Source organism: Rhea pennata, chromosome 2, assembly GCF_028389875.1.
Source record: "Rhea pennata isolate bPtePen1 chromosome 2, bPtePen1.pri, whole genome shotgun sequence".
NCBI lineage: Eukaryota > Metazoa > Chordata > Aves > Rheiformes > Rheidae > Rhea > Rhea pennata.
The window spans coordinates 143,466,992-143,588,887 of NC_084664.1; the positions used below are offsets into that span (position 1 = coordinate 143,466,992).

Here is a 121,896-nt window from a genome sequence, read left to right on the forward strand (position 1 = left end):
ATAGAAACTATTGACTTGCCTCATATTCACATCAAAAAGATTGGCTGGCCAATGAACACTGAAAAAAGCTTTCCTATCATACCCTTTTCTACCGAGAGCTGGCTGGTTAGCAGATTAAATGAGCAATAGAGATTGACTAACATTACTATTAGAAACAGGAAGGTGACTACTAACACTACCATTTCCTCTTCTTATACTATAGAGATGGTGGGAAGGAGAAAGACTTGTTTTTGTCAAAAAAAACACGTCCTTATAGTGCCTGCTGTGATTATAGATTAGTAGCTGATCTTAAGCCACATACATACTCACATCCCTTCACATGATGTCTGCTACAGTGAAGCCAAATTCAGGAGAAAACTGTTATTATAAGCTTTTAGTAAGCAAAGGCAACAGAAGTGTGACAAAATGAAGTTATTTGTAATTTTTCACAGTACCCATAGCTAGCACTCACTGGATTTGAACACACTGATTCTGTTTATTTGAAAACAGGACAGAATATTTAATTTCAGCTTCTCCAATCTAAGATCCATCTGATGCAGTGGATATATTTCTGGATTGATATTTTGCTTTTCATATAAACATGAAATGTATGTAAATGAAAAGTATGAAAACTTCAGATGTTGAATCAAACGATCCACATGTATAAAGTAAATACCACCAACTCTCTGTTTTCAATTTAGCATTTAGAATGAAATATTGTTCTGCCGATAAAATAGGTACTGCTGTTTGTGAACCAGGCCCATCTGATGTGCGTCCTCAGTGAACGTGGTGACATACATCATCACTGACAGCAGATGAGATACATTAGGGAACGTTTTTGCCCAGGATGCACTATCTGAGGCCTTCCTTGGTGAAGCACACCATTTCTTCAGCGCCGTGCTGAGGGGAAGAGCCGTATCGTCCCTGTGAGCAAGAGCTTCAGTGAATCACCAGAAAGTGGGATCAGCTCCTTCCTCTGCTACAGGTGTCCTACACTTCCCTTGACAAATTACTAAGCTTCTCTGTCTCTAGGTTCTTCAGCTGTAAAATAACAACCTTTCCTTACCTCCCAGAAATGTTTTGAAAATCAATATGTTAAAAATTGAGATATCCTGATACTTTCAAGGTAGGTCATTTAAGCATGTAAGATAGATGCTACGTTAACAAATCATTTTCAGCCCAGTGAGTTACTGGCATTGCATTGTGGTAAAAATAAAACAGCCAACCTCCTTGTAAAAAAAAGAGAGGCAGCGCTATTAAGAAATCTATCATTTCTCTGCTGTACCAAGAAAATAAAACTGTCAATTCAGAGTATGTTCAGTCAGGATTTGAAACTGAAATGCTGGATAACAGCATCCTCTCTGACTACAAAGCTACTGGTTTCTCATACGGCTCTTTAGTAAATGTTTTTCTTTGTGTGCATATTCCACGCACTTTATGACCTGTCTTTGCTTCTCTTGCTCTTTGTTTTATGACTGGTTTTCTCCTTACTCTCTACTATAATTCTTCTCAGCTTATTCTTCACAAAAATGTTTTCTAGCACTCTGTCTATCCCTTTTGCAAAATTTCTCAGGTGAGGAAAGGGAGTGCAGGGATGTCTATGTTTGAGTCCAGATGTCAAACCCATGAAATTCTACTCTGAAGAGTAGGGTTTTAAATTAATTTTGGTAGACACTGAAGAATATTACCTTTTTCTATGTAGTAGCAAATTTCAGGTAATGAGATTTCTGCAACAGATGTCAGAACCAGAAAAGATAAGTACAGATTTCTAGTGGTCTTTGGTTAATACACTTAATTTATGGAAAAAGCTGTTTATAGTTTTACTTTAGACAAAAAAAGTGTTTGGAGACATGAAATGTGGCATTGACTGGAGAATTCTAGGAGTACTGATTTGAGAAATGGGATTTTAAAAGGTTATTCTATATTTACCAAGAAACAAAGACATGCAGACTTAACTGGGATATACAGATTTAGGAGATTTTATGACTCTTCTGCAATCAATGTACTCTAAAAGCAGATGAACATTTCATACCCCTAGGAACTGAACTACTGGTCTCATTATCATTGCAAAGCTAATCACCATTCGCCTCTTTCTGTACAGAATTTTTTTCTAGGAAAAATTTTAACATTTTCTGTAATCTAAATGATTTAGGATACTGAGCAAAAGCTTTGCTTGATTTCATTTTGCCTGAAAATTTTCCGTTAACATTACAGTCCCTGTAATGCAATGTTTTGTAGGAATAAGCGATTTAAGAGTTGTAGGTCCACATGAGAAGAAAAAAAAAGCCACACGCATCCCTACCACTGTATGCAATAGAGTAATGCAGATCCCGGCTACTTATTTTTAAAGATTGTGGAAGTATCTGCGTTTCATGGATTGCTTTCACTCCTAGATGTTATTAAGAATACCCAGCTAAATGCAGGCAGTACAGGAGACCAAAGCAGGGTATGCAGGACACCATGACTCTGCCCCATCTGCTGTTAGATGATGAACAAAGATGTCCTATGTGCTACACTGAGGCAAAGAAGCTTGGGAGCCAGTCCACACACAGTAACATTTTCAAATATCCCACGTTAGAGGGTACTGGGCAACCTAAGATAGAGCAAAGGAATTTCTTACATTCTGGTGTTCAGCAGGGGATTTCTCCAGGTTATGGGGAAGGTGAATGGCAAGGGCTTTACCAAAAATTCTGCACAGGAACCTTCTGAGGGTGGTCTGCTGTGAAAGCACTGCTCAGGCTCACCAAAACTATGTCAGGGCTCAACAGCTTGGGAGATTGAGCCCAGTAAAAGTCAATGAACTTGAGCTTTTCGGTCAGTTACATACTACTTCCTGCTCTGCAGAGAAAAGATTGCTCAGTATGGTCCTCTGATGTGAGTTCTGCTTACTGGCATACATTGCAACATTACATCAAATTAAAAAGGTCTATTTTTATTATTAAAAGCTATCTGAAAATAACTTGTGTCAGCTCAGATGCAAGAGATTCCTGGACCACATAAATGAACCAAGATGTCCTATTTTGTCTCTGTTTTTTAAATATATTTCATAGAGAAAAGATTGCACTCACATTTTGTGGCTGTCATGGGGACAGTTTTCCTATATGTGTAACACCTAATTCAGTACCATGCAGCTAATGTGTTCCTGATATCAAGGGGATGGAATTTATGCACCTAACTGTTCATAACATTAATTGCTCTGTTGTAAGTTGCAAGGTAAATCCTCTGTGCATAGGAAAGAAAATAGCTTTCTCACTACCTTCAGAGCAGTCAAACACAAGATTAAATTTATGCAGGGAAAAACTCTCTTTCTCGGTTGTATAGGACTAAAATATAACTTCAAGGCTCAGTTCGAAGAGAGGGCAAAGCAGAACAATCTGTCCCAGAGGGAGCACTGTGAAGCATTCTGCTTCTTGGAAATGCTTGGAAGCATTTCAATGTTTGAAACCTTCGCAATGCAAGAAGAATACACCTGCATGAAAAGGGCAAACAGCCCACGCCTTACTATTTGCCATCTTTGTATCACAGCCTGCTGCGTGGGTCAGAGGGAAAGCCTGTCTCCCCTCAGGTGACACTGAGGGGGAGGTCTTTCCAGGTCTTGGGAAAGATCCCTGTTTAGGGCATTAGGGGACAGAGCAGCAGTGGTGAGTACTCTCTTTGACCGCAGTTTCCGGTTGGCCTTTGGGTGGGCTCAACAGAAATGGAGAAAAAACATGTTCTTCCATTTCATCCTCTCCTATTGCATCCCCTCACACTGTGTCCTCTCTATTTGCATTTTCTCCTACTGCATCCTCTTCCATTGAGTCCTTTCTCATTGCATCCCTATGTAAGGTAGACTTCTGCTCACAGAGATTTTCACGTATTGACAACCTTCTTAAAAGGGAACGATAAAACAGCCTCTCATACAGGAAAATCAAGGTAGTGGAGGTAACAGAAATTAGAGAATCAAGCACATTTCACTTTGTCCCTGTTGGGATCCTTAGTCACCCTCATCACTTCCACATCACATCCACAAACAGAGCAAAAGGCACAGAAAATGAAAAAGAGGGATAGATTTTTCTTTCCTAACTTCATTTTAATTTTGTAACATGCTACTGTAACTCAAGTCCGAACTAAAGCTAAGAGCCATGTCTTTGATTTTGATTTTAGCATGCAAAGAATAGTATATAGTCTTAGGTCTTTTTTTGCAGGAAGCCGGAGAAGGAGAACATTTTGAGAGAATTCAATACTTACTGCTCTGTGCAAGGAGTTACCGCAAGTCAATTAAAAGAATCTGTTAAAAATAGCTTTCCCTTGATAAAGGAAAGGTTTCTCTCATTAGGACACATCATTACGTTCCATAACCTTACAAGGAAATAGCATTATCAACTAAACTGCCCTGGTTTACTTTCTTTTGTCTAATTCTGTAACACCCACGTGTCTTGCATAGGAACCAGCTATGCTAGGTGCTGTTGAGTGCTTTACCAGCAATTGTCCTGGGATCTGATGTAGATGGAAGTAAAGAAATTATATCCTAACTCAGGGGAAAATGAGCATGCCATTATCTGTTTAGAGAAAAGGCTTACACTGTCTTAGGGCAAAAATTGAAATAGTAAAATTGTGTACATACTACCTATACTATGTGAAGTAACGAAAACAGGAGAAGGTAACATGCATGAGCCGCTGTGACTATGTGGCAGCTTGGGCGTACCTTGAGCTATGCCCCTCAAAAGTACTCCTTGAGCAATGCACCTAGAGAGGTGGCCTGAAGACTTTGAAGAATAGAAGCTCTGCATCAAGAATGACTCCAAAATGTATGGAAGAATTAGGAATATAGGTACATATGCCTCCAATAGTCCCTGCATCATCAGACCCACTTACCAGCTCCTGCATACAACCAAGTTATACCATTCATCAGTTCATCAGCTTATAAAAAAAAAGTCTTTAAACTAATCAGACTGCTGGACCCTGCTACTCCAGCTGCTCTCAGTTCTCTGTCTAAAATCCAGTTCCAGTTGCGAAGAACTCTTGGAAAATCTCATACATGCAACCCCAGGAAATGCAGTTGGGTTCTTCCTGCAGCACCCCTTAGCTTCCTCTATAGGATCTCTTGCGCTATGCTATAATCAGAAATGATGCTCCTGTTCAGAGATTTCTAGTCCAGGCTAAGTAATCAGGCTGCTTGCAAGTGTCATGTATATTTTTTTGTAGTAAAATCTACTAGTGGGTCAATTTGTTTTCCAGTGAAGCCATCACAAAGAGTAAAGCATTAATATTTATTGGAGCTGTTAAAAGTAAAAATGTATGGGAAATTTGAATATTTTAATACTTGTTTTTTTATTGAATGAGGAAAAAGTAATGCCACACTTTTTTACAGGATGGGAATTTCTGAATAAGAGTAATATAGAAATTCTAAAGTATTTAATTTTGGCTTTACTGAATATTGAGCTGCCTCCCTTTTAAGCCACAACAATACTCCATGAGATTTGTGGTTAAAAGTAACTCACAGTTCCATGGTTCTCTGTGAGTTGGTCTTCTTCACTGTACTACATATCCCATAATACAGCACAAACATAAGCAATTCAAAGCCATATTAATGCTCGACTGATGTGAGGGAGAATATTTTACTGCAATCTTCTTAATAAAATATGTATATTTTTCTGTGTTCAGATATTTCCTTTCAAAATTGAAACTGAAGATTTCTTTCAGTGTTTCATTTTAGCAGAAAAAGTAAGAGCTCTCTTCGTAGCAGCTTTTTCTATGGCTGAAGCTTTTCAGCAGAGAGGGAACTTTGAAAGATGTAAATTGCTAGGAGACATGCAACACTCAAACTTTCTTATGGAATTTAGAGTTGGCTGGGAGCTTGAAATTTTTTCCTTAAGCTCTCAGGGCTAATAATCCTTTGCATGCAAGCAAGTACCACTGAAATGAGCTGAGTGAGAAGCCCATTGCTCCGAGAAGCTGCCTGTCCCATCACGTTGCGAGGACCCGTACATGCCACTCCATCCGTGATGCTTCGCTGTGTAGTGCCTTGCTCTACCCAGCTCCATCACAAAATTAATATCAACATTTTTCTAGTGACAGCAGTCTCTGAACCAAGTCCTTCCTCCCTGTTAGCTGATGGGTGGCACACTTAGAACGAGTACTGCCTGCAGAGAGAGAGCAGTAAAAGAGAAGCAGAGATTTGTCATTCACACACTGCTTCAGCTCAAGAATAAGCCTCTTTTGATAACAACTCCTGCACCACACACACTGGAGTTAGCTCTAGGAAAGGCTGTGGGGAAGTACAAGGTCTTCATGACCTTGTTCTTCCTTCATTAACCAGAGCTGACTGGCCTAGGAGCAGGCTATGATCTCTTCAAGCGTAGCAGGCCCTTGCCATATTCCCCAGGAACCCACAAGAACTCTCTCTGCCTCAAAGCATAGTAGTCAGAGTTTCCGAATATGTTCTCACTTGTGGCTAGTAGAGAGTTTTTGAGACATGTTGTATAAAGATGACTTTTTGACCAATATGGTTGCTATGTCTTCTTGTGCATGCATGCACACTTTGCTGTAGGGTAGATAAGAGAGCCTTGTACTTCAGCCCATCAAATAATTGAGAACAAGCACACGCCCTTCCTATTGTTACAGAATATTGCACATTCTTCACGTGAAGAAAACAAATAGGCTTCATCTTCTGAAAAATATAACAATTTTACATTTCCCAGTTCCTCCTTGCTCATTTCTTGTCAGAGCTCATGGAACTGCATGTATTTATTTCCAGTCCTGCAAAAGAGCCTGACAAAAATTACAGCTATCTAGAATTATGGTTCCAGGGCCAGTGTTTTCACTATTTTATCAGAGCACGGGAGCTGCCTTTACCACACCCCACCTGGAGATTTTTCTTACATGAATCCCCAGGCTGACATAATTGTTCCTGATAACAAAGTGTTCTGATCCCTGAAGGACTAATCCAAGAACATAGCTCAGAAGTGTGCCATGTGCTGTCTACTTCTTGCTGTACTGACAAATTATGTCTCTCCTAGATTCCAGCACTGTATATGGGAATAGCTTTGTATCAGATTTTAGTTTTCAAAGGTTATCAATAATTAAGTGCATTCAGAAGATGATAGAGCAGCAGAAGACATCTCGGCAATTCTGTTGCGTGTCATCTTGCTCCACCTGTCTTAGTATTTGGTCTAAGGTTTTGTTGGTCGCATTTGGTCTAATTGCTCTCCTTGAAGCTTGGTCTAGCTGTTACAGTGGGATGACACAATTGGTGAAGAGTGTAAATGATCTCAGCTGTAATTTAGAGGACCTACCTGGACAACCATGACCAAGGAATTCCTAGTAGTGAGGGGCTCAGGGATTAATTTATGAGATAATGAAAAAGAACTGGGAGGAGAACTGTTCATTTACATGCACACAGAAGCAGGAATGAGAGCATACATGATTTGATTGCATTAGCCACTGTCTCTTAAAATATCCCCCCTTTTTTGCATGTTGACATCTCATTTTTGATTTACTTGTTACACATCATTCTAGTAACAATACCTTATCCTCGTTATCAACTATGGGCATAAATCACTAACACAGTAGATTATTAGTTAGTGACAATGTAGTATTTTTTTTCTAAAAGTGGCTTGCTTGTTTCCCTGTAAAGAGTAAAAAGTTAAACATTTTAGCTTTAGTATACAAATATTGCATACTGAGAATGTCATATTGTGTGTCTTTCCTTGATATGCCATGTATTAGTACTGAATGAAAACTCTACTCTCGGGTCTGGTCTGAGCCTCTTTGTGTAAAGCCTAGAATGGTCATTTGCATTTTAAATGCTTCAAAGAACCGTTTAGGGTTTGCAATTACATGAAATCTGGTCTCACAAAGGTAGAGTTTATGTATGACAGAAAAGCCATAATAAATAAATTCTTTGCATTCTTGCAAATGCAAATACAAATTGCTGTTTCAGGAAATCAGCAAGCAGAACCTTATTCTTTTGAGGTTATTTGAACTATAAGTGGGTGCAAGGAAATTAGGTCCCCTGAAGCTAGAAGTCATTTGAACAGAGGACTTTTGTAGCAATAGAGCCAGTCTGTTTCCCACAGTGTACTGAGAACAGCAGATTCACTAAAATGTTTTAAAAATTTAAAGAGCATAGTATTAGAATATATAAAACACCACTGAATCCCAATTGCACAGCTAAGTTCATCCCCTACAGCAGAAAAAGACCAAGACAGAGCTAATTTCTTCATACCTTTGATGTGAGAGAAGGCCTAATGAGTTTGGTAATGTTACCTTCCAAGAAGAGACATGCAGAAATTAGCTCAATTTTGGTTAACAAACCATTAAGCAAAAATACTTTGGATGTTAGGCCTTGTAGAGGCAAGGCTTTACAATTTTTTATCCTTCTGCTCTCTGGGACATGCTTAGCTGAACAAAATAGAATTCATTTCTCTAAATTAATGAGTCTTTACATTCATTTCAGTATCTTACTCTTTGGAGTGCATTAGATCGAGTCAACTCTGTTCAATTAAAAAGGCTTTTCATCTACAATGAAAAATTTCCCCGTAAGTTTTCATTTTGGTCAGTTTTTTGGAGTCTGACAATGACAATTAGACATAAAGATTCAGAGGAGTCCATGCTATTTTCATATAACATGTCATTATTTGCTTCTTGTTAAAGTTTCAATGATGCTTTGGGTTTTCACCAATGCTTTTAAAGTGAATTCTACCTTTCAGAAACTGCCATTTTGAAACTGATCTGCAGGGAATTTGGGAATGCCTTTAAGAATTTCTTATAAAAATCAGCAATGTTTTCGTAATTTGACCCTTATTTTTCTATTTCTATTTCTATGGAAATATATATATATAAATAAAATATTATATTAATATATTTTTATATATATATATAATCTATATTCTGTATCTAGGCTTTATTAGCATTATTTGTATACCACTGGAATGCACCCAGGGAAGCATCTTTTCCTGCTGGCCTCCTCCCAGGCTTAGACAGGCTCCCGCGTGGGGCAGCAATGCTCCCTGCGAAGCCGTCGTCCCGCCGCCCCTGCCTGCTGCCACACATGTCACGTCACAGCACGCAACCACACTAAAACCTTGCCCACTTGCAGTAGTGAGGAGGGCTTTTTTAAGAGGAGGCGCTAAGGTATCTCAGCGCCAGCATGGTGGCTGATGTGTCCTTCCGTGTGTCCTTCTTCTGCGTCCGCTCCGGGAGGTAGAACACGCACCGTAAGCTGCTAGTACAGTCACTAGCAAGGTTGGCTTGCTTTGCCTTGAGAAAAATCTCTGGATACAGAGTCAGAAAGACAAGTTTGTTTAGTGTGCTCCATTGCTAATGCCTATTTAATCAGCAGGATACACTATTTATTTAATTATATATTAGATATTCTTCACTGGGGGGAATTATTTCATCTAGGATGTAGCTATACCTGCACACAGGCCCATAGGTACTGTGTAAATGCACATGAAGTATTTAACACTGAGCAGTGATAGAGGAAGTCATACAGCTGCCCCAGCAGGACCTCCTCCCAGAAACCGACCCCAGGCCACCACTGCAGCCCCTGCAGCAGCAGCAGCACCCGGGGCCGGCAGCGCTGCCTTCGCCACGTCTCGAGCTGGAGCGGAGTTGCCTACCGCACTGGCCAGCGTTTCGTTTAGCACATACCCCTGAGCAGTACCCCTGTACCATCCCCTCGGAAATGTACTGCTCCAGGTGTACCATCTGCTGTCATCATTCTCCGCGCTCTTCACCATAAATAAATAAATAAATAAATACCCTTTTTCAGCTCATGGAATAACAAGGGATGTCTTTTCTTTTAATGACTTTTTCCAACTTTAATAATTTTTCCAACTCAGTGGAAGAAAATATGCTGTGTTCCAGTCTCTCTGGCTCATTAACTCCAGAAATCTGATAACAGTTTTAATGCTGAAGAATAATGTGACGATTTAAAGGGGAACAAAATAAAATATGCACAGGAATATATTAACCAGTTACATCACCCAAGTAATTGCTTGCAACAAATTTGAATTTTCGTAGAGAAACATATAGAAAACCAACATACAAATAGGTTATTTAGATCTAAATATTGAGAATGAATGGAAAATTCTCTATCTATCAGATGTTAGGTGTTTTCTGATTTTGCTGTTTCCCGTATTATCTTCATACCCAGAAGAATGCATAGTAGCTGCAGGGGATATCAGAGGGCTCAGCAGAGCACAAGCACACATCTATTGCTCGGAGCATCAAATGCAAAGACAAGCAACATTGACTTTTCTTAAGTAGGAGTAGTCACGCTTTTATTTCCACTCCAACTTCTAAAACCACTGTTAGCCAAGAAATCTCACATTCTAACATATGTTGTGAGCTCCCTATTGGGTTTAAATCTATTTTAGAGGAACAAAATCTGAACAGCTGAAAGGTGATAGTAACACATTAACCTTTAAATGTGATGGAAATTGTTTTGGAATAGCTTCAACCACAACCCTGATTAAGGAGAGCTATGGAAGATTATGGGAAAGACAGCAAGGACAAAAACACTCTAAGGCTTCACATAAGAAACTTCACAGTTTAAACTGCAGCCAGAACAACTAAATGTCACAACAGCTAGAAAAGAGGTAATGGTTACTAGTTAACACTACCTAATAGTTATGCATTTGCATTGTACATGAGCAGCTGTTCCCCAGTGACATTCAAGTAAAACCCCAGCCAAAGGGCAATTATAGGCCAGCAACAGAATCTCAAAATTGGAAAGTTACTAGTTATATGGAAAAAGTGGAGGTTCAGAGAAGTTGCCTAGCTATGTAGAGCCTGAAGATGGACATCCTGGGTCCTCAAAAACACTCTGTATGTCCAGGAACCATTAGACAAAGTTTTATCCAAAATACAGTTTCTGCTAAGGGCTGGGAAAAAATATATCTCCATTATTCAGGCTGGGTAAAACTGAATTCTGCTGTGAACTCCACACAAAGAGTACAGCAGTCCAAATACAGCAGTCAAAAATTTTCTGCTACGCCCTTTCAGGCATGTTGAGCAAGAGGAAGAAACGAAGCATGAGAAATCATGTCTGGAAGGTGAGTAATTCCCTAGAGAGTCTCAGCAAGGACAAAACAAACTAGTTCATCTGCTCAGTGCTCTCCATCCCTGGCAAGGTCTAAACATGAGCTAATAATTCCTGACAGACAATAGTGCAAGGAGCTCCTGGGATGTGTGCACCAAGCCATTCCTCATTCTTAAGAAGCTCAAAAAGGCTCACTCATTTGTGTGCTTTCCTCAGGCCCAGAGAGCACTGAGGACTTCAGATGACATTTTGACACATTTTTTCACGGAAAGGAGGCATCTGAAAGGTTTTTTTCCCCAAGTGGAAGCATATGAAATATTCCATGGTACTGAGGGCAGTTTGGCAGTGGAAGGAGGAATTATCTTGTAAATTAAGAAAGTCATTGGTCTGAGAAGGAGTGAGTTGTTGGCAGAGTAGTCTTCATAATCCTTTGTAAGAGAACTGTAGAGCTAGTCCTTTGGGGACATCAGGAAATCACAAGCTAGATTCACAAGGGCAGAAGGAACCAGGAGAAAGATAGCAGCTGCTGAGTTTGCCAGCTGGAGTTTAGAAAGCTAGGATATGCATCTGCATTTCTGAATGCTTATCCTCATCACATGCTTTGTCCTTAAAGATTTCCAGTTGCTTCAAAACATAACAAGGGACTGGAGGAGTAACCCAGGACCACAAGTCTGCAATGGGCAACTGTTTTCCAACCCTTCCTTAAATGTAGTGAGCAGTACTAACTTTAGAAACTATATGCACTTCTCCCTGCTGATATAATTGAATCTTTAACCATTATATGCATATCTGTTCAGTGCCGTCCATCCCTAAATATAAGCTGATAATAACCATTATGTGCGTATCTGAAGCACCCATCACTCCAGTGTAATCCCTTGTGTCTAGTGTAATCCCTTGTATTAATCCTCATGCGGGAAAAAATGACTCATTTTACAAGTATCCTAGTCCGCCAAGATCATCCCCAGAGCTCTGGGGGAGTCCCAGTCATAAAAATGAGAATTCCGAATTCTTCCCATGATGAAATATCCCTTGTAGCAGGACACTGAAGTGGTAACAAAGTATACAGTAACTGTGGAAAGGCAACAAGATGCTATGAAATGTGATCCTTCTTCCTCTAGGTGCAAGAACAGGAGCACCACCACTTCCAGATGTATCAGATTCTTCATTAGATAAGAACGAAGAGCCTAGAAAAGTGAGGTCTGAGACATGGTCAGTTTTGAGTCAGAACAGGCCAGCTCGTACCTTTCATCTACTGCACCGTCCTCTTAGCATCAGTCTAAAGCATCAAGGTGGGAATGCTCCTGGGACACAAACCAACATAATGAAAGGCCATATCAGGTGAAGACAGTATTTACTTGACCCACTTCATGCAATCTCTTGTGATATGAAGAATATAACAGCAAAACCACCATTTTCACACTGTGATGCAAGCACTTCCAGAGAGCTTTTCAAGAGAACAACTGGATTGGAGTTGTAATAAATATATGGAGAAAGACTTCCTTACTTGTAAGTGATCAGTGAAATGTGCCAGTAATGTGCCCTTGCAGTGGAGAAGACCAACGGCATCCTGGGCTACATAAGGAAGAGCACAGTTCTTCCAAAGGATGATGAAGAGGAAGGGTGATCCCTCTCCTCTACTAAGCACTAGTGAGACATATCTGGAGTGCTGGTCCAGTTCTGGGCTACCCAGCACAAGAGATATATGGACTTAATGGATTGTGTCCAGTAAAAGGGCCACAAAAATGGTTAAGAGACTGGAATATCTCTCATATGAGGAAAGACTGAGGAAGCTAGAACTGTTCAGCCTGGAGAAAAGAAGGCTCAGGGGAGATCTCATCAATATGTACAAATATCTGACAGGAGAGAGTGAAGAAAATGGAGTCAGACTCTTCTCAGTGGTATCCAGTGAATGAATGAATGAGACACGATAGGCACAACCTGAATTACAAGAAATTCCATTTAAACATTGTTTTCAGTGAGGATAGTAAAACACTGGAGCAGGTTGCCCAGAGAGATTGTGGAGTCCTCACCTGTGGAGATATTCAAAACCTGACTAGACATAGTCCTGAGCAATCTGCTCCAGCTGACCCTGCTTTTAGCAGGGCAGTTGTACTAGGTGGTCTCTCAAGGCCCCTTTTCACCTAAACTAGTCTATGTGATTCTGTGTGAAACAAGAGTGCTGAAACTTTGTCACAAAGGAGGTGCTAAATATTAAGCAGCAAAGGGGTATTTCAAATATGGACAATACTTCTGGCATTCAGACTTGTGCATCCTTGCTAAGGACTAAGTGAAGTTTGCTGGTGCTCTAGTAGCTTAGTAGTGCCCCTGTCTGCTCCTTTTAGAACTATATCGCTCACTTTTGGGAAATTTGAAGTTTCAACACTGATTAAAACAACTGAGGGAACAAACAGAAGCATAAGCCTCTGTCTTGTCCATGCTGTCACTCCCTGACTCAAGTTTGGCCTGTGGGAATCAGCGCTCCATGATAACACCTGTGCATTACTCTGGGGACAGGATGTGCTGGGGACCATTCCCCACGAACAATATGGCCCTTTCAGCATGGTGGGAGATGGTGCCAATATGCATGTTACCTCCTAGGAAGGCACTTCTGAGGCTCACTGGTGACCCAAGACCAAGATGTGAGGTGGTGTTCTTGGGTCCTGGTGGGCAGATGTTCCTCAAAAACTGGAAAATTAGATTCCTCCTCCTCCTCTTTTGCATTCCTCAGTGTTTTATATAAAGACTGCAAAAATCCTGACTGAGAAATTTGTTCTTCTTTCTTTTGCAGAGCGAGTGGGGGTGTCTTCCACTCATGAAAAGTGGTCCATGGGTAACTCCTTCTTCCACTTTAGCAAGGAAGCCAGTGGCATGTCAGGCTCACATAGTCTCTGAATTCCTTAGCACAGTCCGAGAGAGCTCCAGAACCAGAAAATGAGAGTCTTCATCATAAACATGCAGTCTACCTTTTCCCTGCCTAGCTGTTGATTCAGAAGCCATATGAGTTCTTGGACCTACGTCTTCCAGCAGGAAGACATCGATGAGGACAGGGTGCAGCTCCTTTGACATCCACATGAACTCAATTAGTAGAAGAAGGGAAGTCAGACCTCCAGCCTGGCCCCTCTCCAGCATCCTGGAGTCCTGGATAGTCAAATCTGGCTCCTATTCACTCCATATGGGAGGCACTGTGGAAGCAGTCCTGTATCTCAGCATGCTCAGGGCCACTGATCCATAAGAGCTTGGAAATTAAACTAAGGTTCTGCCCGGGGTTCCCTACTGTTCAAAGCAGGTGTAAAATATTGCTGTTTCGATTTACAGCCAGACGGATGGGTTGCCTTGTGACTACATTCCTGTGCAAGTGGAGACCAGATCAGACATGAGGGCAAAACAAGCTCGTTCTACCACTGAGGAACTGGTACTTCCGGTACTGGACACAGACTAGCTCTTTCTAGATTGATTGTCACAAATACAGTGACAATTCTAAGAAAAATCTTACACAAGGAGCCAGATTGTTTATTTCTTTGCAGTTCCAGAGCCCAGGTTCTCAAATAACTTTCAATGACTTAAATTACTTTCTTTAGACAAAGAAGAACAGCAACAGAAGTATGCATTTATGTATTTAATGCACAGAAACAGTAATTAGGAATTTGAAATGCTCATTAGCAAGATTTAACATTGCTAGAGACAGAAGGTTTTCGACTTTCCACAAAGATCTAAAGGATGACAAACTCATCCAGTTCTGCTTAAGAATGTGAATTTTCTTAAGCAGCTGGATAAGTAGATTGGAGAGGAAGGGAAAACATACAGATAGGTTGCTGAGATAAATTCACATGTACAAATGGAGTTTTGTTGATACTATTGGATTGCCTTTCTGCTAAAAGAAGCATGCAGGGAAGGACAAGGGGACAAAAATCTGCTTAACCACTCTACCAAAAAAAAAAAAAAAAAAAAAAAAAAAAAAAAAGGAAGAAGAAAACAAGTTCCCTGCACTCCAAAAGTGGGGCATATAAGCAATGAGAAGAGGAACTTCTGAAGGTCTTGTGGCAGACCTTGCTCCAGGCTTCTTTTCTCCTCAGCTTACCATGGCAAAGGAAACAATCATTCAGCAGCTTCCAAATAACCTGACAAAGTAGGCAGGCTTAGTGATCAGCAATGGAGGAAAGAGTAAGTTATTTATGGGATAGTTCTCTATCAAGCTCTGTTTTGCTAGCACAAGATATCCCGAAATTAGAGGAAGCCAAGCATTAAATTAGAACAAGGATGAATCTGGTGCAATATACTTTGCTTAGACTATATGCCAGCAAGCAATCAGTAAATTCTCTAAAAGATGCCCTATTACCAAAAATCATTATAAGATGTAATACATTTTTTAAAAGCACTTCAGTTGTTTCGAAAATTTGTCAAGCAACAAGTACAAGGCAAAAAGCAGTTCTTATTTACTTGGCACACAGTTAACTGTGGAACTCTTTGCCACAGGATATTTGGGAGACTGAAGATGTCAGTGCATTCGGTATATAATAATTCAGATGCAACTTTCTACTCCAGAGGTCTCTAAGCTGCTATTTGCTGGAAATGGAGAAGATATGGAATGGAGGATATGGAAGACATGGAAATGAATGTGAGCCAAAGAGCAATAGCAAGGAAGATATACAAGGAGAAGTATCAATCTACCTTGCCTGTTTCTCACACATATATTTGAAGTTTTCCATTACGTGGATGATGCCGGAGAGAAAACTCTCTGCAAAACTTTTTGTTTCAAGCCAGTGATCTAGTTCTTCACTTTGTGTATTCTCATGAGTGACACATTTTAAGATTAAAGACCTGTGTGGATATGAAATGCTGGCCTGAATGCAAGTTATCATGAGTGCTTGGTATGACAGAATCGGGATGTGTTCAGGCAGCAGTGGCGCAGCTCACATCTAGCCAGTGGCAGGAGCAGCGAGGATGCACATAGTTTGTAGAAATCCCTACTCTGTGACACTATTAGCCATTTTTGAAGATCATGTCTACTACTTGAAGACTGCTGCCTGCTGAATAGATTCCTCACTGGAACAGCCTTTTGAGATTTACAAGGCTGGATGATGTTCAGGGTGGGTGGGTGGAGGGGAAACTTATCTTCTTGTTATTAGAGATGAAAAATTTCCTAACAGAATTTTATTAACGAAATAAGCTCCCAGAAAAGCTTATCGAAGTCACTGCAGTTGACCACTCAGACTTGGCTTGACCCCCAGAATCCAGAGATTCACTGACCAATTAAGACCAATATATTTAATTTATTCTTCCCTCCCCTAGGCCCTCCCTGCCACCCCCACACTCCCCCCCCCCCCCAAAAAAAAAAAAAAAAAAAAAGAAGAAGAAGAAGAAAAAGGTGAAATTACATGCAGGCCAGTCATCAGATTTAATGCTTGTGTTTGTGCTTTCTTCACTGAAACTAAGAGTTTTGCTTGCAAGAAGTTAGCTAATAGAGATCCAGTTCTGCACAATGCACAGTTTGTGGACATACAGATTAAGCTGACAGCAGAGTATGCACAAGGGTTTTTTTTTGTGAATCTATTTGCCTGACAGCTGACTTTTCAAGAGGAAAAAACACAAGCTCATTCCAGTTTACAACTGATAGAGAAAACAAGAAATCCCTTCTTGTATGTGAGTGGAAGCCAGAAATAATGAATGAAATGCTGAAGATAAATTAACTGCTGAATGTCAGAGAACTGACACCATACGGCGTTCTTTATCCCCAGTAACTAACTAGCATTTTTCTCAGCCTGACAAAGGAGGCATGTCATTTCCTATACTTTGGAACAGGGGAGAGGCCACAGTCAGTTGTTTGAAAATCAAAATTGATAGATTTTTGAAGGCAGCTTACTATTTATTTACTCAAGAAGCTTGCTAAAATCACATCTGCAATACAAGATCTGGGGAATCTTCCCTCAAAAATCCTCTCAAGATTTAAGAAAATAACTTAGGGAACAAATGAACCATTCCTCTAATGAATAATTGTTCGAATTACAGTGGAATAAGAGTTAGCAGGCAAATAAATAAAGTCATTCCCACCGATTCAGAACTTCTATTTTGCTAATTATGAATGTTTCAAGTTCTGTACTAATTTTAGGAGCTCTGCATGAAATCTTGGCTCTATTGAAGTTAATGGGAGTTTCTGTCATTTTGAGGGGGTTCTAAATTTAGCTAAATGAATTTTCTCCTCAGTAGAGTTATTACATCCAGTCTTCCGTGCCTTCTCATAGTTTTGCTGACACTAGCCAAAGTACATTTCCTTGCATTAAATATTAATATCTAATGTTTTGTTATTATATGTTTGTTTGAGCCAATATTTAATTATGATTTCCCCCAATCTGGTTTATTTCCATAAGTCTGAGAGATGCCTTCAAAGTTTAGTAACTATAGGCATGTTCCTATAAAATTGACTAAAAATTCAGGAATTCAAACCTTTCCAAAGCAGCAAATTCTGCAAATATGGCACAGTTTCGATTATCCAATAGTGAGATAATCTGTCTCCAGGGAATCACTGCTACTCTGAATTTTCTTTTGAAGTCTCCTAACCCAGCCTCACGCAAGTTAGATCCCACTCTTCTTGTGAAAATTGAAGAAGTTCAGTAATGGACATATTTATGCATTTCCTTCTGAATTAGACTTGATGAAAACTATTAATGTAGCTCAGACTGAATAAAATCCTCTCTTGATTCTTTTCACTGGGGTTTTCACTGGGGAAGTTGGGGGTGAATTAGCTAACAGAAATCAAAGATTTGGTGATGTCCCCAAATAACCTGCAACAAAAATAGATTAGTGAGAGACAGCTGTAATGACCCAACTGTAATATTTTATCATGCAGAGGAGAAGAACCAGACATCAGGGAACAGCGTCAAGACAATTTTGTTCGTCTTTGTAAAATATTATTTGGTAATAAGAAAAAGCAGTGCAAATTGTTAACATTTTGACTCCAGGAGCATTGATGGACCATGTGTCTAGACCAACCTGAGAGAAAGGGGAAAGTGCAACAGGAATTTTCATTTCAGAAACCTGCAGAGAATCATAAGGTCTTTGTGTATCATACAAGGAAGAACCACAGAGAAACACTCATATTGCTCTAGATGAGATCTTAGAGGCAATTTACCTCCTTTACTGTCTCATTGTGCCTAAGTTAATTAGTCCCTGAAGCACACCTATATCGCTGCTGGGATTCAAGCTGGTGTCTTTGCACAGCTCCACACTGCTGTGTGGCTTCATCAGCTTGTTCAGAGTTGTCGTGGGTATCCCTGCACAGAGCCACCTTGTGTGGTGCGGGTCTGTGTAGTCTGGCTCCGTGTAACGCTGCTTCGGGGGGTGGATAGCAGGATATCCGACGTCTGCGACACTTTGAGTGGTTCCAGATGTAACGTGAAATTCAGTCAGGATCCTCACTCTGCCTGGAAAAAAACAGCTTCAGCCACTGCCTGGCAACGGTCTCATGCAATTGCCAATTGCAATTGCCAATGATGTTTTGCACTCTGTAGTTGACTTTATCTGTATCAGAATTAGAAGCTAAGAGGAGTTAAAGCATTTGTTGAGGTGTGCTGAAGCACACTGCCTGTCCAACAAAAAGCACATTAAAAAACACCATGATTTGTCATCTTGTTCTCTCCAGACTTAATACTTTAATGACAAATGACCAAGAAGTAAAATTAATGATTTTCATCCCATTTCTTGTTTTCCTACTTGTTTCTTTTTGCAGATAAACTCTGAACACAATATTCTTAATTTTACTCTATTTTAACGTTATTTTGGATCAAGGATTTCCGTTCTGTCTTCTTCTGTCACTATGATAGCTGCATGCTTTACCAATAATATTATATTTAACATCAGTACTGCAGGTAGACTAGGAAAAATTATATTCTGTTCTTTGCAAAGGGTGAACTTAGATAAGGAGAATGGACTCAATTTTCCAAGATACTTAGGGACCTAGTTCCAAGTGATATTTCTAAATTTGTACGTTAATGGTTGCCCCCAAAAAGCATGGAAAACTGAACATGAAGGTTTGCGAAGTTGACTTTCTGTGCAGCCAGAACAAACCAATAAATCAAGCATACAGACAGGTTTTATACACCCAAAGTTGCAGAAATCTCAAATAGGTTGTCTTCAAGGCAGCTCCATAGATGTGTAGTAGGTAAAACACTGCTCCAGATACTGCAGACATAGCCATTGGTTAATGAAAGATGAACCCACTGGGAGGACAGAAACATCTTGGTTCAGGAAATATTCAAGCCTCAAATTCTGAAAGCTAGAGAGATCATATCATACATATTGACTCCTTCTGTATATTTTTCCCACTGTTGGCCATTGTCAGAGAAGGATGCCAGGCTTGAAAGATCTTCAGAGTGACTCAGATTATGGTTTTGTCTGCAGAATTCCTGTCCAAATGCAAGGTTGAGAACCTGAGAGGCTGCTGGAGATCACACCTGGCTTTTGGCAGTTTAATGCTAGTTGGGATTTAGAGACAAGTCTAGTCTAGAGTAATATAGTCTGTATATCTTTCAGAGATGGAGAGCAAAGGCAAAACAGATGTCTAAATTAGCTGTATATGAGTTGTTCAGGATGTACAAAATATGTGGGTGGAGTTAAAGCACTTAGAAGTCATCAAAAACGAAGAGATTCTGAGTGATCCAAGCTGCCTAGTGCCTATGGCTGCTAGCCCAACTGCCCTACACAGTCCATGCAGAGATGCATTTGCCACTACACGATGGTCTAAAACTTGTCTCTCCTCTTTGCTTTATAACAGTCAGAGCCTGTCAGCTTGAGAGTGAGTATACTTGTTCATCATCTTCTCCAACCTAGATCCCTCCTAAATGAGTAATCTGAATATATCTCTGTCAGTTTTCTAGTAACTTTACGCAAAGACACTTTATCTCGCTTAGCAGTCAAATTTGGTCCATCTCCTTCCCTACCTATCCATCATATAAGGAAACCAGAAAAGTGAACTTTCAGACTCTACCTTAACTATTTTATACATCTTCTTCTATCTTCTTCCCATAAACATCATATCAGATAAAACATATGGACTATAGTGAAGGTTAAAGGCATTTAAGTACTTAAAGTACCTTTCCAAGAGAGGCTGATAAGAACCCAGAGAGACCTTGATCTTTATATACATTGAGGTTCTTGCAAATTCAATTGATTAATCTATCAATAGATGCAATATGCAGTAGGGGTTTTCCTGCTACAAGTTTTAGTTAGAACTGCCAGATCCCAGCAAATGCAATTCTGGCTTAATTCCATTCATACTGCTGTAACATTGAAAAATTGTTGAGATGCTCAATTAATCTCTGGGTTCAGTTACAGCTTCATTTCACAGTGAAGTTCTGCAGTGGTAGCACCGGAGTGAACACCAATTCACCTGGTGAACAATTTATTCAGTCAAAAATACTATATTTGAAGGTAATTAAAATTCCTAATGAATTCTGCTCCAAAAAGTTGCAGCTACACACACACACACACACACACACACAAGCTAAATAGGAGTTAACAAGTCTGACAATGAACCCCCCCAACACACACCCAATCAATCATTCAGAAGCAAACTTAAAGTCCAGATGACAAAAATTCAGATATTTTTATTTTATTCAAATGGGCCAGAAAATGTAAACAAAAATATTTTGTTTCCAGCCAGCCCCTAAATATTTCTTTTAAGTCACTTTACTGTCTAGCACTGAACCAAAAAGTTATTTCCATGTCTTTAGTGAAGTTAGGTTCTTTGTTGTAAGCAAAAAAAATCTGAAATCATTACTATTTATAAAAATGAAATCAATTTTCCAAGCATAGCCCAAAGAAGCTACAAAAATTCCTACTGTGTTCAGTGGGAAAAAGTTTTCACCAGAGCAGATACAGACTTACCGAACTTAGCTGCTGGAGCACTATGAAAAGCCTAGGTCTTAGTTTCCATATATCTAGAAAAAAAAACTCTTGAATCTGCTCTGCTTTGTGTTTGGACTTTCCATCATGTGTTTCTCCTGCTATGAACTTAGGTGGGGACCACTGTGAACACCACTGAAAGACTGAGTTGTAAGAGGTCTCCTAGAAGTGTGCAGAGAAACATGTATAACCTTGTGGGCAGAGATATAACCCAAATCCTGCTCTTTCTTACTGAAGCTTTAACTGGATCTAGGAGGTGAGACTTCATTGCAGTATTGGGGTATGGTTCCTTCTAGCATATCTGTAACAAACACACAGAATCCAAAACTAAACACTGCATGAAACACTCAAGACATGAAGTACATTTATTAAAGACAGCTCAAATGGTGAGTGAAAACTTCAGCTGGGGCTTGGGCAAACAACACCATTTTGCTGCACTTTGAAGTCCTTTTACAGGACTTAAGCCAGAGATACACAGAATTTCTGCAAAATGCAATGACTTTTTCAAGGGTTATGAATTCTCAATATTCTTCCTGGTCAGGTCCAAATTGTGCAGGTTGAAACAAAGCCAAAAACAGAGGGCAAAATTGCAGAATGGAAAAATCAGCATTGCCACTATGCTTATTCGGTGTTTGGAGAAAGAATTTGAAAAGATAATCGTATTCCTCTTAACCATGTGAATGACTCACTTTTTGTCAAAGAACAGCAGTTTTATGCCATTTTCAACAGCTGATGTCAGCTTTATCTTGATAAGTCAGGAAGCACGAAAATAGATAGTTTCAAGCTCTCCAGTGAGTGACACGTGGCAAAGAATGGCACCTGCTCCTCCCTACTCTGTCATATTATGCAATTATATGTGAATGTGGGCCAAAACAATGTTTGTCTATGAAGTGAAAGAGAGAGATTTTTGACTGCTTTAGGAAAAAAACTTTCATAGCTGACTTCTGTTGACGTCACTATTAATGAGATTGCAAAGACATTGAGGAAGGGACTTGAACACTGTGGAGGCACTTAGCACGGGATTAATAGTGAATTGTAGTGGTGACTTTCTAAGGCAGGTGACATTGTCATTTCTGTTTCTCTCTGTAATGATTCAAGGTTGCCCAACATTAGGTATTGCATTGCTTAAATATGGTTGTCTGGCCTGGTAAGGTTATTCAGAGCACAAAGTTCAAGCCTAGATTCATTCTGCCTTACTTTGGGGACTTAGCTGAGATGGCTAAATGGTCAAAGTTGTTAACTTAGGCTGCGCCTACTCTTCAGGACAGGGGTGATCTTAGGTAAATGCTCTGTCCTTCAAGATGCTCTGATCCCCTCCAAGGTCACAGGCGATGGTTTCCTAAGAAAAGAGACCCCTGATGTCAAGTGTGGCAGCAACCAGAGCACGTGGAGACCCAAAGCTGCAAGGTCACAGCTGAGCAATTACCTCAGCCCTGTGGCAAAGTCAGCCTTAGACTCCCACTGCAGTCACTGGAAAGGGGCAGACCCCTTTTAAGGACAATGTAGCCTCTCTGAAATCCAGCTCTGTGGCTCCCTGCACTGCCAATGCAACAAGGTAGGTGCTTTGTTTCAGCTTGCTTAGTCTTTGCATATCCTGACTGCTTGTGTCCTAGTGTAGGCTCTCTGAATAATGCTTAACATTTAAATTATATAGCTGCAGAGGGCAGCCTGCATCCAGCTCCCATTTCTCTTCATTGCATAGAGAAACCCGGTCTAACAGCCTTGAAAGGTAGGTGGTCTGAATTATTCATGTCCCTGAAATCCAGATGCTGTACGGCCTCCTAAGTCTATCTTCAGTACATCCAAGCAAAGTCCCTAATTTACTTCTTCTGGAAAGCCCTGAACTAACAGTGGATCTCATGGTGCATCACCATTGCTAAGCTACTTTAGCATCTAGTTCATTCTGGCTTTGGTCTCTTTATCGAAACTACCAACAAAAGAATCAATTATAACACCAGAAATTTCTATGCTGAAACACTTTCCATTACAAAATAAAAGGGTAGCATTTAACCCTGCTCTCTGGACAACTTCTAGAAGATTAAAAAAAAAAATCTGATTGTGACCAGTTTGGGTCAGATTTGATTCACTTACTTGAAAATGAAAGTCTCCAAGTCCAAGTCACAAGGCTCAGACTACATGAAAAGCAGATTTTACACCAGCAGGATTGTGTGGAGCCTTACAAAATTGGCCGTTGTAAAGGAAGAAGAAAGTCTTGAGGGTCAAGGTAAAAACAGAGTTCACAGATGTGCATTTAAACACAATAAGGACATAGAGTATAATTAAAATAAATCTGTATTGTCTTCAATAGTTTTTTATATTTTCCATATCTCATACTCACATTTATTGATTAAAATTGAAAAGATATTGAAGAGATATTCTTCCTTTATGAGGAGAGAAACACAAGTGTGTTTCCCACATAAAGGAATGAACAGCATGGGGGTTGGGATCCAGGTCTCTGGAAAATAGTGGTATCACAGTAGTACAAGTGAGAGGGAGGGAAACACAGAAAGAAAAAAAATGAATAGAGATATAAGAACAGAGGAAATAATGAATCTCTCCTTCATCCTCCGGTAAAATATTGGATTTACCATACCGGAGGATTTCTTTTCTCACCCATAAGAGAGGTTTCACACCGTGCATATCATTATAATATCAGAGTCAACAAGGGCAAGAGCTGATTCTATTAACAAACTTTCCTCCCACCAGCTCATAGGCTAGACTTAGAGCAAACAGGCTTTGCTTTCCAGGTCCAAGAGCACAGTCCTCTCCTTCTGCAAGCCTTAGCTTCTCCTGTATCATATATCATATGGGTTAAGCTGCACAACAGTTTTGTGAGATAGACTTAATTATCCCATGGAGACTTGAATAACTGTACATACAATCTCAGGATTTCAGGCTGGAAGTCTTAAACTGATCTAAGCTTTCAAGACAAAAAACATCCTTTGCTTTAACCCTTACCCAAAAGCACTTATTATACTTTACACCATTTACTTTATTGGCAAATAAGCAGTTTTAGAAGGTAAGAACCATAAATTTATCATCCAAAGAGCATACTTGAAGAAGATAAAACAAGTCAGCAAAGAAGAGAAACTCAAGATAATTATCTTCTTGCATTCCTGTTTTGGAGAAGAAACATTGTATGTGGCGTTTAGGGGCCAGAATCAAAGCTTGTCCTATAATAATGAAAAGAAAATAAACAAAGAACTGGCACTAATCTACAGGAAACAATATAGCCATGATCACTGGCCAGAATGACTTCTTGTATTACACTACACTGCATATGTAATGCTTCTTATATACCCTTCCCACATTGCCCTATTCTGGTGTTGGCTTTAACCTAAACTCTGGATATTATGCCATGCCTGCTGTTGGTTGTTTTGTCATCAGGAATAGAGACCAGGGTGTGGAGACAAAATGCAAGCACATCAGTTTCCTGAACATAACCTTGAAAAAATTCTCAATAGTGCAGCATGAAACTTTGTGCTAGAAGGTGAGATGGAAGTCAGCTATAGCTGTGAAGATTACAGGCAAGGGACTTACCTTTCCTATCAGCTGTTGGACTTGTCTTGTAGTTAGAAAGTAGCTTGTAGTTAGAAAGGGGCATAAATAACTGATTGCCAGCTTGCCTACCTGTTTGTGCAGATTTATTTTCTAGATGTAACTATTATTTCACACTGGGTGAATGCATGCAGATTGTGGAAGGTTGTAATATTTCACTGACAAAACTATGAACAAGTTGTTGCATTCCTCAGTGTATTGCCTCACCCTACATCCCATCCTAATCGCATGTGCTTCAGCTTTACAACAAATCTAGGAACAAAAAAGGGGAGTTTATTCTTGTCTTGCTCCTTTTTCCCGGAGATACTACATTTAAACCAGTCATCACTGTCAGCTTGAGAGCCCTGCTGAAAAGAGGAGGGTGAGTGGGTAATGAATACAGATCTACTTACACTGATCAGATGCATAAATTCATACTCTCTGCTGCTAGCTACAAGTCTCATTTGTTGAATGAACTCTTATTCTATTATCCCAAAGTGGGCTCTAAAAGCAGTAGCTCTATTGCTTAATAATAGGCAATAAGTAATTAATTTAGAAAGTCATGTATTTTCAGTGTATTCTTTATCGTTTACGTTCTATTGATTGTACATGAGATCCTAAACGAAACTCCCATTGTGAATTTAGCTTCCAGTCACCTCAAATGCATCCTTTTCTTTCTTTAATACTGCCTGCCCATGTTATAATTTGGGTTAGCTGCATCAGGGCCTGTATCCTGAACTGCTGGATCTGTTGCAATACCATGCAAACTTTCTAAACCTTTGGAGAAAGATTTAGTATTCAGTAGACTCTAGTGTAAAAAGCCTGGATGAGATGTCAGTTCATTTCTTTAAATAAATAATTTCTTTAAATGAATCATAATATAATAGCTTGATGAACCTTCCTTTAGACAATGCTCCCAGAGAGTCGTTGCTTGAATTTGCATTGCGTTGAAATTGATGTTCACCCTTCTCTTCCGGAAGAGCTTCATGCTCCAGAGATTTCTCCTCTGTCTCGCTTCACTATACCGTACCCCTCTTCCAGGAAACGCATGGCTGCTTCTTTAGCAGGGTTTGTTCAGGAAATGAGCACAGGGAAAGTGGTCTTTCTGTGAGAGAAGAAGAAGGGTCAAAGCGAGGGCCAGGCTATATTCCCTAACCCTTCACCCTCAGTGTGAAGAAGCTCAGCCCAGGATCAAGGTCTTGTCATGTTAGGACAGCGCAGAAAATTCCTGAAGAGGAGGGCAGCCCCAGCCACACAGGCCTCAGTCCCTCGGTCTTGCAGTGACTCAGCCTAGGGCTAATCAGACAGACCTGGCGGAAAATGAGGTAATGTAAAATGAACAAGTGGTGGTGTAGTGCTGCCAGATGTCACTGCACCTTCACCCCCTTTTGGGCATGCCTCTGCTCGCCCCATCTTGTGTCAGCCTTTGCCTTTTTTCCCCCCACTCTTCCATTATGCTCAGAATTATAGCCCCCTATGCCCCATCTGCACATACTCTCTGCTAGCTGAGTTTAACACCCATAGTTAACCTCTACAAAACTCTTCCTAGGCATAAACTCAGTGCTCCAATCAAGCTAAACTACTGTTTCTTCAGTGATGGGAACACAGCTTCTTAAACCAGGACCAGATGCATATGATATTTAAAGCTTCACCATCCACCTTCTCAAAGTGACTGAGGGAGAACAGTCTCCAGACAGCTACATTTATACGCATGTTAAACATTTTTTCCAGCACTGAACAGCCTTTTGGCCATATCATTACATGTAGCTCCAAGACCAATTGTCTACTGGCAGTAGTGCTTGCTTTCACAGATCCCCAAACTGCCTGGGAATTGTTTGGAAGAGCACCAGTTACGCTGGGCCAAAACCGCACTGGGGACAGTTTTAACTGCTTAACATAGCAAACAATCAAATTCTAGTCCACAGACACTCCCTGACACTGCTTGGCAGTATAGGCACCCTAGGGAGCTCTATTAGCAGCTGGCTGATGAAGGAACTGAAGCCCATTCCCTACAGATCCATGGAGAAGATAAGTGGCCAGAGTCTCATACCCATTTGTTGGGAAGCCTTGAAGGGGGAATTCTTCCTTCTGGCGTGAAATTTTTCTTCCCGCTCTCCTCCAAGAGGCTATCTGTGTGGAGAGGCAATCTGAAGTTTAATAAACTGGATTTGAACACTGATCCACCATGTCTGTTCATCTGAACAGTGATAACAACTATCTCTTGCCTTGCATGCCTGCTACTGAGCAATTTTTTTCCATGTTCCCGTAAGGTGATCATGCATATATGAATGAAGAAAGAAGGGAGGCACTTGCAAGAAAGCCAGCTGCATGCTCACACAGTGAAAGTGTTTCCCTCCTAGACTTCCCATAGACAAATGCCATGTCAGAATTACACAATGAATATGAAAAATGTGTATTAACTAATATTATGAGCTCACTGCCTTGCCAGGTTACTTAGAAAAACCATACACTGCTCCCTTCCCCTACACAGTTGTGGGGGTCTCATGGCTGCTATTGACCTGTAAAAATCTGTTTCTGTTAACATGTCATGCAGATGACAGTTAGTCACACCATTCCACAGTCAGGCAGCAGTAAATTCTTCAGAGCTGAAACTTCAGGACACTTGATTGTCCAAGGCACTGTTCATATTCTTAAGTGAATTTAATACTCATAAAAAGTGTTGGGGGAGATCAGCATCTTGTGCTTATTCTCTGAAGGTCAGCATCAGGGTAAGCTTCCCATCTAGGCAGACCTGGCAGTTCCCATCAGCCCTGACACAGAAAGAACCACTTCTGAGCTAAGAGGTTTGGTTATGGCTCTGGGTCATACTGAGGCTGTTATCTTCAGGGCCAGCTAGTTCATGGAGTTTGTAATGTGGATCTCCATCCATGTGCAGTTGAACATTTCTCAAAAGTCAGAAAACAAGCATCATCTTACATCAGTTTCACATATTTCTTACAGGAACTGGCTTTGAACCACTTATCCAGGGACAAAAGGTTTAGTCTGTACATATCTGTAGTTTTCAATGGGGAGAAAAGTATGGCTGATTCTGCTTCAGTCTGACCTCCACCCTCTCTTTTTAAATTGTTTATGGTATGGAGCAGAAAAATATTGTCAGTCCGTGTCGGACAGTTGCACTCATGCAAAAACAACTGGAATTTTCCAATGTTGAATTTTCCGGAGGAGTATACTTGCTCCACATCCTTTGCTGTAACCAAATTGCTAATGAACTTGCTGCTTATCCAGTCCCCGCTGTTACAGAGCTCAGCACTGAAAGCCGAGGAGGTGTTTATGGCTCTGAACGCTTATAAAGGAGAACTGTAAAATTATTCCTGCTGACTGCGCAGCAGGGAATTGAGAATGTAACTAGTTATAATAGCACTGCCCAGACACTTTATACTTCCAAGTTAAAGAGCAAACTGCCTAATTGCAGCAATACTCATGTTCAAGATAAAGTATAATATCCCTTACAGGGGGTTTTCCAGTGCCTCGTGTATTCAGTCAGAAGCAATTTACATGTGCTAATAATTTGCTGTATTGCTTTTTTTTTTTTTTTTTTTTTTTTTTTTTTTTAAAGCTGAATGGTGTGGTTGTAGCAACTTCAGTTCTACATGATGATCATTTTCTTCTTTACTGTCCCACTTGTGCTTTTTTTTTGGGGGGGGGGTAGCTCTTATGCTTGTTGAATTACCTGTAACTTTTAACTTTTCTAAATAGGATGCACAATGGATTGAGCTTGAGACAAGCACTGATGAATGCGACTTCCCTGACTGAAGGTTTTGAAGTCAGTTGAAATAATCATAGTGCTCATTTTGCTTTTAAAAGGCAGAAGTCTAATTCTCTCCATTGAGCAAAGCTGCTGACTTAGACTAGGTATGTTTTCCTGAAGAAAGACAAATGCAGTGGTAGGGTGCAAGGGAAAATCATTCACAGTGCATAACACTTCTAGAGATTGGAGACCATTAATTAAAAATCATGCAGAATTAATTAACACTTCAGTGCAGTTGCTGCAATGTGTAAAATCAAGACAATATTTTTCAAATCTTTCTGGAGCAAAAAAAGATCAATTACATTCTGGAGTAATGGCATTTTGCCCATAAACAATTCCTTGTAATTAATAAATTGTCCTACTGCTATGAGGAAGAGAAAAAAAAAAGTTGTTCTCTCTGTCCTGTGTCCTTTAAGTAGTCCTTCAAGCTGATCCTTGTAGAAGAGGTGATTCTGTACAGAATTTTGTCCCGCTTTGGTCCATTAATAAGCCAGATGGTTAATAGGAGCATGAAAGTACTTTTATTCTGAAGGATGTGATCTGGGCTGCTTAGGGTTTTCACCAAGACTGTCTTTTTTTTTTTTTTTTTTTTTTTTTTTCCTTTTGACTTCTCCAGTGGTTTTGTGGTTGGCACTGAGATCTTCCACTTTGATGTTGCATTAATGCTGCCAAGGTCATGCTGACAATGAATTCAGTGGCTGGAGAAGATATATATCAGCATGACTATTTCCACTGAAGCAAAACTGTTTGTAGAATAACTAATGAATTATACTGTATTGTATATGTATGCATTGTATATATATATATATATGTATATATATATACATATATATATATATAAAATGATTACAAAAGTCACTCCTGCCACATGCACATGATATCTGGAATAGAGCTCAGAGTTTTCATCTTCAAAAATCACTCAGTTGAAGGAGGAACTATTGGCTCAGAGCGTAGAGATGACCCATGAAACCTCCTGAAAAGGCCCACTCACACAGAGTTAGCCATCAAATAAGGAACTTTGAGGGAAGGATTTTTGAAAGTCTGGAGAAAGGAAGACTTTCCTTTGGTTGAGGAGGATAGGATTGGAGATCTTCTGGGCAAGCTTGAAATCCACAAATCCATGGGCCTTGATGGAATACACCCACGGGTACTGAGGGAGCTGGCCGATGTGATTGCTAGGCTGTTCTCCATCATCTTTGAAAGGTCCTGGAGAACTGGAGAGGTGCCTGAGGACTGGAAGAAAGCCAATGTCACTCCAGTCTTCAAAAAGTGCAAGAAGGAGGACCCAGGTAACCATAAGCCAGCCAGCCTCACCTCCATCCCTGGAAAGGTGATGGAACAGCTCATGCTGGATACTACTTCCAAACATATAAAGGACAAAAAAGTGATCAGGAGTAGCCAGCATGGATTCACCAAGGGGAAATCCTGCTTAACCAGTCTGATAGCCTTCTGTGATGGAATGACTGGCTGCATAGATGAGGGGAGAGCAGTGGACGTTGTGTACCTTTCTTCAGCAAGGCTTTTGACACTGTCTCCCAGAACATCCTCTTAGATAAGCTCAGGAAGTGTGGGTTAGACAAGTGGACAGTGAGGTGGATTGAGAACTGGCTGAAAGGCAGAGCTCAGAGTGTTGTCATCAGTGGCATGGAGTCTAGTTGGAGGCCTGTGGCTACTGGCATCCCCCAGGGCTCAGTACTGGGTCCCATCCTGTTCAACTTTTTCATCAGTGACCTGGATGAGGGGACAAAGTGCCTCCTCAGCAAGTTTGCGGATGATACCAAGGTGGGAGGAGTGGCTGACACAGCTGAGGGCTGTGCTGCCATTCAGAGAGACCTGGTCAGGCTGGAGAGTAGGCTGGAGAGAAACCTCTTGAGATTCAACAAGAGCAAGTGTAGGGTCCTGCACCTAGGGAGGAATAATCCCGTACACTGGCACAGGGCTGACCTTCTGGAAAAGTAGCTCTGCAGAGAAGGACCTGGGAGTCTTGCTGGACAGCAAGCTCACTATGAGCCATCAATTTTCCCTTGTGGCCAAGAAGTTCAATGGTAGCCTGGGGTGCATTGGGAAGAGTGTTGCCAGCAGGTGGAGGGAGGTGATCCTGCCCCTCTACTCAGCCCTGGGGAGGCCTCACCTCGAGTACTGTGTCCAGTTCTGGGCTCCCCACTACAAGAGAGACATGGAGCTCCTGGAGAGAGTCCAGCGTAGGGCTACAAAGATGATCAGAGGGCTGGAGCACCTGCCCTATGAGGAACGGCTGCGAGAGCTGGGCCTCTTCAGCCTGGGGAAGAGAAGACTGAGGGAGGATCGTGTCAATGTGTGTAAGTACCTGAAGGGAGGGTGTCAAGGGGATGAGGACAAACTCTTTTCAGTGGTGCCATGTGACAGGACAAGAGGCAAAGGGCAGATATTGAAGCACAGGAAGTTCCGCTTAAACGTGAGGGAGAATTTCTTCACCGTGAGAGTGACAGAGCACTGGCACAGGTTGCCCAGAGAGGTTGTGGAGTCTCCTTCTCTGGAGATCTTCAAGGCCCGCCTGGATGCAACCCTGTCTACCATGCTCTAGGTGACCTTGGTTGAGCAAGGGGGTTGGACTAGATGATCTGCAGAGGTCCTTTCCAATCTTACCAATTCTGTGATTCTATGGACTCTTCAGAGCCATTTTAAGAATCCTAAAGACTCTGGGGTAACACCTTCAGATTCCCTGAGCAGTCTAGCCAAAACCTCTGAGCCCTAAGTTTCAGCTATACAACAGTTCCTCAAGGACTTCCCTCAGCATGGCTGGGTCATGTATTAAAGTTTCTCATTCATCAACAGTACACCTCAAAATTTTCACTGCAAGAGAGTCATATATTTTCATGGCTTCTTGTTTTGAAAAAGATTCCTTTTCTCAATTATAAGAGGATGTTGAGTTGTGGTAAATTAACTTCTGTTTCTTGCCCTCTTTGCCTTGATAAGGCCTGATATATTTAAATATAGTCTGCTGCCACTGCTCATTGAGTCAGGAATTATTGCTACATTTCCCCCATTCATTTGAAGTTATATATAGAGGATCAACCAAAACTGTTACTTGATCACTTGCAATTAAAAATAAAATCTGTGAGCTGATGATTGACACAATAGCTGATACAAAGGGTATCTGCACTAAAGCCTTCCTTATCTTATCTCACTCTTTGTGATGGTCCCCCTAATGAAGCAAAGAATAACATAAAGTAACTCAGGAATGAAAGAGATCTCTGGTCACTGAGTCCTTTCTCCATTCATTTCAGGCACCATGCCACAAATACCATTTTATAACCTCATTGAAAGATGCACCTGCATTATGATATGTCAGTCAGATGTCAAGCACTGTCTCACCACCATAGCTCCCTCTATCTGGTAAATACTAAGGTTACGGTTCCTAGGGATACAAAAACAGTTTCCCAACAGATTTTGTTTGTAGCTATGATTAGCCAGATGTGTCGAGAGTCTTCTGAGGTTTCTGATAATTAAAGTTTACTTCTGCACTGAAAACAACTTTGATGTGTTCACAGACACAGAGTTACAGAGGAGTCTTTCACACAGCTTCTACCTTGCAACCATGAGCAAATCTTTAGTCAGTTTGGCTCATGAGTGGCTATTTGGAGAGTCTAATAATTTGTTTTATGTCTTCAGAGTCTCTGCAAGTTACTGACAGTTTTGTATCCACTGATACAAGAACAACGTCATGTCCTGAGCACTGCCTGATTCACCACCAAAAGCAGTTCTAGAGAGTTAACTGCAAATAATGATATCTCAGAGATTTTGATGGAGATGAATTTGTTTTGATGAAATTACTTATTTACTCTGTTTTGTGTTGCTTTTTTCATTGTCTGAGGGAGACATTCCAACAGACAGGCCCTGGCCACCCAGAATTTTTCAAAACTGAATCAGCACTACACACTGACAGTGGGGTTAAGCTCCGGTGTATTACTGAACACTTCAATATTTGAAACATTTAGAACGGCTACTTTTTAATTAGGCCTTATATTACTATGTTCAGTAAAAGACGGAGGAAGAAAACCTTCAAAAAGGCAAAATGCAAGGTGCATGGCCATGTGCCGCCATAGGAATTAGGCTTTTCATCCCTTCTGGCAGAGGAATGCGTAGCCACACAAAGCTGCTCCTGCAGAGACTCACAGTTCCTCCGGCGGCGTTCGGGAAGTTGCCGTAAGAAGGCAAGGGCACTGCAGGCTCACCCTCCCCTTCCCCCGCCCCCCAGTTACTTTCCAAGAGCCAGGCTTTGCTCGAGGGACTGAAGGACTTTGGTGAAGGCTTTGATAGGAGGGTTGGTATGGCAAACACCCCAGTGAAGCAACACTCAGGCTGGGAACGCATGATAGGAAATGCCACAGGAAATCCTTTGGAAGAGAGGACAGGGGGACAAAAGCATTGCTCAGTGGGCTTTGATAGAGTCCTACCTCCTCAGCATCTTAACAAAGCTCAATTGCTAAGGAGCAGCAGCTTGCAACCAGAACAGAAAAGCTCCCCAAGGACCTGAGACAAGCAAAGAGACCTTCAGAGAGCTGTTATTTGCAGAGCTAAGCTGAGGATAGGGTGGGAGGGATGTCTAAAGTGGTGTGATGTGAGATGCTCAGCAGTGAATAGGAAGGATGCTAAATGGCTTATTTACAACATCATTTCCTCTTGACTTGCAGATGCTATCAATATTTGTGCATGTATGATATGCTTCTCTAGTTCCCTTCAATTATGGCCATTTTCTATGCCTTAATAAACTGATTTCCTACAATTACAGGGCACTAGCAGTGGGGACAGTCTGCCTGTGCAGAGCACTGTTCTGTGAGTGGGGGCTGGGACTTGCTTAGTCATTTGTGAAAAGTCCTAGATATACTGAACCTGACCCTTTTTGCTGCTATTAATTACCTGGCAGAAAGGTTACAATTGTCCTGGCGTATCTACCCTAATCAAGTTTGTTTCTGGACTCCCTAGTGAGTTCTGATAATGGAGTATTCAAAAAAGCATCAAAGTCACTAATTGATTCTGCTGTGGAGCTGCTCCAATCCTTTTCCTCTGCTCTTGGACCAGTGGCAGTAAAACTAAGATTTGTCACAGGGATAATAAGAACTTTAGCAAGCAATCTTATTAAGTCCTTTAAGGAAAGATAGAGTGGCAGAACATGACTTAATGGCCCAATTAATCTCAGTGCAATAGCATCATTTGGCAATATAGAAGGAAAATGCTCAATGTTCCTCATGTAAGGATGTTGTTCAATCCTCTGGCACGAATTTTAGAGAAGACCAGAACTGTGATGTAGGCAACTATTTTACTATCTCTGCAGTTTAGACACCAATTTATGAAGCATTTATTGGCAAGATAACAGTGGTAGAAAAGGCGTAATTTTGAAACTAGCCCTTAGACTAGGATAAATTTGATTTTTGGCTATAAATAGCAGCAACACTCACATAACCTAAATGCTCGTTTTATTTTAGTTTAATTTAAGCAACAGAAGTTACACTTACTTTTAATGGGCAGCAGCTATTCATTAAATTTATAATGACATTTAGATACCCTGGTGATAGACATCTCAAAAATATCATATACATAGAGATAGAATTCATTATGCATTACTGAGATAGCTTGGAATTGAAATTAACTTGAAAAGAGACATTTGTATCAGCTCCATCTGCAGATTGAAAACCCAGGCTGTTTTCTAAGGAGTATAACTACACGGCAAAGTGGTATTAGCCAGAGTCCATCTTAGGGAAAGTCTGAAAATTTTTCCTTGCAAAGATGTACACAATCTTAGGACTTTTCCACTGAATGATCATGGTACTACTCCAACTGAAAACTACACTGATTGCCCTTTCAGTTAACGTGTACATTATTTTCATAAAGGAAGTAATGAGAGGATTTGAGTTTATGCATGGAACAGTACATGCACTTTAGAGGAGCTGTTCATTTCTAATGGGCCCCGGCTGTGTCCTTCTGATGATGCCAAAGGGAATATTTTCATCAGTTTCATCAGACAAAAGATTTGACCCATACATTAGGGACTAATACAGAAAATAATTACAAAACTCTCGAAATGGAATGAGAACTTTTAAAAATATTCTTTTATTATTATGAATTCTTTATTCAACCTCTTGATCCATTAATTGTGCATTAGTAACATCTACACCAGTCTCTTAGCTTAGACCTTTTCCTTATATCTAGTGTATTTCTCCTCTCTAAAATCAGTACTGCTGGGACCTATCTGTACTGTCTGCATTATCTATAAGCATAAGGTACACCATTTACAGTCCAGAGAACCCATTGTGGTATCAGGGTTCAAAATGTTATTCCTGCTTGCATGTCCCTGGCATTAATAAAGTAGCCCAGGCCAAACAAGATTGTTGTGTGAGAATCACAGCATTTCAGGTAACATCTTTACATCCTTTTTGACTTTAGTGGGGTGCCAGCTGTTATCCTTTGCATTTCATTTAGCAAACCTGTTGATGATGCACAAAAAAAAAAAAAAAAAAACAGAATACAGCTGAGTTAGTAGGAGAGTATGCTTCAAGCAACACACAGGGATGTACAACACCTAGCTTGTTCAATGAAGATAAAAACAACTCGATGTTCATTTCAGTAGCTATCACTCTGATAACGCAGTCTTTATCTGCATTATCAAATAGCATGGGTCAGTAGAAATAGATTTATAGGACTGGAGTCTGAGAAGCTGACACCTGCACAGTACTTATCCCATGTTTTTGCTTTATCATTCACTTCTGATTAGCTCTAGCCCCAATCCACAGGCTGAATACCTGCTTGTTGCTGCAGTACATTGGTTTTGCTCCTAGGGAATATTTTCTGGTTTAGTTTCATCTGAAAGGAACCCAATTCATGTGTTCAAAAACTGTTTCATGATGGGAACCAATGCACAATAAGTGGGAATAAGGAGATTTGTTTGAAAAGCACATTCCTGCTCCAAAATAAAGCACTAATGTAGATAAAACGAAGTAGATCTATTATGTATAGAAGAGCCAGCTTCACACTGGAGCTGCTCAGAGGAGGACTGTATTTGAATAGCTCTGATGAATTAGAAGCAATACACCCTCACATGGTTCCCTCTGTGCATCTCATTTTCCTCTGTTGAATAAGTTTCAGTGTGGCAGGAAACTCATTAGCAAATTCTTTGCTGAAAGCAATGCTTATGTAAGTTGAAGACAAGCACGTTGTCGTAAGAATGTTTTGATTAATTTGCTGTTCATTAACTGTACACCTTGGTGATTGTATAGTAAATTTTCTTTTGAAGAGAGCCACAACAATTATGCACAGCTGTATTTTTTGAGAATCTAGTGTTCTGAGAACATTTAATTACCTCTAACAAATGTTCAGTATTTGTTTACATCAGGTCCCCATTTAAACTTTGCAGTGCACACTTACAGTGGGACTGGCAATCTGAAGTCCCGGAGAGCTTCTTCCAGGAAAGTTGTCATTGTGGAGGCATAAAAAGGCCTCCTACTTTTAGAAAAGGCCAGGGATGTATGCTGTGTCACATATGAACCAGACCTAGGACATATATTTCAATTCTTCCACAGAGAGTTTATGAGAATTACTTTTTCCAGCAGACCAACAGGGAGACTTACTGCAATGAACCTTAGTCCAGATCACACTTGCCTAGTACCCAGTGTCATTGCAAATCCAAAACTTTGACCCTATTTCTTGAAATGACATATATCATCTGGTTACCTTTGTCAGAATCTCTACCTGCTTCAGCTAAACGAGAGGCATCTTTACTTTTTCCAGGCTAATGGATGGACTTTAATGAGAGGAAAGAAACAGTAACTGAGTAGCTTTGAATTTTTCACCAGAAAGAAAGAAAAAGAAAGAGTTTAAATGAGGAATGTCTTTCTGTACTGCATCTGTGCTCTCCTCCATTTTAAAGGGTATCATAGTGATGAAAATATCACCAATCACCACAGCTACATATACTAGCTACAGATCCTGTATCATTCATAGCAAAAACCATGCATTGTTATAAGAGGACCACTTTCATTCACTTGCTGTTTCTAAGGGGGAAATGAAAGAGTCCCTGTGCATTGTATGAATTTCTAGGTTTCTAAAAAGCTTTATGATACTTAGGACAAGAGCACTTTTATGAATATAAAATGGGCATGTTCTTTTTTATAATTTGCCACCTGCTTCATTTTTCAATAGGCTTGCACAGAATACAATTTTCCTGTCACCTGATTTCAGCTAAGCCCAGTTTGCTCAAAAATCGGTTCACAAATTTCACTCAACTGCTGAGCAAAGATTGACCAGAGTGACTTATCAGTTAATAACTGGTTAAAAGAAAATGGCTCTTCCATCCAGAATCAAATCTATCATAGAATCAAATAAGTGGAAGTGAAGTGGTCTGCCATCACTGCTTCTAAATGTGTTGCTGCTTTAGCAGACAGGGCAGTGAGTACTGTCCAAAAAAAAAAAAAAAAGACATCTGAAACACAGTACACTATTAACAGCTCTTTCTCATTAAGGAGAACAAAGAGCCATATTTCATGGTAATAACACAACATCTGCCATAAATGCGCACAGAGCAGTTATAAACACAATAAGTACTTTGTGTGTGCATGCAGGTAATGGCAAACTTGAATGAGGAGCTACTTTTTCTGAACAGTTTGCTGGTTTTCATCCCAAGGCACAAGGGCGTGTACAAATCAAGCAGCCCGATAGCCTTACCCTGTGGAAATGTGTCCCCAGAGTCTAATGTTCCCTCTTCCTTCTTCAGCACTACCAAAATGACTCCTGTAAAAAACACAGTTTGTTACAGAGATAACAGGATCTCGAGGAGTCCTGTCCTTAAATCTTCACCAATTATAGAGGAAGAAATTCAAAGGCATGATGCAAGGAGAAAGACAGTAGGAAACTCTTGGAGCTCTGCAAAATATTGTTGTTGCCTTGCTGTTAAATTCCAGATTATATATCTGTATCAGGTCTTTCTCTACAGGCAGATAGGACTTGAATACCTTCAGTTTTGAAAAATTGTTATTAATGTTAACATTAAGTTATGAAGTTGGATAGACAAAGAAGCTTAGACAGTTGCCTGCCAGCCCTCTGTTCCACGGCACTGGGGAGGGACCCAGGCTGGCTTACACGAGGCTGGAGATAGTGCAACATTTCTGAAAGAGATACATGAAAAGCAGCACTCTAGGAGAAAGCCACAGAAGTCGTCAAAATAGGAAAGCCCTGGGAAAGGTGGCTTAAAATTCTCCATGCTCCAGATTTTCAGCTCAAAATCTTTTCTTGTACAGGTAAGCACTGAAGCCCACAGGGGGATGAAAACTGGCTTTCAGGCATCAGAATGGTACCAGATAATTTTCCAAAGCTCTGTGCTGCACTACACACTGATTAATGCTGTGCTGGTGCCACAATAACTCATTCCTAAATCTTGCTCCAAGTTTTTTTCTTTCATGAACTGAGCAGGAAATAGCCATTTCATTCAAAACACAGATGGGGCAGCTGTTTCCCCTTTCAGCATCTGCAGCTATGTGAGATGTAGAGATCTGCATTTAATTCTTGGTTTTGCCGTAATGGAGTTAAATTCAGAGCATGAGCGAGCCTTGTCTACTCACCTCTAGGCTGTTTTGTGGGCTGCAAAAAAAGTTTCTTCTCTCTACTGTAAAAGCCATTCAGTTTTGCTTGGAAAAGCGGGACAGACTTTCTGCGAGTAGTGGTTGGAGATGCTTATCTGAGAGAGGAGACACCAGAGTGCCAGCGAGTAAGTGGTTTATACCAAGTAATTTTCAATAAAAGATTGTCATAATTAATCCGAGGAGAGTTGTACATCTTCAAAACTGCTTTGGAATGCAGTCAGATTAGAAAAATGAATCGCCAAAATGGTTTCACATTTAGTAACTACAGCGAGTGAAGCCACTTTGTTCATGCAGCACTCCACATCAGCGAATGTGGTTTCTTTGGCTTCCTTGGTCTCGGCAGGAGCAGCAGAAATAGCTTGGGTTTCCCTACATGGCAATGAACTGCATGGCACTGACACCTCCGTTGCTTCTGCATAAGTGCAGCTTGCTCTGAAGGGGTTGGTTTCCCACCTGAGCAATCTCACTGACACTAATAAAATCCTCCCTGCCGACTTCCCAGGCCCCTACCATCAAAAGCAGCTGTGCTGTTATATTCTGCAGGAGTGGGACCTGAATCTACCAAGCAAATATGATAGGAATAGGTGGAGTCTTCTTACATTTGACTCTTCACTGACAGACAAGTAACTCCATTACCTTAAATAGGTTAAATAATTTCCAGAAGATGATACAGTTTTCCAGTGATCTCAAGAATGATTAGGAATTTCACAATTTTGAAAACAGCTCAATGCACTTTCAAATCAGGTTTTTCAAGCCTTGTGTATTACAGCCAGAGCTAGCTTAGTATGTCATGGAAAAACAAGATGGACTTTAACAAAAAAGCCTGGACAGCCCTTCCAGTTTTCCCATTACTTTTCTTTATTCCACATAAAAGAGTCTGACCTTTTTTTCTTTTATATTGATCTTTTGTTCTTACCTTATTACACAGCTGAAAGGTCTGACACTGCTTAGTTTCTAAGGTATTTATTTTCACCAAACTACTGTAAGAAAGAAAATTCATGAGTGGGAAATTCAAGTACTGGAGCTCTGTAGAGCTCCAAGGGTCATTCAGGGAGTCGGTTCAGAGAGAACTGAGCCCAGACCTGCAAAGTCTAACAGCAGGATCTCGGCTATTCAATCATCCTTCCTTTCAATAGCACCACTGTGTCTGTCTGGAGATCACTCTCACACGATAAATCCTTTTAATCATCAAAATAATTTTATTCGGTGTATTTTAATTCATAAAAAGAAAAATGGAATATTTTTACTGAATTATGTTCATCTTGTATCAGCTATCTAGGAATACCTGAACTGCACCTCCTTATTCAATAAAACAGCTACGTATTCATACGAATGAATGCAAATAAGAACCATTGATTCCTTTGACCCCTTTAATTCATTAGCCAGGCAGATTAGTTTTTAGATAAAGTCTAAGGGAAAAAATATACCCAAGGTGAATTTTGAAACAACTGTGTCAAACTGAAACTGATCCTGGAGTGATCCTTATCTGCAAACTGCGGGATATTTGTTCCATTGAACGTCAGAAGGATAAAATCAGTCTAAAGTCTCATGTTAGCGATTGGCAGCCACTTAAGAGTATTACACCTGAGAACAGACTTTATTTTATTGACCATAAAAGTAAACAATGTGTCTTAGCCTTCTACTACTTAGGCAGGAAAATACTTTTAGATGGTAGATTTCAAAGTTTTCCAGTCTATAAGTATGCAATTTTTAACTGCCTCAAGACGGACTGATACTTTACTTAATACCACTCCTCACCACAGACCTCATAAAACCTAGCCTTTGCATCAGTAAATAGTCTGACCATGTAAATGCATGCAATGTAAGATGCAACATTTGTAAAGTTTTGTTTTCAGAAATGACTCCAGCACTTCTGTTTTTCCTGAAAATTCATGTAGGTGCTCCAATCTATCTACCTTTGCTTCCAGAATTAGGAGCTGACCAAAAGTCAAGCACAGTAGGTTCTTAAAGCCAAATAGAATTTTTCAAAAAGTGCTCTATCTGGTTGGGACCACCCAGGGCCTTATAGCATCCTGCCTAAAGGCTAGATGTATAGTAGGATGGCAGAGCACTGTAAAGCATTTCACTTCAGAATTTATATGACTCCTTTTACAATGCAAAGGAGACTTAAGAATAGGGAAATGATAGAATTTAGTAAGCCAAGTAAAGAGCTTTTCAAGCGAGTCTGTAAAAATTGCCAAGGAGAGCTGTAATACAAGATGAGCCACGGTACCCGATTCCAAGGCAAAGGGAAGCTCCTCTTTCCACAAAACTTTTAGGACCCTCAAAATTCACCCTGTTTTAGAGGCCTAAAACAGGCCTCTCACACCAAGACTGGTGCCATAGTGCTTAATTTACAGCACAGCTATTGCTGAAAAACTCTTTTGTTTGCAGAACCTGATCAGAGTAAAATGTAAAAGAGATGTCCCCTCCCTACCCAAAAGCCTATGTGAAGTATTCACTGGGATATGAGTGCCTAGATTACGCCCCTCTGCTCTGCCCATGAAGATGTACAGTGAATGTACAGTGCCTGCTAGGTGGAAGAGAGCTCTCACTTCCAGGTTATCACATATTCTCAGGGCACAGGGGTAAAAGAAGGGGTACTTGCAATTTTTCCTGATGGAGCTGCTCATTTTATACAGAATGATTAAAAATTAATTGGCCAGAAGGTGAGCATAACTCTCCAGCTACTAATTAAGATGCTCATTTGGGCAAGGGGACACTTGTATTTCAGTTCTGCCTCCCATTAATACTTGAACAGTAGCAGAGCTGAGACAGGAAAGCAGGTTGATTTTCCCCTTTTCTCCCCTCTCACTCAAGTTTTCCAGCCACTGGAGTTACGGTCCTTCTCTTCAGCACAAGGAACATGCAGCTACACAACACAGTGTCAAACAGCTGCAACAAAAGGACATAGAAAGCCTGAGGTTGTGTCACCCCAATGCCTGCTGATAGTGCATTCACCTGTGCAACTGAATATATGGGCAGGAGAAAGTGTTAGCCTGCTCTTGCTACTTTGGGGGATCCATGAACAATGCAGGGAGGAGCAAAAATCCTGATGCAAGATAAGTACTTCCCTAGAGTCTAGAGGAATTGGAATTTTTCTAGGAATCGTTCTCCTCGCCCCTGCTCAACTCAGCCCTCGCTAACAAACATGGGATGTGAGGGCGAGAAATAAGGAACAGGAGTTGTAATGCTGTGCTGACAGATCTCTTGAGCCCAAGAAAAGCAGCACTGGGATGAGCACAACGCCTACAGCAAGGGTCTGAGGCTCGCGTGCAGCAGGACCTCTGGACTAAGGGCCTCTGGAGAAAGGAGGCTTAGTGCAGAAGCTCAGTGTATCTTGGCTTGACGGTTGCCTTATGGTCCTCCTTAGACATCAAGAAAGATATTGCTTTCCTTTCTTTGGGTATTTAACACTAAATTGCCTGTGAAAATGGAAAGATACTCTGAAAATTTTGCCTGTGCTCTTTGTAACCTTATTTTCAAATGCAATTCATATTCATAGGCGCAAATGACTTCCGGGCACCTTTGATTCCTTGATTACACAGAAGAGATGAAAGACAAGGGATTCCTGTAGATAATGAGAATTCTTAGCTGTCTCCTCTATTGCATAACTAGCTATCACCCCACAAGCCCTGGCAATGGGGCAATGAGCAGGCAGAACCAGTGTGGCGAGAGCTCTAGTGTCCGTCAGCAGATCTACAGCTCATGCAAGAAGATGGTGTACAAAACAGTTAGTTTAATTCAGCCCTGTATTAAGAAACTGTATTGGAGCTGAATCTAACCCTTGCAAATTAGACTGGTAAGGTCACTTCATTTAACTGCCCTGCCAATGGGGGATTATTCTGCATTCATGTTTCCTATTGCTTTGTCTAGCCTAGTTTCAAATGCAGAGAGCTATTTCTACCTATTATGTAAATAATGAACTTTATGTCATGTATCATAGAAGATTAATTAAGTCTTTCCTCCATTTCAAATTATCGAAGTGTACTAGGTATGATGTAGTGACTTAGAGTGCTGTAAAAGAAAGATTTGGAAACACTGGTATAGATCTGCACATCATCACCCTTCATACAAATACGTGCTTCATGACTTCAAAACTCTCTGGAGAAAATAGAATTTGTCCAAATTAGACTTGCTCTGCAAGCAATATTTGTACTGATGCTTTTGAAATACATTTGTGTCATTCTAAGCTTTGTGTACATGCAAGTGAAGAAACACAGAATTTGTGGTGAATGGGGTACATAAACCTCTTTTGGGGGCATAGTTTACCACAGGTGCCAAAATCTTTAATATCCATCTTACAAATCTTGAATGTGTAAATGTCACGAAACTACAAATAATAGTGACTAACATAGAGGTGATTCCCACTTATCTCTATAATGAATTTCAGTGCTTTCATTAAAGTGCTTTGTTCCATAGAAGCAGGGCTTCTCTCCCAGACTCACTGTTTTACTAACACGCTTTGGAACAAGAAACCAGACAGCCCATTTACAGATGGATTAGTCACAAATCTGACAATAAATGTGGACTGCAACACGACGAATGAGGTTTCAAACTAATAACACATCTGTATAGTGACAGCTATAAATTACCAATAGGAGACCCCCGGCACTGCTCATCACCGTCGTGAGGAGTGCTATGGTGCCATTTGTGCCTCCCTAACTGGGAGTCCCCATTCTCCTGGCCTCCCCTACTTCTCCTAGCGCACATCAGAGCTGCAGAAGAACGCCTCTAAGTAAAGACAGTCTGCTCGCCTAACTCAGCCGCCTTGCCACCTGCCGCGCAGAGGTGCCGTGGGAGTTGCCAAACCCACTTTGCCCAGCTCGTGGATCTCCCTGAGTTGGGATCATCCAGTTACGCTGGCACTCGGGCTGCTTCGTGTGGACGATGCCATGTCAGGCTGGGGGAGTACTAGGGCAACGGTGCTTGGGACTCTTCCCAGCCCTGCGCGACTTCTTGGGCCCGGTGACCTGCTGCTGGCAACGAGGTGCCTTACTGAGGCGAGGCTGTAGGAGCGGATCAAACAAGAGCGTTTTCAGGTATTTCCCCACCCTCCACCTAATTAAAACTTCTAGCGGAAAAACTGGGGAGCAATTGATTTTCTTTTCCTTTTTGGAAACAACCATTTCCATGACACATTTTAAGTAAGTCTCTGTGTTGGGTTTTCTGCTTTCATAAACTAAAAATATTTGGGGTCTCCTTCCAAAACCAGGATATTCTGAACCATGCACAAAAGTTTGCTTAGAAAACAGACTTGTCTGCAAAAGGGGAGGAATAAAGAGAATAAAGAGAACAGGAAAGCTGATAACGAAGACTGAAGCAGAGGTACATCTGCCCTGACTTGTATGCCCTGGCAGCTGACAGGACTGCATAAGCAATGATTTAACACACATTCTTATAAACACCATGTACTTAAAGGCTTTAGAAAGATTTCAGAATTGTCACAGAAAATTACAAACAGCTGTGTTAAATTCCCTATCACAGCTCCAAATACTTTTATTTGCTAGTATAAAATACTTACCACTGACCACTTCTTAACTACTTTATCTCTTTTTTAAAACAATTGACTTTATGAAAAATTGGAATGTTACCAAGAGAAGGAATGAGAAATTTTACCTGGTAAGGATAACACCTGCTAACAAAAATAGAAACCTATATTTAGGTTCTGTTACTTCATGCCTGGTTAATCTGGAGAGCATGTCCGGGAGAGCAACTGGTGTTAACCAGTCTGATAGCATGATGCCCGCAGCAATACAAACTTGTTAATCTTAAGTTTAAAATAGATCTTGCGCAGTAATTCAAGTTAACTATGTCTGATCCGAATAGTTTTATCTTAGACTGTTTATTTCATTTTGTCTCCTCTCTTTCAATCCTGGGAAGAGTTGACCCTAATTTGATATAATATCCTGATGATGATGTAGTCTGAATTACATTGTAGGGGTAGGGAATTTTTCCAGCTTCTACATACTAATACTTTGATCTCAGTGAGGTTAAATGGGCCATCAGCCATCTAAAGCTGAAGACATTTTGGACTCAGTTATGTGTATGTTTTTATGGTCTTTGCAGTTTAAATCATAAATTAGTTATGGCCCAGATCAAAAATTGGTTTATTCCACTTCTGTAGGTTAGGAAAAAGTTCACACACTCACAGCTTCCAGCTACAGTCCACACCATAAAAGACTACTAAACCTGATGATGATGATCTTTTCTGCCTGCAGGATAAAGCCTTCATGAAGCGATAGTGAATATCTGCAGCTTCCATTGCTTTAATAGGATTTGTGTGTACTTAGGGCTTTGGAAAGTCATACTGCGTGTTCATAGATGCCTAGATGTAGACTTAGGAGCCTGATATAAATCTCTAAATTTGAGTGTATCTGCCAATCTGACAAAACAAATGCTGTTATTTTGCCAGACTTATTTGCTCTTAGGTGAAAGAAATTTTTCATTTGAAAAATGGAGCTGCAAAGTGCTACAGTTTAACTTGGTTTTAGCATTTGTTAACAACTTTGGTTCAAAGCACAGAAAATTACACTGGGCATTCATTTATCTTACATTATTAATAAACTTTTTGTACCTCAAGAGACCTTCAAAGATTTTTTTTATCATAACATCAGGACTCAGAAACCCAACTCTCTTCCTCTCTGAGAAGTTTCAAACACCAAAATAAATTAGGTTTTTAGCTTGTTGGAATTCATGCAAAAAATGTAGCTCATCTTGAAATCTTGAAGCAGACATAAGATATTTCTTTATTATATAAACATGTTTGGACCCTTTTCTTCTTTAAATAAACTTTTTAAAAATTAAGCTTCACAGATTTTAGAGAGGATTTTTTGTGACATACGATAGCCTCTCAGGCAGAAACCCTACTTACCACGATGGAAGGAAGTGAACATTATTTGGTCCTTCCAGCCTGAACATTATTTGGTCCTTCCAGCCTCTACCACCAGTAGCCAAGCCTACTCCTCCCCAGCACTGGATGCAGATGACCATATTAATAGGTATGCGCTGCCTCTTGCGCGTAAGCAGCAACAAGCAGACCAGTCTGAATGCATCGGCTGCCTCCTAAAAGGATGTTTTTCATTGTCCACATACACATAATATGCATACTTTGTGGCCATTTAACAGGGGAAGGACAAACAACTTCCCAGGAACTATGGGCCTATGTACATTACAACGATATTAATTAACAAGAAAAGCCCTTTCTTGAGATTTAAGACCTTCATAAGATATCCGATACTGTCAGACTGAAGCGGCTCTCTCCTACCCTCTACACTCAGGGTGAGTGCAATCAGCCCATTTGAACTCAGATTTCCTGCTACCCTGGGGTCCCCTCCGGTGGGATCTGCTGGGCCACACCTTCCACGTCCCGAGCCCAGGTACCTTTCGATTGTGAGCCTGTAGAAGCATGCTGTGTGCTTGCGCCACATTGGCTTTTAAATATGTGGAGAGAAGAGATCATGAATCATCCTTACCGGTGATCTCCCCTCAAAGAAGTTATTAGCATTAAGAAAGCTTCCGCCAACTTTGTCACCCACAGAATCCAGCCTGCCCACTATGCCATCCTGTGAAATCAAAGCCTCCTCCCACTTTCTTGAATTGTGTCTGCTTTGTATGTTAACTTCAGGAGCACATGACCTTGAAGATTTATGGGTAGCAAAAGGGAAGAATGAGAGTCCTGTATAAGAAACCAGAAAAGTTTTTTGTGCTTCTGCTTCTACATCAAAATGTCATTATAAGCCAGACATACACAAGCACACTGCTGCTCTGAGTTAGTCATGCTCTGGCATCCAGGGAACAAATGTGGTTTGTAATATTTAATAATGCCTTGTTGAGTTACCTGAAACACTAATTACGATGATTAATCCAGCTCTATAAATTTGTCTTCTCAATTGAAAATATATTATACAGTGAAAAAGATTGCTATAAGGCTCTAGAAAAGTATCTGGAAAGATTGGCTGAAATTAACAAATTTTTCCCAAAGGTAAAGGCTCTAAGTATGCCAAAATTTTCAGTGCCCATACAAAACATTCCTGATTTATTCCACTGATCTATACCCTGGGGGTAGGGAGGAAGAGTCAGTCTAAAAGACTTGTACTCCTAAAATAAACAGAATAGTAAAATTTTGAATGGACGAACAGAATGAGACTGCTCTAAAATTTGTGTGGCACCCATAAGGGAAATGTTAGGGCAGAGGACCATCAGCTCCATAGGACAACTGCAGGACGTGAATGGAGCTGTGCTCGTCTCAATGGCAGCACAATAATTTAATTCCTGTCCTCTCTGTCCTTCAGTCTGCAGAATTATTTTAAGAATAATTACTGGAGTTACTTTAAGAATAGTTACTTCAAGCTATGCCAGATTGGGAGTAGCTAGTCTCCTCATATATGGTTGGAGGAAGTCACCCACATGCTGGTGGAGGAAGAACATTGATCTCTTCTCAGGCCTCCTTCAGGTCTATCGTGGGCTCTGTCAGACTGCATAGTGGTGCTGGTGTTAAGTTCATACATTTTGCAATTTCTCAGTTGGTTTCTACAATTCTTTGTAGCTTTGTGGGTGATTTTTGTCTGCACATTCTGGCTGTGGGTTTGCATTTTGTGTTTCAGGCTGTTTTGAGGGAATAGCCTTTATGTGCCTGTTACATTTTCCATGCTCTTTTCATGATAAAGAGCCAAGTTCTTTCTTACCCTCTTCCAGGTTGCGGGGAGAGTAGGGATGTGATGAGAAACAGAAGGACAGTCATATCAAAATAATAATCCTGCAAATGAGTACCTGATGCAGCTTGCAAGACATTACTGGAAAATTGTTGTGGACTTTGACTATTACTCTCATTCACAGTGAATCTTGGATAGGTTCATTTCAGACAAGCTGGCATCTAGGAACCCACACAGGCGGGTTAATATGTGGGACTTCCATACTCCAGATGAAGAGCCCTTTTGTAGCTAATTGTGGATGTTAAGGAAAGCCTATCAAAAATCCTGCTTGTGGGACTGTGGGAGACAGCAGGCTTTCCTGGAGTATCCTTATGTTTCTCTCACAAAGAGCCAAGGAACTAGAAACATGGACCTAAACCATGTACTTTTGTAAACAACATGTACTTTTACATTCCATTGCTTTGCTTAAGTTATACTTGTTTAAATACAGGCTGAACTTACCCTGAATTGCATCGCTTCCACCTCAACAGACTGGTAGCCTCACTTATTCTTGTTCCTTGTCCTAAAATGAGGTATGGGGAGAAAACAAACCCTACAAAAATCTTTTCTTGAAGATATCAAACACTCTCTCTTTCTGACGAGAAGTTGGTTGGACTGTGCAGCTCTTGAATTTCTGCTGGCTCCTACAACACTGATATCACAAGAGGGACTGTGAGAATAACCTGCAGTCCAGGTATACCTCAATAAAGAAGTAACAAAGATCTCTCTGTGAGTTTGGAAAGAGGGTTCTGAGGCTAAAGTTGTAAACTGATAACAAGTTGGACACGCTGAACTGTTGTGTTGTGAAAGCCTTATGTTTGGCTTCTGTTTGCTTTAACTTGCTAACATTTTCCATTCTCTAGGTGTTGTAAATGTCATTTCTTTCCACAATCACATGAGGTTAGGCCCTGATCTTTGCTCGGAAACGGGTCCAGCTCTTATATCAAACCTCCTCCTCATATATTTACTGCAAACCTTGGACAGTTTTGATAAGTGTTTATGTTATGAATTGTTGGAAGGAAGGCTTCTAATCTTGGACTCTTTAGTAGGCAGGTAGAAGGGATTGAATTTTCAAACAAAAAAAATAGAAATGCTTTTTAATGTATCACTTACAAGCTTTCAAGAAGCCACTATGCTTATCAAATGCTGAAATCATTTCCAGGAGATACTTAGGAGTAGCTGTCAGTTCTCTTCAAAAGTGATACGCCTTGGAGAATTAATAAAGAGATTCCTTGCTAAATTTCTTTTTTCTGATCTTGAACTCCTCTACAGAGTAAATTATTTACACTTTTAAAGAACATTAAACATTTTTTCTAGATCAGAGAGATGAAAAATACTGTTACTCAGCCTGTCTTCACAAAGCAATGTTCTATTTCTTGATAAAATCACACATTTTTTTTAATCTCTGGGAAAGAAGGAAAATATGAAAAGCAAGAAACAAAAGCAAGAAAACAAAAAAAAGAACAAAAAATAAGAATACATCAATCTATGTAAAAAGGGCTTATATCATTTGGAAGATAAATAGCATATAGAAGAATTATTCTCCCTTTGAGATGCAAGTTTACCAGCCATTGATCTTCCTTGAAAGCCAAGCACGGCACTATGGCTGAAATACACTTATTGGGATTTTGCACAGCAAAAAATAGAGTTAAATACCTGATTCTGTAAACTTCTAGTTACAATGATCGCCGATCACAGCTTTCTATCAATATCAAGAACTCACATTGCTCTGTAGCAGTATGAGGTGACTGAGATCTTTATTATAGCTGCACTTACGTCATTTCTGCTGAGCTAGTTTTGAGTTCAGCAGAGTTGAAAGATGAACCTGTTCACCTTATAATATTGTTTGCTTTAGTTATTGTTTTTCCATATTACTGTCTGAGACTCTCATCATGTAATTTTATTGCTTTGAAGTTGCCTGGGTTGACCTGTGATTGTAATAAAAGAATTTGGAAAGAGATAACACAAGTTTTTCCACTATTTACAAAAGGTTGAGGCTACGTATTATACACATCTATTCTCCATAGCTTCACTAGAATGAATTCTTTATCAAGCAGCAGGTATGTTTTGGCAGATCCTTAAGCATACAGACTGTAGAAGATAGGACTATGCTGTGAGTATAAATCAGAAAAATCTCCAGTTTAATATTTTTTCTGAAAAACCTTACACTTCTTATTTATAAATTAATAATATGCCTTTATTGTGACTAACCATTCTAGGAGAGAGTTTGTCTCTTTCTTGATTCATACTCTTCTTAAAGAACATTTAATTTAGTTAAGGTAGTGTATAGAGAGGAGAAGGAAGCATTTTACTCCCACTCTGTTCATGGGGAAATTTGACCCCACATAGTATTTGGTCTAGATCCCACTGCATCTAACACATACCTGCACTGCACCCCAAGCTTTTTCGGTACACAGTCAGCTATTCCTCCTAGTACAATAATGTCTGATGGATGAGTTTGGACTGTAGAGCAAGTGTGCTACAGGGTATGCCCCTCAGTCCTGGTCCCCCGCTCACCCGGCCTGCAGTACCTGTGGGCGTACTCTGCAGTTTCCTTTCAGCTGTCAGCTCAAGTTTCTTTCCCAAAAAAATCAGTGCTTGGGAAGTGAGGGCTGTGGGAACTGGCACCAGTGATGCCCACACAGCTCTCTTTCCACTGTGGAGCTAATGCTCAACCAAAGCATGCATAAATGGCCTGTAAGCTGGAAGCAGTCTGGATTCTCCAAAATAGAGAAAGGAAAGTGCCCAAAATACTTAGAGAGAGATTAAAATCCTCCTAAAAGACATTCAGTCATCCTAAATCAGGCTCCTGGAATTTCCTGGTAAGATATCTCACAAGATGGACCCCTGAAAGTTTCAGTAACCAACCACCAAGACTATTACCAGCACTAACTCAGCAGTTATACTATTTCCTTGACTATTAAAATGAGTGTTGCATTTGCTTGGAATTACATGCAAATACACACTATCGGAATAGTAAAAATGTAATAATAAAAACTCAATCAGGCATATAGCAAATAAAGTCATTCTAGATCCTACTGAAACCCACTGGAAATCAAGAGACAAGCAAAGTGATAAACACTGAATCAGACTCTCAGAGAAAGCAGGCAGATCCCATGAGCTATAGCCCACTTCCACTAAATCCACAATGCAAAGAGAGCTTAAGCCAAGCGCTGTAGATATCCTACTAACTGGTGACTTTGGCTGTAACTGTACAGGGCCTCACACCGTGCTGAAGTAAAAGCACTGCGAGATCATGGCAGAGGGAAGATGGAAGCTGCTTTCTCCTGGCGTTAGAATGGTCATTACTGAGACTCTGCAAAGTCTTATAAATAGGCAGATATTCGCCTACAAAATACAAGAAAAAACACATTTTTTTTACATTGTCTTGTAAGAGATGAGGCTAGATACATGAATGTCATTTGCTACTTGGTTTCACTTTCATTTTGAAGGATTTTTTTTTAATTTCTATGTTGTTCTATAGTATTGTATTACCATTTCCTGGTGGCACTTATATGTCAGCCTTTTGCGCACTTGTAGCCCTAATATGGTTCTAAATTCCTTTGAACTAGGAATCCATTCTCCTGCATCAAGGGCCACAGGCTCCTGTGCTCCCCCCTCTTTGGGAACTGCTTAGGCAGAAGGTGGTGCCAGGACAGGTCCACAGGGTCTGTGCTGGACTTTTCAGGCCGTCCTCAAAGGAGGTGAGCTACTGTCTTGAGTAAGAGATGCTCTGATGGCTCCAGGGATTTGGTAGGACAAGAAGACATGGCAAAGCATATATTGTGCACTCCTTGGACCATCTAATTCTGAGCAACCTGTTATCGGGCATTACCTTGTCATCAGCATACTGTTCCTTGGAAAGCTACAGCTGGAACTGTAGGAATACAAGATAGATGAGAAAGGGATGGATTGGGCTCTCAATTCATCTGTCATAAGGTGGAGGGTTGGGAGGCATTAACGTAATATGAATTTACAAATGGATCACTATTTTGCAGTTTATAAAAAATTGATTAAAATACATTTCTCGTCCTTAAAATTATTTCAGACAATTCTGTCTAATGCATGAAATACATATTTCTCTATAACACTGTCATTGAAAAACAGTGAGGCTCATGTAAATCACTATTCACCTAATATATTTGCTGTGTAAACAGTGGTTTATCATAAAGACTGTAAGTCAAGGACAATTAAAGATAGAATATGCACTTAATGTTGCATTTTCTTTTTCATTTTTGAAGCAAACAAATACTAAATGAAATGCAGATGAACAAAAGTAAGCAATAAATTATTCTGTAGTATTATCAAAACCTACCATCTGGAACCTGTAAATATTTTGCAAACAGCTTGTCTGTGGCCAGCCATACTTGCCGGCAGTTTTGCACATCTAGAGCTCAATGCCACTTGGCAAATTCCGCCAAAGCCCAAACTAGGGACTGTTTTGTTTTTTCTATCTAGTTTGTGCGTCAGGCATAAGTTTGGGGTTAACTGGGTCTGAATACCTGGATCAAGTAGTTGATTGAAAAAGGGTCTTCCCAAGGTTTTGGTTTCCCAGGATCATTTTATAAACCACCAACTTCTGCCCTGCCATCCGGTCTGTTTATCTTTGTCACCATTAAGACTGACATTAGCAGGACTCTATACAAATACAGGTGTTTATCCTTGTGCAGGATTAGTATCATCAATATCCATTTTCTCTTATTAAAGACTGTATATATTGGCTTTAAAACATTAAATAGCTATGTAGTGAGGCTCCAGATGAAGGGTGAGTCTGTTTTGTGTATTGACTCAAGAGATACTGAAGCTTAAAAAATTGGTTAAAGCCTCATCCACCTTTTAGTTATGATGTTTCTCAGATATATGTTTTAGTGAAAGAGTATAAGAGAGATTCTCTCTATATCATAGAATCATGTCAAGATTATAACAAAATCTAGGGATTTTTTTCAAAATACTTATTATGTAATGGTCCTCCATAGGGAGGCAGGACTGTAGTGAGCAGTAGTAGATCAGAATTAGAATTTCATTCTAGCTCTTTCGAGCATGACTGTGCTGCTAACCATCACTAAGTGTCTGATGGTAATGAAGCTCTTGGTAGAGGAAGACCAGCCACACCTCAAAGCCACCTTTCAGAAGGTCTATTTGGCCTTTCAGAAGAAATGTGACACAATAGTCCCTGCCTTTGATTTATCTTTTGATGGTGGAGTGAGAAAAACTGAGTAAACCACTGCTGCTGTCGCTGTGGAGTATTTGTGTTCCTCTCACAAGACATTTTTGTTTACAAGTTCTTACATCGGGATCTCTTTTGTACTCTCTGATCATCAAAACTCAAGTTTGGGGTGCTTCACATCATGCTAAAAGCTTTTTTTCTTTTTTACTTCAAGCATACTTTCTGGCTGAGAATTACTGATCTTGGTATTTCTTGCTTTTTTGGCATACATTTAGGTTGGATTGCTATTCTAAATAGTATATTTGATTTCCACAAGTCTTGAGAAACTCTTGGGATATTACATCTAGATGCTGTTCAGACTGTGAAGGCAGAAGCTTAGTAGTTAAAATTAGGACATCTTAGAAAACTCATTATTGATGAAAAACATTTGAAGACCACTAATAAACAACAAATGTATTCAAAGAAAATCATAATCACTTACATTCTGAGTCAGGTTCCCAGGTGAGTTCAGTGTAGCTTTTCTGACTTCTGCCAGATGTGGATCTGGTTTGTTTCTGTAAGGAGAACCAACTAGCCATAGTAAAATGAATGATGAGGCTTATGCTCATTAATCACTGTGTATATATGCATATTAACATAAATATAATTTCTAAAAATATAAAGAATTTTTCCTTGCATAAAACCATTTAGAGTCAGTGGGAAAATTTGCATGGACTTCGTTGAGTTATGGATCACATCCTGTATCTATCTGCATTTTTAGATCTTTTCCAATGCTTTCTCTCTTTTAATAGAAATTAATAGCTTCTTGGAATTGAAATGACCAGTTTCCTATTTAGTTTTGCATAAGAAACAGAGTCCAATGGGATTAAATATGAATGGTGGCTTGGTAATTCATTAATCATGAAAATATGGTGTGCAGTTAGTTATATAAATGATTATTTTTGCATGGAAATATCCGCTACTTAAGGTGCAGCAGCAAGAACACATAAACCCATTCACCTCAACATACTGTTTCACAAGGAATGTATAAAGACACGTAAATGATCTGTGCACAATACTAACTCTGTAAATGTTACCATAACAAGAGGTCAGCACGTCCAACTATCATTCTTGCACATAATTATACATGTTCCTAGTGGGGAAAAAGCATATTTTGAAAGTTCCTATGATATTTTTTCCAAATCCTCCTGGCCACATATGACCTATGTAAAATATTTTATTCTGAGAACTTTTAAAATGCAAACATTAAAGCTCCTTTTCATTTAAAAGTCTCAGCAGTGAGATGAGTAAGTTCAGGCTGGTCCCAAACACTACTGAATTCTGTCTCGTTCAGAGAGAAACTTCTGGGTCAGGGATAAGTAAGAAGCACAAGATTCAATGTGCCATTTGAAAATGGTATACAGCAAGGAGCAAATCAACATAAGTTGCAAGTCAGAGGACTGTTGAGAGGGGTTCAGTACTCAATTTCCATTTGTGCATGCTGCTGGAAGCTGAAATTCTGCACTGCACTGAGAAATTCAATATCCTTGGCAAGTATAAGAAGTTGCCTCACTGGCACAGTCTTCTTCTATATAAAAAATGATGAAAATGTCAGCTCCACCTTTGTCTCCTTCCAGTGTCCTCTCGTCACTAGCACCCCATTGTCTTTTCCGAGTACAAAGGATAGTTCCCAGCACGATTCATCGTATTTCTCCTCGTCAAGGCCAGGCCCTTGCCATGTACTTGCTCTGGGTACAGAAAGCCTCTGTTCTTTTGTCATCATTGTTGCTGTATCAATATGCATTTGTTTTAGATTTTTATTTTCAAGACAAGGTGTTGGCAGACTGCAGAAAGTTCAGGATATGGCTACTACTGAAGTCTACTACTCTGAGCAAGCCATACCAGGAAAACAGTCCCTAGGTGGGAAATTGACCTAACCATTTTTTTTATGGTAAAATAAAAGGCCTGATTGCAAGGAAATATTTTAAATTATTTCAATCATTTTGCAAGTGCATAATGACATTTATGTCTGTAAAGTTATTGTGGACATTTTGCACTAATACTTACAAATATTTTGAACTGAAGAAACTAATGATCAGATTCTTGTGTCTTTCATCCTAGCTGCTGTTTTGTTCATCAGCTCACAAAACACAGACAACACAGTCCGTCTCTTGAAAAACTTACAGGCAAACAGCAGCAACAAAATGAGTGAAAGCTGCACATAACAGGTGGAGAAACAGGAGAATGGAAAGGTGGAGGGAATCAAGTATAAGGTCTCATGATTACTTAATCGCTATGCCCACATCTTGTTCCATAATGCATACAAGATTTCAGCCACTCTGTCTACTGAAATCCCTCTCAGCTCATGTCAGTCTTTAACTAGGCATCCACCTCTCATCCTGCTGGTTTAGCCATCCTCCTTGGCATTTTGCTGTCTCGCGTTCCACATTACCCCATTGCTTTCTTTCCTCACACTATACGACAGTCTTAGCATATTGTTGTCCTACATGTTGCTCATGTCAATCACTTACACATGGAGATTCCCAGGTTTGCCAGCTGTTCTCATCCCCCATCCTTACTATACTGCCTACTGAATTTGGCAATGTCCTGTAAGCTGATCACTCATCAGCTTTGACATCAAACCATGCTAACTCAGTGTTACACATGAACATGTTGCAGGAAGGAGTAAGGCAGATTTGGTGCTTCAGAGTACCCAGGTAACCCTAATGACTAAAGCAAAGCATCCCTAGGGAGGGTCTGATCATTATTGTCAGTATAATACCATGTTTTTATATGACAGAAGGAGGACCTTTGGAGGGCTACTCCATCCCAATACAACCCACTGCTGTAGGAGGTCTAGCCTCCAAAGCTGGTCCTACCAAAAAAGCTATTGCCCAGTCAGAAGTGACTGTGGCAGTATCTTCCACGTTTCAGCCCTGGGAGAAAATAACTTGTTAGTGTGGTCTTTCGTAACTGCCTCTTGGGATGGAAGTACCTGCCACCACAGCCAATATCTCTAAATTCACCATGCCAGTTTCCATGATATGGCAATAGGTCTTTTAAAGACTTGCAGCACTCCAAAGATTAATTCTTTGTGGAGCTATCTGCAGGAAACAGAGCAGTCAAAAGTGGTGTACCAAGGCTGATTCCTTGCACCCACAGTCCCCTGAGCCATGGTGTCTTGTCACTTTTCTGTACAGGAACCGCCTTCAGCACCGTTTGCTGGGCTCTGACGCCCAGGACCCTTTCCCAAATGGAAATCCACTGGCGAGCCCGGGGGACTGTGCTCGCTCTGCCCCCCGCGGTGTGCCGCGGGCACGGACGACGGCGCGGCCGCCGCCGCCCGCAGGGGACCGCGCTGCGCGGCCGGCTGAGCGTCGCGGGAGGGCTCGGCCCGCGGGCGGGGGGCGGCTCCGGGCGCGCCGGGGCGGCCGCGCGGAGCCGCCGGCGGGGAGGGCAGCGCCGGGGGAGGGGCCGCCGCCGCCGCTCCCATAAAGAGCCCTCGGCGGGCGGCGGCGGGAGGAGCCGGAGCCGCCGCCGGAGCCGCCGCCGCCGCCGCCGCCGGAGCCGCGGGTAGAGCAGCACCGCGGACAGCGCCCGCCGCGCCCCTCCGCGCCCCTCCGCGCCCCTCCGCGCCGCGCCGCGCCGCACCATGACGGCGGAGACCCACCTGCAGGGCGTGGAGATCTCGGCCGCCCAGTTTTTCGAGATCTGGCACCACTACGACTCCGACGGTGACTACCTTTCGCCCGGGGCGGGGGCGGGGGGCAGGCCCGCGGGGCGCTCGGGGGGCTCCCACCGCCCCCCGCCCAGCCGCCGCTCCGCGCCCGCGCCGCTCCGCGCCCCGCGGGGGTCTGGCGCAGCCCCCGGGGCCGGGGGAGGCAGGGGCTGGGGCCGAGCGGGCTGCGAAGAGAGCCGGGAGCACACGGGCGAGACGTCGCTTCCAGCGGCGGCGGGAAGAGCGGAGAAAGTTGGAGGGATCAGTGACAGCAACCGTAACTCTTTCTGTTGTAGGCAATGGGTACATGGATGGAAAGGAGCTACAGAACTTCATCCAGGAGCTGCAGCAGGCGCGGAAGAAGGCAGGCTTGGTAGGTTAATGTTTCACCCTGCGTTTTCTGTCTTCGCCGGGAAAGAAGAGTTTTCTCGAGCAAACTCCAGTGCCCCGGTCCTTCCACTCCCTCCTGCCGTCACACTGTCAGTGCACTGACTGATCCAGCAAAGGGCAGCAGAACGGTTAGAAAAGAGCAGATTCCAAACAAAATAAATCAGAAGCTTTGGAAATGCAAGGCCAGGGTCCACGTCCCTCGAGAGCAGGTCCCTTTTAAACCTCACCAGGCTACGAGTTGGTACTCCTTGTAGTGCTTAAAAGGAAAAGTCAATAAATGCATGCAATTTTTCCTTTCGTCATTGGTGGGACCTTGTCTCATTGTCTCATTGCACCCTTACCTGGTCCAGATATGTACTAATATTAAAAAAAAAAAAAAAAAAAAAAAAAAGGAAAAAGAAAAGAAAGGGAAAAAACCCTCCAAGTTAGACTCTATTTTAACTCCGTGGTTAATGGGCAGTGCAGGCGGAAATGCATTTCTGCCCCTTGCTGGTCAATAAATAGACCTGCAGATGATTGCTAACTACTTTTTGCCCTTCACCAGTTACACATTAGGAATAGCAGCACCCAATTCTGGTAGTAACTGTTGTTCAGAGGGACAGCAAAGTTTTTGACAATGTTGTGAAGACAATTTTGTGCATGAGTTATTAAAGCGTTAATTATAACTTTCTTACAAACTGCACCCACTTGGGGAGAAAAGAGAGAGAGAGAGAGAAACAAATGATTCCTGTAAAGATTTGAACTATAATAGAAGCAATGTCTTTTCAACAATTAAAATACATTTAAAACAATTAGTTTATAAAATAGGTCACTTAGCATCAAGCTAAAATACATTGTATAATGAATCTATTTGAACAATCTATGCTAAAATATTTACTCCTGAAGTAACAGAAAATGAAATTATACTAACTAGATGACATGTGTGAGTGGGTGAAGTAGATTATTACTTTGTATAAGAATATCTTCAAAGTGAGCAATAGCTTTTCAATAATTAACTTTTCTTTAACAATGCTATATATCTTAAATGTAAATACCAGAAAATATGCATCTTCATTTAATTTGTGGAAGAAGGTATCTTGCTATTAGTTGTATGAATTAGCCATGTAGCTGAAAAAGCTGTTTCCCAGCAATGCTTCTAATGTTACTGAAATCTTAGTACCAGTTAATTCTTCGTATAGCCATCGAGGTAGGCATACATTTGCATAAGTGTAAATTAGAACTAAAATTTTAAAAGACCTCAAAAACCAGAAAATTATGCAAGGAATGAAGTTTCTAAATGAAAATAAAGCCTACTTTTCTTTGCAGAGGAAAGATTAAACATAATTTCAAATGCTTTACCTTTTAAGTATTTCAATAGAACAAATCTCTCTCCCATATTGGAGTGCAGGAATCCTAAGCACATTCATTAGAAAGAATATATTAAAGCTTGTGTATATTTAGTATGAATGGCATTCTTAGTAACAATGTTGATATAATATTCAGAAGTTAAAAAATGAATTCGAAGCTCTAGATCAGGAAAAAAATATTTACCATCTTAAAATCAGAATATTTTGTCTTTCAAAGCAAGTGTGCATCTTCTCTTAAAGAAAAGAGACATGAAAAAGCCTCGCAGAATTATTTATATCTGCTACCTGCTTTATCATTTATGCTTTTTCTATGACCTCTGCCTGCAATCACATTGTATTTTGAAAATGCTTAGGTGTTTAATTAAGTTTTTCCTTTGCCATTTCTCTGATTCAAGCCTATTTTTGAAAGGTTCAGCTGAAAAGACCAATCTACAGTAGCAACACTAAAATCAGTACTTCATCTATTGGCGCTGCCTTTGCTTGATGATACCTTGATCCCTGAAGTCTTTTTCTAGATTACGGATATATGCCATCTTAGGTTTCAAATCCAAGCTGATTTTTGGATTTGAAGGCTCACTTGCCAAACAAGCATCTCATTAGATTGTGTCTCATCTCACAGGAAACAAATTCAGTAGCCCTAAATTTCTTTTCTTTTACCAGAAGGGACACAATGAGAAACTAGTGTAAGTTATATGCAATTTCCTTCTCTGTCCTTCTTTTAACACCCCAAAGCTTCTTTGTCATCATTAACTTCTGCATTTCAGGTCACTCTCCTGCTCACTATTTTTGAAATATTCAATTATGCATTCTTCATAGCTAGATTTTACATCAGTCATGCCATATGCATTAAAGAATCACATCGATTCTGTCATTGAATAAGATGATTTAGCATTTCCCAATATTCTTCCTAATTACAGAACTGTTCTAATTATGTTCTAATTCTAATACTTTTATTAATCCACTTAGAAAATCCATACTTTTACAACTGCTTTGTGTTGAAAGGCGCAGTAGCATGCAACCAGATTCATGTCCACACCGTGATGGGAACTATCATCACTCTGGAGGGCAGATTTGTAACTGGAGGTTTCAGGGCTTGAGCTTTTCTTTGGTAACTCTGTCTTTTCACTTTACACCTTATGCGAAGTACTAGATTGTTCTACTATACTTTCAGGCATGTTGAAAGAAATACCACTTCACAAAGATGAAAAGTGCTTATATATAAATATATAAGCATAGCTTCTATTTATTGCATCCTGTCTTTTACGCAGCACGGTCTCTATTTAGGCCTGCCAGTTGCTAAGAGGTGTGCTGGGGTGTAGTGGCTAGCACAGGGGCTGATAGAGACTCAGTGGGTGGATCTTGGATGAGCTATTCCACATCTGTGTCTTACTTTCTCTGCATATAGAAAACGACAATATTTTTCCAAATCATAAAAATATGGGATTTAATAGGTATTTATATATGTAATCATGTTTTCCTGTACTGCCATCTATCCTTAGATTTTCAAATCATTCCAAAAAAGCTATTTTTTCCGCAGTTCCACTCAGCTGGATGAATATCTCTTAATTTTTAAGAGGGGAGAGTGAGGTGTGAAGGGTTAGTTTCTTAATTTAATTCACAGAGCACTGCATCTGTAACAAGATTAGGACTACGCTTGGTTAAATTTAGGCAAAATTACTGTCTGAATACATTTATTTGAATAATATGACTTAAATAACTCAATCAGCTTCAGAGCAGCTGAAATGAACATCAGGAAAAAAAATAACTTTCTAAAGAACGTATTAGCAGATTAGAGGAGTTCTGTTTTGTTCAGCCTGTAAGTAACTATGCCACCTTCAATGGTTGGACACTGTCTGGCATTGTGGAGGTGCTACTTGAGAGATTAGTGAAATATTTAACCAGGACTGATTAAAACCCCTGTGTCCAAATTCTTCATTTTAACTTCTAAGCACTCTTGTCCCCTCTTTGGGATCATTTGATGAAAGGTGACATTGAAGTGCATTTTATTAATAATCACATCTTAATTAAAGCCATCACAAATTACTAACCTGCCATGGATGACTTTGGCAGAAATAGGACACTAGGCCATGATTGTATCAGCTACAAAGAACTGACATTTTAGTAAGTTTTGGTAGATCAAATTTGGGACAAACTACAATAGACTTCACACAGCTGAAATTCCTTATGTCTCCAGTGAGAGAATCACTTAGGGCCTATATAACACATCATTAGAGCAACTAAAATTTCCAAAGACTGCTGTATCTTCATCTATAACCGTAGAATTATTAATTATTTTAGTATAGCTGTAGCCCTGCTTCTTCCTGCCTGGCTTTGCTAACTCAGACCTATAAGAAACACCAAGAATAATAAAATGGATTCATCAGTATTGAAGGTTGATGGCAGCTTATATCAAAGCAAAGCACATCAAGTCCGAGTGTCAGATCAAATATTCAGATGTTCACCCCGGGAGTGACACCTTTGCCATAGCCTGAAGTGGAGGTAGCCTTTGAAACAAGTGTAGAGTAGGGGCCATAATTTATACAAAGAACAGTTACGCTGGCATTACCTAGTCGGATTTAAGGTACTGTTCCAAGCTTTCTCCTTCCCAAGCCTGCTTCTACATTACAGCAGTGAAATCTGGATTCTGTTTTTATGACAACTAAATATTGAAAAATGTGTTATCCTCGTGGGTTGTTTTGGGATTAAAATAGCATCCGTTGTTCAGGTCAGATCAGCTCAAAGATTTGGAAAGGCTGTTTTGGCCTTTATACTTTATACTAAAATGTTCCTTATTTTGAAGGATTTTGCACTGCCTTCAGGTTATTCATTTACAAAGGAAAAAAAGAGAGAGAGAAACTTGACTAATAACCTGTGAACTTCACTGTCATTCTTAATCAAAGGAGCTGCTATATCTTCCAGCACATTTGTCTATAATTTTCTCATTCTGTAAACTAAAATAGAAGTTCAAAGTGTTTAGATGCCAGTCATTCACATTGACTATATTATTATTCCTTGGGAAATAAAATTTACCACAATAAAATTATTCACCATAAAAAAATACTCAATTTCATTTTTCATTTAAACTGGAGGAATCTAGCTGTAGTAAGTGTGAGTATTAAGTTAAAGGTAGTATGTTATTATTTGCAAATAATTAATAGAATAGAATAATAATAATAAATAGAATGTTCAAGCACTTTGCATGTGTTTCTCTACATCTTAAAAATAACGATGCTCTCATTGTAACTTTCCAGGATTTAACACCTGAAATGAAAGCTTTTGTGGACCAATATGGGAAGACTACTGATGGAAAAATAGGAATAGTTGAGGTAAGAGAGTCACTTTATAACAAAGTACTGACATGTTTACCTGTAGAAAATACATTTAGGACAGAACAATATGAGCAAAACATGTAAATATTTTTGATTTTCAGTAACATGGAAAATTTCTTCTGTCTCAGGATCTTCAGTATTTTTCCACTAATGAAATTTTTTCATTACCAAAAAGAACAATATTATTTAGCACTTTTCAGACATTTCACTGCACTTCTTTGAACTTTGCAGGCTTTATTCAGTGCATATAAACATCAACAGCAATTTAGTTTTCCTGCAAAGTAGCTAATAGCTAAATTTCAGAAATTTAAGGTATGAAGGGTATATGTGAATTATTTCTACACATGATTTTAAACTAATGCTTTGTTACAACTCCTTTAGTGAGAGTAACACAAAGGAATGCAATGTGGCAGTTGTAGCGTATAGTCTATTTTAAAAAAATTCATATATGGTAAAATAGCATGGAGCATAATAGTCATAGTAAATTTAAACAAAGCTTTAATAGTAGTTGTGATGCAGTTTGTGAAAGATCTGGATTTCTTATGAATTCCTTTACTGCACTTTAACAGAACTTTAGGCAGAAAAATCTGTTGTTCCTTAACTGGCTTAATTGGCTTTCCAAAAAAGACGAAGATGCAGCCAGCCAATCTCTTTTACCCTTGCCCAGCTCTCAACAATTTTATAACGCAGGAAGCGGGCAACTGCTGTCTTTTCTGTTGCCTTCACTTTTCGATGCTGCATATCAAAAAGGAGATTTCTTAGGGTTACGGTTTGAGAAACTACTATTTCAAGCATAAATCTATGAGTCATTTATGTCACACTGAGTGCAGTGAGACTGCACTCATTTATCATTAAATGCTATTATATATTTTTTTCTGGTAATAAGAAATTTGACATAGAGAACTAATTAAGAAACAGCTGGAAGCAAACCAGGTCTTCAAAATTTCTACAGTGACCAGCTTCATGTCAGTAGCTATTTTTAAAATAGAGGACTGAACAGAGTCTATAAAAGTCAGTAGGAAGCAGTAGTGCTGATGTAATAGATCATCCCAAGGTATCTTTTCTCCTCTTCCCTGTGTCTGAATTCTACATACTTGTTTAAATGAGTATCAAATTAAGACTCAACTTCCATGGAAATATGAACAGCTTGTTTCACTTGCAGTTTCTTGCAGCAACTGATTTTTAAAAATGCACCTTTTGACAATATTTAGCATCGGTCAAATAATTCAAATGCATCTAAAAATAGCTAGTGCTTACTTGGACTAACGTGTTTATTTTTGCACTAACAATTGTTTATTCATTTGGTATTGAATAATCTTGTTTAATTTAGTATTTTGAAATGAGTGTAATAGCAGGTACTGTATGTGAGAAGAAAGTGCAGCCAGTGCCTGAAAAATTCTGTGGCTGTTTACTTAGAAAAGATAACTGAGACTTTTACCTTTCAGTTACTGTTTCTACTATTGACCTTATAGGTAAAGGTGAGCAAATCCATTATGGTCTAGTACAGTGAGGTGATTACCTTGTCCAGTGAATTGCTAGACATGCTCAACATCCAGTGAAGCCATTGACCGTGGAGAATGCTCAGTTCTCTGGCTGAAGGCTTCTTCTGCCTTAATACAGCAGTTTTCTAAACCCAAAGCTATATTTCGTTTCACTTACATCAGCATGAAGCTTGATTTGGAAAGTGCTGATGGGACTCAGACAAAATATGTTGTATGTGCAGAGCAGTACGACATTAAAGTTAATATTTGGACTTGATTCTGTTCCCTTATGAATAAAAATGTCCAGTAATTCCAGATTGCTCCCATCTCAATTACATTGTACATCAACTAGTTTTTCTGAAAAAGTGTATGAACGTGGTTTGAAAAGCTTGTGTAAAGGTATTCGGAGTCGCAGCCGTTGTAATGAATACCACAGCACCTGAAGGAACGTGTCCTAGTGAATAACAAGTTTCCAGAAAAGGTCTGTTGACTGCGAGGAAGAGGAGGCCTCAGTGGCTTCCCAGAGGAAGGAGCAGATTTTCAACTTGGTGTTTGGATAAAGTGTATATTCTGTCTTAGGGAACACGCTGCAGGTAATGCACTAGCTTTTCTTCAGTGCCCTCCAGCTGTAGGTAGCATCTGACCTGGTCACTTGCTTTTCTTTTGGAAGAGACCTTTCCTTCCCCTTTTGTACTCATTCAGATCAAAGCTTTCACTCAAATGTAGATGTGGGAGCCCAAGGTTTTGAAACTCACAGTGTTGGTATTTCCACATTCAAATTATTTGAAAGCCTACTACCAAAAGTAACTAATATTCTTTTTACTTCAATCCTCTATTCTAGGATTTTTAAGTGTTATATTTATAATTATATGAATTATAATGAATTTAAATAGCATTAAGTATCACTACAATTTACTTAGAGAATAATTTCTAGAAAATGGTTCTGATCTTGTTTTAAGTATTGAAAGCATTTTTCCTGTTAGGTAACCTATAAAACTTTATCTCCAACCTCTCACAAGCTTACGGCTGAGTGGAGAGAAGTCAAGCCAGCCTCGATCGCTGGGATCGTTCTCTGTTGCTCATGATGCAGAAATAGCTGATGTTCTCCATAAAGAAAGCAGAGCTCAGAGAAATCTTCACTAAACCATCATCGCTCCTTGCGAGTCTGCCACTACGAATGAGAATGTGTAGAAATCCACATCTACTCAAACAGATTCTTGGATTCCCCCTACATTTATCTTCAGAAAGAAGTCTTTTTTTTTTTTTTTTTTTTTTTAGAAATAGCAACAGGTTTCTATATTTCCTCTCAGTAGTGGTATACCTGGAAGTCAAGCTGTGATTTTTCCCATGATTTTCCCATACCTTAGTAATACAATCTCTCAATGAAAAAAGCAATTTAATCCTATTCTAGGAAGAGCTAGAAGAACCGGACTTCTCTTTGGCTAGATTGTCTCTATGATCCTAAAGCACATGAAAGAAAATGGGAAAGACCTATTTTTGTCAAAAGTCTGAGCTAATGCCTTGGATATTGAGCTACAACATCTTTTAAAAGTAAAAGCCTATGCATTTCTCTGTGTGAGAGTTGCAAAGGGCAGGAGAGAGAGGCAGCAGCTTAAAATAAGGTAATTTTCTCCCAGAGGCAATGGATTCTGCACTTCAGTTTGGTACTGCTAGTGAGTTGTTAATGATTCTTGGAAAGTTACTCTTTCCCATTTAGCAGCCTTGCAAACTCACCAAAGGTAGCTATAGGTAACGGTACACCACACAGGAGACTTTTGCAATAGTTGTACGTTTCTAAGGAGCGCTTCAGCGCGTCTCTGACAGGGAAGCCGGGACTCGTTCACGAGGGTTTCATTCTGATTCTGTTGTAATCTAGGAACGGATTCCTACCCGTTTAGGCATCAAGTATACGTTGGTGGAATTGCATCAGACTTATCCTGCATTTAGGCAAGGATTTTCTAAAACCAAATCATACTTTTCTTATTTCTTTTCATAGAAAATATCCTCCCCAAAGCAAATGGGTATTTCCTATGTCAGGTATGTTCCCACATATAGGAACAAAGTGTTGTAAGATGTTGTAAGGAGCCCAAAATCCCACACAGAGTAATCCAAGCAGCTGTTTCACATGTTCCTCAGGCCTTTCTAGGTTTTCTGGCCAGTGGTATAAATGCATGGGCCTATAACCCGACATTAAAGCAGCCATAGTCTCAGACTTGCACTGTGCTGGCCCAGTGTGCAATTCACACAGAAAAGTATCTAGCAAAAAAGATTAGCCTGAAAAAAAAGTAATATGCAGCTCACAAGGGGAACTTGCTACAGCATTATATAAATTTCATTCTGGCAAGAAGAAACAGGCTTAGTTTTCCTATTTTCTAGTTGTGGCAAGTACTGGCCTAGCTGTCCCACTGATTATGACTTTTTTTATGATTCCCATAAACTCTTTCCCATTATTGTAATCCTCACCCCCCCCATTTATTATTATAAATCCGTCCTCCGTTCAACGTTTGTTCTTGACTAGGAAGAACTGATTTACCCCTAAAGCTAAAGCCCGCTGTCATGGCAGAGAAAAAGGCAATTTTTTTCATAAATCAATACTAAGCTACTACGTACATACAAACAGGTACTTATCCACATGTGTATACTCTGTTTCTGTCTGTAATGGAGTAGAATTTGGAAAGTCGCTGACAAAAACATTGTTTAAGTTGATTAGATTTGACATGCAGCCATTTAGCAAAAGCACTCAGAATGCTCTCTGATGTGCTTGATAGTCTGTAATCAACTGCTCCATTTCTCTGGGAAGTTTGCTCCGATGTGTGCTTTCAGATGTACCAACAGTTAGCGAATATGATGGATTTCTCGTGCGGATAATTTCAGAGAAACTAGAGATCTGTCTCCATCTCCTTGCTGCGCCTGCAGACTGAGAGCAAGCTGAAGTTGCCTAAGGCGCCACTGGAATACAATAAAAAAGCCTGAGCGATTAGGGCATTTTCACTGAAATAGGCAGATTAAGGGATTTTAGGGTGTGAATTGAATGCACAGAAACAGAAGTTTGAACCAAAATTTTAACACGAGGCTCCAAGAAGTCTGCAGATGTAATTTTTCATAAAATAATGCAGCTAAGAAATCCTCGCTTCTCCATTCTCTCCTCCTAGTAAGCACAGCTGGTCTATTCTTCAAGTAAAAAGTTTTCTTTAATCAAAACACATTTCATACACTTTGAGCACAGAATGGATACTGGGCTTTTGTTAAAAGCAAATCATGATTTTACATTAAATTATATAGCACACTCTCCGTCTTAGACATTTTTCAGTGGCCAAAATTGAGTTATAGTAAATGAACATTTTCAATAATCAGTGCAGTAATGTCTGATTTTATAAAAAAGCTTTTATATGAGCACAGACATTGGAAGAACCACTCCTGATTTTGCAGGGCTAAAATTCATTTAAATTTCTTTCTGGTATTTATAGCTCATCTTGAACACATCTCTGAGCCTGACAAATGATCACCCATTGCCATCCCCTTACCCTCCCTGCTTTAATTCATTTTCTCTCTTTTTTTTATTTTTTCTGCTTTCCTTACATATGTGTAGTCTTCACATCTGTGCTCCTTTTTCCTTTTACTCAGTAAAAAGAACTGTTCTCCTTTTAGTTTTGCTCGGTACCTGTCAGTAGTCTTTTTTCCTTGCTTTCTTAATTCATGGTCTTCATTCACTCTCTAACCATCCCTCTTTTCTGCTTTCCTCTTTACACTGTACCAAAGTTTTCACCATTTTCACCACTGATCTTAACTTTTCATGAGTGATTTTTTTCCCTCTCTTTCCCTAGTTACCCCTTTACTGAACAGCTTTTTCCTCCCTGTCTCCCTGACTGTCAGTTCTGTTCAGTCTTGATGAATACGGCAAAGCTTCAAGCCAGTGGCTTTTCAAAGGCATCTTCCAAACATTTCCACCTAAGGGATGAAGTTTCTCACAGCGCCTTCTTGTAGGCTGGAGCGATAAACCCTGGCAGCCGGGAAAGCAGAGGAGAGGAGGTCTGAGACGCGGCGTGTTCGACGTGCCGTCCTCACGCTGGGGGACGCCGACGTCTGCCGAGCGCAGGAGAGAGCTGCTGGCCAGGTCCTCGCTCTGGAGAAATCCTCTGCTAGCAGCACATCCGGAACTGAGACTGAATTGCCAGCTCGAGGCGCAGCTCAATTCCATGGGAGCTTCCCAGTACCTTCAGTGGGATTATAGGAGACCAATTCACTGGTGTCAGGGAACTGGGAGTAAGAGCTTGCAATTGCTCTTACTTATACATACACTTACTCATGTAGTCTCTCTTGCCTGGAGAGCAATGTAACATCATTCTTGCTTGTGGGCTCCACATATCCACCAAAGATATAATGACAGAAATGGGTAACAAAACTTGAATTTTAATTCTTCTTAGCTGAATAAGGCAGTCTGATCACAAAGAATTTCATATGCTTTTAAAGGCTCAGTTTGCCTAATGAGGAACGAAACTTTAATCTTTCTTAAAATCTATTACAGCTTGCTCAGATATTACCGACAGAAGAAAATTTCCTGTTGTTCTTTAGGTGCCAGCAGCTAAAGTCAAGTGAAGATTTCATGCAGGTACAGTATGACACTTTTCCCTATGTAAAGTCATTCAAGCCTAGCTTTACAAGAATATATAATTATATCTTTTGTGTTCTGATTGCAGACATGGAGAAAATATGACAGTGACCACAGTGGCTTCATTGATTCTGAGGAACTAAAGGTAAACTGGTATCTGTGGGTATGCATGAGTGTGAATTGGATTACAGCCTGTGCTGCTGTTTCTTCAGACACCCACCATTGCATGTTTTTGCATTTCAAACATTACTAGAAGACAATACAATTAGATGATGCTTTTATCATCGGTAAATTAGTTTAAGTGAAACTCAACTCTGATAGATGTTTCTAAAAATGCTCGTTTAGTGCGATTGATGTTTGCCTCAAGGCAGCAGATACTTTAGCTTAGAAGTAAGATGATTTTGGCCCTGGGAACACAGATAGGTCTCTGAAAGCTCTGCTCTTCTTCTTTTGGCATTTTAGGGAGAAGACTGTGGGTTTTTTGTTTGTTTGGTTGGTTTTTTTCCAAGGGCATTCCTGTCATTAATCACTATGCTACCAAACAAATTATACTCCCTTGAATATCTTGTAATGCTGCTGTTTATACTGTAGTACTGTTAGGTCAACACAACTGGAATTGCTTTGCCTACACTCGGTTAGCTTAGCAGGAATTTGGTATCAACTTCATTATTCGCAAAGAAGAGTAGAACCAAGATTATTCCATTAACTATCTTATCCTTACAGACTTAACAAAGCTTAAAACTAGACTGAATTTCTTCTATGATCATAAAACTAACAAACTTGTAAATGCTGGCTATGCCTGGGGAAGTAAACTGGGAGTTGGAGGGTACTTTTTGTCCACGGTTTAATTACACACAGTTAGTTACTGCAGCTTTAAACTCAGAGGTTCCAAAACAACCCATAGCCAGAGAAAGACCTAGCAGCATTCATTCATTTAATCTGGACTATATTGCCCATATGTGGCATTCTAAAGAAGAGCTACGTAAGCATTAACCTGCAGGTCAAGCTGTTTGAAATCCTTGCAGCTCTTTTCTTTAAAAAGGAGAATGCACTAAAATGCATTTTAGAATGCATTTTAGGAATGCATTAAAAATTCCATTTTTTTCCTTTTTTTTTTCTTTTTTTCTTTTTCCCTTCCTCTTTGAGTATCATATCTGTATAATGTTTGGTCAGGATTCTGCCTCAAGGCAATCCTCAGACAGATTTGGTGGATCAAAAGTTTGTAGGATCAAGTTATGGGTCATGCACATAACACTGAGAACTTCCCAGTTGTTAGACAGGCCCTTAGGCACTGCTGCCAGCTATTGTAATTTGAAGCAGACACTAAAAGGCAGGGCTCATGGAGGATCAGCTGGAGAATTAAGAAATTTGACCTGGATCCCTGATGGTCTCATGTATCCTAGGCTGAGAGACCTTATCTGCAGCAGAGAAATAGCATCATTTTAAAACTTTGAAAATAAGCCACAAATTTCCAGTTTATTTTTAGGACTGATCAATATTTCTTGAAAAGTCCAAACATTTAAGTACATGTTCTGTAAGGAGTATACCCACTTATCACTTTTTAAGATAAATTTAGCTGGAAATTTAGTGGGATAACTTTAACAATAATAATAGCAGTGGAAGAGGAGGTAGACTCCCCATCGCTGTATATAGGAGTGGTCAGAAAATGTCTCAGATTAGAAACCAAAAAGGTTAGATATAGATGGTCTTGTCTTGAGACATGGTGTACTAGATAGCTTTCAAAATCCTTTCCACTCCAATTTTCTATCAAAAGCACACAAGATTAAACACGTCTCTAGAATGTCTATTTGCAATGCTTCTATGGTGTTCCCTGTATACAAAATCATAAGAAGGCCTTTCAGTACAGAAGGGGTCAGGCTGGGAGAACTATACTGGCTATCACTAATACGAGCATTAACACAAGTTCAAGGATGTCATCTGTATAGAACGAGATTTTCTTAGGAGCTGTTCTATCTTGAAATGAGGCCCAAATTCCAAAGAGACAATGATGCTAATGAAACTAATGAGAGGAGTTATTAAGTATTTCATTGAGCACTGAGAGACCTACAGAAATTTCAGGTCATGTAGAGCCTTGGTTAAATAAATAGATATTTTTCTTTTTTATTGTCACAAAACTAAGCAATTTCAATCTGTGAATGGAGGAAACAATTTTATTCTTCAAAGGTGAAATGGCTGCTGATGAAAGTCATAGGATACCATGTCAAATTCTTTTTTTAAAAAAATAATAAAATTGGCTGCATATATCTGAAATATAAGGTGAGATGGAGCAACATAAGTTCACGTGTTCACTTCTAGCATCAGGTACTGCCATAGGCAAGTAGAAAATTTGATTAATCATTGATCTTTTCTGTAAATTTGTTCCTATGTTGCAAGAAGAGATTAGGCATCCAAGTTTTCCAAGCAGCTTCAAGGTTAATTAATGCAATTTACTGATAGAGTTGATTAGGAAACAGTATACTTGGAGGACAATCTATTTTTCCAAACTCTCAGACAGCAAATGGCATATAATGCATAAAGTTTTATGAGTCACTTTTTCCAAATTAGACTGTGCAGTATACTTGAATTGGTCAAAAGAAACCGTTGTATTCTTAATTGTAAATTGCTACTTATTTTCATACTTATTTTGTACTACATTAGTCAAATTAAAGTGAGAGTAATAGTATTTCCCATCATTTTACTCCAAAGTTAGCAAGTCAAGCATTTTATACTGTAGACAAAAACTCACCTGTTACTCCTCTATTTCTTTTAACAGAGCTTCTTGAAAGATTTATTACAGAAAGCAAATAAGCAGATTGAAGACTCAAAGCTAACGGAATACACAGAAATAATGGTAAGATTATTTACAGGTATTTCATCCAGACTGGATTAATCCGAGCTGTGTTTCTCTCTAGCCACTGAAAGGCTCCGAATGCCATAAAGACCCCCTCCAGGCCCCTGATCAGCCTGCTTCGGCCATCCGAACACACATCGCAGCGTGTGCATGCAGCTGCAGAGCTTGGATGGCACATCGAAAGTTGGCAACGCTGCTAAAAAAGATTTGCAGGAATTTTGAATCTTCTCGGTTTTTATGTAGTATTAGACCATACCATACACAGCATCGTGCAAAGAATTTTCCCTGATATGCTTCCTTGTGCAATCAGATGTAAAAGCGAAGTCTTCGCAGTTTATAGAAGAAAAGTAGTGGCTATGATAAGATTAATTATGTTATTATGTTTAATTTGGGGGCTATTTTTTATGTTCTGTCTTCCTAGAGCACTGTAGGGCTTCTCTCTCGTCTCAAATGCCATCAGCACCCAGCAGTTTCTTATTGCATTTACAACATCCCTCTCTTCCCTATCTCCTCCCTGTAAGGAGGAGAAAGGAGTATTTTAGGAAAATACCAGAACCAGGCATTAAAGCCGCCCCTCCCAAGGGCATTGCTCCCAGCCCAGCGCTGCAGGACTCGGCCGCACAGACCAGGGTGGCCTTCTGCATGGACGTTTCAAGGAGGAAAAGATTCTGAATTTTTGTCCTCAGGAAAACAAATGTATAACATTGGATCCCTGTTTTACCAACTAAGTTTTGTCTTGAAATCAAAAAATGTTAATATTAGAGCTGCCTTTACTTACTGATGTAAATCTCTGTTCACCTGAAAAGCAGGCAAGGCAGAAAAAAGGGGAAGAAAGGGTTAAAGGGAAACAGGGTATTACATAGAAATGGATGTTCATAGAATTTCTTTTATTAGTCTTCCTTGCCATCTATTGTGTATTGCCAAAGAGAAATTGGGTCTTTTTCACAGCATTATTTCCATATTTAAAAAGATACACACTTAGTACAGGATTCTGTTTTTCCTCTTATCGAAATATTACATCTAAAATTAATAGGATTGAAAATGATGGGAGAGAGTGTGGGTGTTTTCAGCACAATGTCTAACAATGTTTTGTACAGCTTGCTGCATTGTGATTATTTTATACAGCAAAGGCAAAGTAACATATGAAACCAGAAAAATGATGCTATACAGACATAAAAGTGGGAGAAGAAGTCCCAGGCGGGTATAATATCTCCAGTGACTTCTAATAGTGAATATAAGCTGTTTGTGCCTTTTAAGCAGGAGGAGCTCACCCTCGCAACTGTTGAAACCACTTTAATATAATAGGATGATTAAAAATTATTAGCACCAGTATTCAGTCATTTCGTCAAATTACATTATATTTATTCCTGTCATTTAATTATAATTATCTGAAGGCATTTACTTTACCATTTCCATACTATTAATAAAATTTGCTGATTTTCTACAGCATCTGTTCACTCTTTTCTTGAAATATATCACAGAAACAGAATCTGGCCTTTCCTTAACCATTTAGACCTGGCAGCCAACTGAATAAAAATGTTTATTATTTTCTGTCTGAAGAAGTGAATGCCTTATATTCTACTGAGCTTTACTTGAATGCTGTTTTATTTCTAAGGATAAAGAATAATGATGCTATTATCAGATCATGAAATCAAGAGTAAAATGTTATCATGTCAACTCTCCCCTCACTTATAAATGATTAGAGGCATGTTTGGGAGAGGGGATATTCATCACTGTAGACACTGCAGAAGCTCCCAATAGGCTAATCACAATTGCTCATCTGGCTTTTGAGGAGGCTTTTGCAGTAGAATTAATTACTATAAATTACTTTTTCAGTATTTTACATAAATGTATTGCATGGCAAACGCAACAGATTAAAAACCAGGGGCTATTATTTCGGAATTAAATAAAGGCAAAATTTCACTGAATTTAAGTTTCCCAAAGAAGTGTTTTCTTTGTTAATGTGGATTAATTGTGATTAGTAATGTAAAAACATATATTCTTTCAGCTCAGAATGTTTGATGCAAACAACGATGGAAAGCTGGAGCTTACTGAACTGGCCAGGTATGTCTTCGGTCTTTTTTCACAATAAATATCGCTTACCAATTGTTGTTACGGAAACAGTTAAATATTTTGACCTTTGTTTTTCTCTCCAAAGGCTACTCCCAGTACAGGAAAATTTTCTTATTAAATTTCAGGTATGAAGCTTCATGTTCTTAAGATTAAACTACTAGCATCACACACAATTGATGTAACGAATGGATTTTTTTTTCTCCTTTTCATATTTAGGGTGTCAAAATGTGTGCAAAAGAATTCAATAAAGCCTTTGAGATGTATGATCAAGTAAGTCATCAGAAAACCTTTGTATTATTTGAGCAGTTTGATGGCACTCATTTTCTGAACTTGTGGAAAATTAGCCATAACCTGTGGAATGAAAAATAAATGTTTAAAAGACTTAATAACACTGTTTTTCAGGATGGCAATGGTTATATAGATGAAAATGAACTTGACGCTCTCCTGAAGGATCTGTGTGAAAAGAACAAAAAGGTAAGACTATGGAGATTTTTTTTCCCCTTAGGGATTAGATTTAATTTGGATTTTAAGGGCACTTTAATCCACCCAATTAAGATAAATATAGAGCTTCTAAGTCATAATTCCTGAAGTCCAGTGCAATTAAAAATCTTGGCAAATGTCATAGCAGCGTAAATCCTCACCTAAGGGAGTTGTGATTACATCCCAACACTGTCAAAAGCTTGCGTCTGAGACATTAGCTATCAACAATCTAACACCTGCTTATAATGTGGATAATGTTCAAATATAGAAACCAAGATTTCACTGGGTTACTGCTGGACAGACCGGGCATATCCTTTTTTCTCCTATTTATTTTCTGCCATTGGCAGCAAACTTGCTCGTGCTGGTGACTGACCTGGATTATAAAGCATTATCTGTTCTTTAAATAGGAATTAGACATTAACAACCTTGCGACATACAAGAAAAGCATCATGGCCTTGTCTGATGGCGGAAAGCTTTACCGAGCAGAACTGGCTCTTATTCTCTGTGCTGAGGAAAATTAGACCTCTTCTATCATGTCCACTTAACTAGTGATGTACTCTATCTACACAATAACTGTGCACTATAAGGGAGTAGGCTGTATTTTTAAATTGCATATAGAAAATTAGCCAAGATGTGTGGCACATTCCTTTCAGTTTGTTTCTATACTGTTTGTAATGTACAGTTTTTGTAACTATAAGATTGATAAAGAGAATGTCTGTGTTTGGGCCAGTCTGTATATTCAATAAGAAATTAAAACATGTTGGGGTTGGTTTTTTTTTTTTTTTTTTTTTTTTTGCTTTCATAAAAACAGCTGGAAAAAAATTAAACCTGCTGACACTGTTGCGGTCATCATATCCTTTGACACCTGCAACGTTTTTTCTTCTTGATCTCTATAATGAGAAAGACTAGATCTCTCTACCAGTTACAACAAAATACGGGGTTTTAAATGCAAAAATGTGAGGGAAAAAATAGTTTTGCAGCAGGAAAGAGGAGTTGGAATGACTGTTCTCCAAAATTTACCACAGTACTAAGAAATATTTTCAGTTGTCAAACCACCCACTTACAGGTCTGTGCTCTCTGCAGTTTTCAATCACTCTTCTCACTATGAACTCATTGCATATAGACAAAACACAAGCACTGGAAATCTGGGCTAGCTCTCCATACAGTAGTTGACAAAAATATAGTGTTTTCAATCTAGTTGTTTAATAAATTTAAACGTAGGCATTTCAGAAACAGAAGCCTGTAATGTGTCTCGGAATCCTGACCGACTGGCAGGTAGTGCAGCTAACACACAGCTCAGCACGTGCTATTAGAAGCGTACCTTTCATGACTACTGCTGTGTCAGAGAATAGGACAATCCATTTTCTAAACTATTTTCACATTTCGCAGGTAATAATTATTCTAGTAAATCACTGGTTTTACATCATATTCTGTGCAATCTATAATTAAATTTAATATCCTAAGACTGTCGGTGTCTAGTCTGTCTATCTCCCGCATTCTTTTTTTGTCCAAGGAAATGACAAAACAACTGTTTCAAAAAGATATGCCTCCTTGGATCTTACATTGAATGTCTAATCTCTAACAGCATGAAAATTTAACACCAAAAGAGACAAAATCTGCTACAATTTTATACCATACTTAGTTTACATAGTGGGCTCTGCCTTTTATTACACTAGACATTTTTTTTTTAATGGGAATTACAGTATGGAAACGACCATCTTCTTCAATCTGTATTTTTTTGGCCTGGCTCTTTTAATTTGACACCTGTCTTATGCCAGCACAACTCTATAAATGTCCAGGTATACTGGTGTAAGAAGGAAATAGCTGTGTCTTAAAGTCAATGAACCTAAGCTGCCTCCACAGAAAACTGTATTTCAGAAACAGTTCTAGGTTACTAGATTAGCTATATACAACTTCTCAAACACATCCCTGTATCTAATATAACAAGCAGAAAGAAGTGCATTTTATTTGAAACAAGAGGTCTCAGTCAGTGAGAATCAGATCATCCAAGGTCATCACTTAACTCTCACTGGCATAATCCTCTAACTCAGGCCACACTCTGGCAAGTAAATACCCCCGGAGCAGCAGGGCCTGATGGAAAAATTAAGGAGTGGATGGTGGCAGGACAGGGGCACTGACAAGGGGAAAAGCCACAAAAAAATTGAAGCAAGATTCAGTTTGGTCATGTTCACTGCTTTACTCCCACTCCATGCACAGTGATTTAACTTCTCACCTGCTTGTTCTCCTCTTTTCTCTATGCAATGTGAAATATAATTGTGTATGTCAAGTGAAGGAACAGTGAATAGATTATCTGCCTATCAGTACAATAAATGATTGATATTGTTCATACTGTGCACTTGAAACCCTGGATTTTGCCTTATTTTAACATTTAAAAAGTGTAAAGATTTAAAAACCAAACTTATACTGTAATAGATATGATGTAAAGTGTTTGCTAAAATCATTACAGTTAAAAATGAAATGTTTAAAGTGTTTTGACAAAGAGTCATCACAAAAACTGGAATCGCTTTTCCTGAACATGAGTAAAGTTACCTGTCAAAGATTTGTTCACACATCTACTATTGCTGTTACTGATCAGCTGTCCCCAGGTACTGAACAGAATATGCAAAGCACTTGTCAGTCATGTCCATGTGGAATGCTTCATACAGTCATTTCTCATATGTATAATTCGGATTAAAAGACAGCAATTTAACAAGACAGTTCCAGCGAAGGTGTGTGTTACATCAGTGCAACGCAAAGTATAGCAAATATGGTTAAGTCAAAACTGTTGTAGAAACACCAGGATTTAAAATCTCTGCAACGCTCCTGGACAGAGCTCTCCATGGCAGGGTCACAGCAGAACGAGGTTTATTGCAATGACAAAGCTGATGGTAGGGAAAACTGCAAGTTCCTTTCTTGTGGCAAACATTCGGTGACCAAGAAAAAAAAAATTAAAGAAAAGTAGCAGCATGCAAAAACATTTACATGTAGGAGTGCAGGTATGCTGTACATTTGCTAAACAGAGAAGCTGACTTATAGGCAGTTATGCGGGATCTCCTTTACTCAAGTTGTTAATGATCTTACTGTCTAAAAGTATGTATTTTTCTAAAACACAACACAGCTAATGAAGACACACACTGTCCCACAAACTGCAAAAAAAGTCTGCTATGCAAAATATTATCCTGTTTTAGTTTAAATGTATACAACATATTTTAGAAAGATGGCTTGTACAGTTGAAAGCTTACCACGATGTTTGCTCAAATAAGAATGCCTTTTTCTGTTAGTTGTAAGGAAGAAAGCGTCAAGATTTTACTATTCCTCAAGGGGAAAAAAAGAAAAAAACGCATTAACTACTAGGCCCTTTAAAAACCTTTGATATTATAAATGCAATACTGTTTGTTGACAGGCATAAAAATCTGATTTAATAGGAGAAAGTTAGGCATTGCGACTGCCTGGTTGCCTACAGCAGAGGCCATTAGTGTAGCTCAGGGCTCTCATCACACCAGGAGCCATTAACGACGCACAACCGACATTTCCGACGTGAACCACTGGCCGCAGTGGAGAAACACGATTTTCAGTACTGATTTTTTCACTGATGATTTAATCGGGATCGAGCATAGGACTTGAAGCAAGCGTTTTGGTATTCATCCACTGTTGCACCAAGGCCCCCTCTGTTCCAGTCTGAGTATTTCATGCACAGCATTAGGGTGCTATTTACAAATCCATCAATGACGCATCTTGAGAAAGATTACCCAGGCAAGATTAAGAAATTTCTAGATAGCATATTCTATACTGGGCAAATATCAGATACAGATCAGTAGCCTGGAAGCTAGCACAGCTTCTTCAGAAAATGAACGCAGTCTCACAAAATATGCATTCACTGCTTCTAAAATTGCAATTAAACTAGGATTAAGCGTTTATGTCATTAGGCAACGTTAGCTTTTTCTGATTAATTTCCATCTGGCGTCCTGTGTGTTTATACTAAGCCCTCACTGTATTCATTTCATTATTGAAGCACACTGAAATCCACACCTACTTGCTGCAAGGAGGCTCAGGCACCTAAGTATGTGTGGCCTGGTTTTCTGAAGCACGGAGCACCTCCAGATGCCTCTGAAATCAACTGAAGTTGTTTTGAACCAATTAAAAGCAGGCCAATGCACTAAAACCCCCTCTGATGGCTCACAGAAGAGCTTTGGTCCCTGAAAGGTTCACTGTGAATTAAAGCAAGTTCCCCTTAGGTACAAAACTGCCCAGAATTGCTCTGGTGAGTAAGGCAATGAAGAATTTTGTTTGTTTGTTTTTAATGTCTAGGTCAAGAAATAGTATTTATTTTAAACTGCAAAAGCTCTCAGAATTCTTAAAAGTATTTTTGCATAGGAACTCATTGCAATTTGCTGTGGAAGGAAGGAATTTCTGAACCAAACTCCTAAAAGGTTACTCTTAAAACAAAGGTCGTATATGGGCAGAGCAGCATTAGGGTGGCTGTTGAGCCAAAGAAATTGTCCGTCTGGATGTTTGAAGTCAAGTAATTGATTTTTGAAATATACTATGTCTGTATATATGACACCTAAACACCATGGTGCCTATTACAGAGAGATCTGGTAAAACTTATTTTTGCAGTGGGCTATCTCCCTTCTCTCTTCTATCCCTTCTTCTCCATCTCATTCTTCCCTTACCAAAAATGTTGGTGCTTTCAACATTTCAAAAATACATTAGACAACATGTAGGATGAAAAAAAGTCAGATTAAAGGATTTTTTTTTTCTTTCAGCAGAACATTAGCTTACTTCAGCACTGTGTTAAGGCAATCAAGGGATTTCAAAGTCAGATGCTGGCATATGTTAGTATGGCTTGAAGTGTGAGTAAAGGGACTAGACAACTGCTGTCACTTGAAGGAAGACACCCTTGAAGTGCTTTTATATTCCCGATTTTTAAATCACTGTGTATCAATCTCACAGCACATACAAGCACAGACATAGGGCTGCATGCATGGATGGACAAAGTTTGGGATAAAACAGAATTTTAAAAGATGACATGGATTTCAGGCTGTGAAGGACAGAGCTGAAGTTAGATTTCTTTGGAGAATTCCATGAATTGTTTGAAGATAGGAACAACAGGCAACTCCTATGAATTTGGAAAATTGAATAACCCCAAAAGAGAGACAAGAATAAACATGCTTTTTTATTAAATGACCTATTTATAACCGGGTTGATACATTTTATTTAGGATGAATGAACTTACTAGATTTGGAGGTAATGTCATCTCAGAGCTTCACTGATCTGTGTATGCTAATGGAACCTCAGTTTCTACAGGCCTCTGCCAATGAGTTTTCAACGCTTTCAATCCTAAATCACAAGTATCTTTTACTAGTCTAAGTAAGTCTTTTTTTATGCAGACACTCCCCTAGTCCCTCACACATTAATAGCAAATGAGGTTTTAGTTTCTCACTTTCAAGAACATTTATCTATGATAAAGAAAGAGCTACTCAGAAAGGCAAGATTCATCCCTAGACACCATTTTTAAAGTTCAACAGAAGATAATAAAAAGACTTAAAATGTCAGCAAAAGCTGAGACTGAAATGGTTATATCTCTCTAAAATTTTTATTTGAAAAACATTAACTTACATTCTATGTCACTATATTTAGTTCTACTGACAACTTGAAAGTTATTTGCAAATTTAGGGCCTGTAATTGAACTGCAAATATTAGGACTAACTTTGAGCTTTTCTTAGATTAACAATTATGTTCAGGTACGGAGTTCTTGAAATGTTACTGAAATTACCATATTAAAAAATACTTGCATATATCCGAACAACAAAAAGTTCTGAAATAAAGAGGAAACTAACCATAGATCACAGCATAGCTATGTAAGACATTATCCAAAGAAGAGTAAAATTTTAATAAACATCTGTCATTCACTTTTGGTAACAGATGTTTTAGAAAAAATACAAATGCTATATTCAAAACATTACAATTTCAGAATACTTTATTGAAATCAGCATATAAAATGTTTTGAAGGCTATTCATTAACAGGTTATTTCTAAATATTCATGGATTTAGTGGTTCATTTCCAAAAAAACATCACCAGGACTACAGTAAGATGAGTACTTTACGAACCCTTTGTTTTCCTGATCATTGCTTCCATCACATCCCATTGCTCTTTGGTAACCTAGTAAAAGACAAGAGCATTTAATTGGAATTCCATATAATAATTACACATCTAATATTTGTCCGAATGCCAACAAGCAGACAAGAAATTTACTACCTTCCTCAAGTCATTGAATTCTCCTGCCATAGCAACAAATTCTCCACCATCCATTCTAATAACCTAGATAAAACATAAGCAGTGTATTTAACAGTAGTTTTTCTTAGACAACTCTTTAATGCAGTCATTATCTTAAGAAAGTTTTTTTAAAGCTACTAACTACTACAAAATACAATTAAAATGTTAATTATGATTGCAAAGAATTTCAAATTGATAGTTTAATTTCTTAAATATCATATTATAACTAAGACTTCTATGAGGATCTGAGTTTTGCTGCCACTCTTTAAGGTTGCTTGTATAAACAATTAAAACTTACTGCTCCATTAACCCAGCTTGCATAGTCACTGCAGAAATAGATAGCCAGATTTGCAATTTCTTCTACAGTTCCCAGGCGGCCACAGGGAATCCTTTCTATAAAACTGTTCACATATGTGCCTGTTGGGTCAAGACGGCTAAAAGCACCCTGAAAATTAAGAAATATATTTGAAAAAAAAAAACTGTTGCATCAGAAAGTAAAATCAAACAAAGATTACATTACTTAGTATAGAAGACTTGATATGAAAGCTAAGATGTAGGGGGTAAACTGTACTATATCACCTTTGACCATAGAAGGAAAAAAGAAGAAAGTAGGAAATAAATGCAATTTATCCATACTGCACTAGTATGTGTTCACTGAGAGTGATAAACTGGAATCAGGCTTGCTTGGGATAGTCACCCACCAACTATCTATGAAAAGAAAAGAGATTCTAATAATCTTTGTTTCCCAAATACCTGACAAAGGCTTGACAAGTATTTGAGGAAATAAGTGAACCTCGAAACTGCTGCACAGACAGGAGAGAGAAACAAAAAGGGAGTGGCGAGAGGAATGGGGTGACAGGAATAAATTATACATGACACAGAATAAGGGAAAAGCAAAAAGCAAAAACCCTTAAGTTTTAGTTTCAGCTGTTCCAATTTAACTGAACTAAGACACTGAATTTTAGTATCTGAATAGCTTTGAATGTCACAGAAAACAGAAGAAGCTTTTGTTGTTCCTCCTGGCTCCTCCTCAAAAAAGCAACTTGATTGGGCAAAATCAGAAATATGTTAGTAATATTTCTGGTAAGTTACTGCAGTTGTAAGAGTTAACCACATTGTAATTTATGGCTCTACACATGCCATTTAAGTATTCTATAACAATACTTTTAAATACCAGTTTACAAGCTTAAAGCACTGCATCTGTATGCTTCTTTTCCCATCACGCCTTACAACAGTGCTTACAACAGCTATACCAAAGACATAGGTATACCTTACAGTAGAAGGCCTCCATTTTGTGATATCCTGCTTTAAATAAAGCAGGTCTTGAGTTTTATAGTTTCAGAGAAATTTTAACTCAGATTGGTATAACATCTCTAAGTAAAGCCTGCTTACTTTATTGAGAATACACATTATATCAAATGTGATATACTCCATTAATTTACATCTAAAACAATTATGGGAGGTAGCAATGCTGAAATTTAAAGCAGATTAACTGTCCGAAAACTATGAGAATCTGTAATTCAAAGTGACCTTCCCACGTGACACAGTGGATGCTAAAAGTCTGCACAGATTCAAAAAAGAACACAGCAAAAAGTGTCAAGAAAATCCATTGAGATATTTATACTACAAAAAAAAAAGTATCAAACTCTACTGTCATAGACTGTCAGAAGCTGGAAAAATAAGGAGCAAATATCATTATACTTAATGATAAATTATATTATCTTTATACTTATTGTACTCTTGTCTAACAATTCCCTGGATATACGGCCTGGAGAACTTTGCCTGATCTTGTAGGGTTGTTTCAGTGCTCTTACAACCAGGTTGATACTCACTTATCTTTCCTTTCAGTCAAAAAAAAACCCCAAAACAAACAAAAAAACAACCAACCAAAAACCACACCCCACAAAACTCAGTTGTCCAGTGTAGCATCTAAGATTGACAAGAGAAAAAATAGAAAAGCAGTAGCACTCCCAGACACTACAGCAAAACTAAGTAACTAAGAAACCTTTTTAGAGATAGTAGTAGTATCGTTATTAGCTGTTACTGCTCCTCACTTTCATATTTGGACTGTGAAACAGTTTCTCCTCTCTCTTCTTACAGCACTACTTGCTTTTTCTTCCTATACCAGCTGGCCCGGATAACTTCCTTCAAAACTTTTAGTCTTTTTCATTCATACCAAAGCTTTACCTTTCCTCACTGCCTTATTTTTTCCTCTTTCTAGTTTTGTAATTTTCAACTAAATTCCTGAGGCTCTGTCCTCATATATATCTCTAAGCGGATCTGAAATTTTGGAGTTGACGAAACATTTATAAGTTAGGAGCTCAGATAGAAACAGGCAGTTGTACTCCACTAAGTGTAAGAACTCACTTCACTTGACAGATTGTAATAGTTGGCTATATTTAAGCAACAGAATGATTAAAGACAGATGAGTTTCATTTGTATTAGTGTGGCAGAAGGAACAAGTGGCAGGTTTCAGAAGTTAGAGAAATTCTGTTTTACAGCATTTTACAAATGAAGTATTGAGAAGTTAAGTAAATGTGTTCAATACTACAGCATAGTTTTGGACTTCCAAGAAAACTGTATTTGACTTGAAAGGTTATAGAAAGGGTTAGATCATCTTAAAAGCAATTCTGTACTACAAAAAGCATATCCAAGGTTATGTTTCACTCCATGCTATGTACCTTTGTTTTTATTGGACCTGGTTGAATCACATTGAATCTCATGCCATATCTACCCCACTCAGCCGCAAGAGACCTAAAAATTCATTAACAAAATGCATCAACATTTTAAACAAAGTATTTTATAATGCTATTTAGCAAAGAATTATAATCAAAACTGAATCAAATACCAAAATTTTAGCCCTAAGCCACATGTTTTCAGTTAAGATATTTTTTGGGTGTTCTTGATAAAAATATTTCAGAAAAGTTGGTCACATTCACAAACAGAGAAATTCTGATTTAATATGGGTGTCATAAATAAAGCAAATTGAAGGAGCGAATCTTTCTCCCCATAAAGCATAGAGATGATTTTGGCACCTAAACTCCTTGCAAATAACTGTCAGGTGCCTACCTTTCTTTTGTACTTTAAATCACTTCACAAGTATGACATCTTCAGCATAGTTATCAAAAATGCTCTACATTTTCAGAAAAGTGCACTGTTTTGCTTCATGGCAACACTTTCTTTGAACAAGCACTACCTTAGATATATTGTCTCTATACAGAGAATTAATAAGCTGGGTCATAAAGACTTTGAAAAGTCACACAACACTATAAAGCAGGGATCATGACTCACTTTCTCCTTTATTTTTTCTGGATAATGAATTCCACTTACTAAAAGGTTACAGAACTATTCAATTGCTTCTGCTGAAGTGCAGAGGTGGGACTATTTGTTATCATGGACTGCAATACAGCTAAAAATAACAAGTCTTTCCATTTGCCGAGTAACATAACTATTTCTTACATGCTATTGTTATGAATTAAGTACAATTACAGACCTTAACTTAAGACAGTGAAAATAAATATTTCTTCATGAAACTAGTTAAGTTTCCAACCAGCCAACAGATTCCACTGAAATACAAACACACCTTTTCCTAAGATTAAAGGAAGTGGAAGGTACAAGGAACCTTGAATAGTTCTCCTGATTACTGTTTGCAAATGCTGGTTTGCCTACAAGAATCAGCAGTTAAAAAAAAAAAAAAAAACTCTAAAATTCTATAGCTTGCTATTGCCAAAAGAAATAGTAAGTAGTAGGACAGTAGGACACTGATTTGTCCTTATCCTTCACCACAACAACCTTGCAGTTTAATCTCCTATCTTGCACTGGCTCTCTGACAGTCACCTGATTTTTGACGATTATCCAACTCATTAACCAGAAGGAAAAATTTCATTTTTTTCCATAGTGTTTGTTTTCCAGTGAATTAGCAAGTTTAATAGGCTCACTGCAGTATGGTAAGTGCCACGGCCCATGCAAAGGAAGGGGCAGAAGCAGGTAACTGGGAACAAGCTCTTCTCCAACTGATTCCTGCCACTGGAAGATACAATGAAGTTACGTAATTGTACAACTAGCAGAGAGTTGGCTAAAAAGGATGAGTGTGGAAAACACCACAAACTCCCCCAAATAATAATTTATTTTCCAATTAATTATTTCCAATCTATAGCACTTAGGAACTCAAACTTTCCATGGTCTTTGTAAATGGAAAGACTTGTATCAAAATAAATGCTATTCCACCATTACTTTCCTCTTCTAGTGACAGCAAACGGCCAGACACAACATTTTTGGCTAATTTTTCCATTCAGAAGTACTAAAAGTTAAAGATGGCCCAGATGAAACACCTAAGTAGCAGAATTCCTAATTATATATATGTCCACACATACATACACTCACACATTCACTCTTTTGCCCTGATTAAAAAAAAATCATGACAATAATGACATTTAATATTTCCTTCTTTAAGGAGCTATCAGCATACTACTTTCTTGTCAGGATACTGAAGGCAGGAAGTTTCTCTAATGATATAATGGAACTAGGAGAATTATACCAACCAGCTACCTGTTACCATATCTGAAGAATGTGAAGAACAGAATGTGTTTTTGCAGCTACTCACTTGCTCATTGCTTCTACACCAGCTTTGGCAGAGGCACTTGGCACCACAAATCCAGAACCACTCTCTGCGTAAATTGTCGTAATAGCCAGGAATGCTGCTCCTGGAAATTGTAAAAACATTACAAGAAATAAATAACAAAAAACACCTACACACACAAAGTTCAAGCTCTGAAGTCAATGTGAAAAAGCAACTTCAGCAGTACAGAAGTCTGCAGGTTAGGGACACCACTCTGGGTTTCAAAAAGATGTTTTTTTTAAACAACTACTCTTGGAAACTTGTCTCTTAAGCCTTTTCTTTTGTTTCCCCTTTCCCATGAATGAAAACAGATGGGCTCCAAAGTACAGTCTGAACCCACAGACTTCACCAACAATGAACGCACATGGGCAAATTTCAGTCTATGTAGAAGGAAAGCCTAAGGCCTTATAGTGTCTTTTGAGAAGCTGCCCCAGCCAACTAGTTACTAACCATGTATTCTGTCCCCAATTCCATCAGCTCCTGGCTAAAAAGACAAAAAAATATCAGCATGAAAAATTAAGTTTGCCATAATCTTAAAATTACACAACTTAGGTTTGAAGTTAAATCTTAAAGTTTACTATACTGCAGAAAGCGTGCCCTGGAAATTCTCAGCTTTTGCTCCAGTAGTACATATGAGAAAGTTAATTTGCATAACTTGAAAGTTTTCTTAATTTTTTCCCTACTATTATCGTAACAAAGTCCTCTATAAAAACAGCATTTTTAAAATAAATTTTATCATAGATTTAACTAAAACATTACAGAATAGAATGAAAAATGTAACTTGGTTCTTTTGTAGAAGCCTACAAATTCTATTTTATCAATTATTAGCATGAATTTACTGCAACTAGGAAATTAGGAAGATGGGAGGACAGTTCACTACTTACTTGCGCCACAGAAACTAAAATAACTGTTACTATATTTTAAAAATAATTTAATTGGAGTAGTTACTTAAGGGACATCTCTAAAACTATATGCTTTACCAATAGTTCCTATGTGACAATGAAGTCAGACTCAGTTAAAGATTTATGGTTACGTTATACAGGAGAACCTAAAGAGGACCATAAAAAAGAGCTAAAATATGCCTTCAGACATTATGGAACAATGGACAATATTTAAAGTAACGAAGCTTCCAGCAAGAGACTCTGAAAGGAAAAAACACCACTGACAAAAACCTCTAACTATATTTGCAGTTATTTAGATTTGATATTTTGCGGATTAGAAGGGATAATTTTTAAAATACTGGTTAAATAAAGAAGTGAACCTAAAACAGAAACCAGAATGACCACACATTTACAGTCTTAAGATATGTTTCAAGTCAGGTACAATTTTGATTTCTAAAGTTTATATTCATTAGAAGGACATTATCTAACTGATTAACTTCGCTCACTTTTTAAAACTTTAATGCATAAGTAAGTAAGGCACTAGCAAATTGCAAATTTGATACAATCCCCTCTAAGTATCTCAGCAGGAACTGGGAACATACTGCAGCTGGGTATTTCCAGTAAAACAAGTTCTTGCCCCTAAGATTTTAGTCCAAAAGCAGAGTATTTATGTTACTTATTAAAATAGGTTTAACATAGGTCAGACTGCAGATATAAGTATGTCCCTGTGTTTTAGCGACTGTCAGACCTACAGCATCCTGATAGATTATTTTAAAATATTTGTGCTAGGTATCATCTATTAAAAAAAAAAAAAAAAAAAAGTGACCCTTTCCACCATTTCTGAAACTAAGGTCTTTCTACTCAAAGGAAGATGACAAACAAGCAACAGAAAACAAAGGTAGAGAATGAGAGGACAAACAGGTAACATCTGATTTATTTGCAAAAGACGTCTTAAAGAAAGCCTTAAATACAAAGTCTTGCATACAGAATCCCCTATGAAAGATGACATGTAACAGCAAGAAAAATTCATGTGTTTTCGGAAGCTTAGAAGAGAAAGACAGGCAATATGAAGGTAAATGACTGGGACAAGATTTTGCAGAATTTGAAGTTAGAGGCAAGAACAACAGTTTTCTTTCAGCAGCAGCAAATAAAAGCATCTTAAAGCTGGATTTCAACTTATTATAGGAGACAACACATGCATCTGGAAGGCCATAAAGCAAACTATTGCAATAGTTTGCTATAATGATATAGTGAGATAGAGCTGGGGACGGGGATTTCAACATGTTGATACTAGCATTAGAATGTTGACAATGATTCTTTTCTGCGCTACTAATGTATTTAAGAAATATCTTCTCAACTGACCAAAACTGTTACAGAGCTCTACACGCAACATTAATGATAACAATATAAAATTAATGCTGTACAAACCCAAGTACAAAACATGGAGCATTTTTCAAGGGGAGTTTTGAAGAATTTCAGCTAGTTCAGCAGTTAACAAAATACAGTGGAAATACAAAAGGATTATTTTAAGATAGTAGCTGTATCTAGAAAACAAGCATCAGAAGTGAGGAAGAATTCGGTTGCTAAGAGAATACAGTACAAATACAAAAGGATAAGTTTCCACACTGTGCTGGACCTAGAAAACAAGCATAAGAAGTGGGGCCATATGAAAAACCAAAACATATCTCACTGGTTTAAATGCTACTTGAAAAGATAGCACTTAGGTCAAAAAATGAGAAACTCAGTATTTTTCAATTTATAAGGAGAAGACAAAGTAGAATACAAGTAGTTCTTTGTACGTAATCTGTGAAACAACATACAAAGACATACACTATCCCTTCCCTAAAGAGAATAATTTGGGTACATGTAAGTATGCATGTGTGCATGTGATGTCCCTTAGGTAACTAGTCCAATTAAATTATTTTTAAAAACACACACACACACACACACATATAAATATACAGGTGTATATAAATAATTCTTTGGTCAGATAGAATATCAAAGAACTACCATAATTTTAAGGTAAAGCCAAAATACTTGATTAAACTGTTAGATAGTCCAGAATTGAAATTTATATTCAAGAAAAGTGTTCAAATTATACATAAAATCTAACAATGATTTCAATTTCAAATTTCTTTTTCAGTTTACCTCAAAGATAATATTCTCCAGTGCTTTTAGTCAAAATCACAGCTTTTTTTTTTTTTTTTTTCTTTTTTTTTTTTTTTTTAAGTTCAGCATGGAAATTCAAAGTGATTTCCTGAGTTAGTATTCATTTAAATCAATGATACCTGTTCAGTTACTTAATGAAAGCAACAGAGATACAGAACAGAAAACAAACCATATATATAATATTACACATTTTTAAGTCTTATTCTTTAAATTTTACATCTGTTTTACAAGTAGTACAAGCTCTGCAATCAAATTCTTACATTCTACCTCATGGTCTCTGGGTCCAATTTTTAGGGCGGATTCTATAATAAAATAACTGCCAACCAATATTACTGTACTATAGTTAAGTATTATTTTACTCCAAAAGAAGCTTTTTTTCTAGAAGAAATGCAGCATTAAAAAATGTTTCCTCTCAGAGTCTCAAAATCAGCTACCATAAACCATAGCAAGGGAAATTAGTAATAAGATAATGTTACAATGATTAGCTACTGTTTATCTTAAATTTAAGATACCTTTTTGTACTTTAATGAGTTCCTTTCCAATTTCCAGAGTTACAAAGGCAGTACCGTTAAGCACAATATCAGTTATTGCTTTCCATGCATTAGCAGAAAGTCGTTCAGAAGGAGAAATAAAGTTTCCAGCTGCATTGTTTATCACAACCTGAAATACATTAATAAAAACTTAGAAGTTACACTAAACTTAATTCTTAAGTCTAGTATTCAGTATTAGTACTTACTAATACTGATACTTACTAATTACTCTAGTACTTAAATATTTTCCATACTGTCTCAGGAGTATCCTAACAGGAAAGTTACTCCCTCTCAAGTTCTGAGGTCACATACCATATTTCGGCCAACAGAAGCACAAGAAAAAAAGTGTTAAGTTCAGCTAATCCTACGACAAAAGTCTGATTAGCTGACTATTGTATGACAAGAAGTCTAATCGTTAGTCACAAAGAGAATATTGCAATTTAATGAACAGCAAGCAACTACACAAAACTCTTTAAATACATGTATACCTGTCACTGTCATTGGAGGGGACTCAGTTTTCAAACTGAAACCTTCTTTTTATTTTAACAGACTAAGGACAAAAGATAATGCTTGTGATTACTTCTGCTTCTAGTCTGGGAGACATTCTGTAAATAAGCAACAGGTATCATTAGGTAACAACACAGGTAAGTCCCCTTTTTAGGAAGATTTTTAGAGCAATGTTTTGTTGACTTAATTCAAACAATCCTATTATCATTGTTCCATTTGTGACCATGCACTTGACTCCTGCTCAGATTTTGGCCCTAACACACAACTCATACTGTACGTTGGCATACATGCCAACATGCCTCATGTAGCTGCAAGCAGCACCACTAGGCTAAAGCAAAAGCAAGACGTACACCAGATACCAGATTCTCAAGGACAAAAAAGGATTGCTATCCTTGCAGCTTTGTGAGTAACTGCTTGTTAACACCTGGTAAAACAAAAACTCTTTGGAATTAAGCAAATTCTTGCCTAGTAATCAAAATGACCAATAGACACAATATAGACCAAACTTAAGAGCTGGAAAGTACAAATACATCAGCTCGCTCAAAAAGCATTTGAAGTGAATTCACCCGCAGCTGGATTGCTATGGCTCTCGTACTTCCCAGTGCGATTCAGAGGATGCTCACATCATGATGAAGGAGGGAGGTGCACTCTCACTATCAGTTAGGTAACTCTTCTGCTCATAAGTGTGCAAATTAATTTGTGAATTAGCAAAAGAGTGAATTGGTGAACTACAGAATTAAGTAACAAGAAACTAACAATTCAGGCTAGTCTACAGAGAAAGGAATAACACATTGTTTGCTTTTTTATTTTTAAAAGCTCATTAGGTAAAGTTTGTTTCACACACCACATTGTCACATAAATTTGAGAGATCACATACTGTGACACCCATTGCTTACAGAAAAACTGTTAGTCCTTAAAACAGGCACAACAATGTTCTGCCTATTTAGTCACTATGTATTTTAGTAACTATAGAAATACAGTAGATAATACAACTGCCAATGTCAGCTTTCTCTTGAAGTACTGCTACTTTTTGTCTAATGTCTTTAGATACCATTACTTTTCTACTGTATTAATTTTCTTTATACCTAGTATGCAGAGTGTTTTTAAGAATGAAGACTGACGTTCCTTCCTTTAACACTTACATCAGGATGTCCTGCCACTTGGATTAATTCAGCAACAGTATTCTTAACTGAAACTGGATCTCTCACATCACACCGGATTGCATAAACCTATGTAATAATGGAAAGACATTCGTAAATTAAACAAATCACAGAAGCATTTATATGCATAAAGCCTGTACAACCCTTTAATTATAAAAACTAATATATCCAAAATTCTGCAAAGTTTACCTTATTCCCGGTTTTAGAAGAAATTTCTTCTGCTGTTCCTTTCAAAACATCAAGATTGCTAGAAACAAGTACATATTATGTCACTGGATTTCAATTAAATAAGTATACAATTCTGATCAATAAAATCTGAAATATGGCTTGCTTTCTCAACAAATATGAGCTAAAACTTAAAATGTCATATATGTGTGTACATGCACATATTGGTGAATTCAGTGAAATCTTAGATTTAAAAAATTTTCTTTCACAAAATTAGTAATTATATATAAATTTTATTTTAAAAGTGAGTTCTCTCTTCTGCTTACTACTATTGAAAAGCAACTCAAAAGTGATGAGGTTATTTTATACTAGTCAAATGCAGTTAAGCTAGCAAAAATATTTATGTATTGTATTCATAATAAATTTAATTTTAGCTACTACTCTACTAGCATTTTAGAAAGGAGATATACAATGACACCTTAAATATCTAAATTACTATTTGGAAAAATGTCATAATGCTTTTATTTCAATAAAAATTAGACTGTATTTCTTTACTGTGATGTTACTTAACAGAATTTTAGAAAGATCATCTTTATTAAGGGAAAACTATAGCTGTCTTAAAAGTCTTAAGAGTTAAAATTAATGGCTTTAAGTATTTCTTGCAGTTAAAATCTACTGTATAGCAATCACCTGCAATAATAAATTCAAAATTGCTCGTAACATCTACTTTAATTTTGTGTTCTCTTTTGCACTTTTATAGAATTTACATCTTAACTTTTTGGATTGTTTGTCTTACTGTCACTTTTCACAGAAGATTTTTCTGAGTTTGTTTTTTCCTACTGCTGGCTACACAGCAGACCTAACTGCAAGAGGGATTTTGGAGCTAGATATTTGTAGATATATCAGCAATTTTTTGGTATTTATAACATAGCATTGTAATTTAAAGTTTGCTGAAATAAATAATAGAAATTATTTTCTATTCTTCTTCATAAGCTTTTTTTTCCTTCTTCAAAGCTGGACAGATAAATCAATTCAGCATTCAGTACTAAAGTAAAGCTCTAAAAATGTGTTCATTAGTATTTACCGGCTTGCTATAACACACTTGGCACCTAAACTGGAGAGAGCTGTTGTCATCCCTTTGCCAATTCCAGTACCTCCACCAGTTATAAAAGCCACTTTCCCTTGAAAGGTATTTGGTGGCAACATCACATTTTGAAGAGGTGAAAAGAAGGTAGCTTGCGGTGCACTGCTGTCTTGATGCAATACATTTGGCCCACGGCTGAAAAGCTGAAAGAACAAAAGGAGGAAAGTTATCATTTGTTTATACAAATTCTTGTTTTTACATGCAAGACACTATCTCTCCACTGTCATAAGAAATTCTGAGTAACAACTATAACTGCTTTCCTATTCTTATAAACTAAAGCCAACTACATTGCATTACACTAAAGCATAAAGACCTTCACATAAATGCACATACTACACTAAGAAAACACCAGAGCCATATTAGACTGTTCCATTCCAACTGAAGAACTACTGAAAAAACATTGTTGTGGTATTTCTTGTTATGCTGAATGCTATTCTTATGCCTGTCACTCAGTCATGGGTATGGAAATTCTTTCACGTGAGCCCACCAACTCATTACAGACTCTAAAGCCAGATTTGTATTTTAGATTCATAGATGTACTACACTTCATGGATTCATAGTATCCCTACTAAATTCATGGGATTATGAAATTACACATATATTTAAGCCTTCACAAACTCAAAAGGTCCAGCCTTAAAGCATTGATCCTTGCTATTCTAGTCAAAGGAACACTCGCTTTTACTGGCTTGAATGGAGTAGAACTAATCTGCATCAAACTGTTCCCCAACCATTATCTGAGCTGTTAAGATCTGAGCAGTCTTCCAGGCAAATCTGTGTAAGATTAGGTATTAGCATTACAGTTTGTTCCAGTAAAAGTATTATTTACAGAAAAATAGCTCTTAGCGAACTATTCCCAGCAAAAAAAAGAAACATGCCTAGTGCTTTAAGAAAAGAAAATGAAGAAATTCAATATTACAATTAGTGATCTACATAATAAGAAAATATTCCAATGGTGCAAAGTCTGTGATATCATCAAGAAAGTCTGCCGTAAAAATAGTCAAGAGAGTATTACTGGCATCCTGAAAAAATAAACTAACTCAACTCTGAAACTAACCACTGAATTAAAACGCTTTGGAATAATAGCATTGTAATAACTATTCAGAATTCCAAAATTCTTCAGAACACAAAAGTTACATCAACCTGAAGTTGTGAAAACACTTCTAAGTATGAAAAAAAACTTACTGCTTTAATTTGCGAAGTGCATGAAATTAGAACAATACAGCTTATATTTATTTTCTTTAACATTAATTCATACTTGATTCTTAATGCATCTCATCAAATATACAAATTTTAGTATATTTTACAAAAGACTGCTTGGGTACTTTTATATAACATTGTTAAAGCAGCATACAAGGATTGAATCCTCAGTTTCCTGTTGACACCAAGAAGAAAGGTTATTTCAAAACAGCACAAATATTACAAGTTTTTGTTGTTTACTGTATCATGTTTTCAACACTGAAATTAACAGACTGTTTCTAGTAGTAGCTGCATAACCATAAGTGCCACATCTTACAACATGCATGGATGTGGGTTTTATAGTGCCTAACTGCATGCAAACTTTTGTATGTGATAATACACATGTATATGAGTAACACAGGCAAAAAAGACCAAATAATCATGGAATTACACTTCCAGTGTATGTAATAGTTTATGTTTCCATTAAATGATTAAATAAAAACTAAGAATGAAGAAAAGTTACGTGTACTCTCTACAATAAAATTAAGAAACTAAAGCTTGAACTAAAGCTAAATTTATTGCGAAAGCAAGGCCACCCAGCCAGAACTACAACACTTATATTAAACAAGTATTTTGGGCATTCTTTCTGTAACTTGAACTCCTCAGCTATTTACAATGGCTTCTCATTAGGAAAAAAAAAGGCAGCACAGGAAAAAAACAGAAAACATAAGTGGTTTTAAGTGGAAAACATAAGACATAAAAGTAGCTCAAATAGAGAATCCAAAGAATATCATAACACAGATCATACAGAATGGCTGAGGTTGGAAGGGACCTCTGGAGATCATCTAGTCCAACCCCCCTGCTCAAGCAGGCTCACCTAGAGAATGTTAGACAGGATTGCGTCCAGGTGAGTTTTGAGAAGGAGACTCCACAAAAGGAGACTCCACAACCTCTCTGGGAGTTCCAGTGCTCTGAAAAAGAGCCACCTGGCCTGTACGGGTATTGAACCCGCAACCTTGGCATTATTAGTGCCACACTGTAACCAACTGAACTAACTGGCCAACATTTTTCCAAAATGACAAAATCGTACTGATCAGTCATGTCACCAAATGTCTGTATAATACTTCACGTTTTTTTTCAAAAAAGCTTCCTCCAGTAAACATCAAAATTGCATATTTTTACTAAATATCAAAATACCAATAAGCCTCTAGGAAAAGGGTCAGTGAAGATTCTTTTCGGGGTCTTTCTTAGTCCCCTACTCATCGAACCTCTCTTTTGGTATGCCAGAGAAGGACACCTTCTGGAGAACTTCACCTTGTGGCAGGGACCACACATCCTGGTGGCATTCGGACTCCCTTGGGTGGACGGAGATAACCCTTTGGCAGCACTCCCAGACCCTGGCACAGCCTCCCCATCCAGACGCTGCGCTAGTGAGGGACGCAGCCTGCGCCTCTTCCCCACGGCTGAGAGGGGAAGGAGCAGGGAAGAGGGGCAGGAGCTCTGCCCCTGCTCTGGGGAGGCAGGCAGCAGCAGGCCACAGCAACACTCAACCCATAGCAGAAAGTGGCGCTGGTATCAGGAACCAGCAACGCTGGTATCATCCAGCAGCCTTCTCACAAGACTGCAGCAGTTACTAGCTTGCACACAAGGTTTTCTTGACAGGATTCGGTCAATTTAACCATTCTGGCATGCAAGTGCTCAAGGACAAGGCTTTAAATGAAATCTCAGGCCTAAATAAAGAACCAGAGAAAGCAGGAAACAGGCTGGGGCGGGGGGGGTAAGGGGAGGAAAAAACAAACGCAAAACAAGAAAAACAACTCACCCACGGATGGCAGCGAATCCTGCGGTCCCTGCAGGAGCCCTCTCCGGCGCCGCGCAAGAGCCGCCTGCGAGGAGCGCGGCGCCGCGGCCGTGCTCGCGGGAGAGGGCCCCCACGACCCGCCCCGCGCACGCAACCCCGCTGCCTGAGCTGCTCGGCGCGACTCCGCCGTCAGCTCCGAGGGCCGCACCGAGGCCTCCGCACCCGCAGGGCCCCGAGCGCCTCCACGGCGGGGCCGAGCGGGCGGCCGCGGTGCCCTCCGAAGGCACGAGATCAGCGGGACGGCCCCGAGCAGCGCCGGGGCGCCGCCTGCCCCCAGCTCCACGACGGCCAGGAGCGCCTTACCCGCCAGCTGCCGGAGAAGCAGGCCGCGCCGCGGGCACGCAGGACCACCCGCCCCAGCCGCGCCGCCGCCGCCATGTTTCCTAGCCGCGGGGTCGCCGCGCCGCTCCGCGGGTGGGGGCGGAGCCGGGGGCGGAGCCGGGGGGCGGGGCGGAGCCTCGCGGGCGCCCGCCCCGCCCCCGGGGAGCAGCCCCAGCCGGGGAGCCCCGCTCCTCGGCCCTGCTGCGGCGCGGGTCGGCGTCCGCTTTGTCCCACTCAGACACCGCCAACGGACTCCAGAGGAGGCCCGAGCAGCTGACGAACCTTAAACCCTGTTACAGGGCCCTACTTTGAGATAACAAGGCATTCAGTTCTCTCTGTTGAGAGCACAGACTGGCCAATTGCAAAGGTAATGAATGAATGATTTCCACCTTTTTGTGAAGCCTAGTTAGGTTAGACAAAACAAACGATGCAGTCCTCCTCGGTTATAAAGAATCGCAGAGTAAGAGGGGAGGAGTAAGGTGGCCACTAAAAGCATCTATAGATTCTAGAAAGCTGCAAATTTTGAGTAGAAAGGACCACACAGCCAAATCTACACAGTCACAAAACTCGGTATGAGAGACAAAAAACGTATCAGTGCATCTACACTATCAGATTTTGAATTAAAGAGAAATTGAATGCATAATGCTATGGAGGCTCCAAAGCACCAGAATTAAAATCATAAGGCTTAGTCATCAGCATGCTATATATAAAATGATCAAACAACTCCACATTCAACATGTGGAGGAAAAACTGTTGATACTGGTAAATTCCACAGCACTTAGCAAAATAGTTATTATATATATAATTATATATATATAATTATATATTGGCTGCTATATTATCTATAGCAGCCAATGAAACAATAGTATCAAAACACTAAGTAGTAGTTGCCACAATATCATTACAGTAACTTTTCAGATGTCCAGTAAGTGCTAAAGAGTTATTTTAAGTTTTAAATAGGAATATTTCAACAAAATTAGTTCAAAATACTCTGAGTCTCAGGAGAGGGGGAAGGGTAAAAGAAGGGAGTGAATGTTGTTCAAGAGATGTTATTAAATAAATCCTACACAATTTATAAAGCTTCACTGTAATGAAGCTAATAAGTAAGAGGAAACAAGTTACAAAAGCAAATCTTTTATGTGTAGAAACACAAAAACGTGCCTAACATCTACCTCCGAAAGAACTGTTGTATTGTCATGGTAAAAGCGAACACGAACATATGACCAAAATTTCAGAAAGTGCTTTTCAGTAACTTTCACTGCTGAGGTGCAATTGCTATATCTGACCTGTTATTTTTTGGTAATAAGGGGAAAGTTAGCTCAAAGACTAAGAGGTAGCCAAATTTTTTAAAAATGCAATATAACCTTAATATCTCAAATAACAGTAGTAATGTTGGCCTAGCTGTCATGATTAAAAAACATGGATAAGGATATGAAGACAAGACAGACAAATTTTTTATGGGCAAACTATTAATGACAGGTTACCTCCATATTCTGTTTAGACACTGTTTTGCAGGCTTTACAAAACTGCGGTACTAGTCCAGCAGCTGTATTCAAGTTAACCCTATAAGCCATATCAATATGTGAAACGTCTCATTCTGCACTGGCAGTTTCTGAGCAAACTACGTTTGGGACTCTGCTGAATTGTTTATTTATGATCTGAAAAAAAGAACCAGTGGAGAACCAACAAATATTAGAGGACATAGTTACGTCAGTCAGGCTGAGAGATACTGCAAGAAACTCAAAAAAAATAGAAGGTAAACAAATAGGAAAACACAACAGCAGAAAATAAAATTTGATAAATGGATGGAATTGAAAATCATTAATATTATTATACGGTTTACAGGATTCATACAGTTTCTTATAACAATTTGTCAGTATGAAGTTGATCAGAGAAATCAAGCACAAAATAAGTAAGAATAGTAATCAAGTTGCCGAGATTGCTGTTCAGAGCTGAATTTCTGCCGTACTTCCGGCTCTGTGTGTCCGTCCCCGGGCCCCGCGAGGGGCCGCAGCGCTGGCGCCGGGCCGCGGCCGGCGGCGCCCTCACAGCGGCAAGGCCGCGGCGGCGGCGCCGCAGAGGGAGGGCCCCGCCCCGCCCCGCCCCCCCCGACCGCGCATGCGCGCGGGGACGCGGTTTCCGCCCCCCCAGCCCCGGCGGCCCGAGCGCAGCCGAGTCAGGGACCCTCCCCTCCCTTCCCTTCCCTTCCCCTCCCGCTGGCTGGCCGGGGGCGCAGCGCCAGTCCCCGCCGAAGCGCCAGTCCCCGCCGAAGCGCCAGTCCCCGCCGAAGCGCCCTCTCGCCGCCCCGCAGGATGTGGAAGCTGGTGCCCGCCGCAGGACCAGGTGAGGGAGGCCGGCGGGGCGCCGCGGGCCGCCGCCCCTCCCCCCCGCGGCAGCGTGCGCGTGCGCGGAGCCCCGCGCCCGGGGCCCCGCCCCGCCCCGTCCTCGTCCGCCCGGGCGGCTGCCGGCGCCGCCGGGGCCGCGCAGCCATCTCGGCGGCTCCTGGTGGCCGCTGGCCTGGCTTTCCGCCCGCGCTCCCGGGGAGGCGCTGGATCGTCCGGGCTGGGCAAATCGGGACAAAATGATTTATATTTTTTATTCTGGAAACTTTTCCAAGCCTGCGCCTTCGTTTTCTCACATTGCGGTTTTCCTTTGAGCCATGTGCGGTGCAGACTGTATACCGCGGTATATTTAATACGGCTTTTGCATTTCCCTGGGTCGAGGTACCTGCTTTGTACATCTGGGATGTCTTCAGGCATCTGCCTTTTTTCCCCGGTTTCTTTATCCATAAGGGCTTTGGCATACTCATAACTTTCAATGGTAGGTGTCTTACAAAAATAGAAATGTCTTCTTGTCTTAAGCACCTTGTGTATAAAGAGGAGTCGTATCACCACTCAGTCTGCTCTTCATTTCCTGTGAGTGAAGCTAGGATGCTTGACTTCCTTCCTGGTGGCAGCAGGACCTAATCCTATTGAAATGGACCAAGTCAATCCTTGGGGCCTAGGAAAACCCTTGAGCAACAGCTGAGACACTGGCCTTGGTTTTGGATTCAGGAAGACCAGCCTGCAGTGTTCATATTTGGAAAGCTGTTTGCACAGCACTGATGACTAGAAATCAGTCTAATTATTCGTCCATCTTTGTCAAGAAAAGTTCCTGGCTCTGTGACCAGCAGGTAACACGCACCTTCTGGATGTGGTGAAGCCATTCACGGCTATGTCATCGAGAGGCCTAGATGAAGAATGCCAAAATGAACTAAAGGTTAGACGAGAGCCTGAACTCGCTAAGTATCAGTTTGATCGATGTTCAGACATTTATTAAGAGGATACCTTTCATCTGAACCACTTTAACAAGTTAGGCACCCTTAAACTTGTGTTCTAGTGTAGTTATGTCATTTCTTTCCTACATGTAAAAATTGGTCTTCAAGAAGTATTAAAAAGTTAAATAAAGTTTTAGGCATATTGCAGACTTCTGAATGGTTCCTAAGAGCTTCTGGATGTTCTGAGCAGAGCACTGTGAATTGATTTTTTTTTTATGTCGTTTTGCTTATTTTCAGGAGAGCCATATCGACTTTTAGTTGGTACGGAATACATTGTCGGGCGCAAAAACTGTGCAATTTTAATTCAGGATGATCAATCAATCAGTCGAAGTCATGCAGTTCTGACAGTAAGTCATCCTGAAGCAGCCCTTGTAAGTAGCCAGCATTTTACTGCATTACACTCTGTGTGTAGATGACTCAGTTGACCATGACCAATTTCACTTTCATTTCACTTTCACAGACGTTTTATGGCTGGAAGAGAACCACTGATCACCTGTCCTTTCTTAATCTTGAATTCTTCTGTAACTTGCTTGTCTGTGTTGAGAAATTTAGTGCCGTAATTCCACTGGTTCAGGTTCCCATTTGGGCATTCCTTCTATTCCAGAGTGAAGATTCATTAGGAATTTGTATTAAAATAATCACAGCAGAAAAATTATACAATTAAATTTCCCTGTGTAGACAAGCTTTAAGTTCTGGAAAATGTTTCTGTTGTCTTCTTCCAGGCATGGCTCTTGAAGTCATGTTTCACTTTGCATCGTTAATTTCATATTTGCTTAGAAGACTGTGGAAATACATATGTCCCAAGGATACTTAGCAAGCAGCACCTTTCTGTCACTTACATGTTGTAATTTCTGTTGACATTTTGAAGCCAGTCAGTGGGAGTTTTATTTTTGTAACTGTACATAAAATTTAAAAGAAAATACATAAAATATATTTGTCCTTGTTAATAATACAAGCAGTGGATAACTACACAACAAAATTTCTTAAGAGTAAGCTGACTGTTCTGACTGCCATGTGAACTGCTGGGGAAACATGACAGTGTCTAACCTGTTCTCAAGGCATGCTAGTGTCGCCATACTCTGCGGCTTGTAGGAGGAAATAAGGGAAATTCCCTGTTGGGCACTATAGGTACCAAGTGACTTGAGCACCTATGCCAGGGCTGAACTGTAGGTAAAAGCATCAAAAATAAATCTCAGAGCCTTGCTAAATTGTGGTAGCAAAGGCTCTGGGCTAGCCTTGCACAACCTCCAAAAATACTGGATATAAGAAGCAGTAAAGCTCTGAAGCTGAAGATCATTATTATCCGAAATCTTTGGACAAATCAGCATCATTGTCCAAAGTCTTTTTTTAGGGTAATATCTTGTGGGCTGTTTCGTATGTATTGACTGCTTTATTCTATAATAAAGAAACTTGTGTCAAATTAACTAATGAGATTTGTTTATGCCTATTTTCAGAGCCAGTCTCTCTCAGTCCCTCTATTAACGATAAAAGATACCTCCAAGTATGGTACATTTGTTAATGGATCAAAACTGAATGGCACTTCAAGGACTTTGGAGTCTGGTGACAGAGTCAATTTTGGTGTCTTTGAGAGCAAGTTTAGGTAAGAAATAGTTACACTGATACTAAAATACCAGTTAGAAAATTACAACTTTCAGTATTTTCAAACAGTTTCAATTTTAACACCTCATGTAACTTTACAAGAAGATAAAACAATAAAAATTCAAATTATGAGTTTTTAGAAAGCAAAGGAGATAGAAAAAGTATTATTTATGTTCTGCACCTACTTTTGACGTTACAATTGTTTTATTGTAAAATACTGGATTTTTCAAAGATGTTGCACCATGTACCATTGACTGTCTTCCAGCTATCTTAAGCAAAGAACAAAGTTCTAGTTGAAGAAGAATAATCTTAAAACAAATGATCCCAAAGAAGGGAGGGAAGTTTAGGGGAAGGAGGGAGTTTTGCTGAGCTCTTGTCAGCTGTTGATAATGTAATGAGAAAAGAACTGAGATAGTTTGAGAATGCTTTATGTGGTGCTAGCCATTGAATGCTGTTACTATGACATACGACTGCTTCCTCTTTATTGAACACAACTTAGTATTAGTTTTCAAATTTAATGTGCTTGCCAGTGTGATTCTGCAAATATATAGCAACACTTCTTGAAGTAAAGTGACAGGTAAATATCTTGTACCACTAAAATCGATATTGAAGTGAACAGAAGTTTTTTTTTTTTTCCTTAAAATTTGACTATTATGTTACTGCTGCTGCTATTATTTAATGGTAAAACAGCATTCTTCACCACTTCTTACAGTAATTACTTCGGATGTTTTAGATAAATATACATGAAATGTACAGGATCTCATGTCACAAAATCAAATTCATTGTGACTTCTGTACATGAAAAATGATTTAAATCTCTTTCTATTTTGTCGACTAAGGCAAACCGAATCATGGAGCCTGGTATACTGTAATTCAGTGTGGAAGGTCTGCAAATGTAAATAGACATATGGTCAAATGTAAGGACCATCAAAAGTTTCTTGAATTCACACTCTATGAAACTTCTGATTTTAAATATTAATTCATTTACTTTACAAACTCTTTTGTAAAGCCTACTTTTAGCCCTTAGAAGCACATCCTTAAAAAAAGAAAATTGTTAGAAGTAAGTTTCTTCCGATGTTTCCTTCATCTCAAACCTTGCAGCATTCTGGAAGCACTAATCTATGAGATATCCGTCCTTTATCTTGGGACTAAATAATTCAGGTAGCCTCAGAAACATTTCAGGCACCAAATCAAAATGCTGTTTACTTTTTCTGAATAAAAACTCCTTTCTTCAGGTAATTTTAAATCACAGTCCTTGATTCGTGTAGGATGTATGAGGTTGTTGTAGGACAAACAGTTAACAGTCAGCTCTGTTCATCATAATGCTTCTCTGAAACTGAAAGACAATTCTCTTATGCTTGTTCTTTGCAGAGTAGAATATGAATCTTTAGTTGTCTGCTCCTCATGTTTAGACATCTCTGAAAAAACTGCTTTGAATCAAGCCATCCAGCAGCTTGGAGGCCTTGTCACAAATGAATGGACCACTGAGTGTACCCACCTTGTCATGGTGTCAGTAAAAGTTACTGTTAAGGTATGTGGAGCTTTTAAATATTGATTAAGTTGCTTTGCAGTTTTCCTACAAATGAGAACAATTAAGTTCTAGACCTGCTCAAGACTATGGCAAAGATTCATTTGACTTGAGTTGGACAAAATTTTCCTTTACAAAACAGTAAAGACTACTCTTTATTTTACAAGTTTAGAAAGAAATGTATGTTGAGGGGAGGTTGGAGGGAAGAGAGAATGAATAAAGCTATTTAAATAAAGGAGAGAGTAGGAAGAGGATGGAGAAGGATAAACATCTCTATGTTTCAAAGCCAAAATGTCTTTCTTAAATGAATTAAAAGTGAAAAAGAGAAGTTTGTTACTTCTTCAGACTTATTGAGAGAAATGAGAGCAACTTACATTCTCAAAATCTTACTTGTTTTCCCTGCAATGTTCCTGTATTATTTGTAGAAAAGCCAGTCTTACTAATCAAAATATCTGCTGTTTCCTCTTTTTTTTTTTTTTTTTTTTTTTTTTTTTTTTTAATTGGCCAGTGTTTCCTTATATTCTATTAAGCTCCTCCACAGTTCAGTTCCAGAGTCCCTGACTATGAGAACTGAGGGTTTAACAGAAGGGGCGAATCTTTTACTACTGTGCTTCTGCTGCCTCTCCTGTCCTAGCCATATCTTTCATGCATCCATACAGTAATTGGGATGAGAAAACTCATCTAGAGGAAGAAGTAACCTTACAATGTAAGAGAACATATTTCTTGATCTAGTTGTATGAACATTAGTGCCAGCCAAATGGGGAGAATAAGCCCTGGAATGGTTTAAAAAAAACAAAAACAAAAAACAAAAACAAACTGCTTATTTGGCTGTTGAGCTTTACTTCACACCCAAATTAATAGAATCGCTCACAATAGCATCATTGTAGTAGGTCTGTAAAAGAAAATCACCTAATCAGGTAGTATTTACTTAATTTTTAGTCTAGATTTTAATAACTATTCTAATTATTTGCTGATTATAAGGTTTGATGATCACTGGGTTGTCATGTCTGCTGTTTTTTTTTCGTTTTTGAACAGAAGACAAATTTCTTATTAGTCTTCTCATTTCTCTATGTCTTCCTTTTCTCTTTGTATTTTATGCTACATAGAGGTTAAAGGAAGCACACTTTATTTTGGGAGGAATTTCTAGCCTTTCAAATTTCCAGTTCACTTGCTATACTCAGTATAATTGTGTACAGATTGGATATTAATGCTTATTTAGCCAGTGTTTAATTTCTAAATATTCTTTTTCATAAACTGTTACGTAGGAATTTTCTGTGCCCTCCCCGCCAAAGAACATATGGCATTGTTTTGTGGTTTGGAGCTTTAGTTCTCCTTCTGAAGACTTGATTTTAATCAATTGGCTTGTTCACTTTTATAACTTTGGTCAACAAAATAATTAAAAACCAGAATGTTAAAAGCAAAGTTACCATGTTTCTTGACAACAAGGTCAAAGTTGTGTTCATTTGTGCAACATTTTCCATGTTTGAGCATTTCAAAGCTAATGTCAGCATATTCTAGATGAGTTTTTCAATGCAGTAAATATTTTCCATCTTTTCAGACTATATGTGCATTGATTTGTGGTCGACCAATTATAAAACCAGAGTTTTTTGTTGAACTAATCAAAGCTATTCAGTCCAGACAACAATTGCCAGCTCCTGAAAAGTAAGTATCATATTTTCAGTGTCACAGAATTAAGCTTATAGGAATAAAATTATCAAATAATTATATCTACTCAAGTTTAACAAACTGTATGAATTGCAGTAATTTTAGTTGCAGAAGAATACTTAATATGAAATATATTTTAATATTCTTGCTTTCATCTCTAGAGTTTATGTTTATAAATATGTCCGTGTATGTGTAATAGTTAAAATTAGCTCTTGATATTTATTATATGTTTAGAGATGTTACTAGCTTTGCATAAGAATTTGTTTTGAGAGGTTGCTATAGCAATCTATGTGGTAAATGTTTGAAATGACTTTTAAACTTTTGAGAGTTAATACACTAAACCAAGAAAATTAGCTTTTTATAAAAGAGATATTTATAAAACAAAAAGCTTATTTCAATATGAAAACATATTTTTGCAGTTCACTGTTAGTTTCTAAGTTCTGAGTTTGTTGTAAGCTTTGGTCAAGACAAAGTTAGCCTGACCATTAAAGCCCTGAAACAGCAAATTTTTTTGTTTTCTGGCAAGAGTTGAAATAAGACTAATATGCATTGGACTTCATTATGTAAATATAAAATACTGTTTTCAGGGTTAAATTAACCTGAAAAGGTAATCCTTACTTTAGAATAAATAAATGTTGCAGTATAGCCCTTCTGGTCACTTTCTCCATGTAGACAAATGTAAAACAATTCTGTTATTCTATGAGAGAATTTCGCCTGAGCCTGTTATGCAAAGAGGGAGAATGTCTGCTTTTTTGTTTCTTTTTTTTTTTTTTTTTTGTTTTTTTTTTGGTATGAACACATGATTTATGTGGGTAGGAAATTCTCATCATGTGTTCTTTTAAAAAAGAAAATCTCATAGGTACTTGTTCTTTAATCATTTCTATTCCTTTCATGCTTTCGAAGATGATAAGAAATATAGACAATGAGTGGAAGTGGAAAGAGTACTTGGCATTTGGGAAAAAAAATGCTGAACTCTTATATTAGTTAAAAGGGAGAATAATTGTGAAGTGTAATTATTTGAAATGCATTAAAGCCATTAGGATATTTCTGAATTATTTGTTTTAACCTAGTGGCTACTGAATACCAGACCTCTGAGGTGGGTGAAATGAGTGGTGAGGAAGAATAGAAATAACTTTGTTGCTTTCTTACTTATATATAATATGTGTGTATATAGGCACATACAAACAAACTTGTATACTTACAAATCTATATATATATGTATGCATGTCATGACATGGAGATTTAATTAATTAATGAGTCTGATAATAGCTATTGGTAGAATAGTTGAGAGGGGAAGAAAGAGCAGCTAAACAAACTTCAGTAGTGCACACATGGTAGTGGGAACAGTGCTGTAGAGGACTCATGATAACCTGTAATTTTTAAGTGGTAAACGTATTTCACAGAATATAACAATACCTTGTTAAAACAATACAAGTGCCAATCTGGAGCGATTGGTAGCAAATATTCTTTAGTTTCTAGATGTTGTTTTACAATTGTAGAGGTTTATGTAATATATCAAGTTGGTCATTCAGAGTTTCTCATCTTTAAAGCTCATTTTATTTTCTGCTTCAGAAAACAAGGAGAAACTTGGTAAACTCTAATTTTTCCTTAGACTTAGACTTCTGCATTGTTTTTGAAAGCATATGAAAAAGCTAACTAGAAACTACTTAGAATCTTGTCTGGAATATTGGACACGAGTTACAATGGCAGATCACTTATTCATTTTAATAGAGATACTGCAAGCCATTGAAAGGCAGCCATTGGATGTGTGATCTGACATTAGCTTGTTTTAGATATACCTACCTGTAAGGTTGCTGTTACTGTGTGTTAATATTGTTTAGGCTCTTAAAGCCAGGGTGCACAATATCCTTTCCTTTAATATTTAAGTCTTAAGAACAGACAGTGCATTTCAGCTGTTAAGTGCTCCCTAAAGTAGAATTTGATGGATATGTTTCCTTTTTCTTTTTTTAACATTTTTATTATCTATTAAGACCCTCTGTGGAACTGAGCTCACTAAATGGGATCGACACTAGCAGTATATCTGGTATTTAGCTTTCAAAGAAATAGTTATGCAACAAGCAAAATGAGACAGCTGATGTAATAAACAGGTCTATATTTAAAATAATTACAGTATTTCAAATGGATCATATTTTAATCATCTTTTAAGATTTAGTTTGTGGGAAGATATTGAAAATTTACTTAGCAGCTGTTTGCATTTGATTTCCAAAAATGTTTTTAAGTTTCATAGGGATCACTGCAGCTAGAGGTGCCATCCACATGACACTACAAAACTTGTGGCAATACTATTGTGGATCTGAAATGAGAAAGACATATTGGTGTGGTAATGCAGAGTGATCCTATCAATTAAATCCTGATCAGTACTATGGAACTGAACCCAAATTATCTTAGTGTTAAGCAAAGATAATCCTAAAGTTCAAAAACATTAAAACTTTCTGGCTTATACTAGGACTTCACAGAGTTGCAAACCTACAATTAATATAATGAATGTGGCTTCTTGAAACTTTTTATTGTGAAGTATCCTCCAGTACTCACTGGAACATTAAAGTTCACTACTGGTTAAGTACAGCCTTATATATAATGATTGATGAGTTTTACTGCAGCAATTCAGTGTATTTGGTGCCAGACTTTGAAAAGTTGGGAAGGTAAGCGAGCCCTTAACAGAAACTCATCATGAATCAAGATCTTTTTAAATGAAAGATTCTAGACTGTAGAGGGGCTTTTCTGCATGTGATGTTGTTATATTCAAAGCTTTGGGGAAGAGAGCAGAAGGGGGGTTTCAGAATCACAGGATGGGAGTATGTTCCCTTTGAGCTTAAATCAGGACTGGATGAGAGTTTCAAAGGAGAATAAAGAACAATTTTATGGGGAGAAGGAAAAAACAAAGGCGAGATGATCATTTCGAGGTTGCTGCTGACATTCAGAAAGATAGGTTTGAAATATATTTCTAGGGAGAAGTAGATGAGTTTTTATGTAATGCAAGCTACTATTTGTCCATTTGTACTCATCCTTTTGTTTTTTAAAAGTGACTGTTGCCTGTATTTATTACCGGTTAATAATTGCCTCGGCAGGGCTCAATATCTGTAGTCTTGTGACCTAGTAATGGAAGTACAGAGTCAAAGCAGAGTTTGTAATCAAACAAACAAAATGCTGAATCTGCATACTATTTATCTGTTTTTTATTTGACTGACTCTTACCTCTATTGTGATTGTGATGATAATACTGCTAGAAATAATGTTGAGATTAGGTATTAGTGGAAGAAACAAGTCACATTGGTCAATAACGGTTCTTGTTGTGAGGTGCTCTCTAGGTCGTCTTTAACATTTTTGTTTACTGATAGAGGACCACCTCTATGTAAGACTGCATACAAACTGAACCAATAATAGAAATCATTACAGCATAGCTTCTGGGGAAAAAAAATCTTGAATTTTTGTTTTTGCTAAACATCATGAAAAAAAATCCAAAATCATAGGCTGGCTTCTATGAAAAAGACAAAAGTATATGGTCCTCATGAAGATCCATTCATATGGCTTACTTGATTGCGATGGCAGACTAAATAGTATTATTTCCAAGGTTCATCCATAGCTAAATTCATATCTTAGGACGAAAGAGACCTATGTTATGGGCAGTGTCTTAGCTTCCTTTTTTTTTTTTTTTTTTTTTAAGGAAGCAATTAAAGATTTAACTAGAAAGACTGTATTTTCTTTCTGGCCTTTGATGCTTCAGACAATGGACCTAATATGGTAAGATAAGTTGTCCGTAGCACATGAGATATTCTTGAAGCAACATAACAAAAATTTTCAGTCATTTTTTTCTCACTAGCAGAAACTTTTCAATTACAGGAGAGATTTTTATGATCTTCAAATACTTTGCAGTGCCAAGGCAATAGGAGAGTTATCTATGTTCTCCTATTAAAAGACTTTTTAAAAGCCTTCTATTTGTTAAAAATTACTTGTAGATTAGGTGGAAATGTCCCAGTTGCAGTTTTTAAGTTCTTTAATAATGACAGTAATAGAGATTTCTAATGACTAAATATTCCTTATTGCATTGTGTATTTTAGGAAACAAACAACTCTTTCCAATTTTTTTTTTTCTTTTCTGTCTAAAGAAGTTTATACTCTTCTATATAATTACTTGGTTTACTTGCAAAGAGGAACAATCAATGGAAGATTGTTTATAATTGCAAATGAAACTTTTTTTTTTGTTTTGGGAGGTATTAGTTCATTCATTCAGTGAACATGCTGGCTGTTAATAGACTCACATTTTGACTTGGGCAAACAAACTTACTTTAATTAACTTTCTTCTCTCTGAGGGGGATGAAAAGATACTGTTTGGAAATTATAAACTCTACTGAAAGATTGAAACTCAAGAAAAGTCTGGCTAGAAAATGTTTATAAGGAGTATTATATACTCCAATAACATAGTTATGTTGACTTCAGGAATACTGACTTTGGAGTGCACTGATAATGCTTACTAAAATCTGAGTTGCTTTATTCCTTAAAATTAATGGATTTTATAATATCTATTTTAGCATCAAATGATCTAATGGAAAAATATTTTTGTAAACAGACTTGAGCAGGTTGCTGAAATTTACCAAATACTCATTTTTTGAAACCTGAAGTTCATGTTGGTTACCAATTTCAGTTGAATATGTAAAGCTTTACAAATTGATTGACAAGAACACAAAATAACAAAGATTATTTAAAGCTAACTGTAATATTTTAGTGCATTTTAGCCAATTATAATTGAACTGCATGTTTGAATGCAATATAAAATTTGTGTGTCTATGCCTGCGGTCAGCGTTGAGTATGAGTAATCTGTTGCGGAGGAGTGTATTGGTGTGTTTACGGGTGGTGGAACTACTTATAAAGTAAATGCTTTTTTTTTCCCCCAGGAACTTAAATATTTCAGCATTTCAGGGTTTATGTTGCATATTTAGAAACTGATAATCTTTGGATGAATTTAAAAAATTAATTAAAAACATTTGTGCATGTATATATACAATTTTCTGGGTTGTTGACTCCCAAATCTGGTTTATGTGTTCAGTATCTCTTCTTTCTGTATACTAGTGTGAGAAGGATAGAAAAATTAGCAGTCAGAATAAAGATACGTAGATCTACATTCATCTGGATTACATGCATGAACTGCTGTTTAGGTACAGAAGAGGTGTAGCTCAGTTAAAACCTACCCAGCTCTCACCCCTTTTTAGGATGTGCCTTTACCTTGTTCTGTCCAAACTGCTGTAGGAGTGAATATGTGGCTCAAGGATCCTGTAAATTCTATCCTGAAATTAGCAGTAAAATGTCTGTCATAGTCCACAGGGTTTTTATGAGGTCAATATGCTGTCATTAACTGGAGCTGAGATCACCATATCATTTTGCAAATAACCAGAGTTAGTCCAAAGTTATCACAGGAAACTGAGATACTCATTTCTGATTTGGTGTAAATTACATGGCCAGAATTAAAAGATTCAGGATACAGTTCCACTCTTTCCTCATCTTTTCCTAAGTTGCCTGCTCTCCTGGTCATTTTCTTTGCATTGGAGAAAACAGTTACAAAGCTGCAGAGTGAATCTGTTCAGTTCTCTGCCATACCAGAAAGAAAAGTGTATTGTGTAAAGTATTTGTTTTCTACTAGAGTAACAGGCCGTCATCTAGTTTGGTGATGCACAATTGTTTGTTTTTGTTCTTTTTTTTTTCTTTTTTGATCTAAAGGAGGGATGGCAGGCTCTACCTGAAGGAGAGTTTACTGTTATTGTAAATGCAGAATGAGATTGTAATTTCATTTATCAATATTGTTAGTTGATAATGTACCATGGTATAGGATGAATATATGCCTAGAAGTGTTGTGCTTTTTAGCTGCTGAAGTAGAACTCTTGGTCTTAGCTTAGATATTGAGAAATGAGAGGCTTTTTCTCAATCTCCTGAAAAATATTTATATAAACTATTTTAGTGGAAACAAAGAAATACATTATTTTACCTTAAAGTTTTCCTCTGAACTAGAAAGGAGTGTTAGTATTGATGAGTAGATCTGAATTTCATAATTCTAATTTTGTGTTCTTGCAGCTTTTATCCCCCATTTGATGAGCCTTCCATTGGCACTGAAAAACTGGATCTATCTGAGCATCATGAAAGAAAAAAGATATTCAGTGGAAAAACTTTCCTGTTTCTAACTGCCAAGCAGGTAATTGGCTTTGCATTCTAGAAATATTGCAGGGGCAGTTTAGCACAGTTTCTGTTCTCTGTGGATTCATACTCATTCAGGGCTCGTTAGGATATAAAGGTTTCTGTATTTTCATCTTTTTACAAGAAAAAGGCTTAAGTAAGACAAAATATAATGTGAGAAGGTAGACACACTTGTGCTAACGCATCGGTGGTAAGTACTATGCTGATAGTTTAGCATACTTCTAAGCTTACTACGTTTTAATATGGTTCTTTGTTTGTTTATTTTTAATTGCATTCTCTTTAGCACAAGAAACTGAGTCCAGCAGTTATACTTGGAGGAGGAGAAGCAAAATTGATGACAAAGGGCAGAGAAGATACTTCTTTACTGGTTGCTCCTGAAGTTTGTGTTGTTGATGTTGGGCTGACAAACTCACAGATCCCAGGATCTGAGTCTGTGGGAAGCTGGACTGATTCCATTCTGACTGTTCTGCAGAGGTGAAACATTGCTCTCTTTTACTATGGGGTAATTTCAGAATTTTTCTTGTAATTTAGTCATTATGTTTTCATTCTTAAAATATAGGATACTTAGAAGACATGTTATTCATAGCTTTAAGTGCTTAAATAATGCAGTAACTATAATTTCTTGGGACAAGAAAGAAAGGATTTGACTGTGTGACTATGAAGATGTCTTTCTGAAGAGGATCCAATTGTGCAAAAATTAATGCAATGAATCTGCTTTGTGAAAACAACAATTTTTGAAATTTTTTTTTTAATTCTGTTATTTAAAAGAAGCTAATGAGTATGTTCTAGATCATCTGTGTTGATTTACACACAGATTTATTTCACAGAAAACAGGTGAAATGTTGCCTTGTGCTCATGTCATTCATTTCCCTTTAAATATATGCATATTATGTTTTTGAAAAGCACCCTCTATTTAATAAAAACAGTGGGGTTTTTTAGGAGAACAGACTATATATTTATAACATCATAAAAATACTACCCTCTATAATAATAAATAGTGAAAGAAAACAAAAAACACAACTGTGTAAACCTAGTAGATAAATACTATCTACTTCCCCTGAATTTCCTGTAAAACATAGGGTGAGAGGGAAAAACCCACTGTGCTTACACTGTTCTCACAGCTATAGCGCAGAAGGGGTCTGTCTGTACTTAAAGCTGTCTTGTCAAAAGTACTTGAATCTTTCATGTCACTCTTCTATTCACATGTATTTTTGAATTAATGGAACATCACAGATGGCTGAATGCCCAGTTCTGAGATCAAGCAGAGAAAGATGCATTTGCCAGATTACTGGAATTAGGCAGTAGCCATAGCAGCAAGAAACCTGGAAGTTCATACTTGTGGGACATGGGTATGTTGGTGGATAACTATGCTGTCATACTGTGTAGTGGAAAATTGTAGTGTGGGCTGATTCTATGATTCTGTGTTTTTGCGTGGAGAGGGAGTGGAACATTTTGTACCATATCGTTTTTCTGCCCATTTACTACTTCATCTTTGAATCTGTATTGAGAAGCATTTGTTTTAGTGATTTGTCTTAATATTATTTGTATGTTAATAGCAAAGATCTAAGGGCTATTCCCGAGGCAGAAATTGGATTGGCAGTTATCTTCATGTCTACAGAAAGATACTGCAACCCTCAAAAGCAGCCTGGTGACAAAGGTAATTGGAAGAAGGGTACTAAAAAGTTAACAATATTGAATAGGTAGTATTTCTACAATCCTCTTGTATCCTCCCTGTGCAATCCTCTTTTTTCTTTTCTTTTCATTTTAACTTGGATTTTTAAAAAATCTGTTTTAACAAGAGCACTAAAATAGAATGTCACTGCATGAAAAATGTGTGCAAGTCTGAAATGTAACTGAAAAAGTAACTGACCTGGTAGTAAGCTGCATTGAAAACTTATTTGACCTGTAGGTGAAAACAAAACAGAAGAAGATCTAAAATTAGCTTAAAAAGCAGACATAAAGTACAATGACCTGTAAAGGAAAGGATTATTTTGTGTGTTTGTTTGTTTCTTTTGTGAATCTTTAGAAGCTCACATTTTTAGTGGCCACAGGATCAATATTTATGTAGTAGTTTATGAATTCTGTGCTATTCTGGCTTGTATGAAATAACTGGGGTCATAAGAAAGTAAAAGATTAATGTTAGAAACCAAGAGAATGAAAAATGAATTAATTTGTAAAGGTTTGCCTTATTTGCATTAGGAGAACTCCTCCCCTGCCGCCACCCCACTACAAGAACAAATATAACCTTAAAATAACAATTCAAACCACTGAAACAGCATTTCCACATTTGCTAAAGTAATAGCTCAGGGAAAGACATTTCAAGTTTTGTTTTGAAGTGTAACTTATACTTGCTAATTAATATAAAAGAATTTAAAAATGTACACAAGAAAATTTTTGTTTCAGTTTCTCCTGTCATTTTTCTTCCGAAATTGTTAGTATGTGTCTTGTTTCTATAAAACTGTTGAACAGAATATAATTTAAGATTATATACATAACTATTGACCAAGTGTTGCATCAGGTAGGAAGTCCATAAAAGGCTTTAAAAAACTTAAACCAAATTAAGAACTTAAAATTGGAAACTTTAAGAATAACAAATGGAAAGCAAAATTTTCACTTTTCATATAAGAATATTATTTATTCAAAGATGTACTTCAAAGAAAGTACATACAGTCCCCAGAAATGTATTGGTTGACTAGAATTTTAGTTTTAATATCTTTGATCTGGGGCATTGCCCATCCAGTTAATTTGTAAAACAATTTTAAAAGAAATTGATTCTCAAAGTAAACTTAAAAATATTGACCCTACAGACATCGGAATAAGTTAGAAATGCTGATTCTTGTTTCCTGTTAAATGATTCAATTGGATAAAAATTAAATTGATTGTTTCAGTTGCATAAAAGGGTTGTACATCAGGCTTTTAAGTTGAGTATGCTTACAGTTTATTTTCTAAAAGGAAGCACATTACCGTGTTTGGGGCTGTTGTTATTTATGTTAAAAATCAAAAAGACTGTAAAGAAGACCTCTTCCTCTGATCTTGTCTCACCACAATGAATAGCAAGGATACAGTAGCTCAAGAAGGAGGCCTAAGAGGGTCTCTAGATTATTCAGTGTACAGTGTTAGCAAATACAAATTAATTTTAGAGTGTATAAATAATAAGTTACAAAAATAATGAAATCGTCATAGAAAACCTTGGAACTAGATATAGGAAAAATGTATGTGTCTGAGAGATGGGTGGCAATTAAAAATATGTATCTAGAAGCATGACAAGACAAATGTGAAAATAGTAAAGGTTAGTATCCTTTGACTTAAAGAAGACATAATTATATGAAAGCAAGGAGAAATGCAAACGCAATATTAAAGAAGTTGTATAGGCTCTTCTTCCTGTTCTACAGAGCAGTAATGCAACTGACTGAACAGAGAGCCACAAACAATGCTTTAAGGCAATCCCTCACTATGGTGATTATGAACAGCTTGGCTGTAGAGGACATCTCATTTTAAATCAGATTTTTTTCTTTAAATATGGAATAGTGGTTCTGTACTATTAGGAATAATTCCAGTTATAACTACTGCATTATTAGAGATCATCAGGAAACACTAAAAGCAAATTTATACTGGATTTTGTGCTCTGTTTTGCATAAAGTCTGTATTTTTCTTTTCTAGTCCATACTAATTTATAAATTCCACTGATCTTTCATTTTTAAATCAGTAGAATTCCATAACTTAAGTTATGCATTATTTTAGTGCAATTTTTAACTAAAACCTCAGAATCCTGTCATTTAGAACTGTTTCTTTTTGGATGGTTGGTTGCTTTTTTTAATGACTGAATCTGGATGATTTCGTGATTAAAACAGAAGAATAAATTGCATGAAGACCATTTTACTAAAATTTCACCTGGTTGGTTGCCAGGGATGTTAATGTGATAATACATGCAAGGAAAAGCAGAGTGGATATTAACCTTTAAATTTTTTTCTTGTATTGATCTTGCAGCTGCAACTAAAACTACTCCTGCATCAGCTGTTCTAGGGCCAGCCATTTCTCAGAGTTTGATTGTGGCTGAAACCGTAATGCCAGCTACTATGGATGATAGCACAGTATATGTAGCTGATACAGAGCTAGAAGAGCTAACATGGTAAGCATGAATGGAAATAGTTTCTAAGGTAATGCTTGCAAATAAAGTGAACTTGTGTGGTAGAGGAAATCTGATTGCCATGGACAATGATGTACAGTGTCTGAAATGACAGTTACTAAATTGCTGTCACTTGTCTGCAATGAGCTAATTTCTGCTTTCAAGTAGAACGGGTAGATTTCAAGTAGATAACAAAATATCAGACAGATCTTTTGACTCTTTTGATTACAAAAGTGGATACTGCAAATCTGACTCTCAAGTCTGTATTCAAAATTTTAAGGCTATTTAATGATTATTATAATATTTTATCATAGCAGATTTTACAATTTATGTTGTTAGCACACTTACATTGTTTATAAGTATGTTCAAAGTACAAATACAGCTTTAAGAAAATGATACTCTGCTGTGTAAGTGTAGTAACTTTTGTGTGTTCACTTTTTTTTTTTCTCTCTAATACAGTATGGAGGTAGTGAAAACTTCCCAGGTGGACAGAAAACAGAAAATGGCTTTCCACGATACAACCACTGTAAAGGAAAAGCCTAGTACAAGTGGCAATGTAAATACAGGAACATTGATATCTAGAATGAACAGAGCATCTGGATTTAGCCAAAAAAGTCATCCTCTATCACCATGTAAATTTTCAGAAGTGGGTAAACCTAAAGAGAGTGCTTCACATCAGCAGTCTAACTCAATTAGAGATTACTTCCCGGTAGCTAGAGGGAAAAGGTATGTTAAGATGCTCTTGCTGTTACTTCTCTTATTATTGTGTTGGTGCTATTTCTGGAAACTAATTTTAGTTCAAGGGTGTATGTTTTATTCAAAACATAGACTTAACTATTGTAGAAAAAAAAGATGGTGCTGTACTTTTGGGGGTTAGGTTTAACTCAGTTGGTGAGAGCATGGTGCCACGCTAACCGATAATGCCAAGATCTTGGGTTCGAACCCCGTATGGGCCACTCGTTTGAGGGTTAGACTAGATGATCTCCAGAGGTCCCTTCCAACCTTACCAATTCTATGATTTTATGATTCTATTTTATTTACTTTTTAAAAGATATTTTTTTGGTAAACATCCTAAAATGGAGAGCTTTGTCTCAAGGTTATTTATGTTTGAATTTTGCAATACAGTCAATAAAACCCCAGGAAGGCAGTTTGCTAATGCAGTTGATTATATTAAAGATTTTTTTTTTTAATTTCTTTCTTTTGTAATTCCTTTCTGGCTAAGGGAAAGAACTGAAGAAGGAGAAGAAACATCCGTACCTAAGCTAGCAAAATTGGAGGAAAGGTTGTCGCCTCTTTCCAAGCATACTCAACCCACAGCTTCTTCAGTGGGGAACAGCAAAGAACAGTATCAAAAGGAAAACAACACCCTGGACCAAAAACCAAATTTTGCGTTAGAAGAAACAGGTATCAAGCTTTTGAGGAAAAGTGGCAAACCAACAAGTGATAAAATTGAAAATAATGAAAAGCATGCATCAAAGAAGAGAAAGGAGTTGGATGATTCCTCTGAAGATACAGAAGCACTAGAAATTGTGTTTGGAAGCAGAGACCTAGACTGGGAAGATGAAATGGGATGTCATGGCCAGAAATCCCAAGGCAATGTACAAAAAAAAAGATGTTTGGAAGCCAAAGGAAGCAGATTTGAAGAAGTAAAACAAAGAGAGGAGAGTAAAATACTGGTAGGTTATTTACTCAGAGATGCCTGTCTCTGGAAGTCATAACTTCATTAGAAGAATGCAGATAGCTCTTTTAAAGACAAAGCTTTCTTCATGCACAAAGCTGCTTTACAAAGCTTTTTTTTTTGCTTGAATCAGATCATTCTGAACTAGAAATGAATGTAACATAGATACTACATGTGAGTACTGCAGTGTTGCACATCTAAGTATGTTTTTTTTCATTCTTCAGGACAAGATTTCTTTGTGAATTGAAAGCTGCTTGTACTCTTTTTATTATTTTTTTTCTATCTTTTTGCTCAAAAAAGGCTTGAGGCTTCTGATGGTTACTATAGGCGTGTCCTACCTATTTCCAGTCAGAGAATCTTTGGATGTGTCACATTAATGATTTAACAGGCAGGAATTTTAAGAGTCTTTTATGTCCTTAAAAATGAGTACCACTAAACTGCATATCCAAAAAGTCTGGTAAGCTTTTGTGAAAGAATATGTTTTTAATATTAAGCAAACAAAATAAAAATATAGAGTGTTTCCTGTCTGGTCAAAATAGGTGCAAATCATTTGAGTATGAAACATGGTTTTACTTAAGAAGAAGGTTTTCTTTTCCTGGACTATTTCTGTTTATTTTAGTATCTAGAAATCCCTTATACTAGTCAGGAACTACTGTTTTTGAAATAATCGTAGCTTTTATTTGAGTATGGCAGTTTATTTTAACAAAACTACTGCAGTGGAGTTAAACTGCTACTTGATATGTCTTGATCCAATATTCATATATCTTACGAGTTTTTGTTTTCTCCTTTAGAAATAGATTTCACTAACAAATTCTTTCTTAGTAAAACACTATTCTTAGAGTGTTATTTAAATTATTTTTTTACTCTGTAACATTCTTTTACGTGCTGTCTCTGTATATTAGGCTTCGGGCTGACGCTCTGGATAGACTACGCTTGTATGCACAACAGTAAATTAACTGACTGACTTGGCTAACTGAGGAGGTACCTGTTTCAGAGAGTTCTGAAGTTTTGTAAACATATTACTTGAAAAAGCCAAGAGGCTAGCAGCAAAATTTGGCTGATACTAACATGCTGTAACCAGATGTTGAACATTGAATACACAAGTTCCAAAATTTTATGCTTTTGATTTGTGCCAACTTAAAATAGCTTAAGTATTCTGATGTCGTATTCGTTCATCAATATTTGCATAGCAAAACTTAATGAGATTAAAGCAAATTAGAGAAACTGACTAACAAGGAAAAGAACTGTATTTTTTTTCCAGTCACAGAAAGCTTTCTTGATGCTTTTAACTTGGTATTTTTTTTGCTTGCGTGTTTGTTTGATCTTAAGAATAAGGTAGGGTTCTAGGAGAAACCAAGGAAACAAGGGATGTTGAATTAACAAGTAGCCACATTATTTTTTTTTAAAAAAAAGCCCTCACCAAAATAGGTTTGCAGAAGGCAACAATGTTGAGAGCTCTAGCAAAGTAGTCTATTAAGAGCAAAGGGAGGAATAGGAAAGGAGCAGGTTTAATTTCTATTTATTTCAAACAAACAAACAAAGCTTACTGTCCAGTCATATTCTTTTACAGTGTAGGCGGTGTTTACCTGCAGCAATATTTACATGTTATAATAATAAAGGTTTTCTTTTTTCCTTTGCTTTGCTCTAGATAACTTGCCATATCATACACTAAGGACTTTGTTAAAGTTGCCATATTAATGTAAACATCTGCAATTTCTAAAAGTATGAATGAATGATTGAATCTCTGGAGTTTGCTCACCTTGGATCAGATGAGCATCAGTAACTGTGCAGTCTTTGCTCAGCCAGCTTAGTGCTCTTATGTTGATACTTTACTGGGGTTTACTTCTGGCTGCGTGTGAATTTTGAACAGTTAGTTGCATCAGTTGAGCCATAAAGGCAGCCTGCTGAGCTGCAGTTACTTTGTATGTCTGAGCATAAAGGCAATTGGTTGTATGGATGCTCAATACTATGGTGTAGGTCTTTAGAACGGTCTTTAGAAATAAATACTAAAGAATTTTATAATAATGTTAATTTTTAATGTTGGTGACAGGTAAAGTTTTATTTATAATTGTAGAGAATCTCTTTGATTCCTCCTCTTTATAGTATCAGAGAGGAAGAATTGTTTAAAAGGCCTGACTGTACTGAAGGTCTGAAATGGCTGTCTGGATCGTTTTATGAGTTTTGTTGTGGTCTAAGAAAGTTTTCCTGGTGTAACTTCTTGTCAGGATTATAAAGGAAAACAAATCCTTATACTGAACTCTTTTTTTTCCAGATTAGCTATACATACTTAAAGATGGGCCTTTTTTTTTCCTGAGAAAGTCTTCTAATAGCATTGTTGATCCTGTACAGTATTTAAACTAGTTTAATTAATAAAGACCTATTTTGTCAGATGAATTATATTTTCAGTGCATAAGCAAGGAGATTTCATGATAAAGCCCCATAGGAATATACTACCATTTTTCTTCAAGTATAGGTACTTTGCTTATCTGGCATGACAGGGAATGTAGGTAAATGACTCAGAATCTATGGCGTACGTAAAGCTGATCAGTGCGTAAAGCGTTTCAGTCACTGAAAGTAATTTAAGAAATACAAACTTGGTTTTAAACTATGGGAGGAAAGGCACTTGCAGAATACTTTCCTGTCCTAGTAAAGAAATGTCCTTTGGGGTATATGTGCATTTAACGTATGAAATTAAAAATACTACTATTTATATTTGGAAGCTTTTAAAGCATTTTTTGGAACCTGGCAGAACTTTGAAAGTTGTAGACATGGACAAAGCTTTTGCTGCCTGTGTAAGGCAAAAACCTATGAGCAAATAACTGTGTTTTTTAGTAGAGAGAAAAAAAGCTAAAGTATACCTAAACCTATATAATTTTAAAAATATAGTGCAGTCGGTTTTGTTACTGTCTAAATATTTGAAAATACTTAATCATTGGAAGGAGTAGAAAACAGTTTTATATAATTATGTAGTCACAATTGTATTTAATTCCAGAATTTTTTTTAACAATATTTTATCATATAGAAGGAAGATGAACTTGGATCGGTTCTAACTTCAGCAAAGAAAAATGAAATCAAGCAAGAGTTGCCAATCTTGGTAAGGAACCAATCAGTTACAACTTTAAACAGCTCTGAGAAGTGTTAGCAAAACACATCTAAATTTTGCTTTAAAAACATAATGTTTGGGGACCTTATTCCAGGGTAAAGGAGGATCTAAAGGTCATACTCCTTGAAATAAACCTCTGTAAATTTGAATAGTACAGTTTAATATCTTAACTGTCTAAGACGTTGAGAATTGTAGTTCATTACACATCCACATAATGATGTTCATTATGGATAGTTGAGATGACTGAAACTACAGAAGCCTAATGTAATCTTATCCCTTCACTGTGGTTAATATTGGTACTGGTATTTTTGCTAAGTAACTACTTAAGGACCAGACAAGAATAGGATTTTCTTGTCTGCTCTGAAGAGATCAGAACTAGAATGGAAGAGATTGACCACTAGGAAAACACATATAACACACACTCATTAACAGTAAATAGCTGGCTAACTGTGTGTTGTAGGTGAGATGACTAAGAGAGGATGAAGGAAGAAAGGAGCTAAGCATAGCTGGGAATGACAGTTGGGCAGAGGAAAAGGTGAGGTGAAACAAAACTGAAATGGAAAGGTTTTGAAAGGAAAAGAGACTAGCCAGTCAACAAGGGGCAAGATAAACTCTGTTCGTGTGTGTAAGGAGAACAGTCCAGGAAGGGGAGATGCTGTGCAGGTATACTAAAGTGCAGTCAGCTCAGACTAAGGGACTGTTTGCACGTTACTGTTAACTGGCTGTATTGCTTTTGTGCTGGAGGATAGTTTAACTGCAGTTGTGTTGCAGTGCTTGTTCTGTACCACCCCACATAGATCTAGCCTCAAACAGCAAAATGGACATACTTACTGGCTGACTTACAAGCATTCCCATGCCATATAAAACTGTTTCATTGATCAGATCCAGCTTAATAGGCAAAAAAGTTGTTCAGATGGTACTAAATGTTACATATATCATGTAAGTATTATGTATAGTCTAAACTATAAATCTCTAGTCTAGATTTGAGCTGAGGATGTTCAGCCTTGTCTTCCAAGGAGTCAAGGAGCCTTGGAGTCAAATGGAATTTCCAGTTAAGTAAGCAGTCCTGATGTATTTAGACCAAGTAGGAGGCAGGGTGAAGGGAAGGAAGAGAGGAGTAACTCTTGGATAATATAGCTTAATTGCAAATAAAAATGTGGCTTTTTTTACATGGAGTTCTATGTTGAAGTAAAAACTAGTTAAATGAGGAACCTTGACATTATGATTATTACTACAGTTTTTAATAATCCTAATTTTTCAACAGATGTATATACAAGAAAAATAAATTCACTGAGCTCCCAGCATTAATAGTAGTATAAAAGGAGACATAGAAGTACACCCATCTTGTGCACTCCTAGTATTGCGACTGCTTCCCCATGCCCTTCTGTAATCCTCATTTTTACCTCAACTGTGCTCACTGCCATTTCTCTTCTAAAGTTTGTACTATTAGAACTTAAACTTTTTTCTTCTCACGCAAGAACGACAGCAAACTTCAAAATGACTCCAGTAATCTTCCTAGCAGACTTCTGTTGACTGAGTTCAGATCGCTGGTTGTCAGCCATCCAATACAAAACAGTCAGCTCTTTGCAAATACCAGTTATGGGGGACAGAAAAATTTCAAGAAGTTCAAAAAGGTTAGTGCATATTTGAAATGGTCACCAGGTGGCACTGTTTAAAATATTTTACAATTCTACCTTAGTTTTGTAGAAATTGATTATGAAAAGTTTTAAAATTAGAAAAAAGCAATTTAAATATCATGTTATATTATGAGCCAATATTTTGCTAACTGACTAGAAAACTATGAGGCTGACAAAAGCTTACCTCCTGTTAGATTATCTGGATACTTGTTTGTTATTTGGAATAAGTCTTTAAGTGGTGCATACCATAATCTAGGCTAGAATCATAATTTGAGATTGTGCCTCCAAAAGCTCACCATTTTATTTTACAGAGGACCTACATGGAGCATATGATGAATCAATCATTTTATCTAATGCAAGACTGTCTAACTTATCTAATTTTATCTAATGTTGTATTTCTAAATAGTACTAAAAATTGGCACTTCATGAAAGCAAGATTATTGCTTGCTTGGCTCTTGGAGCTACTTTAAGAAAATCCTTTTCTTACAAAAAATATATAAGTATTAAAAATATCATTTAAGCTCATATAAAAAACAGTATAAGATTACTAAAAATGTATTTTAATAAAATTCAGAGAATGTTAGTTAGATAGTACAACTTCAGGCTTTCTGGAAGTATGCTGTCACTTTCCGATGACACTTTAAACTTCTGAATAAACCTTAATAATTTCTTTCCCGCATTTTGGTAATAGTTACTCATCCATTCAGAGGTAAAATAGAATCTATTAGTAAATACAAATTTCTGATGTTTTGAACTTCATTTAGTGTACTACGTATTTATTTAGCAAATGTAACTTGTCAGTTTTTTTCTCTTTGGTAGAAGGCAGTTAATCGTAGTCTTTTTTTAAATACCGTATCTGATGAATTTTATTCAAATAAAGACTTTCTTTAATGATATCTCAGTAGACTTTCTGAATTTATTAAAACATATCTTTTATTTGCAATGTGCTTGCCTTGCATTGCAATTATAAGCATTTATTGTCATACAGGTAGCTTATCCAGGGGCAGGACAACTTCCATTCATTATTGGAGGATCAGATTTGATTGCTCACCATGCTAAAAAGAATTCAGAGCTGGAAGACTGGCTAAGGCAAGAAATGAAGGTAAGGAATTCTTTCTCAAAGATGAACAAAAGAAAACTTGACTCCTGTCAAGTGGTTGCACAAACCTGTGGTCATTTCTGAAGTATGCTTAAAAAAAAAAAAAAAAAAGCATACTTCTGATGAAAACTCAGAGCTTACCAGCTAAGATTAGTTTGTATAACAGTGACCAAATTTGAGTAGTGAAATATATTATCTCCCATGAATATGCAATAAATGGAGTAGTTGGAAAACAGTTATTTCTAGGGGAATTGTGTTATTATTTATATCATTGTGTTAGTACTGGACTATATTGCTCTTTTGAATTATTCACTAGTCTCATCATTAATGTCTAATATTGAATATTATTCCATCAGAAACAGAATCAACAGGCAAGAGAAGAATCACTTGCTGATGATCTCTTTAGGTAAGAGTTTTGTTTGTAGTTAGAAGTGTATGTTTTACATCACATCTTTGAACAAATTCTAGTCTTGTAAAAGAATACTCTCTGAGTATTCTTTTCGAAATTCCTTGTATTCCCGTGTTTTGAATATACTCAAACTGACTTTCATCTTCTGTTTTTTATGCCTTAAATTTCCAATTTCATTCAGACTTGCTACAGTTTCTGAAGAGAATGTTCTCAAACAAAATGTTGCTATGTCCTTTCTCATGTGCACAAGCTTGATTGTAGTCTCATCCAGCTTATGAACAGAGTCAGCTTTTCTGCCATCACTGTTTGCTAGAGCCTGATGAAGTGGTTTGATATTACAGCTAAATCAGCCCCCTGAATTTCTAATCTGAACTCCCAGCAAAAAGTTTTGGGGCCTGACACTTCCTTCATGCTGGCCATGGCACTTCTCTGTCCCTCTGCTGAGTCACTTGAGGGAGCTAAAGCGACTGAAGAAGAGTTTATGAAAACTGCTTTCTTTTCTGTTTAAGGTCTCTGACTGAGATTATGACTCCTATTTCCAGAATTTAAAACAAAGATTAGAAAAAAAATCTTAAATCCCTCAGTATAGCCCCTGTGTGACTCTTATTCGGTTGTGTGTGTAAGGTATTCATGTGTGAATACAAAGTACGACAGATTTTTCAAAGAAGTGACACAGGATTGGGGAGGATGAACCGCAAATACACAGAAAGAAGGCGAAGGTATAGCAGTGTAGATTCAAAATATAAATGTGGTGCACTAAATAAGAGAAATATGTAGTATTCAGAAGTAGATAAAAATAACTAAAACGCAATTGGAAGCTATGTAAGGAAGGAAGAGCAAGGAAATATTTTACAGGAGTAGAAGGCAGCAGGAGGGTTTTCTGCATGGGTCATGGCCAAATGTTCTACACCGTTGTGAATGATTCCCTTGTTGTACCCTCCCTTTTCTTTTTACCCTCCCCTCTCTTACAAGTTCCTCATTTATCGAGCCATTGCAAGCTTGGAGAAGTTTGTTCATGCATCAAATGTTTTTTTTTAAGTAACTAGGAAGTTGATGGCACAAGTTCTAGCTTCCGTATCCTTCAGTCAACAAGCAGCTACCGTAGTTAATCAAAGATGTGCAATCTAGGAAAGAATCGAACACTTCATTGAACACTTTGTTGTGATTGCATAAATAAAGCTATATAAATAGTTTTATTAACTTTGAGTATCCTCGGGTTTTGCTTACATATGACAAATTTTCTTTTTCTTACAGATACGATCCTAATGTGAAAAGGAGAAGATAAATTGTGACCGGAATTTATAGCACTTTTCTAGCTAAATCTGCTTTCTGCTGCTGATTACAATGTATAATATATGCATATACATGACAATTTGAACTACATGTTATTGTAAGACTTGTTTTTAAGTCTTGCTTTTATTAAAGGAAAAAAAATGAACAGTTTCTTTCATTGTTTGATACTTAAGGATTAGGTATGTTTTCAAGACCTTAACATTTATGCTTCAAAGTAATGAAAACATCATTAAGCTACCGCAGGTATTTAAGTTTTCATTTTGGACTGTTTCTTTCTAGTATTTACTTTTAGTTCTGTTATAAAAAGAATCATTTTTTTTGTGAAAGTACATCCAGTATATGTTCTTGCTCTTGATCTAACCTCAGGCTAGCTGACAGATAGTGATTTGGTTTGTAAAGCAGTTGTGTCTGTTTTCTGTTTGATGAGAAGCCTGCAGATTTGGTGACCCTGAGCCTTTTTCCACACTTGTCTTTTGATGCAAGTCATGCTGAAATTGCAAGCTTAGCCATCTAAACAAGTCACTCTTACAGTAACTTGAATTATTCTTCCCGTTCCACCTTATAATGCATAATTCACATAATATCCTGTTCATAATACTGAAACTTCTTTCTTTAATTTAGCAGTTTTATCATGATTTTCAGCTCCAGACATAGAATAATGTTGCTTATTAACTTACTGGTTTGCAACTCCTGTTCATTGATGTTTCCTGTTTGCAGAATCCTAACGGAGAGTCTAGCTTTTCAAATGTATTAGAATTAGTATTTTAATTTCCTCTTACCTGGAATCCTCTTACCAGGATTTCCTAATGATTAAGATTTTTTAGTAAGTGTAGGTAAAGTTTTTAGTATTAATAACTGCATTTTATAGACATTTTTGTAATGATCTGCCCTTGCATTTCTCAGCTACATAGAGATAAATGTATCATGATAAAGGTATCATTTAAGGTAAACACGAGAGAAGCCAATATTACTGTGATGCAGACAGAACTTTCCTCTGGAGTCAATAGAGCAGTTCACTTGTGCTATCAGTTTTGAGTACTAGGTCACTTGGGGGAGTATGCCTTTTTTTTTGTACTGTAATTTTGAAAAAAAAAAAAAAAAAAAAAAAAAACACACACACACTGCAGAAAACACTGCTCCCTTGTGGTTGCTGCTGTGTCCTTGGAGAGATTGTTCACTAGCATGCTTTGTGTATTTCTCTGCATGACATGCAGAGTAGCTTATTTTGATAATTATTCTTGAGTGCTAATAATTAATTTTGCATGTAGCACTTTGAACTTTGGCTGTATGTTTCATTTTTATAGTGTGTGGCTTGCTCCCTGTGATTTCAACATTCAGGTTCTCAGTTTTCTTAGGGACTTTGCATGGAGTTGATTTTCTTTAGATGATGTATTTGAAAAGAAAATGGTAAGAGACATAATATCTAAGCTTTTTCCTTAGCTACTTCAAACCACGATATGCAGGTCTCCTCACCTCGACAAAATGATGCTTATTA

General features: G+C 38.2%; 3 protein-coding genes across 4 annotated transcripts; 2 read left to right on the forward strand and 1 right to left on the reverse strand.

Moving 5' to 3' along the window:
• The first annotated feature begins 55,313 nt into the window (after positions 1-55,313).
• On the forward strand, positions 55,314-72,660 carry CALB1 (calbindin 1). Its single transcript, XM_062568363.1, has 11 exons — positions 55,314-55,395; positions 55,676-55,752; positions 60,367-60,441; positions 66,451-66,534; positions 66,623-66,679; positions 69,308-69,385; positions 71,394-71,449; positions 71,544-71,583; positions 71,675-71,728; positions 71,861-71,932; positions 72,346-72,660. Exons 1-11 carry the CDS (start codon positions 55,314-55,316, stop codon positions 72,457-72,459), a joined length of 789 nt encoding a protein of 262 aa, XP_062424347.1. The 3' UTR covers positions 72,460-72,660.
• A 5,240-nt stretch (positions 72,661-77,900) lies between these two features.
• Positions 77,901-92,844, reverse strand: DECR1 (2,4-dienoyl-CoA reductase 1). 2 transcript variants are annotated; one of them, XM_062568364.1, is made up of 10 exons: positions 92,730-92,844; positions 89,330-89,532; positions 88,270-88,327; positions 88,063-88,149; positions 86,396-86,543; positions 82,819-82,918; positions 80,897-80,969; positions 78,514-78,660; positions 78,198-78,260; positions 77,901-78,101 (listed from the first exon to the last, which is right to left on the reverse strand). In XM_062568364.1, exons 1-10 carry the CDS (start codon positions 92,802-92,804, stop codon positions 78,042-78,044), a joined length of 1,014 nt encoding a protein of 337 aa, XP_062424348.1. In that variant the 5' UTR covers positions 92,805-92,844; the 3' UTR covers positions 77,901-78,041. The 2 variants fall into 2 exon arrangements, with proteins under 2 accessions (XP_062424348.1, XP_062424349.1); XM_062568365.1 differs by lacking the exon at positions 92,730-92,844 and adding an exon at positions 92,388-92,510.
• A 2,062-nt stretch (positions 92,845-94,906) lies between these two features.
• NBN (nibrin) lies at positions 94,907-120,429 on the forward strand. Its single transcript, XM_062570529.1, has 16 exons — positions 94,907-95,090; positions 96,301-96,434; positions 97,518-97,663; positions 99,033-99,192; positions 100,748-100,851; positions 106,937-107,054; positions 107,340-107,530; positions 108,613-108,713; positions 111,044-111,185; positions 111,642-111,908; positions 112,405-112,858; positions 115,883-115,954; positions 117,442-117,597; positions 118,589-118,702; positions 119,056-119,105; positions 120,363-120,429. The coding sequence occupies exons 1-16, from the start codon at positions 95,060-95,062 to the stop codon at positions 120,391-120,393; spliced, it is 2,271 nt and encodes a 756-aa protein (XP_062426513.1). The 5' UTR covers positions 94,907-95,059; the 3' UTR covers positions 120,394-120,429.
• Positions 120,430-121,896: the final 1,467 nt, after the last annotated feature.

Coding starts and splice junctions, on each gene's coding strand:
- DECR1 (XM_062568364.1), bottom strand. CDS start 92,804: ATGGCGGCGGCGGCGCGGCTGGGGCGGGTGGTCCTGCGTGCCCGCGGC. Junction 86,544..88,062: donor AAGTGGCAGGACATCCTGAT/GTAAGTGTTAAA, acceptor AATGTATTTCAG/GTTGTGATAAACAATGCAGC. Junction 80,970..82,818: donor GGTGTAGAAGCAATGAGCAA/GTGAGTAGCTGC, acceptor ATGAATTTTTAG/GTCTCTTGCGGCTGAGTGGG.
- CALB1 (XM_062568363.1), top strand. CDS start 55,314: ATGACGGCGGAGACCCACCTGCAGGGCGTGGAGATCTCGGCCGCCCAG. Junction 69,386..71,393: donor CGGAATACACAGAAATAATG/GTAAGATTATTT, acceptor ATATTCTTTCAG/CTCAGAATGTTTGATGCAAA. Junction 71,450..71,543: donor GAGCTTACTGAACTGGCCAG/GTATGTCTTCGG, acceptor TTCTCTCCAAAG/GCTACTCCCAGTACAGGAAA.
- NBN (XM_062570529.1), top strand. CDS start 95,060: ATGTGGAAGCTGGTGCCCGCCGCAGGACCAG. Junction 117,598..118,588: donor ATTTCAAGAAGTTCAAAAAG/GTTAGTGCATAT, acceptor ATTGTCATACAG/GTAGCTTATCCAGGGGCAGG. Junction 118,703..119,055: donor GGCTAAGGCAAGAAATGAAG/GTAAGGAATTCT, acceptor TTATTCCATCAG/AAACAGAATCAACAGGCAAG.